Raw genomic sequence first — 140238 nt, 5'->3', positions numbered from 1 at the left:
CTCACAGCAACGCTGGATCCTTAACCCAGTGAGCGAGGCCAGGGATCGAACCCGAAACCTCATAGTTCCTAGTCGGATTCGTTTCCACTGCACCACGATGGGAACTCCCCCATTTTCATTTTTTAATACTTCCTTCTAGAATGAATTTGCAAGCATACTCAACCATTTTAAAGGGGACAGAAGTGTCTCACTAAACTATTTCATTAATAGCATTTGGATTCTATTCTTTCAGAAGGTAACCTGCTCCTTTGAAAGACAGTTTGTTTCTTTGAGAAATTCTCAATTAGCAATCTAGTTAAAGGGAGCATAAAGCAGTCTTACTGGAACATAACACAACTGATGTCATTGCTTCAAGATGCCAGAAAATTTCCTCAGCAAAAGCATAGAGGCTTAAAGATAAAAAAGAAAAACTAGAAATCTGGGTCTGGCACCAAGGCTTGCATTTTAAAAATACACATTTAAAAACTTTCCAGCTAATGCATTTTAAACTGAAAGGGATCCACAATTTTAAAAAGAGGAAAGTTCTTCCATGACAAAGGAATTTGTGCAGAACCTTTCTTACAGAAGAGTTGGAATAGTACAAGGAATCTCTGCATACTTCACTCAGATTTCCTAAATGTTAACATTTCACTCTATCTGCTTTTTCCCCTCCTCTCTATATAGCAATGTACGGAGACTTAAAAATATTTTTTTCCTAACCATGCAAGACACAATGCCACTTTACACCTAAACACTTTAATATGTATATCCTGAAAACAATGATCAAAAAGCAGCAACGTAACAATGATGTAATGCTTATCTGATCTGCAGACCTTATTCAGAACTTATCAACTATCCCAAATGTCAGAAAACTGAACTATACCCAGATTATACTACATCGATACCATAAAGTCAGGATCTTAAATTCTGCTCCCTCCCCTATCTCACATGCAATCCTAAAAAAACACATTCAACCTACAGAACTCAAGAGCTTTCATCTTTCCCAAATATCAATCCTCCAGGTTCTCATTAGACCCATAATACCCAATCATTTCAAATCAACCAAAAGGTAGGAAGAGGACAGGATTAAAACACAGAAAGCAAATTGTGTGAAAGACAAGTGAGGAGTTCCCATTGTGGTGCAGTGGATTAAGGATGGGGGTGGGGAGACAAGCCAACTACTCATATCCATTCTATCAGCACTGAGCCCAACGATCGACAACATTAATCCAGGCAATAAAAATTACAATCCCGAAACGGACTTCCTTAGGAATCCTGGGCCAGTGGAAAGATGGCATCCTTAGAGTTCACAAGCTATTTGTTTCCCTGAGGCTCTCTCACGAATGAAACAATTACAATGGCTGGCTGGCTTTATCTGATTTCCTCTTTCCTTTCTTACCAGCATCCCTTACTCACCGCAACTCTACTGCTAGTTTTGTTCTTAAGGATGGAAACAGTGAGAAGCTGCAGAACCTACTGAGGCTGCCTCTCTCACCTCTAAGTCACAGGGCTCTGAGCTCTCTTGATCTAGATGGTGCAATTATTGCAGGCTGTTGCACAGCCAAGCACAGCCTTCCATAACCATGATGAATATGTCCTCTAGAGAACACACCTTACAGGATGGCAGAATCCAGCACCTGGAAAGTGTCTTGTTTAAAGCTTCCATTAACAGCCCTAATGACATCCCTAGACAGCACTGAAGCAACCTTCAGAGCCAAGTTTCTCAGTATTCACAACCAAGCTAGAGTGTCGCTTGCTTCCAGTTTCAAGAGTTAAAGTGGGGGCAGGTCAGTTCCTCAAATATCCTGAGGATTATTAGTCAGAAAGGGGCAACACTCTGTAACCAAACCCTACTAAGTGGAAACTGTGGGAGGGGAGAAGGGCAGAAACTCCCCCTTCCCACTGTGCGCTCTGGCTATCAAAGGTTGTGGGGGCAGGGAGGGAAGTGCCAAATAAGAATTTCTTCATGATTTAGGGGCTTGTGATTTACAATCATTTAAAAAATTAATCAAATAAAACCAGTTTCCAACATTACGACCAACTCTAAAATTCAAGTGAAATATGTAACCACCCGAACTTTCTAGATGCAAAAGTACACAGCAATTTTAGTAGAAACTTTATGGGAAAAAAATGCAATGAAGTATACATTTAACAAGCTGATTGACTGATTGATTGATTGATTGTCTGTTTAGGGCGCATGGAGGTTCCCAGGCTAGGAGTCAAATCCGAGCTGCAGCTGCCAGCCTATACCACAGCCACAGCAACACGGGATCTGAGATGCATCTGTCACCTACACACAGCTCACAGCAACACTGGATCCTTAACCTGCACACAGCTCATGGCAACACCGGATCCTTAAACCCCTGAGCAAGGCCAGGGATCGAACCTGCATCCTCATGGATGCTTGTCAGATTCGTTTCCGCCGAGCCACAACAGGAACTTCCATTTATTTGACATGATTTGTAATTTATTTCAGAAGTGTTAAAATTAGCAGGGAAGGAGCTTAGGTTTTAGAATCAAGGAAATAAATGACAGTTTGCTCTTGGTCTGTTCCAAATAGATAAGAACCAACATATGGGGAAGTAATGAGTTAAAACTGTTCTTGCAAGTTTTGCCAGATAGACTAAACTTACCAGTTTTCTATCTGAGCCTCAACTACTTGTGCTCAGAAACTGCACAGAAAAGATATCTACATTTCAATGGTTCATATGCAAACTCGGCTGAACAAGATTAAATTGCATCCGTAACTCAAAAATAGCAGCTCCCATATCCAAAGTATTTTCAGTCCCAGGAATAGTCAGCTCTCAACAGGGCTTGAAGTGTCAAAACCATCAACGAAGTAACTTAGCTAACCTTCCAGAGGGGCCCCAATAGTTAAATAAAAACCTTTGTTTAAAAGAAAGTAAATTAAAATGATAAACTTTAGGAGTTCCTTTGCAGGGCAGAGAGTTAAGGATCTGGCATTGTCACTGCAGCAGCCAGGGTTTGATCCTTGGCCTGGGACTTCCACATGCAGCAGGCATAGCCAAAAATATAAAAAATAAACTTTACATTATGCATATTTTACCACGATAAAGGAAAAAAAGTACAAGTTACTAAAAAATTACTCAATATAGAAGTCCCCCTAACAGACATCAAAGCCCATTACAAAATGGATACCAGCACTGGTCTATCCTGAACCCCAACTCATACATAATTCTATACACAAATCGAAATCGAGGAGGAGGACAATGCCTCTGAGGCTCCTGGGAAAATCTGCCTGCATTGCATTTGTAAAGGAGAAGTATATGTTCAGGTGTTAATCATAACCAAATTCCTTTAATTTAGTTCAGAGCCTCATTTTATGCTTTCATCCTTAGAAAGGCAGAATGGCAAAACTTGTCAGAGTCTGTCAAAATCTGTCACGCATGAACTGCTAATGCTTTGTTGGAAGTGTCACCATCTGTGGTTCTCCAGGCCAGCCTCCTCTGCCAGAGCCACTCAAAAACAAAACAAAAAACTTACTGCATAACTTTACGAAGAAAGAAAAACTTAAGTAAGCACACTGTTTTGACTCCAGTATTCCGAGGGTCTGCCTTTTAGGAGGGAGAGATGGCAGGGGCAGGTAGGAGAGTCTCATCGATGAACATCTACGTCTTAAATATTATTAAGTCTCTTGTTTTGCTTTAGGAGTCTTTCTTACCCTTGTCCTAAAACAAAATATTATTATCAAGGGCCAAGCCTTAAATGAAAAAAAAAAAAAAAAAAAAAAAAACCAATTCTCCTCAACCTTATTCTAATACCTATTAAGTACAAAGCATATGAAACAGAGCCAAGTAGCCAAAAGCTATGCAAAACAATCATCCATTAGTATTCATTTAAAAAAAAAAAATCCTTTTCTTTGAAAAAGAAAAGCTTGTGAACTGGAGGCAGCACAGAAGCTGCCTCAGTGTACACAATTAAACAACATTACACTAACAAGTCAAAGAAACATTGTTCACAAATTAAACATTTAGTTGTGAATTACAGGATTCTTCATTCCTGCTATAGTATTTTAACCATCTTGAATCCTGTTCCCACACATCCAAAAGGGAACAATTTGGAGTTCCCGCTGTGGTGCATTGCAAATGAATCCGACTCGTAACCATGAGGTTGAGGGTTCTATCCCTGGCCTCACTCAGTGGGTTAAGGATCTGGCGTTGCTGTGAGCTGTGGTGTAGGCCGGCAGCTGTAGCTCCAACTAGAACCCTAGCCTGGGAATCTCTCTATGCCATGAGTTTGGTCCTAAAAAGCAAAAAGAACAAAAAAAAAAAAAAAAAAGAGGAAACAAACTGATATGAAAGAAGAAAAATCCCATGTGGTTAAAAAAAGTGGGGGATCGTAATTTTTCAGCAATTTTCCCTACTAAACGTTTTCAGACTCTCTACAACCATGTTCCTACCATACAGTTAAGAACATGGGCTGCTGCTCTTTGAACCCTGGCAATTTCATTAGCTGTGTGATGCAGCAAGTTTCCGGCACTTAATCTCGCTGTGCTTCAGTTTCCTCATTTGTAAAATTGTAACACATAATATTCCCTATTTCATAAACATGAGGACCAAGTGAGATAATACAAAATAAAGGGCTTAGACTAGTGCTTCATACATGCAACCAGCTCAATATATTAACCATTGTCATTACTGGTATAACTCATTACTCTCATGCCCTCAGTGCATGATTTTGCCTTTTAAAGGTCTGGTGTTAGAAGATATTTATCACAGGCCTAATTTACATATGCTTTCAACCATTAACTCATAGCTGGCTATATCCTGAAGGCTTAATTTACCCAAATGAGAGTTAAATTAAATGGGGGGGGAGTGTCCTAAGAATATTATAAACTAGAATTTAAAGGAACTTGGTAAATTTCCTCACTGATTAAAATGACTTTTGTTTAAATGGTTTGTCTCTCCTCTGGTACATTTACCCTGTACCTCCCATCCCCCAGGCCCACAAAAGTGTTTTGAGACAGTCTAATAACCACTAAATGATAATCTGATGGGGTTAGAGAAGCAATGGAGCAAACATTTACTTATTAGCTTGATGCTTTCCTTGCCATCTCTAGGCAGTAGGTCAATTGGTTTCAGGAAAGCCAAGGAATTAATTCTATTTCAACTAGGGCTGTGCTTTGCTCATCCTAGATTTGGACTTTAGATGTCCCAGCCTATCCCTTAACTTGAACCAAAATCTCTGGATTAGCTAACACTGGATCTCTAGGGGGTTGCCTCAGAATGAAAACTGGTAATGAGATGAATGCCTACTGCCTTCAATAAATTATTTTTTTGCACCAAACTCTGACACTATGAACCCCCTTCCCTATAAGAACAACTGTTTGACAGGTCCTGGTGTCCTAAATACATAATCATCCTCCAGTATAAACCAGCAATCCCTCCCCAATAACATGAGATTTAGCCCAAATGAGAGCATGGATAGATTAGGACAGAGAGTACAACCATTCAAGCCTCATTCTTGAAGCTCCTTTCAAGTGTTTCGGATTCCAGTTAATTACATTTCATTGTAAGCACCCTGAGAGAAGAGCTTGCATCTGATTCATCCCATTATCCCCACACTTAGGCACATCCAGAAGTCTCCATAGTAAATCTAGACTCCATCTAACCAAGTGTTGCAACCACAAATCCACATTCCCCAGATGGCTCAGAGAGGAACCTACTCGAAAGGGTCAATCAAGTGGCCCCCAAAGCTAATCTCTACAGTCTTTCTCTACTTGGTTTAAACACTGTTTTTGGAAAACAAAAATGTATATGATACAAAAGCTACTCCATGAAATTTGGTTAGAAACTCTAGAGGGAAACAGTGTGGAGTTTAAGATACTTGTACCAGATTCTACAGCCAGTCAAAGTAGCAAAGGAAAATTTAGCAGGTAGAGCATCATGGGAATATTCAGTGTTTTCCCAGAGGAGACTAATGCCCTTGGGTAGTTTATGAAATAAAGTGAAACCTTCAGGCCAAGCAATAGTACCATCTCTAACAACACCACTGACTACATTCATATAAAATTTTACAACTTTCAAAGTGTTTTATTATATACATTATCCCCTTGATCATCACACACCAATCCGTGAAGAAAGGGCATGATTAGTACCACTTTAAAGAATAAAGTGAGAGTTCCCGTCGTGGCGCAGTGGTTAACGAATCCGACTAGGAACCACGAGGTTACGGGTTCGGTCCCTGCCCTTGTTCAGTGGGTTAACGATCCGGCGTTGCCGTGAGCTGTGGTGTAGGTCGCAGACGCGGCTCGGATCCTGTGTTGCTGTGGCTCTGGCGTAGGCCGGTGGCTACAGCTCCGATTCGACCCCTAGCCTGGGAACCTCCATATGCCGCAGGAGCGGCCCAAGAAATAGCAAAAAGACAAAAAAAAAAAAAGAAAAAAAGAACAAAGTGAAAGTTGAAAAAGACAGTGTCATAGTGGCATAAGCACTGGCTCTGGAGCCACAAGTCCTGCCATGTTCTACCACATAACTTTGCGAAAATCATTTTACCTAAGGACAGCGAGGCTTCCTCATCTGTAATATAACGATGATTAATTAACACCTGCACTACCAAGCTTACTGAATGTCAGTAAGAAAATCTGTGTGGTGCTCCAGTGGTTAGGATTCAGCACTTGCACTGCTGTGGCCAGGGTTCAATACCTGGTCTGGGAACTGAGATCCCACATTAAGCCACTGCAGACCGCAGCCAGAAAAAAAAAGAAAATTGTGCAAGATTATTATACAGTGCCAAATATTTTATGATGGACATTAAATGGACGGTAGTACCAACCAACATGAGAAAGTTAAGCATGAGAGCCAGAACCAGCTTAGCAGCCTTCTGATCTCCAATGCCTGGTGGGTGCTCTTTCTACTATTACACCCTACAGTGGAAAAAGCAAGTTTTCCTTAAGAGGCAGTTCAGCTACAGGTCAAGAGAAATCTTAACACAACAAATATACGCTGATTCCTATTATACTTTTTTCTGTACTTTTCATCATTTCTACAGCAAGCATGAACCATATGCATATTTAGAAAAAAAAACTCAGAAATGCTAAGTATCTGGATTAATTTTATTCTTTAGGAAGGTGAGACTGCAGTGGATCAATAATGGGGAAAGGAGAAAGGAAGAAAGAGGGTACTAAGCCATGTTTCCACAATAAGATGAATACGAAAATTCTGAATCCAAACTAGAGACTGCCCTTTCTCAAGGATTCAACTATTCTGACCCCCCCCCCCCCGAAGGAAAACGGCAGAAAATCTAAATGCCAACATATTCTTGAAGCCAGAACAACAATAACACATATCAGACAAGGACGAATAAGAAAACACCAGAGAGTAAGTTTAATACATAACTAAGCATGTTTGCAGAAGCCGTAAGAAATGTGGTTAGGCAACTTTTATCTTTCTTGAACTAAATTCTTAAAACTACATATTTGACCAAAAGATAAACTTGAATAAGTATCAAAAAGTAACTAGGAGTTCCCGTCGTGGCGCAGTGGTTAACGAATCCGACTAGGAACCATGAGGTTGCAGGTTCGGTCCCTGCCCTTGCTCAGTGGGTTAACGATCCGGCGTTGCCGTGAGCTGTGGTGTAGGTTGCAGACGCGGCTCAGATCCCGCGTTGCTGTGCTCTGGCGTAGGCCAGTGGCTACAGCTCCGATTCGACCCCTAGCCTGGGAACCTCCATATGCCGCGGGAGCGGCCCAAGAAATAGCAAAAAGACAGAAAAAAAAAAAGTAACTAGACTATCCAATATTCCGTAATAACCTACTTGGGAAAAGGATCTGACAAAAATGGGTATGTGTATATGTATGACTGACTCACAGTAGAAATTATCACATTAAAATCAACTATGATTCGATTAAACTTTTTAAAAAAAGTAACTAGAAAAGCCCATTCGCCATTAACCTTTAACCTGAAATCTTGTTTCAAGTACAGTCAGCTCTTCCACCAGGTTACAGTCATAAGTTAACTATTGCTAAAACAGAGTCTCAAGTTCAGAAAGGTTTTTGTTGTTGTTTGGTCGATGAAAGGCTGATGGGGCAAGCAATGTAACCTGGCTGGCACGGGGCTGCAATTCCTCACTTAACAAACACACGAAAATACCACAGCTCCAGCAAGTAGGTCCAAGAAACCGCCCAACGACGCCTTTCCTGACCGGACTTTGGGAAAGACGCCGCCCACAGGGCTCAGGACCAGCAAAGCCAAGGCCACCTCACCTGTCCAAAGGTAACCAGTCAGACCAGAGCGGGGCCGTCCAGCGGGCCTGGCAAGCCAGGCCTAGCCCGGGTCTCTCCTCACCTCCCGCCTCTGCTGTTGGCTTCAAAGTAACGAAGGAGCCTAGCGTGTCACAGAGGAGTGTGACATCACCCACTCCGCCGTGACAGGGCAGCTTGCCGGACCAGGCCCTCCTGAGTCCCGGCCCCCACCGCTCACCCAGAGGCGGCCCAGCCAGAGGACCCCCAGCAGGCCAGCGATCTGTCGGGAGGGGCGGGGATGACCACAAACCCGTGAGGTTTCGCTTTCATTCTCCCCGGAAGAAAGGCGCAGGGGACGTGCCCTGAATTAAGGGAGTCGAAGCTGGGCCTGGGCCAAAGAGCCCCCGAGTCTACACTTGGCGGAGGAGGAGGAAAGACGCGGACTGAGGGGGAAGCAATTCCGGCCAAAAAGGGCCCTTAGCCAGCGCTCCCCAGCCGACTGAGCGCCTCGACACCCCCAAAGACCCAGCGGACTCGCCCCGCCCCTCCCCCACTCCGGTACAGTTGCGCCTGCGCGGTACTAGTTCCCCAGCTCCTCCCCTCCCAGCCTAGCTTTCCGGAGTCCCGCCGCCCAGCAGGGCCCAGTTCCTCCAGGGTGCGGTCTGTCTGAAAACGGAAACTACTCCCACTCTTGCTCAAGAAGTAACTAACCCCCTTTCCATTTCTCAATCCAGGCTTGCGCAGTCCTAGCTTCAGACGTACCTTCTAACCCGCTCCTCAAGAGCTCACACAGCTCCTCTAACACCGGATGTGCTTCTGACTCTCCCAGGGTCCGCTCCAGAGTCTTTACCTTGCGTCCGCCCCTCGAGGGAAGCCCCGCCCCCGAGTTCCGCTTGAGGCCAGTCCTGATTGGCCATTGGTTGCTCTTCTGCCTTTCTGTTGGTTGTAGGTGCATAAACAGCGGCTGCTTACTTCAGAGCCATTTGCTTAACGCCCTTGTCGATCAAGACTCTGGCAGCCAAACAGCGCGTAGCAAAAGACCTCCGCCTTCTTCCAGCATAGTAAGACAGGGTCGTGGTCCAAAGTCGCCTCTAGTGGACAAAGAGAAGAGGGGAGGCCCCACCCAAGGCACAAGGCAAGTAATGCAGCCTCCACCACACGCGATGGAATAGCTCTGCAAAGTCCTGGGATTTGGGTTTTATGCTTGTCTTAGAATGCTAAAAGGGGAAAGAGATTCAGAGAACACATAGAAAAGCATTCTCATAGGGGCCAATTTACCGTGAACCTTCTGAAGCTTAAACTTCAGAACATCTTTGAAGGCTCAGAGAATTTCTCAGGAACGGGGGGAGGAGGAATTAGCAGCCCCAGTCCTGCATCAGACGAATGTACTCCTGGAGGTCACCCTCTAGGCCCAGGTTGTGGTCCTGGGGTCGTGGGCGGGGCCAGTGGGCTGCCACCTCCTCATCCACTTTGCTCCGGGAAAGGCGGGTAGTAGTGGGGTGAGTAGGGCAGCTATCTGGCCGAGCTGCCCCAGCAGCTCTGAGGAAACTAAGCCAAGGGAGAAAAAGGGCTGGAGCGCCTTGGGACGTGTCTCCAAGAAGCAACACTTACAGAAGAACTGAGAGTAAGGAGTTGTGAAGCTGCTAAAAAAACGTTTCTACACTGTCAAATTTTTTTTCCAAAACTTTTTTGCTAATTTATCTAACATCTCTATGTAAATAATACAGCATGGTCATACGAAGAGGCAAAGCGTATGCAGCCAAAAAAAAAAAAAAAAAGAAAAAAGAGCCTATAGTGGTTAACAGGCAGTTAATAATAATGTGGTTTTGTGGGGTTGTGTGATATTTGTATTTTGTCAGCATTTTAAAATCTGTAATGTATCACTATTAAAAAAATTTTCAATTTTAAAAGTTAAAAAAAATTTTAAAAACCTGTAATGTTTTATTTTCTTACTCTAAATACTGATTTTATTACATAATTCTGTATTCTTTTTCTTAAATACAGCCGTACAACTGTAGATGTTTCCAGCTGCACAAAACAGCAAATGAGGAAACAAGACCATGGACAGAAAAGGTTCTGGCAAAATATGGGAAGAAATTTAGACTAAGCATTTGATCAAATCAAAATGCAGGATTCAGGAAACTGCTTTGTAGATGGATAGACTAGCCATCTTTTCCATAAAGAATACAAATGTGCAGGGTATGATTCCCAGTACACACTCAGATCTGCAGTAAACATTTTTCTGTAGTGCAATCTAGTGTTTACTAGTGCAATCTAGTGTTTACTCTGAATCTTCCACTGGAGTGGGAGAAAATATATCATCAGTCTTCCTTGAGGTGTTTCTCCCTACTCTACCCTAATTTCTGCCACATTTCTGAGGCTAAAGTGTTTGAGAACAGGGCCTGTCTGGTTCCTGGTCATCAGTTCACATGGGCTGTGAACTGGTTTTTTACCTTGGTACTGGTGTGGCCCTTTTCACGTACAGCAGTAGCTATTTCCACACCATACTTAAGGCACAAGAAACCGTTTGTCAACCTGTATTGAATTCTCCACCTAGAACAAGAGGTTGCTAAGAATTTGGCCGTACAGGAGTTCCCGTCGTGGCGCAGTGGTCCGACTAGGAACCACGAGGTTGTGGGTTCGGTCCCTGCCCTTGCTCAGTGGGTTAACGATCCGGCGTTGCCGTGAGCTGTGGTGTAGGTTGCAGACGCGGCTCGGATCCTGTGTTGCTGTGGCTCTGGCGTAGGCCAGTGGCTACAGCTCCGATTCGACCCCTAGCCTGGGAACCTCCACATGCCTTGGGAGCAGCCCAAAGAAATAGCAAAAAAAAAAAAAAAAAAAAAGAATTTGACCATACAGTGTTGACTGAAATAGGTTATTCATTCGTTGATGACAGATTACACCGTTTCTGACTCAGGGTCTCTTGTGAGGTTGCAGTGAGATGTCGGCCCAGGATCCAGTCATCCAAAGGCTTGACTGGAGCTAGAGGAGTTACTTCCAAGGTATGGCTGACAATTTGGTGCTGGCTGTTGGTAGGAAGCCTTAGGTCCTCTCCAGATGGGCTCCTCCAGAGGTCTGTTTGAATGTCCTCACAGCATGAGGATTAGCTTAATCCAGAGTGAGCAATCCCAGTGGCAGAGAGAACTAGATGGAAGCTCTTTTTACAACTCATCCTCATAAGTTGCATAGCAATCACTTCCTTACAATAATACCCTTATTCCCAAACCTCTGACCTGGTTCCTGTGCCTCAGAGGGCCTCATGGTTTGAGGGCCTTCTGGGAAATTTTCTAAGTCTCCCTTATGTACATATAACAAACCTAGGCCATCAAAGCTCAGCGCAGAGCAGGTTATACATGAGTTTTTGTTCCAGTTTTTCCCCTTCATGGGATTCTCCACTTCTAGGATGCTTGAAGAATTCTGGAACTCATGTCTATGGAATTACCCCAAGGCCCTGTGATCAAGTCTCAATTTCATGACAACATCCTAGTGCCCTGATCACTCTTGCTAGCCAGTACAGTATTTCTTTTGTGGAACTGCATGAGACTGGGTCTCCAGGATCATGCTGAAATGCCTACTTGGAGGTCAGACAAGATGAGCTCAGGTCTCTGGGCTACCAACAGTCAACAGTCCTTTACTAACCCTTGGGCTTGAGTTGTGTGTATGGATCCTTGTATTGATCCTCTCCTGTCTGTTCTGATTGTGGAGCTGTGTGTGGTCTAAAGCACCAGAGGACAACAGAGTAACAGCAAGCATCTTTTATCCCATATATCACCACACACAACCCCCACCCCCGTCCACCCCACCACTGGCACCCAGGGCAGTTACTCCATCTCCTCCAAGGACTCTAGGGCATATGGCAGGCAGTTCTCTGGGAGTAGACACACCTTTCTGCTCCAAGACCATTCTTGGGTGCTTTTGAGACTTGTTCCACCATGCCAGCAGGCTCTTCCCAACTAATGTCCTCTTTTGCTTCTGAATGATGTGGGAATAGAATGTTCTCTCATATGTCAGTCTTAAGTCATGCTGAATGAGGTGTGTACAAACGGCATCAGTCCTCTGGTTCCATCCGTGATGTGTGGAAAGTAGGGCTGTGGTCAACACTGAACAGGGTCATGAGCTGGGAATGCCATGACGGTGGCTTAAACAGTGTAAGAGAAGACATGGTTAGAAGAGGTGTTGTTCTATGGTTAGGGTATAAAATTCTGAATAAAAGATAAAGTAAAATCCTGAATGAAAATTTAACATGATCATAAAACAAATTATTGTTCAAATTTCCATAAGAGTCTGGGTAAGACTTGCGTTTATTTTTTTTCCCCCCACTGTACAGCAAGGGGATCAAGTTATCCTTACACGTATACATTACATTTTTTCCCCCACCCTTTGTTCTGTTGCAACATGAGTATCTAGACATAGTTCTCAATGCTACTCAGCAGGATCTCCTTGTAAATCTATTCTAAGTTGTGTCTGATAACCCCAAGCTCCCGATCCCTCCCACTCCCTCCCTCTCCCATCAGGCAAGGACTTGCGTTTTTGGTCATCATCAACAAAGCACAGTAATAGTTTTGAGAGAGTCATGGGAGACATGGTAGATAATGTGGTGTCATGAGTGCTGATATAACCAGGAATAAATAAACAGTATAAGGGAACTATAAGAACAAGAATACAGATTCCAAAGACCCTTGGCATCGTATTTACAGTGTTACTAGGCAACCCAATCAAAAAATGGGCAGAAAAACCTAAATAGACGTTTCTCTGAAGAAGACATACAGATGGCCAACAGGCACATGAAAAGATGTTCAGTGTCACTAATTATTAGAGAAATGCAAATCAAACCCACAGTGAGGGTATCACCTCTCACAAATCTGAACTGCTATCATCAAGGTGTCTACAAATAATAAATGCTGGAGAGGTGTGGAGGAAAGGGAGCCCTTGTACACTATTGGTGAGAATGTAAGTTGGTGCAGCCACTATGGAAAACAGTATGGATCCATAAAAAACTACAAATAGAGTTACCATATGATCCAGCAATCTCATTCACAAACATATATCTGGAAAAGATGAAAACCCTAATTTGAAAAGATACATGCACCCCAATATTCATAGCTGCATTATTTACAATAGCTAAGATATGGAAGCAACATAAGCGCCAATCAACAGATGAACTGAGGGAGTTCCATCGTGGCTTAGTGGGTTAAGAACCCAACTAGTAGCCATGATGATAAGGGTTCAATCCCTGGCCTTACTCAGTGGGCTAAGGATCCGGCATTGCCATAGCTATAGCCAGCAGCTGCAGCTCTGATTCGAATACTAGCTGGGGAGTTTCCATATGCCACAGATGCAGCCCCCCCCCAAAAAAAATACACAAGATGAACGGATAAAGACGATTTGGTATATTTATACAATGGGCTATTACTCAACCATAAAAAATGGAATGTTGCCATTTGTAGCAACATTAGTGGACCTAGAAAATATCAAGTGAAGTCAGAGAAAGACAAATATTACATGATACAACTTATATGTGAAATATAAAAAAGTAATACAAATGAATCTATTTATAAAACAGAAACAGACTCAGAGACAAAAAAAAACTTAGTTACCAAAGGGGAAAGGGATAAATTACAAGTATAGGATCAACAGACACATACTACTATATATAAAATCGATAAGTAACAAGGATTTATTGTCTAACAGAGGGAACTATATTCAATATCTTGTAATAACATAATGGAAAATAATCTGAAAAAAATATAACCGAACCATTTCGCTGTACACCTGAAACCAACACAATATTATAAATCAACTATTACTTTTCTCCTTGTAAAAGATATTAAATTAGCCAGGAATGACATATTTGACAATAAAGAACATGAAGAACATAATTTCTGAACCTGAACAAGAGATGATACCTAGACACTAGAGAATCATCACATCCTCTGATGTGTACAATTAACTGATAACTTTCTCTACCCATTATTCTAAATCTTCACCCATAAATCATTATGCCTCACATAATAAATTTGGTAACCCATTTTGAAATGAGCTATAGGAATTCCAGGTGTGGCTCAGCAGGTTAAGAACCTGGCTAGTATCCTTGAGAAGGTAGGTTCTATCCCTGGCCTCGCTCAGTGGGTTAAGGATCCCACGCGGCCACAAGCTGCAGCAGAGGCCTCAGATGCAGCTCAGATCCCACGTTGCTGTGGCTGTGGCATAGGCTGGCAGCTGCAGCTCTGATTCAACCCCTAGCCTGGGAACTTCTGTATGCTGCAGGTGTGGTCCTAAAAATAAATAAATAAATAAATAAATAAATGAATGAATGAATGAGTTAAAGGAGTTTCCTAGTGGCTCAGCAGGTTTCTGGCATTGTCACTCATGTGGTGGGGGTTCAGTCCCTGGCCTGGGAATTTCTGCATGCCACAGGCACAGCCAAAAGAAAAAAAAAGAAAAATTTAAAAATGCAATATAATTCACATACTATAAAATTCATCCTTTCGGGAGTTCCTGCTTGGCGCAAGGGGTTAAGGATCTGGCATTGTCACTGCTGTGGCCTGGGTCACAGCTGCAGCTCAGATTCAGCCCCCAGCCTGGGAACTTCCATATGCTGTGGATGCAGCCAAAAAAGAAAAAATAAAAAGTAAAAAATAAAATTCACCCTTTTAAGCTGTACAATTCAGTGTATTGTGATTTTTTTTTTTTTTTTAGTGTAGTTTATAAGGTTGTGCCATCAACACTGCTGTGGAATTCTAGAACATTTTAATTACCATCAAAAGAAACCCTGTACCCATTTCCCTTTATTCAGGGCTAGTAGCCATTAACTTACTTTCCAACTCCATGAATTTGCCTGGACATTTCATAGAAGAGAATCATATAGTATTGGTCTTTTATGTCTAATTTTTTTTTTTTTTTTTTTTTGGCCATAGAAGAAGCATGTGGAAGTTCCTGGGCCACAGACTGAAGCTGAGCCACAGCAGCAACCTGAGCTGCTGCAGTAACAATGCCAGATCCTTAACCCACTTTTGCACAAGGGAACTCCCTGACTTCTTTAACTTAGCATAATATATTCAAGGTTCATCTATGTTGTAGCATGTATCAGTACTTCGTTCCTTTTTATGGCTGAATCATATTCCATTGTATGGCAGTACCACATTTTGTTTGTCTATTTATCCATTGACATTTGGGTTCTTTCAACTTTTTGGCTCTTATGAGCAATGCTGCTATGACCACTCATGTACAAGTTTTGTTTTGTTCCACACGCTCACAGCATGTGGAAGTTCCTGGGCCACAGACTGAACCCTTGCCACAGCAGCAACCCTAGCCACTGCAGTAACAATGCAAGATCCTTAACCCACTGTGCCACAAGGGAACTCCTCGTGTACAAGTTTTTGTGTGGACATGTGTTCTCATTTCTCTTGGGTATATTCCTAGGAGTGGAATTGTTGGGTCACTGAAGCCATACTATTTTTTTTTTTTTTTCAAACTGGCCTTGTATGCTTGACACTTATCAAGAGATTGAATCTATTCCCTTCCCTTGGATCTGGGCAAGCTTATGACTGCTTCCCAAAATAGACTACAAAAGAAGCTGTGTGACTGCCAAGGTGAGGTCATAAAATGCCATGCATATTCTGCCTGTTTCTCTTGGAGCACTTGCTCTCGGCCACTCTCTAGAGACTCTCTTAGAACCTAGCTGCCAGCTTGTGAGTTCAAGCTACTTGAAGAGGCCATGTATAGGTGCTCCCATAAATAGTCCCAATTGTGGTACAACCACTATGGAAAACAGTATGGAAGGTCCTCAGAAAAGTAAATATAGAACTACTGTATGATCCAGAAATCCCACTCCTAGGCATATATCTAGACAAAACTACAAATCAAAAAGATACAGCACCCGTATGTTCACAGCAGCACTACTCACAATAGCCAAGACGTGGAAACAATCTAAATGTCCATCGACAGATGAATGGAATAAGAAGATGTGGTACATATCTACAATGGAATACTACTCAGCCATAAAAAAGAACAAAACAGTGCCATTTGCAGTAATATGGATGCAACTAGAAATTCTCACTCTAAGGAAGTTAAGTCAGAAAGAGAAAGACAAATACCATATGATATCACTTATATGTGTAATCTAAAATGCGGCACAAATGAACCTATCTACAGAGCAGAAACAGATTCACAGACATGAAGAAAAGACTTGTGGTTGCCGAGGTGGAGGGGGAGGGAGTGGGATGGACTGTGAGTTTGGAGAAAAGAGATGCAAACTATTACACTTAGAATGGATAGGAGTTCCCATCATAGCGCAGTGGAAAGCAATCCAACTAGGGACCGTGAGGTTTCAGGTTCGATCCCTGGCCTCGCTCAGTGGGTTCAGGATCCAGTGCTGCTGTGAGCTACGGTGTTGCAGATGCGGCTTGGATATGGCATTGCTATGGCTCTTGAATAGGCCAGTGGCTACAGCTCTGATTAGACCCCTAGCTCAGGAACCTCCATATGCTGCGGGTGTGGCCCTGAAAGGACAAAAGACGGAAAAAAAAAAAAAAAAAAAGAATGGATAAGCAATGAGGTCCTATTGTATAGCACAGGGAACTATATCCAATATCTTATGATAGAACATAATGAAAGATAATATGACAAAAAGAATATATATATATATGTGTGTGTTTGACTGGGTCACTTTGCTGTACAGCAGAAATTGACACAATAAGTTAACTATAATTTAATAAAAAATTTAAAAAATATTATTAGCAAAAAGAGATGGATGTTTCTACGATTGATCAGCATTGACAAGTGGGATTAAACCAACTTGTAACTGTGAAAAAAAAATCCCAGTTGAATCCAAGTTTTGAGTCATCCTCACCCAGATGTGAGCAACAGAGGCTTCAGAGGATTCTAGCCTCCAGATGATTCTAGCAATTTCAGTCTTCCCAGCTGATACTTTGCTGTGCTCACTCCAAATTCCTGCCTCATAGAATCCACAAGCCTAATAAAACGGTTGTTGGTTTATGCCAAGTTTGGAGTGGCATAGATAACTGTGTTCTCTCTACAAATCAGTAAGAAAAAGACCACAACCAAAACAAAAAGGGGCAAAGGGTATAAACAGGCAAAGCAATTCACCCAAGAGAAAATCCAAATGGCCAATAAATGCATGAAAGTATTTTCATTCTCACTAGTAATTAGGAAAATGCAAATTGAAACAATGGTACACCATTTTACACAAGATTGGTAAAACCAAAAAGTCTGACAACTCCAGTACTGGTAAAGAAGAATAATTTAACAAGATCTGGCAAAGCTGAAATGAACATGTCTCATAACTTCTAGATATATATTTTAACATCTACATTTAAAGATACAAAACTAAAGCTGTTCATTACAACTTTTCTTGAAAAGCAAAAAATTAGAAACATGATTTTTTTTTTGTCTTTTTGTCTTTTTAGGGCTGCACCCACAGCATATGGAGTTTCCCAGGCTAGGGGTTGAAGCAGAGCTGTAGCTGCCAGTCTATACCACAGCCACAGCAATGCCAGATCTGAGCCATGTCTGTGGCCTACAACGCAGCTCACAGCAACTCCAGATCCTTAACCCACGAAGCGAGGCCAGGGATCGAACCCGCAACCTCATGGTTCCTAGTCGGATTCATTTCCTCTGCACCACAACGGGAACTCCAGAAACATGGTATATTTATATCATTCATTCTCAACAGGGACAATATCACCCTGAAAGGAATGAGTAGGTTCTTAGAGGTGCCAAAAATTGGATGTGGTTTGTGGTAGTGATCCTCCAAAGCTCAATTCTAGCCAACAAAAATCTTCCTTAGTATTTAATTTCTTTTTTTGGGAGAAATTAAGTTAAAATTAGGAGTTTCCTGGTGGCACAGTAGGTTAAGGCTTGGGCATTGTCACTGCTGTGCTTTGGGTCACTGATGTGGCACAGGTTCGATCCCTGGCCCAGGAACTTTTGCAAGCTGCATTTGCGGCCAAATAAAATTAAATTAAATATTATTCATTTAATAACTAATAGTTAAATTTTCTGTCCCGGGGGGAGGAATAACAAAAGAAAGGTTAAGAAATAGATTTATACAGTGAAAAACCATGCAGCTGGTACAAATGTAGAAGACTTGTACTATCAGCTCGGATACATCTTGAACAAAATGTGAATGAAAACAAGTTACATAATGGTACATGCAAAATGGTGCAATTGATATAAAATAACACCAAGAACAATAATATATATTGTTTAAATATACACATAGCAAAGTTTTTTTTTTTTTAAACTTGGACTGTATAAACATTAGATTCATGATAATAGGTGCCTCAGAGAAGGATGGGTGGTGAATGAGATTAGGGGAAGGAAGTTTCGACATATTTATAATACCCTATCTTTTTTTTTCCCCCTTTTTAGAGCCCCAGGTGCACATATGGAAGTTCCCAGGCTGGGGGTCAAATAGGAGCTGCAGCTGCCAGCCTACGCTGCAACATAGCCACGTCAGATCGGAGCCACATCTGCAACCTATGCCACAGCTGGCAGCAATGCCAGATCCTTAGCCCACGGAGCAAGGCCAAGGATCGAACCCACATCCTCATGGATACTAAAGGGGTTCATTACTGCTAAGCCACAAAGGGAACTCCCTATGATATCCTATCTTTTTGAGAAATTATCTGAAGCAAAAGGTATAAAATCTTAACATTCATTAATTCTGAGCAATGGGTACTTGGGCATTTGTTTTCTCTATGCTTTTGTTTTTTTCCCCCCCAAATTTTTCAAATTGAAAGAAAATAAAAATTTAAATATTAAAAAAATTCTTATTTGTTTTAGGTATGTGTGAAGTGCATCTGTTTTGAGTGGGTCTGTGCCAATGAAAACCAATTTAGGAGGATAGAATATTAATGAATGGAGCAGACAGGGTTTGCTTGTAAAACAAATAGTTTTTAAAAACCCTGCCTGCTTCTCCCCATTCATATTATCCTCCTGGCCCTGAAGATATTTAGGTTTACCTGGCCCAGAAACTCTGTTCTTAGGCCCCTGGAGACCTTCCCCTTACTCCCCACCCTACTTACAATTCAGAGAAAGGAAATTCTTCTTAGTTTGGTGAAGTGAAGGTCCTTCTCCTTCCTTATCTGGCTAAGGCACCATGCCCACGCCCTTGAGTACTTTGCCAAGGAGCGAATTCCGTGGCTGCATTATTTGTTCACCGACCCGATCCTACCCTACTTGCCATATTTTCCTCTGAGACAAGAAGCATAAAGCCAAAAAACTGCTTGATAGGGAAAACAGGGGAAAAACAAAAGAGAAAGTCTTAAAATGTGATTTAAGGTACTCGGCCATAGCTGCTGTGTTTGTGCTGCGCTCTAGATGCTCTCACATGTTGCGAAATTTAAACTGACAAGACTCCTAAATCAGACTCCTTTGTCTGCTTTCCCCCTTGCTTCTTTATTTGTCCACATCACTGTCTGCCCTTAGTTTCCTATTCTATCCACCTATAAATGTGTATTTAATATTCTGTTTAAGATTCAGGAGGAGCCTTTTCAAATTCCCAGATCTTATTTGTATTTCCATTGACATCTGAAGGGCAGGAGTGAGGAAAATTGAGCTTCCTTTTTCCAACCAAAGTATTATGGGCTATTATTACTAAAGACTGGTAGAAAAAAACCAAAAAACTAAAAAATAGAGTTTGCTATATTTTTTACTTTTTTTTTCTTTTTAGGGCTGCACCTGCAGCAAATGGAAGTTCCTGGGCTAGGGGTTGAAGCAGAGCTGCAGCTGCCGGCCTACACCACAGCCACAGCAACGTGGGATCTGAGATGCATCTGCGACCTACACCTTAGCCTGCGGCAAAACGCCCGGTCCTTAACCCACTGAGTGAGGCCAGAAATCAAACCTGCATCCTCACAGAGACTATGTCAGATTCTTAACCCGCTAAACCACAGTGGGAACTCCAATATTTTTTACTATCAACTGACCCCTTGTGATTTTTCAGAATGCAGTGGTAACAGTAACAAGAACATTAGGAATTCCGCTGTGGCTTAGCAGTAATGAATCTGACCAGTATCCATAAGGATGTAGGTTCAATCTCTGGCCTCGCTCAATGGGTTAAGGATCCATCATTGCTATGAGCTATGGTATAGGTAGCAGATGTGGCTTGGATCCCAAGTTGTTATGGCTGTGGCTGTGATGTAGGCTGGCAACTGTAGCTCCAAATCGGCCCCTAGCCTGGGAACCTCTATATGCCAAGGGCAAGGCCCTAAAAAAAAACCAAAAAGGAGTTCCCATCATGGCACAGCAGAAACGAATCCTACTGGGAACCATGAGGTTTCGGGTTCAATCCCTGGCTTTCTTAGTGGGTTAAGCATCCAGCGTTGCTGTGAGCTGTGGTGTAGGTCGGCAGCAACAGCTCCGATTGGACCCCTAGCCTGGGAACCTCCACATGCCCACAGGTGCAGCCCTAAAAGGACAAAAGACAAAAAAAAAAAAGAAAGAAAGAAAGAAAGAAAGAAAGAAAATCAAGTGAATTCTACCAAGCAGAAAACTATCAGTAACATTTTAGCCTATCTAGTTCCATTCATATATAAAGAGTGGGGTTAAGAATAACTTTTTATTGTTTGTTTTTGTTTATGTTCTTGTTTTCGCTATGGTGTAGGCCAGCAGCTGTAGCTCTGATTTGACCCCTAGCTTGGGAACTTCCATATGCTGTGGGTGCGGCCCTAAAAAAAAAAAAAAAAAAGAAAGAAAGAAAAGAAAAGAAAAAAGAACATTAGAAGAACGTTTTACTCTTTTCAAAGTAATTTTCTGCCTGCCATTATCTGTATAACAATTCAGTGGAGAAGGTAATGCAGATATTATTAATCCTATTTTACAGATGAGGAACCTGAAACTTAAACAGATTAAATTAGTTTCTGTAAAGAGCTATGAGAGCTGCTTCATTCTTAGAAGTAGTTAGCTGTCTTCATTTTACTGTGGACCTTCTGTCTGAGTTTCCGAGCAATTACTTCAGTATTCCCAAGCACTCAACAGTCTACACTCTTCTACCCCATCACCATCTCCAAGCCCTAAACACTTGGCCAACCTCTTCATCTGTTTCCCTGGTCCTGCCTCTGTCATGTAGAGCAGAGAGTGAAACCAAGCAAAGGGCTCAGGAGCCAACTTCTGACAGCAGGAGTTTGCAGCAAAGTCAGGACTTATTGCAGGGGGCCAAGCAAGGGAGCGGGAGACAAGCCTCAGACCCACTCCCACTTGAAGCTAGGGGCTCTTTAAAGGGGAAGAACTAAGAGGCTGGAATTAATCATCATGTCATGGTGTTTCTGTGACTTTTATTTTTTTTGGTCTTTTTGCCTTTTCTAGGGCTGCTCCCAAGGCATATGGAGGTTCCCAGGCTAGGGGTCGAATCAGAGCTGTAGCCTCCAGCCTATGCCAGAGCCACAGCAACGCGTGTTCTGAGACATATCTGCAACCTACACCACAGCTCACAGCAATGCTGGATCCTAACCCACTGAGCAAGGCCAGGGATCGAACCCGCAACCTCATGGTTCCTAGTCGGATTCGTTAACCACTGTGCCACGATGGGAACTCCATGACTTTTTTTTTTTTTGGCTGTGCCCAGGGCAGGGATCAAACCTGAGCCATAGCAGCGAACCCAAGTGGCTACAGTGCCACTGCTGGATCCTTAACCCATTGCGCCAAAAGAGAACTCTGTGATGTTTCTTAACCATGGTTTTGGGAGTCAGGATATCTCTGGTTTATGATTCTCTGGCCAGGTGGTCCATGGCTTGGGGGTCTGTTAGCTCATCTTGCCCTGGAGAAACAAACCGAGTTTGTATAGTAGTGACATTATCTACGACAGCAATTTTAGTCATTAACGCTGTTATTGACAGTAGCAATTTTAGCCATCTGACTCTATTTTTTTTTTTTGTCTTTATTGTTGTTGTTGTTGTTGTTGCTATTTCTTGGGCCGCTCCCGCGGCATGTGGAGGTTCCCAGGCTAGGGGTCGAATTGGAGCTGTAGCCACCGGCCTACGCCAGAGCCACAGCAACGCGGGATCCGAGCCGCATCTACAACCTACACCACAGCTCACGGCAATGCCGGATCGTCTGACTCTATTTGATTAGCATTCAGTCAGTACAGGATTGAGGTCAGAGGAGACAAGAAAGGGAGTACAGCTTTGGACAGAGAATTTAATCATAAACTGCACAGGGGAACTTGGCTCTAGGGGGACTGAGTTTCAGTAGAAAGGCACTGCACTTACATAACTGTTGCTTATTGCATGGACTCTCTGAATCACTATTCACAGCTGATGAAACAAATCTTTTCTTCCTCAAGGGTTCAACCTGTCTTTTTTTCCTTGCCTTATTGTGATCGTTTTAAAAACAGGTTCAGAAATTCTTTGAGACTCCTCCCTGCGAGAGGGGGAGCTTAATTCTCCTCCTCCCTTCAAGCATGAGCTGGACTTAATGAGTTAACTTCTAATGAATAGATTATACATCTTCCTCAACTTATAATGGGGCTACATCCCAGTAAACCCATCAAAAAACTGAAAATATTCCAGGTTGAAAATGCACTTAATATACCTAACTTACCCAACATTGTAGCCTGGTCAACCTTAAATATGCTCAGAATATATACTATTAGCCTACAGCTGGGCAAAATTACCTAACACAAAGCCTATTTTATTCATTTATTTTCTTTTTTGGCTACCACATGGCATATGAAGTTCTTGAGCCAGTGATCAGATAGATCTAAGCTGCAGTGCAGGCTACACTGTAGATTCTGTAATGCCAAATCCTTTAACCCACTGTGCCAGGCCGGGGATTGAACCTACGTCCTGGTGCCACAGAGAAGCTGCCGATCCATTGCACCGTAACAGACACTCCAAGCAGCAATGTATAACTAATACCCTTGCTCAATTTCCTTTCTTGATTCCAGCTTGAGGATTTCTTGACATAGCTTGAGGGTTTCACAGCCTAAGGACACGGGCTGCCAATCATCCTCATAAAGACCCGATTAGTGTTTTATAACCACACCCTCACTGATTTGTGACAAATGGATTGTAAGAGAACAAGAGTGGGGTCCAAGAAAGGAGTTAAGCTATTAGAATAGAACAAGTGAGAGAGGATGAGGACTTGGACTAGAACAGTAGCTTGTGAGGATGGAGGGGACCAAATGGGTATTTTACTCTACAGGGAAGTTTTGTGTTTTGTGTATGGGGAACACCACAGGAAGGAAAAACAACATGCCTTCTGTCTGAAATCACTTTCTTCTAACTGCTGAACACAGGAGTTCCCTTTGTGGCTCAGCAGTTAATGAACCTGACTAGGATCCACGAGGATGCAGGTTTAATCCGTGGCCTCTTCTCAGTGGGTTAAGGATCTGGTGTTGCCGTGAGCTGTGCTGTAGGTTGCAGACACGGCTTGAATCCCGTGTTGCTGTGGCTGTTGTGTAGGGAGGTAACTACAGCTCCAATTCAAATCCTAGCCTGGGAACTTCCATATGCCATGGGTGCAGCCCTAAAAAGCAAAAACAAAAACAAAAAACAACAACAACCAAAAAAAAAAGCAAAAAAACAAACCCCAAACTAATGGCTGAGCACAAAAATCCAATGTCCTTTTCCTAATCCTTCTCCTCCTTGAAACGACCTCTTTCTTTGGCTCCACTGGCACAGCATTACCTGGCTCCCCTTTTGCCTTCTCAGACTGCTCCACCTCTGCCTTTCCTCCCGATTCCTCTATATCTATCGGCAATACCTCATTCTCTCCTACCCAGGGTTAAAACTTAAGAGTTATTCTTCTCAATTCTTCTCTCTCTCTTTTCTTTCTTCTGCAAATATTTGTCACATCCTTAATATGCACCAGATTCTGCGTTAAACATTAGAGACACACCAGTGCATATGGGCATGGCCCCAGCCTTTATGTAGTTTTCACTCTACTGGGGAAGACAGACAACACTCACACAAGTGAATACACACAAGGAGTATAAGGGTTTTGTTTTGGTTTTTTTTTTCAGTCCAAATGCCTCTGCTTCATTTTAATTTTTAAATAACTTTGTTTAGGTATAATTGACATATACAATAAACTGCCCATATTTAAAGTGTACAGCCTCATGAGTTTTGACGTGAATTATCATCATAATCAAGGTAATGAACATACCCCTCACTCCCCTAAATTTCCTCAGGCCCTTCTGTAACCTCTCTTGCCTTCACCCTCCCCTACTCCATGGCAACCACTGACCTGCTTTCTACCACTACAGTTCAGTTTGAATTTTCTAGAATTTTAGTTATTGGAATCATAAAATAATGCACTCTTCCTTCGGCCTCTTTTTACTCAGCATAAATTTGAGATTTATTCATTGTTGTGCATGCAGAAGTTTTCAGGGCCAGGGACTGAACCCACGCCATAGCAGTGACCCAAACCACAGCAGTGACAATGCCAGATCCCTAACCTGCTCCACAACCATGAAATTCCTCATTACTTTTTATTCCCGAGAAGCATCCCATTGTATGGATTACTATAAATTGTTTATTCATTCATCCAGAAATGGACCCTGGGATCATTTCCAGTTTTTTTTCCTACTAGAAATAAAGTGCCAAGAATATCTGTGTACAAGTCTTTCTGTGCTCATCTCCTTTTTTTTTTTTTTTTTGCTTTTTTAGGGCGAAACATGCAGCATATGGAGGTTCCCAGGCTAGCAGTCGAATCAGAGCTGTAGCCGCCAGCCTATGCCACAGCCACAGCAACGCAGGATCCGAGCCACGTCTGCGACCTACACCACAGCTTACAGCAACACTGAATCCTTAACCCAGTGAGCAAGGCCAGGGATCGAACCCAAAACCTCATGGTTCCCAGTCAGATTCGTTAACCACTGAGCCATGATGGGAATTCTGCCATCTATTTCCTTTTTAGGGGGTTAAATATCTAGGAGTAGGAGTTCCTGTCATGGCTCAGTGGAAACAAATCTGACTAGTATCCTTGAGGACACAGGTTTGATCCCTGGGTTAAGGATCCGGCATTGCCACGAGCTGTGGTGCAGGTCGCAGACTTTGCTCAGATTGCGTTGCTGTGGCTGTGACTGTGGTATAGGTCAGCAGCTGCAGATCTGATTATACCCCTAGCCTGGGAACTTCCATATGTCACAGGTGCAGCCCTAAAAAAAAAAAGAGAAAGAAAATATCTAGGAGTAGAATGACTGAAGTTCCCTGGTGGCGTAGTGGGTTAAGTATCTGGCATTGTCACAGCTGTAGCTTGGAATGCTGCTGCAGTGCAGGTTTGATCCCTGGCCCCAGAACTTCTGCTTGCCACCAGTGCAGCCAAAAAAAAAAAAAGAAAGAAAAACCCGAAAACATATGGTAGGTATATGTTTAACTTTTTAAAAAACTGTCACATTTTTGTTTTCCAAAACGGTTGTACCATTCATTTTACACCCCCACCAGCAGCATATGAGAGATTCAGTTTCTACACATCCTCACCTATATTCATGTCAGACATTTATTTATTCATTTTAATTTTTTTTTGTCTTTTTAGGGCTGCACCCACAGTATATGGAGTTTCCCAGGCTAGAGGTCCAATTGGAGCTATAGCCATCAGCCTGCACCACAGCCACAACAATGCCAGATCCAAGCCTCATCTGTGACCTGCACCACGGCTCTTGGCAATGCCAGATCCTTAACCTGCTGAGGCCAGGGATCAAAACCACGTCTTCATGGACACTAGTTGGGTTCATTAACTGCTGAGCCACAATGGAAACTCCTATATCAGACTTTGAAATGTTAGGTGTATAGGAGTATCTCACTGTGGTTTTAATTTGCATTTCCCTAATGACTAATGATATTGACTATCTTTTCATGTGTTTATTTGTCCAGTATCTTCTTTGCTGAACAATCTCTTTAAATATTTTGTCCAATTTTCTTTTCTTTTCTTTTTTTTATGGACACCCCCCCATGGCATATGGAAGTTCCCAGACCAGGGATTGAATTCCAGCTGCAGCTGCAGCAAGCGCTGCTGGATCCTTTAACCCACTGCAATCACTGGGGATTGAACGTGCCCCTCTGCAGCCACTGCAGTTGGATTCTTATTTCTTAACCCAGTGCACCACGGGTTGGTGGGGGGATTCCTGCCCCATTTTTTTATTGGGCTGTTCATTTTCCTTTCCTTTTCTTTTTTTTTTCTTTTTTCTTTTCTTTTTTTTTTTTTTTTTTTTTTGGCCGTGCTCATGGCATATGGAAGTTCCAGGCCAGGGATAGAACTTGCACCACAGCAGTGACCCAAGCCACTGCAGTGTCAGCACTGGATCCTCAACCCACTGCACCACAAGAGAACTTCTGCTTGTTTTCCTATTATTGATTTTTGAGAGTTATTTCTATGTTCTTGATATGAATCCTTTGTCAGATATGTGACCTGCAATACTTTCTCTTAGTTTGTGGCTTATTTTAGTCCTCTTAACAATACCTTTCAGTGAGCATTCATTTTTAACTTTAATGAAGTATATTCATTTGTCTTTTTTTTTTCTTTCTTTTTAGGACTGCACCTGAGGCATATGGAAGTTCCCAGGCCAGGGATCAAATCAGAGCTGCAGCTGCCAGCCTGTGCCGCAGCCACAGCAATGTGGGATCTGAGCCACATCTGTGACCTACATCACAGCTCACAGCAACACCAGATCCCTTAACCCACTAAGCAAGGCCAGGGATTGAACCTGTATCCTCATGGATACTAGTTGGGTTCTTAACCTGCTGAGCCATGATGGGAACTCCTTCATTTCTCTTTTTAAGGATTGTGCTAAGGATGGCTAAGAAATGTTGCTGGTCAGAGAGGGCAAACTATAGCCTGAAGGAGAAGACTGAGAGACAGGACTAGAGATTAAACCAGTCAGGGGTGGAGTGGAGAGGAAGAGACCCAGTTACAGGTAGACATCGAGTAGATCCACACAAGCAGAATGGTGGATATGGTTAATGAGCATTCGACATATATTCCCGTATTCCCAGCATGTATTCTCCTTCTAGTGTGCTTCCTATATCGCGGAGGCTGAAAAGATAAGGATTATATTTCTCAAAATACCTTGCAGCCAGTCAGATGTACCAAGTGGGATTTAGAAGGCAGACGTGAAACAAAGGCCATCATGCTGTTACTCTGGCTATTTCTCCTGGCAAGCAAGGCCATGGGGATGTGATATATTCCAGTGATGTCAAGCTTTGCAAATATTGAGAGGTGGTTGCATCAGAGGTTAAGTGGCAATGTGCTGATTCCTGGATCACAGTTGCAAGTACTTGCTCTCAAGCCCCATCATCAATGGAGACCTCCAGGTGCCCTCCCACCCCCGACTATGGCAGAGGTAGCAGCTTCCCTGAGGAGCACTTTTTTTTTTTTTTTTGTCTTTTTAGGGCCACACCCACGGCATATGGAGGTTCCCAGGCTAGGGTCTAGTTGGAGCTGTTGCTGCTGGCCTACGCCAGTGCCACGGCAACGCCAGATCCAAGCCGCATCTGTGACCTACACCACAGCTCATGGCAACGCCAGATCCTTAACCCTCTGAGCAAGGCCAGGGATTGAACCCTCAACCTCATGGTTCCCAGTTGGATTTGTTTCCATTGTGCCATGATGGGAACTCCGAGGAGCACTTTTTATCATGTTCTGGAACTCATTGCTGGAGTTTCAGCCAGAGTGGGCCCTCTAGACTTTCCAGTTGATTTTGGAAGCACCTATGTCCTGATATCCTTATACTATTTGGTAGGGGGGTTTTGTTTCCTGCCTTGAACCCTCAGTGATACCAGCAGTCAGACTGTATCTGAATGATAACGAATCAAAGGGCCCCGTGGTTTAGGAAGAATGTCACAGTGTATGAAGTCATTCATTTGTTCAATGAGCATGTAACCGACACAACGTGGGTGCTATTTCTAGATATTAGGAATATCAGCTTGCCCTGAAGAAGCTTACACAATCTGATGATTCATAATATGATGAAAGAGATATTGGGACATTATGTGCTCTCAGACATGTTCTCATCAAATTTGGAGAAGTCATCAAAGAGGTGACATGTAAGCCTAGTTTTAGTGGATGAGTAGGAATTAGCCAGCCAGGAGGAAGGCTTCTTCTATCTAATAATAGTGTAAATTATTATTATTATTATTATTATTGTCTTTTTTCCTTTTCTAGGGCTGCTCCCGTGGCATATGGAGGTTCCCAGGCTAGGAGTCTAATCAGAGCTGTAGCCGCCAGCCTACACCACAGCCACAGCAATGTGGGATCCGAGCCGCGTCTGCAACCTACACCACAGCTCACGGCAACACCGGCTCCTTAACCCACTGAGCAAGGCCAGGGATCGAACCCACAACCTCACGGTTTCCAGGCGGACTTGTTAACCACTGCGCCACCATAGGAACTCCAATAATAATAGTGTAAATTATTAAGAAAAAGTTTAAAATTTCTGCATTCACATTTCCCACATACACGCCTCCCAGAAAAAGAAGAGAGAAGGAGAAGATGTGTGTTTCTAAAGACCTTATCAGATGGGGCTAGTGATCAGGTAGAAGCTTCCTAGGTGGGAAGGGAGCAGGCAGAGGCAGGGGTTTGAAAGTGTTCTGAGTAAGAAGGTGGAACCCATCGAACTAAGAGAGACTCTGGGCTTCTCTGGAGACTAAGGGTCAAGCATCCTCAGGCCAGCCTCAACATTTTTTTTTTTTTTTTTAGGGCCGCACCCATGGCATATGGCGATTCCCAGGCTAGAGGTTGAATCGAAGCTGTAGCCATCAGCCTACACCACAACCACAGCAACGGGGGATCGGAGCTATGTCTGTGACCTACACCACAGTTCATGGCAACACTGGATCCTTAACCCACTGAGCAAGGCCAGGGATCAAACCTGCATCCTCATGCATGCTAGTCAGGTTTGTTTCCACTGAGCCACAACGGGAACTCCACTTTTCAGTCTTCTTCACCCCACTACTTCTCACAAGAGAATCAGAATAGCATGGGATTCCGAGTCCAAGGCCAGGTTCAGTGCCAGGGTCTTCACTTACCAGCTATAAGGCCTTGGACATATTATTTAATTGCTTTTAGTCTGTTTACTAATTTATGCAACGAGGAGAATGATAATATCTCCCTTCTACACTGTGAAGGTCCAACCAGATAATGGATGTAGGGACATCACTGTTTATTATAAAGCAGTATAAAAATGCTAGTCACTTTTTTGTTGTTGTTGTTGTTTTGGTGTGTGTCTTTTTGCCTTTCCTAGTGCTGCTCCCATGGCATGTGGAGGTTCCCAGGCTAGGGGTCCAATCGGAGCTGTGGCTGCCGGCCTACACCACAGCCACAGCAACACGGGATCTGAGCCATGTCTGCGACCTACACCACAGCTCACGGCAAGGCCAGAATCTTAACCCACTGAGCGAGGCCAGGGATCGAACCCGAAACCTCATGGTACCTAGTCGGATTCGTTAACCACTGAGCCACGACAGGAACTCCAAAATACTAGTCACTGTTACCTAATAGGTAACTAAGTCTTGTGGATTCTATCTCAGGGCTAGCTCTATCATAGACTGAATTGTGTCCTCCCCACATCCATATGTTGACAGTGTGACGGTATTTGGTGATAGGGCCATTTGGGAGGTAATTAAGGTTTAAGGAGGTCATAAGGATGAGGTGATAATCTGATAGGATGTTGTCCTCATTAAAAAGAGAAAGAGGAGTTCCCGTGGCTCAGTGGAAACCAATCTGACTAGTATCCATGAGGATGCAAGTTTGATTCCTGGCCTCACTCGATGGGTTAGGGATCTAGTGTTGCCATGAGCTGTGGTGTAAGTCACAGACATGGCTCGGATATGGCGTTGCTGTGGCTGTGGTGTAGGCCTGCGGCTACAGCTCCAATTTGACCCCTAGTCTGGAAACCTCCATATGCTGTGGGTGCGGCCTTTAAAAAAAAAAAAGAGGAAGAGAGACACTAGAGCCCTCTTTCCATGTGAGTACAGAGGAAAGGCCACATGGGGGCACGGCCAGAAGGAGGACATCTACAAGCCAGGAAGAAAGGGCTCACCAGAAACCAACACACATGGCACCTTGATCTTGGATTTCCAGCCTCTAGGACCGTGAGAAAATAAACCTCTGTTGTTTAAGGCACCCAGTCTCTGGTATTTTATTATAGTGGCCTGAACGAACTGATGTAATATTTTTCCCCAATTTTACTGCTCTTCATCTCCCTATCCTTTTGTGTGTGTGTGTGTGTGTTTAGGGCTGTACCCATGGCTAGGGGTTGAATTGGAGCTTCACCTGCTGGCCTACACCACAGCCACAGCAACACAAGAGTCGAGCTGCCATGGGGTTGAGGGTTCGAGCCCTGGCCTCGCTCAGTGGGTTAAGGATCCAGCGTTGCCATGAACTGTGGTGTGGGTCACAGACGCAGCTCGGATCCCACGTTGCTGTGGCTCTGGCATAGGTCAGTGGCTATAGCTCCAATTAGACCCATAGTCTAGGAACCTCCATATGCCGCGGGTGCTGCCCTAGAAAAGGCAAAAAGACACAAAAAATAAATAAATAAACCCACTTCCTCATGGATACTAGTTGGGTTTGTTACCCCTGAGCCATGATGGGAACTCCCCTCTCTCTGTCTTGATTTTCTTCTGGGCCTTCTCTTCTCCATATCATCTCTGCAGACCTCTCTGTATTCTCAAATGCTGCTAAAGGAATCTTTTCAGGAGTTCCCACTGTGGTGCAGTGGGTTAGGAATCTGACTGCAGTGGCTTGGGTAACTGCGGAGGCCTGGATTCAATCCTTGGCCTGGCAGTGGGTTAAAGGATCCAGCATGGCCGCAGTTGTGGCATAGGTTGCAGCTGCTGCTCGGAGTCAATCCCTGGCCCAGGAACTTCCATACGCTGCAGGTGAGGCCATTAAAAAATAAATAAATAAATAAGGAATCTTTTCAAAGAGTATACTTAAAAACTGTCTAGGACACAGGACTATCTACAGCATAAAGGGCTCAGCTGAGCATGAGATGCCTCTAAACTTTTTTTTTTTTTTTTTGCTTTTTAGGGCTGCACCTGTACCTGTGGCATACGGAGGTTCCTAGGCTAGGGGTCCAATTGGAGCTACGGCTGCCGGCCATAGCGACTCTGAAACTGAGCTGCATCTGTGATCTACACCACAGCTCATGCCAACGCCGGATCCTTAACCCACTGAGCAAGACCAGGGCTCGAACCCACAACTTCATGGTTCCTAGTCAGATTCATTTCCACTGCACCACAACAGGAACTCCTCCTAACTTTCTAGAGGAACTAACTCCTTTCTAGCTTTGTCTCCTGTCCTCCCACTACATACTCTATGCTTTAGCCTCACTGAAATTCTTGTTTTTGTTTTTTGTTTTTGTCTTTTCTGGGGCCACACCCATGGCATATGGAGGTTCCCAGGCTAAGGGTCTAATCGGAGATATAGCCACCAGCCTACGCCACAGCCACAGCAACATGGGATCCGAGCTGCATCTGCAAACTGCACCACAGCTCACGGCAACACCGGATCCTTAACCCACTGAGTGAGGCCAGGGATCGAACCCATAACCTTATGGTTCCTAGTTGGATTCATTAACCACTGAGCCATGACAGAACTCCATAGCCTCACTGAAATTCTTACCACTGCTCAGACATTCCATGTTCTTTCACAGTTCTCCATTTTCACCTGCATGGTTCCACCTTCCTGAAATGCCTTTTCCCCTTCCTGATCACGCCTCTTTCCATCACACTGTCTCACTTTTTCCACTGACACATCCATTTGTCCTATCCTTTAGCCCTGGCTCAAGTGTCATCTACTCCCTGAAGGCTTAGGCAGCACTTTGCACACCCGTTTATTACAAAACGTATCATATTGTTTTGTAAACATAATTTTGAGAGTCTCTCCTATTAGATTCTGAGAACATGAAAGAAAGACACCTATTCATCATTGAATCTTCGTTTGTACTTGAAACAAAGCAGGCACTGGATACATCTATCTTATATAAACAAACAAACAAAAAAAGCCCACAGTCCAGACAAGACATACACAAAAAATTAAACAAAAGGCAGCTCAAGAACCACGAGTGACACATTGGGTATCCTTCATGGCACCAAGCCCAGTGTCTTGCATGGAGTCGACTCTCAGTAAGATCACTGAATTAAGTTCCAAGTGAAAGGTAGAGAAAATAAGAATCAGGATCATTTAAATCTAGGAGAACAGCAGGATGGGATTTAAAAGCCGGTACCCATTAATATAATGCCAATGATCCTATCTGGTGCCTTCAAACTTAGTCCCTCCTCCTCCTCCTATCTGCCTTTCCAATCCTGCCCCAGACTGTGAGGTCTTTTGAAGTCATAGGGAGTGGTGGTGGTGGGGAGACCATGAAGGGGGTATCTCTTACTCATCTTTGTATCTTGCATTCTTTTTCTATCTACTGGTATTTAGCCAGATGCTTTGCACATGATAAGCATCCAACAGTGGTTGCTGCATCTTGTTAAGAACCAAAGATTATGCTGAATCTGGGGGATTTTTGAAGAGGCCACTTAGAAGAAAGTGGAAATCCAGATCAGGGACACAGCAGGACTATATATGTCTCCTACTGCTGCTCTAACAAATGGCCACAAACTTAGCGGCTTAAAACAACATAGGTTTATTATCTTATAGTTAGATAGCTATCTTAGAGGTCAGACATCTGAAAATAGGTCCTACATGGCTCAAATTAAAGTGTTAGGACTGTGTTCCTTCTAAAAACTCTAGAGGAGAATCTATTTCCTTGCCTTTTCCAACTCTAGAGGTTGCTACATCCTTTGGCTTATGACCCTGCATCACCCTGACCTCTGCTTCTGTTGTCACATCTCCTTCTCTTCTTCTGATCCTCCTGCCTTCCCCTTTAAGGACCTTGTGGTTACACTGAGCTCACTCAGACAATCCAGGATAATCTTCCCATCTCAAGATCCTTAACTTAATCTAATCTGCAAAGTCCCTTTTGCCACATAAAATAGCACATTCACAGGTTCTTGGGATTCGGATGTGGATACTTTAGGGAATCGTTACTCTGTCTTACCCCAAAGCTGAAGACATAAGATTGCACAGCAAATGTATGGAGATGGATCTTTCCAGCTGAAGCAAAGCATTCATGAGTATTAGAGTCAGGTAAGATAGGAAAAGTAGATTGAAGAGGCATTGGGGTTTGGAGATGATACACATCACTGAATAAAAGATTCTGTTTTGGCCTTAACCTTTATAAAGTAAGAAAGCTTTGAAGGTGAGTGAACAGAGAGTTAGCAAGGAATGCAGTAATCTAGCAGATTCCAGAAGACCCTAGAGTATAGAAATTTGGTGGTCCACAAAACCTGAAATAAAAGGTTTGGTATCAAGCAATCACACAAGTTAGTACACTGCTGTTTCTGTCTTGTCAAGTCTTTCCTTTCTGCTAGCTATCCCTTGAGCATCCATAATAAATGACTGATGAATTATTTCCCCTCTTGAATTCTAAATTTTTGTCTAGTGGAAGTCTTTAGTTTTGTTATAGCTCGTCTATCCTAGAAGAGTCAGCTATAGCAATTGGGAAAGTATGTTTGGGGTGGGGTGGGGGAGGAAAACAGGGGACAAGATGTGAATTAACTGATTTGTCCAACTGACTGGAAGAAGCTGAGCTTCCTGGGAGTTTCAGTGGTCTGCAAAGACAAGGACTCCATTTTTTTTTTTTTCCTTTTTAAGGCCACATCTGTAGCATATGGAGGTTCCCAGGCTAGGGGTCTAATCAGAGCTGCAGCTGTTGGCCTACACCACAGCCATAGCAACGCCAGATCCGAGCCACATCTACGACCTATACCACAGCTCACAGCAACACCGGATTCTTAACCCACTGAGCGAGCCAGGGACTGAACCCGAATCCTCATGAATACTAGTTGGGTTCATTCTGCTGAGCCACGACGGGAATTCCCTGGACTCCACTTTTTGGTTGTAAACAATAGAAACCTAACTCAGACTGACTTACACAAAAGTAGAATATACCAGCTTTAAATAGCATCAATATGCTGATGATTAATATCGTCAGCCTGCTTCTCCAGTCTCACACATTTCCAGTCGTCTAGTGGCTACCTCTAATTGGATGTCCGATCTGCAAATCAAACTCAGTATGACCAAAACACTATTCCTGAGCTTCCCCCTCTGGCTGTCCCTCACCAAATCTACTCCTCCCACAATCTTTCTCCATTTCAGTTACTAGAAACGTCAGTTTCCCTGTTGCTCAGGTGAAATGCTTTGGAGTTAACTTCCATTCCCCTCCACATTCACATTGTCAAACAATTTTATTGGCTTTACTTTCAAATCCATGGAGACTCTGACCATTTCTCGCTACCTGTACAGCTACTACCCTGCTCCAAACTACCATCATCTCTCACCTATATTATTGCAATAGCCTCCTTAACTGGCCTTCAGGCCCCATGTCTCTTTCAGTTTGATTCAATGCAAGAGCCAGAAGATCCTTTAAAACATAAGTTAGATCATACCACTCTTCTGCTCAAAATCATCCAATGGCTACCTGTTCCACTTAGAGAAAAATCAAAGTCTTTGCAATAGCCTACAACACCCTACACAATATGGCTTATGGTTACCCTTGTGACCTCATCTCCTCCCCCCCTGCCCCCCACAAACCTGTGGCATATGGAAGTTCCTGGACCAGGAACTGAACCTGAGCCACAGCTGTGACTTATGCCACAGCTGCAGCAACACTGGCTCCTTAACCCACACAGCAGGAACTCCTCTGACCTCATCTTTTACTACCCTTCCCCTTGCTCATTGCACTCCAGCCACATTGGTCTCCTTCCTGCTTCTCAAATACCTTAGACATACTATGCAGCTGCCATTCCCTCTGTCTAGATCACTCTTCCCCCACATAGTCACATGGCTTATTTCCTCACTGTTTCAGCTCTTTATCCAAATGTTATCTTATCAGTGAGGTCTGCTCTGATCATCCTGTTTAAAATTTTAACCCCCTTCCACCTCTCTCCTTTCCATTTTATTTTTATTAACATTGATCACTGACATCTGTACATTTTACTTAGTTTATTGTCTACCTCTTCTTCTACCCATAATGCAAATTCCAGGAGAGCAAGATGTATGTCTTTTTTGTTCACAGATGTATCTTCAATGCGTAAAACAGTATTTGACATATAATAAGCTTTTTAGTAAATATTTGTTGAATAAATGAATGCAAAGTCAAGGTGATAACTTCAGGCATAATTTGGATTCAGGTTCTTGGTATGGTTTTGTTCTGTTTTCCTTTTGACCACACCTGCAGCATGTGGAAGTTCCTGGGCCAGGGACTGAACCTGCACCATAACAATGACCCCAGTCACTGCAGTGACAGTGCCAGATCCTTAACCCGCTGCATCACAAGGGAACTCCTTAGCATTTGCTTTCCTCTGCATTGGCTTCATTCTCAAGCAAGCTTGAAGTGTTATGGGTGATGGTATGGGAAGAGATTGCCTCTTTTTTTTTTAAGTCTTTTTAGGGCTACACCTGAGGCACATCGAGGTTCCCAGGCTAGAGATTGAATCGGAGCTATAGCTGCTGGCCTAAGCAACAGCCACAGCAACACCAGATCTGAACCACCTCTTCAACCTATACCACAGCTCAAGGCAACACCAGATCCTTAATCTACAGAGCAAGTCCAAGGATCGAACCTGCGTCCTCATGGATGCTAGCCAGATTTGTTTCCACTGAGTCACGATGGGAACTCCAAGAGAATGCCTCTTTCTTGATTATTCCAGTGAAAGCCTTAGAAATGAGTTTTATATTCTGGCTTAAGTCAACTGTCAATTCCTAAAACAGTCTCCAAAGGTAGAGGAAGAAAATGCTTTGATTCGCCAGGCCTGGGTCATGGGACCTCCTGGAATGGAGGTGAAGTTCGGCTCTACATGGACTGAGGACAGGCGAACGTAGTTCCCTAAAAGGAGACGGGATGTTATCGCTTGAGGAAGAGGTATGCAGGGTGGCAGAAACAACAGAAGGCCATCACATCATAAATGACGACCCTCCCAATAGATCTAACCCAGAGCAGCATTCTTCTCCTGCCTCACCATTTTCACATTCAAGCAGATCAACGTTTGAACGTCGGTAAGGTCCTCTCCTAAATCCTTTTCACCTGTCTCAGGCAGTTAAGGTAGTCCCCATTCCTAAATGCCCGATTCAAATTCTCCCTCTTACCGTGACTCTAACAGGTGTGGTCTCTCTACCACTTCTGAGTATCCTAGACGTTTCTACTTCTCTTGTAGTTATCTGTTCACTCGGTGCCCTGTATCTTATTTATTTGTATATATTATGAGCTATTATGGTAAAAGGCCGGTTCCCAGGGACCAACCCAACACCTCACGCCCTCAGCAACTGCGATGACTAGATGCGCACCAGGGCCGCCAGGGCGCGCCAAGCGCCAGGCGCGAGGCCACCGCGGTGCTGGAGGCACTGTGATTGGCAGTTGAGGCCGTCAATCGGACTCAGGAGGGGGCGGGGCGGGGCGGGCTGCCCGGGAGGCCCGTGGGCGAGAGGCGGGGCCTGCATGAATGGGGCGCGCGGCTGCAGTCGGCGCTCGGGGGGGAAGCCTGAGTCCCGGCCGGGAGTGGGTGGGAGGAAGCGAAGTAGGGGGGGGAAGGGAAAGAGCGCGGGGGGCGGGGAGGGGCAGCGCCGGGGCGGCGCGCTGAGAGCGGCGAGGCGGCGGGTTTTAGCTAGAGCCGGTCGCTTCGGTGCCGCTGTCCGCTCCGGGTCTTGCCGGACCCTAAGGAGCCCCTCAACCCCCGACCCGGCCGAGGAGTCGGGACTAGGGTAGCCGGCCCTGAGGGAGGAGCTGAGTCCGACAGGCCCAGCCCAAGACCCCCGGGCTTGGAGGTGGGGGGCTGAGGCCCCCGAGGGGGCCCCGCAGCGATGGGCAACCTGGAGAGCACCGAGGGGAGCCCGGGCGAGCCGCCCTCAGTCTCGCTGCTGCCGCCGACCGGCAAGATGCCGATGCCTGAGCCCTGTGAGCTGGAGGAGAGGTTCGCCTTGGTGCTGGTAAGAGCCGAGCCTAGTCCCTTCCCCCTCCTACCGCCCCCCCCCCCCACCCCCAGGTCCCAGCGCCCCAGGTGGGACTTTGCCCGAGTCCCTTGGTCCGGCCCACCCCTTCAGTCAGGGCCTTGGACAGACCTCGGCCCCCAGCGCCTTCCCGGGAACCTCTGAGCAGCCCCATCAGGGACCTCCCGACCGACCGCCTCAACCGCTGGACGCTTAAGAGGAGGGGTCCCCAGCCCGGGACCGCCCCGGGACCCAGACTTCTTCCTCGCCCCTCCCCCTTCTGCCGCCCTTCTCGCTCCCCCCCCTTCCCTGACAGTCTCCCCAGGTCCTTAGAATTCTCACTCCTAAGCCTCTGGCTGGTGCGGGGGGAATTCAGAAGCGCAGGGCCGGCCCACTCCTCAGCCTAAGTCTGCGTTCTCTGACTGGGGAGACCACCTCTGATGTTAACATGGAGACTTTCCAGGGAGTGGGTCCTACTCCCAGCCGGGACCAGATGTTTGGGGGAGAGGCGGGTGGGTAGGGAATGGAGGGGAGCTGGCAGCTTTTGAAGAGGGTGGAATAAAGAGTGCTGCCATTCCTCTTATTTTCAGAACGGCCTGCAGGCATCCTGCAAAGTTACAGTGGGTTTGCCTAAAAGGCCTGAACATGTGGATAAGCCATTTCACTAGTGTATTTTTCCAATTGAAACAATACACGAACCATCCTGCCTCCCCCGCCTCCCCACTTTTTATGTTAAGCCCTAGCGACTGGGTTTGGTTTTGGGGGCTGTACTTTTTTTAGTCTTTCTGTAGGTTCCTAAGTGATCTGTATGGATGAGTTTTTAGAGCTGACTTTGGGATTCTTCTTTGGTGTGGGAATTGGACATTGATGTCAGTGGCTCTGTGGACAGAGAGGATCTGAGCTGGTATCACTGGGACGGAGCCAGAGAATCTGTTGGAGCTAAAAATGAAGTTTCGGAGAAAGAAAGTGAACTAGGAGATGGAACATTTACTAACAGAGGTAAATCTTAGAGAAACTTGGGGAAAGGGTTTCCATTTCCTCAAAGAACTCTCTAAGAGGCAGTGTTAGTACTGCAATAATTGTTACTATGGCCTGAAGGGCTGACTTTGCCTTTGCCTGTAAGGAGGAATAAGTTGTGGACTTAGCAGCCTTATTGGATTTCATCTGCTTTGGAATGATTAGATCTGTTGGCATCAGTGAAGCTGTCTAGGGATCCTGGCCTACTCTGATGGTGCAGAGTCTGACACCACCCCACTGGCACCACAACCAGATCGGGGGGGGGGGGGGGGCGGTACATGGGTTCCGAGGGGAAGCTGGTACCTCTCTGCCCATCAGCTCTCTGAAGGGCCAAAGGGATCTGGGCCACACATCCTGTGACCCTCTGCATTTCCCCCAGCCTCCTCAGAGGGATGGGGTGAGTCAGTGATTACTAATATGCCGTGGCCATCTCAGAGGCTGAGGAGGAGAGCCTTGGACTTGGTGCCTTTGAGAACAAGAGCTCAACTGTTGGGGAAAGAGTAGGAGGGATTTTGCACTCCAGTGGGGGTGTAAAAACCTCCATGGAGTGGCATGAGGTAGCTACAGAGAATGGAGAGAAAGGGATGGTCAGAGATAGAGTGCATGGGGGTGCCAGGCAGTTTGTCGCAAGAGCTCAGAAGCATAGTCGATCATGTCCTTATTGGAGTTTAACTGACAAGTCTGTTTAGTTGGCAGATTAATGGCTTAATATTCACAAAATGCACACGATACCCTGATTACTAGCCAGAGCGCCCAGGTCAAGCCCGGGACCAGACCACCCACTTGCAAGCCTGCCTTTCTGTATAAAGTTTTGATTTGTTTCCTCGTGGCTTTTGTTTTGGTCCTGTTTCTCGGTGCCTGAGCTGTGGATGATAGGGGGCTGAAACAGGCCAGGCCAGGATGAGTTAGCTGTCTTAGGAGAGGAGGGGATTTTACCCCAGTTTTCCAACATGGAGAAAAATCATGCTTTCTTGGGGATTTGAATCCTTTCTGGGGGCTCCTAAAGATTCCTCTTCCCCCTGTTCCTGAATCGTGTCGTTTCCACTCTCCTTTGGGAACAGTACTGTTTGTTGGATGTTTGACCCTGGAACAGGCTCAGGTGTATTTCCTGACAGCAGGTGCTCTGTCTTAGCAATTGTCTTAACCTCTCTGAGCCTAGATTTTTCTCATCTGTACAATGGGGCTAATAATTCCCATCCTGGTGGGATTTTGAGAATTAGGTGAGCCATGTATATAAGGTGCTTGGCACCCAGTAGGTTCTTAATATAGATTAGTTTCTTTTCTTTTCTTTTTTTTTTGTCTTTTGTCTTTTTTAGGGCCCCACCTGCAGCATATGGAGGTTCCCACGCTAGAGGTCCAGTCGGAGCTGTAGCCACCAGCCTACGCCAGGGCCACTGCAACGCAGGATCCAAGCCGTGTCTTCGACCTACACCACAGCTCACCGCAACGTCAGGTCCTTAACCCACTGAGTGAGGCCAGGGATTGAACTTGCGTCCTCATGGATGCCAGCCAGGTTTGTTAACTGCTGAGCCACAATGGGAACTCCTAGTTTCTTTTCTTGATGGTGTAAGAGAGTTAGACAAGTTGCTCCTTTTTCACCATCTTCTTTCCCAGATTGTCAGCTTCACTATGATTGATTTGGTTTAAGAAAAACCTGTTTATTGGTTTTGTTGAGGTGACGTACTGATGTCCTGATTAAGCATATGGATTTTCAAGTCAAAACTAGTGCAAATATTGGCTCTTCACAGTATCCAGTTAGAAAAATGCTTGACTTCAGGCAAGTTACTTCATTTCTTGGAGTCCCAGTTTCCTCTTATAAATGAGGATAATAATAGTATTTGCCACATGAGGTTATTGTGTGACTTTAAGGAAACTAAAAGTCAAGTACTTTGCTCAGTAAATGGTAGTTTTAAAGTTTGTAGCTCTCAGCAGTGACTCAAATCTGAGATCACTTGCATTCCCAAAAAGGTATTTTAAGTTCGGAAATCTGATGAAACCAATTACCCCATTCTGTATAGCCAGCCTCAGGATATGCTGCTGCTGGTGGGCTTCCCCAGTCCCAGGGTATCTATGGAAACCCCCCCTGTAAAGCACCCTGGCTGGGGAAGTTGTATCATTGCTGAGTCAAGACCACAGGCTCCCAGCTTTCTGGTGCAGACACATGATCTGACCCACAGCCTGTCAGCCGAGGTTGGAGAACTCGAGGTCTGAAGCCATAAGGTGATTTGTGCAGGACGTGGCTCCCAAGAGTCCTACCTAGCCAGGTGCCCTAATTCAGGGCTTTCCTTCTGGTGTGCTGGGATACAGAGCCCCTCATCCCTGGGAGCAGCTCAGGACCAGGATCGGTCCCCTCTGGCTGTGTCAGCTTCCACCATTTACCCCTTGTGTACTGTACAAATTGTATTATTTTCTACGTGTGCCCTGATATTAAAAAGCTTGTGAAATTGCTGTTATACTGTTTCCTTGGGATCCTTCCTTACCCTTTGTCTCGGCAGCAGCCCCTATTCTATTGATGACTGACAAGTTTAGGATGGGCAGTTATTGGAGCTCCCCTTTATTAATAATACCTTAGTTAATACCATGATAAGAGCCAATCTCTGGTCTTCTAAAGCACTCCCCTGTGAGTTTTGTCCTAACTAGATAACTACCCAGCCTAAGTTGCTCAGAAGCTAGTATACTGGCTAGTACTGGCCTTTCCTTAGATAGAAAGGGGAGGCAGAGGGCTTTGATGGCTTTAGAAGAATAGCTGTCTGCTGTGTTTGCACCCTGATTTTCCTATTTGCTGACTTATTACAGATTTGAGATGAAGTCTAAAGGTTGTGATGATGCCAGAAAAAGGCCTGGATATCCCTCAGGTGGAGGGTCTCAGAGCATTAGCGTTGGGGCTGTGTGACAGGCGGTCCCTGCTGTGGTTCCTTCTTTCGCATTTCCCTAGTGATGACCAATGACTTGGGGTTTTGCTAAAAGCGTAGTGTTAAGGTAGGAGCTAAACTGGCCTGGGTGCTAGTTGTCAAGAGGCTTTGAGAGGCCTCCTGTGACATAGGAAGGGGCTGGGAAAAACTTGGACTAAATATCAAGTTCCAAATCACCATGGTGGAAATGTTTTTCCCAGCCCTGGGGATTGTGGTGAATTAGTTCAGGCTGCGATAGGACTTGGGGGAGGGAAAGGGCCCTTGACAGCAGCTGGTCAGAGGAACCCCCTTGTTTGGAGACCTCACTGAAAGACCCTAGGCCATCGAGAGGCGCCTCATTCCCTGACCTTCCCATATGACCCTACTTTAGACTGGGGAGGTGTGGGAGTGGGTGGGAGGGGGATGGAACCGATGCAGTGGACTTCTTGTCATTTGGGAATGTTTTCATTGCTCAGAAGGAGTCTCAGCTTTTTTTTTTTTTTTTTCTCTTAAAGTAATACTCATTTTCTAAAAAAAAAAAAAGCTTGGGCAATTTAGAAAGAAGAACAGATTGAAGATTTAAACTGAAGAAAAAAGTCCATATTTTCACCATTCCTTTAGCAACTGAAGAGAGTATATTTTAAAACCTTTCCTAGTTTTTTCTCTGCATAGGGCTTTGTACAATATTGTGATAGTAGCATATATATGTGTATACACACACCACACACACACATGTATATATCCAATTTGGCTTTTCTTCTATTTTTTCTTTGCTTTTGTTATTTCATTAGTTTTCCCAGGCTAGTCCCTGTAAATATTTTAAAATGCTTGTATAGTGGTCCGTCAAGTGAATATACCACTGTCTACTTAATTATCCTCTTATTTTTGGACATGTAAGTTGTTTCCGTTTACCATCATAAACAGTGCTGTGATGAACATCTGGCTGTAACTTTTCAATAGTTGGAGTTTGCCTTGGGAGAGAAACCCAAAATTGAACTTGCTAGATTGTAGGATATGATATTTTTAAGACCCTAAATACATATTTAGAAGTGTTTTTTTTTTTTAAAAAAGGTATTTTAAAAAAATGTATGTGAGTGTCTTTAAAGGGAGGGAACAAGGGAAGGATTGAGAATGGCTTTTTTTTTCTCCTGATTATGAAAATAAGATACGTTTATTAAGCAAATTTAAAGCAAAAATATGGAAAATATAAAATATATAGAAAGTATAAAGAGAACTAAAATCATCTGTAACCTCTCCATCTATTAACATTTTGGTGAACCTACATTTATTTTAACAATTAGAATCATACCATGCATATTGTTTCCTAAACTGATCTTTATTTTACTGTTTTAAGCATTTTCTCATTTGTGTAAATATTCTTCAGTATCATGATTTCATAGTTGCAAAAAAAACCCTCCATAATATTTTATTACTGCCTTATATTTCTCTCTCTCCTTTTTTGCTACTATAATTAACACTGTAATGAATATCCTGTGCATAAGTATTTGTGTGCATCTTTGATTATTTCCTTGGGATAAATTGCCAGAACTGGAATTATTAAATCAAAGGTATGTGCTTTTTAAAGGCCTTTGAGAACTATGCCTTCTAAAAAGTTCTACCAATAGCCTTTTCCACTGATAGTGTCTCTCTTGATAAGCTAACCATTACTGAATGGTTTAACTTTAAACACCTTTGCCAATTTAATTAGTGACAAATAGTATTGTGTTTTACTTTGCATTTCTTTTAACATTTCATCATAAGTGTTTTGGCCGCCTTTTTTTTTTTTTTTTTTGTCTTTTGTCTTTGTTGTTGTTGCTATTTCTTGGGCCGCTCCCTCGGCATATGGAGGTTCCCAGGCTAGGGGTTGAATTGGAGCTGTAGCCACCGGCCTACACCACAGCTCATGACAACGCGGGATCCGAGCCGCATCTGCAACCTACACCACAGCTCATGGCAACGCCGGATCGTTAACCCGCTGAGCAAGGGCAGGGACCGAACCCACAGCCTCATGGTTCCTAGTCGGATTCGTTAACCACTGCGCCACAACGGGAGCTCCTTGGCCACCTTTTATTTGTGCCCTTGGCTCTCTGTTGGGGGTTTATTATATATACAAATTTCTGTGTAATAAATGTATATATTTTTCACACTTTTTTATTATAAAATATTTGTCACATATGAAAGAGCATATCAACTATTACATAAGATTAATAATAAAATGGATACCAGTGTATCCACTGGGGAGTTGGAATTGCTTCCTATCCCTTAATTTCTTCTCCCTGCTGTTTTATCTGGGATGAAAAAGCCCTTTAGCCTAGGACTTATTGGGTCTGTTTCTGCAGCTGGAACAGTCCAGGTGGCAGCCACACCAGTGCTTCATAGCTCTGTCTATGGGGAAACAACTTCTACAGCTGGTGAGAACAGGAACTTGTCGGGGTGGAAATAGCTAATCTTCAATGAAGTGAAAAAACAAGCCAAGGTGGAGAGGAAACGAGAGCACAGATCCTCTCCTGCCCCCAAGGTTGCCTGGGAAGGCTGGTCGGAGTCAGGACCCTGGTTCTGTGGTCAAGACTAAAGTATCTGGCCCAGAGCTGACTGTAGTCGGCCCAGGGGACGGCAGTGCTGGCTGCCTGAAGTCAGCATGTTATCTGGTCAGCCAGGCTGGTCACCTCCATTCTGGGAAATGTTTCTCCCAAGTCTGAGCTGAGCTGAAGCAGTGCCAGGGAAAGGCTGGGGGTTCATTCCAGTTCGGAAATGCACTTCAGAGAAGAGGAAGGACCTTATTCTTTGAAGATAAGAGAGAGTGCTGTCTCCACACAGCCCCTGCCCCCTACTTCTCACTGGGTCCTTGAGGGCCCCCTCTTGGCATAGCACTGTATGGGAACTGAGGGTTTGAAGATGGGCAGCCATGAAGAGCCTTCCAGAATAGAGATCAACTAGGCAGCTTGAATTCCTGAGTTCCCATTTCTAGTCTCTTTTTTGCTTCCCTCTGTGGAGCCACATTTTTATGTCTCGTTTCCCTTTCATGTGGGAGAATGAGTCCCCTGAGAAAGATGTAGAGTATCTGGCAGCCTCTCCGTCCTCGAGATACTCTGTCTTTGCCTCCCACCCTCCTCTCTACTTCTCTCTTTATCTTTCAGAATCCTCTTTCCAGAATCTCCTTTCTGTCTTCCATCACTTCACAGCAGAATTCTGGGTTGGGAGTTGATGTGTGCTGGGTCAAGGAGGACCTGAGTAGGGTTTTAGGGAAGCAGTTTTCCCTCATCTGCTTTGCTAAGATGCATACTCTTTTCAGTTTATAAAGCACTTTGAGGTCCTTGCAGGGTGTTCTAAATACTGTTCTGAACCACAAGGGGATAGCAGAATTATTCATGTGAGAAATTTCTCAAGTAGAGGAAGGATCTAGGCTGTTACATATCCTCCATGGTTCAATTCTAGTCCTCATCTCTTTCCTCATTCCCTCCCCATATCTTTTACCACCTTTTCACCCTTAAAGGTTATTGCCAGGACTGGGTGGGCTGGTGGTTCTGCCTCTGGGTCTCTAAAAACAGGGAAGGGATGTATTCTCTTCTTGCCCTGCTCGCTCATCTCTATTCAGGTCTAGACTAGAGAATGGCATAGTCCCTCTTTTAGTAACAACGAGGCATGAGCCTGGTATTTGGGTACCTCCAGAGATGGTTAGCCTGTTTTAACTATCTACAGCTTAGAGTAGAGGTAGTTTCTGCTCAGTTTTTACTTGCTTCCTTGAAGGGAGCTGGGGAGCCAGTCCCTGGATCTTTCCAATATTTCCCATGGAAGCTTAAAAAAACATCTGTCCTTGGTGGAAGTAGCTGGTTTGAGACTCTTGCAAGCTAAGGATGTTTTGAAAGAAAGAACATCAATTTTGGAATCAGAATTGGGTTCTGATCCAGCTTTATAGCTTTTTTTTCCCCCAGCTGAATGACCTTCGCCTGTTAACTTTTCTGAGCTAATTTCATCCTTATGAGATGGGTGATGATAATACTACTTTTCAGGGTTTTGAGGATGTTTAAAATAGACAACATAGTGAAAACACTTTGTAATCTATAAAGGTTCTACAACTAAATGTTTGTGGCATATGCATTACCCATTATACATCACCTCTATTCTCATCAGTTAAAGTGGTTTTCAGCTGTCCCAGGAGGGAGTTTTTGGCAAGTGAGGATGTTTTGGTTATCACACTGGGGGTGGGGAGGGGGTTGCTTCTGAGGGTGTTAACCATCCTTCAGTGTTTGGGTCAGTCCCACACCATAAAGAATGATCTTACCCACAATGCTGATGATAGCACTTCTGCTGAGACTTATCCGCTACTAATCTGTACCTCCGTTATTTTGGGTCCCAGGTGGGGATGAAACTTTAAGCGCAGTGAAAGTAAAGGCAGAGGAGTTCCCATCGTGGCTCAGTGGTTAACGAATCTCACTAGAAACCATGAGGTTGTGGGTTTGATCCCTGGCCTCGCTCAGTGGGTTGAGGATCTGGCGTTGCCCTGAGTGTGGTGTAGGTTGCAGATGTGGCTCGGATCCCGAGTTGCCGTGGCTCTAGCGTAGGCCGGCGCTACAGCTCCAATTAGACCCCTAGCCTGGGAAACTCTGTATGCTGCAGGTGCGGCCCTAGAAAAAACAAAAAGACAAAAAAAAAAACAACCAACCAAAACAAAAAACGGTAAAGGCAGAGCAACAGTTTTGGTGCTTTCTTAGTTTTCTCATCTCCTATTACACCTTCAGACAAGAGGTAGACCTTTGTCTTTTTATTACCTCTCTCTGTAGGTTTAAAGGACTGATTCCCTGATTTCCCCAATACTGTGGGCTCTCCCCTAAAACTTGTCAAGGAGCAGTTTGGGGTATACATACTTTACCTCCGACCTTTACTAACCCCATTAGCTCCTCAAGCCAGGGTAATGTGTTTAGCTTGGGAATATGTTTGAGAGATCTTTGAATAGCACTTCTGGATCTTTTGAGTAAAAGGCCCTTTCGAAAATCTGATTAAACCTGTGACTCCTAATTCTGTGCACACATACAGTCCTTTGGGGGTTTAAAATCCATTCTTGGTGCTAGGAAATCCTGGGCTTTGAGCCTCAAAGAATGGGAAAGGAAAACTGGGCGAGAAGCCACTGAGCTCCTTGATACAAACGGTACTCAGTATTTTTGTTAGGGGAAGGGAGCCCGATTATCAGTTCAGATAAAATGATGCCTCCATTGGTGGTTCCAAAAAGAGAGCTTGTTGAAACTTGGTTGACTCCCCCTTCAAAGGGAGATATTCTGGCCCCTGGACATCTTAATTTAACTTTGACTGAGGATACTTTGTGGTGGGTCTGCCCCTTTGAGCCAGACCCTCAACCTCCAGGAACATCCAGGTAGGGATGACAGGACGTATTTAACAAGCTGGGGGAACCAGTGGCATTCTTGCAGTGAGGCCCAAAGGTTTGGTCATATCCTGTGTTTGGAGGTACTACCTGCCCAAAGTCGCAACTCTCTTCCACAGGCCTAAGGTCTCTTGGAAAATCCAGGCAGTCGTAGCTTCCCAGGATGTGCCTAAGAGGGATTTTGAACAGCAGTCTCTGGTAGTTAATTTAATTCTATGCTTAAATCCTTTTGCTTTCTACCTTAAAAAAAAAAAAAAAAAATCCCTGGGAGTTCCTGTTGTGGCTCAGCGGTAAGGAACCAAGCTAGTATCCACGAGGATTTGGGTTCCATCTCTGGCCTCGTTCAGTGGGTTTTGGGGTTAAGGATCTGGCATTGCCGTGAGCTGTGGTGTAGGTCGCAGATGTGGCTTAGATCCTGTGTTGCTGTGGCTGTGGTGTAGGCTGACAGCTGCAAGCTCTGATTTGACCCCTAGCCTGGGAGTTTCCATATACCACAGGTGCAGCCCTGAAAAGCAAAGCAAAAAAAAAAAAAAAAAAAAAAAGTCCTCTACTATTTTGACTGCTCAGAATATTTCATAGCCGTATTTTTGAAGAAAAATTCAGATCTTGAGGGGAGGCTTATTATGAAAAAAAAAAAATTTTTTTTTTTCAGGACAGCATTCATTAAAAATGCTTTTTCTGGGTGGAGTCTCCTTATCTCTTCCTTATAGAAATGGCTCAGTTTCTGGTCTCTACTAAATGCCTAGATTTAACTTGTATAGGTTAAGGAAAGAGAATTCACATTTGTTGGGAATATGCCACATGCTTCTATATATATTATCTCATTAAACTTGACAATAGTGCTGCAAGACACTTATTTCACTTTTGTTTTACAGGGATGAAACTAGGGCTAACAGGGGTTAACTAACCTGGAGAAGGTCTCAAGCTAAATATCACTTACTTAGGCCCTAAGTAAAAAAATTTCATTAGATTTTTTTGTTCATGCTAAACTGCTAGAAATACAACTTCTAAATGATGCTTCATCCTTGATTATATGTACATATTTTTAAATGCATAGAAAATTTTCTGGAATTACATGAATAAATCTAGTAACAGTGGTTACCTCTGAAATACAGAGAAGAATTGTAATAGGAGGAATAGGAAAGTCAAAGGGAATTTAGCTTTATCTATGACGTTGACATTTTTTACAAGGTGAATGCATTTATATATTATATAATTAAAAGTTAAGGAAAAACTTCTTAACCTTATTAGAAATCAGGGAAATGAACATTTCAATGATACACATTTATACTAATCATCTAAAGATTGATGATGTCTGTGGTTGTCATTAATGGTACATTAATGATAATGTAATTTGGTTGACCTTTCAGGGTCTCCCGGTTTGAAATGTACATACCCTTTAACTGGTCACCTCACTTCCAGGAAACTGTCCCACAGAACTGTTTATACATGTGCATGAAGGTTCATGGGAAGGAAGCTAAGGCTGCTTTGCTTAACAGTGAAAACCCAGGAGGAAGCTAATTGTCCGTTTCCTGTCCACATCTATTTCTTTTCCATTCATCTAGTTACTCAAGGCAAATACTGGAAGCTATCTTTAATTTTTCCTTTTTCTTTCTCCATACCCAGTCTATTAGCAAGCCTTGCCAATTCCACCTCCAAAAATATGTCTCAAATCTACCCATTCTCTCTGTCTCTACTGCCATTGCCTCAGTCCAAGGCATTATCAACTCTTGGCTTGTATTACATCTGGCCAGCTGGCTCCCAGGTTCTTCTATTACCCTCTTCTCCATCCACCCATCCATTACCCACAATGCAGCCAAATTTAAAATATCAGTCAAATAGCATCATTTTCCTACCTAAAAATCTTTAATGATTTCCCTTTGTACTTAAAAAAAAAACACACACAAAAAAACAAAAAACCGCAGGAGTTCCTGCTGTGGTGGGGTGGGTTAAGAACCTGCATGGAGTTCTTGTCATGGCACAGTGGAAATGAATCCGACTAGGAACCATGAGGTTGCGGGTTCCATCCCTGGCCTTGCTCAGTGGGTTAAGGATCCAGCATTGCTGTGAGCTGTGGTGTAGGTCGCAGACCCGGCTCATATCTGGCATTGCTGTGGCGTAGGTCAGTGGCTACAGCTCTGATTAGACCCCTAGCCTGGGAACCTCCATATGCCACAAGTGTGGCCTTAAAAGGACAAAAGACAAGAAAAAAAATCTTACTGCAGTGGCTCAGGTCACTTCAGAGGCGAAGGTTGGATCCCTGGCCAACATGGGTTAAAGGATCCGGTGTTGCCATAGCATAACTCGCAGCTGGGCTCAGATTCAGTTCCTGGACTGGGAACTTGGATATGCCACAGGTACAGCCATTAAAAAAAAAAGTGCATTATTTGCCTCCTGATTGTCAGCCTCCGCATTAGTCTTCCTTTAGTTCAGGACAAGCTCCTTTCTCTTCTCAGGGCCTTTGCACAAGCTGTTTCCTCTCCTGGAATGCCTTGATCCTGGATGTTCAAATGGCTCAATCTAATTTATGCTTTGGGGAATCAGTTTTAATAATACCACCTCTCAAAAAGTCCTCTCTTCTTTGCATTCTCTATCTTAGCATCCTATTAACTTTTTTTGCATTATTTTCTATTTTAAAATTATTTGTTTAAGTGTTCACTGTCTCCCCAGACTATTGACTCCATGAGAGAATAGACTTTCTTTATGCTTATCACTGTCCAGCCAAATATCTGGCATCTGGTAGACATTCAATAAATGATTGTGGCTGTTGGGAATCTCTAAGTTGTGTGTGTGTGTATAAATCATCTAAAAAAGGCAATTAAAAGGAGATTACACATTATGTTTCACAAAGCCACATGTTTGTATGTAAATGCATGGAAAAAGTTCTGAAAGAATCAACACCAAGCTGTTGATCCCCATGGTGACCTATGGAGGGGGAAGGGGAAGGTTGGGGCCTAACAGTGACACTCCTTTTTTATTCTATTTGAGTTGATTAATTTCACAATCTATACCATGTGTGTGTTCTTCCTTTAAGGGAAAAGGAGGAATAAAAAAAGGGGAGGAAGGCTCAACCTTCATAACAAAAAAGAAACCTCCTGTCTCTTAGTCTCTGCACTGAGCCCAAGGAAGAGAGCAAGAGGGAGAAAGGACACCAGTGGGGTCATTCCCTGCTCTGTGCTGAGCTTGGAACTGGTTTTTGTAGTAGAAGGAATCCTAAGAGATGCCATTCTGCCCTGAGGCTGTATTTTAGATTCTTAAACGTAGGCACAATCTTGGTCCCCCAGACACAGCCAAGTCAAATATTTTTAGCCTCTTTCATTTCTAGGCCAGTGAAAGCTGCACCTCCAGTCTTAGCAGAGCTTGAGCAGGTGAAGTCAGCGAAGAGAATACACATGAGCTCTGGGCTTCACTGCAGCGAACCTCTCAAAGTCAAGTCAGTTCAGCAGCCCTGACCCCTAGGGAAGCTATGTTCTCTAGATTCTTGTCTCCCAGAAATATGGCTAGCTAATCATTTTCATAGCTAATGTTCGTTGCATGCTAATGGCTTGCCAGGCACCTTGAAAAACTCCTTACACACGTTATCTCATTTAATCACCACAACTCTGAAGTCATTACTGTTATCACCATGTTATAGATGAGGACATGGAGGTCCAGGAAGGTTAAATCGGTCATGTAAGATCACACAGTTAGTAGGTGGTGAAGTACAAATTTGAATCCAAGCAGTTTGACTCCAAAGCCCACGTCCTTAACCACAATCTCCTTCTCTTTGCAGGATCAGACCTTGCATTCAGTACTGCTTTGGTGGGGATTTGTGTAGGTTACAGCAGCATACACAAAAGTAGAACAAGTCTCCCTTTGCTAAGAGGTGTGGTGGGAAGATTTGGGCTTTGGAGTCAGCCAGACGTGGGTTTGAATCCCAGCTGTCTTACTGGGACATTCACTATTCAACAAGTATTTCATGGTTTTTTTTTTGTTTGTTTTATTATGTGCCAGTGATACTACTGGGTATACAGTGATTAAAAACAAAACAAACAAATATCTCCTCTCCTTTATGGACTTTATGGGAATGACAAGATACTAAACAATATTTAATTACAGGATGTCCTTGAGAGGCAAAGAACAGGTTGTTAGGAAAGGGTATAGCCAAGGCTTCCCTCTAAATGAAGGCCAGAGGCAGCCTTGGAATCTGTGAGAGATTTTCTACTTTCATTTTCCTTCCTTTTCTTGATTCCTTTCATTTTTATTAAGGAAATATGTTTTAGGTGCCTGCTTTATGTAGAGCACTTTCTCAAGTGCTTTGGAGAATATCAAAGAATTTGAAGATAATGCTAAGTTGGAGAGACAAAATATATATTTAGAAATGTACTTTGAATAAAGTACATTTTTTTGTTTGTAGAATGAAGTGCATATCCTCAGATATCTGTGAGGCTCTCTGTGTGCTTCATTTATTTTATCCTTAACACGAGGATACTGTTTGTCTTGTCCAATTGCATGTTTTTATGAAGACCCAATGAGATCCTGAGGTGATGAAGTCCCACACAGCTCCAAGCACAGAAGGACAGGTGGGTTAGGGAATAGTATGGCATAGGATCGCTGATCAGGCAGTGCTCTCAGGAGGGCATGGAGTTTAAGTTGGATCTTAAAGGTGACTGGTGTGGATCAGGAGAGAGGAGGCTGTAGGCCAGAGTGGTATAAGAGGGAATTAAAGAGGAAGAATGAGCCAGACATATGAAGGGCAGCCAGGAGCCCCACCTACTGGGGGAGAGGATCCTAGTTAAAGACAAAGAGGTGAGCATGGATCAGGACGGTTGGTCAATTCACAGAGTTTTGTCTGAAGAGCCCCTGATTGTTAGAAAGTGCTCTGGAGACTTTTCTGCCCAGGGTTTCGGTGGAAAATAGAGATGAGTTGGTAAGTGGTTCCTGGCCATTCGTGATTTTGCTGGTCATAGTGAATGATTAAAATATATAAGAAATAAACTCTCATTCCTTACAGATTAGAGAATCAGAATAATTCGATTTAAGTAAAACTGGATGCAAGATGGTTCCACATGTTACCCCTGAATTGTAGAAGTCTAGAAAGTGTAGATGCTTCTCTATCTAGTTACCAAGTTTGGGGCTAAGTTTTGCCTTTGCCAAATCCATCTGGCCTTCATTTAAGGTGGAATGTTGTCTTGTACTAATTAATTTGTATTAGTAAACATTGCCTTGTTCGTGTTCAGTAAATACTACTCATTGCGTAGTGTCCAGGGTCTGTGATCTACTTCCTACCTGCTAGTGTTTTCTTGCACATTGTGTTAGGGTGGGAGGTGAGGGGATGCCACCCTCTTCCAGCCAGTCTTCCAGGCCAGACACCTGGGAATCACTCTAGACTCCTCCTCCTCTCCCCTTCTTTCCATATGCACTGCCACTGCTGTGACTGGTCCTCATCTCTTGCCTGATCCATTATAGTAGACCCCTTGGTGGTCTCTCTAGTCTTTCAGACCCAGCCCACCTACCCGCCTCCCATCCCTCCTTGTAGCCATATATAAAGATCTGGCTGAAGGGTTTTCTAGGAAGAGAGAACAACCTGAGTAAAGCTTGGGGTGGGAAAGAAGTTTGCATATTCCAGGAACTGAAGGAATGCCAGATTGGTTGGCAAGGATGCTAAAGAGAGATCCCGGAAGACAGAGAAAGGTGAGCAGGGCCCAGGTCATGGAACCTTGTCAGCCTTGATAAGGACTTTAAGGAATGACCCGATCCACTTTACAGTGTTAAGAGTTCACTGTGGCAGCTGCGTGGAGAGCCCTGGAATCTGGCTTCCCTCTGGGCAGCACATTGACCTGAGTGAGACCGGACTCCTCAGTCATCTCTGCCCAGCAGAGCGATTGTGCCCTCTGCCCTTTCAGGTTTGACTGGTGCTCAGCCCTCCCTCTTCTACCCACTTTGGCCAGAAAGGGCAGGGCCTCTGCTGGGCTGGTCCCAGTGTTTGGCGTGCCTGCCCGTGGCCTGAGCCTATAATTTGGTGGGTTGGCTGGTTACAAAAATAAAAAGTGCGACCTATAACTAAAGCTGAGTGGATTCAGTAAAGAGGGAGCTTTTAATTTGCAGAGGCCCTGGGCTGTATTTAACTGGAGGAGAAATGTGTCTCCTCCCTCAGCGCTGCTCCATTTTCTCCCTTTAGTACCTGCTCTGGGTTTGGTGGGTTAGGTCTTGTGGGCCTTGGGGCTGAGCTTTAGGGAGCTGTTTGGAAGGGAAGTTAGGGTCCAGCAACAGGTTTGATGGTGCTTCCTGGGAAGTTGGCATTGTTCAGTTTTGCCTCTTACATAACCTGCTGGGAGGGAAGTAGAGTTTTTAAACGTTTGATCGTGTGATCACTCATTTATTCATTCAACACAAATGTATTGAGTGTTTACTGTGTAATTTTTTTTTTTTGTCTTTTCTAGGGCCGCACCCACGACATATGGAGGCTCCCAGGCTAGGGGTTGAATCGGAGCTACAGCTGCCGGCCTACGCCACAACCACAGCAACGTGGGATCTGAGCCACGTCTGCAACGTACACCACAGCTCATGGCAACACCGGATCCTTAACCCACTGAGTGAGGCCAGGGATCGAACCCGAAACCTCATGGTTCCTAGTCGGATTCGTTAACCATTGAGCCACAACAGGAACTCCTACTATGTAATTTAGACATTAGGGATCCCATAGTGGACAAAAGAGACAAAGGGATTTGCTCCATAGAGTTGATGTTGTAGATGAGGACAACAATAAACATACATAGATCTGTAATAGAATATATTGAGGAGGGGTAAGTGCCATGAAGAAAAAGAAGGTAAAGGGATAGAGAGTAATGGGGGTGATATCTTAATGAGGTGGCAGTTGGTGGGGGGTTGAAATACAAGAGAAAATAGAAGTTGTGAAGACGACTTTCTGTGGACTCTGGACCCCAGCTCCCGAGAGTCCCTCTAGCGCAGGGGCTCCTTGAGCAGCACAGCCAGTCTGGGCTGCATCAGGTCCATGCTCATCCAGGGGCCTGCTGGTTTCTAGCCCCAGGTGAGCCCAGTCAGAGCCTGTGGTTGCCTCTTCCTGGCTCCACTTGTCAGAACTGTCTGCAGGGCTGGGCAGGGTGCTGATTAACTGTAAATAGATACTTGTCTTTCCAGGGCTCCTCAAGCTTGATTCTCTCAAGATTTCTTGACGTTGTTGAGTGTTCTTCGCTAGAGGTGGACTAAGAAGTCTGGGCTAGGAAACTGGAGGGGGTGCAGGGGTTCCTTCTGCCTGTGACTGCTGCTCAGCCAGGCATTTTGCAGGGGCTTTGAGGCTCAGTGGATTTGAATTTGAATCTTGGTTCTGCCATTTATTAGCTCTGTGACCTTGGGCCAGTGCTGTAACTTCCTGGAGCCCCAATTTCTTTATCTGTATAATCAGAATAAGAATACTTAGCTTTAGGCATTTTATGAGGATTAAATAACATATATAAAGGATGCAGGGCGATGTCTGGCATAGTGGGTGCTCAACAAATTTTAAGTAGAAATAATATTCTAAGACTACTAACCTCTTAAAATTAGGGATCTGGTATTAAGGACTCCAAAGAAAATTTTAAAGAAATATAGATTATTATTGATGGGTAAGAGTCTCTTACTGGTTCTTTGTACCTCAAAGTTGCAAAATTGCTGAATTGCACACCGCATATTAGTCACCTTGCTTCCCTTCTGGGTGAGGTTGGCCTTGTCATGACCCCTCCACAGGCCTTGGGACCTCCAGGAACCAGCATAGCTCTTGGCCTACCTTTAGCACATTTCATGTCTATGGAAGGATTGGACTTCAAGAGCCTCTGGACTGGGGTATTTACCAAGGCCAGAATAGCCAGCATAGGCCTGCTGAGGTTCATACCTGTGCTCCTGGGACTGAATTGAACTCTGGGGTGGTCGTGGCCACTGCTGAGTGGGCTCATGTGCAGAAAGAAGAGATCACAGATTCCCTTCCCCTCAAAACCAGTCTCACAGTGAGTCCTAGACAGTGTTCTAGAGTGGATGCATGAGGAGCTCCCTTGTGGCACAGCAGGTTAAGGATCCGGCATTGCCACTGCAGTGGCTCAGGAGGCTGCTGTGGTACAGGTTCACTCCCTGGCCCAGGAACTTCTATATGCTGTGGGTGCAGCAGGGAAAAAAAAAAAAAAAAAAGATGGATGAGAGATAGCTAAATGGGAAAGAGCATCTTTGTTTGAACCTTCTGTGTCGTGAGTATGCTTGGACCCTTTACTTTGGACAGACTTCTTGTTTATGGTTGTGGTTATTTTGTTTTTACTTGCCACTCAGCAGAATCAGCATCACACAAACACTCATTATCCTCAGGCCCTTGGCAGTCAGGGCACTTGGTAAATCCCTTGTAAAGTGCTCACGTCTGCAGATTATTTTCTGATGCATCTGGCATGAGTTCCAGATTGATGGTCCAATAGCAACTATTAATTGCTCCCTTTGGGCTTGGCTAATTACCGCTGGCATCACGGGTGAGTAAGGAATTAGGAATCTCTTATGCATTTATGGGGCAGCAGGTCCTGGTGAGCTCCCAAAGCATTTACCTGTCGTTTCCCCTGAATATCTTTGTTAAAAGTTGGGAGCAAAACCTCAGGAGTTGACGAGTAGCCAGCTAGACAGTATCTGGTGGCATTTGGCTTCTCAGTTGATCCCCACCAAGGATTGTAAAGAAACTGTCTGGTACTTGTTGGCTACAGATGCCTAGGGAGAAGTCAGGTGGTGTCATAATGTTATAAACACACGACCAGCTGCTTCCGATCATCTTGGAGGCAAGTGAGCAGAGAGGTTACTCCAGCCTTATTCTGTGGCGCGGTGACTATCCACTCAGTGCTCTGGAGGGCCTCTGAGGCTGCGAGCTGAGAATGGCCAAGGTGTCATCTTCCTCACCTGGAGACAAGGAAGGACAAGCGATGCTCTCCAGCCCTCAGAGGCTCCCGAGTGCAGCCCGGTGTTCACTCATCCAGCAAGCACTTATTGAGCACTTAGGATTGTGTTGAGTGCCAGAGAAATAAGGGTGACCAGGAACCGTGAGGTTGCCGGTTTGATCCCTGGCCTCACTCAGTGGGTTAAGGATCCGGCGTTGCCGTGAGCTGTGGTGTAGGTCGCAGACGTGGGCTCGGATCCTGCATTGTTGTGGCTGTGGCCAGCAGCTGCGGCTCCGATTTGACCCCTAGCCTGGGAACTTTCATATGCCACAGGTGCAGCCCTGAAAAAGCAAAAAAAAAGGTTAACTTTGGGAGGCTGGCGGACAGATTAGATTTGACATTGAAAAGGTAAAGATAAGGGAAGGGGAAGAAACTCAGGCTGGCGCTCAGATTTCTAGCTTAGGATCAAAATGCGTATTTGAGGGTCATTGGTATCTACTGGTCAAATAAAATTTGGGGCTAAAATATCCTCATGCCTCTCTCTATATTCCCATGGACCGCACAGCCCTTTAGCGACTGGGAGGGACAACTCCTGGGACTTAGACAATGTCTCAAGGAGAGAAACAGAGTTGTTGAGAAGAGTGGTTAGGTGTGTGGGGGGGGAGGCAAAAAGAGATTCATGGTCGATCAGACATCAGGTTTGCAGACCTCAGGCTTAACCTGAGGAAGTCAGGAGACAATGGGGAAGTGGGGGCTTTGAGATAAGGCGGAAGACTCAAAACAACTGCAAAATCTCCCCCAAAAGGTTAGAGTCGTCATCCCAGATCACTCAGCAGAGCACCTTAGTTAGTCAGTGACTCAATTTTGTCTCCTCACATTTTGGCCCCAGCTTTCCTCTGAATCCCTGAATGGTGCTTGGTGTTTTCAGTCTTGTCTTTCAAAGGGGTATGTGTGCAACTGCTCTAACCTAGAGAATTAATAAACATTTAAATATGTATATTTCACCTATACTGTTCAGCTACATCTATATACTCTCTCTTTTATGTATTTTAAAGTACTGTGAAATTGGAGTTCCCATTGTGGCTCAGCTGGTTACCAACCCGAATAGTATCCATGAGGATGCGGGTTCAATCTCTGGCCTTGCTCAGTGGGTTAAGGATCTGCTGTTGCTGTGAGCTGTAGTGTAGGTTGCAGATGTGGCTTGGATCTGACGTAGCTGTGGCTGCGGTGTAGGCTGGCAGCTGCAGCTCCGAGTCAACCCCTAGCCTGGAAACTAATAATATGCCTCACTTGCGGCCCTAAAAAGCAAAAAGGAAAAAGTTCAGTTGAGTTGTATTTTACTCATGTGCTTAGAAGCTATCTAGAGTGACTCCTGGGGTAGCTCATCCATTTATACCATTTATATAGACCTTCTCCTGGGCCATGCACCATGCAAAGTCCTTTTCATTCATTTATCCCTTCACTTAATTCTTCTAAGAGGTAGCTATTAAGATTCACATTTTATAGATGAATAAGCTGAGGTTCAGAGAAGTCTAGTAATTTTTCCACTGTCTCATGAAAGAGTACCAGGATGCAAATCTAGGCCCTTTCTTTTTTTTTTTTTTTTTTTTGGTCTTTTTGCTATTTCTTGGGCCGCTCCCGCGGCATATGGAGATTCCCAGGCTAGGGGTCCAATCGGAGCTGTAGCCACCGGCCTACACCAGAGCCACAGCAACTCGGGATCCGAGCCGCGTCTGCTACCTACACCACAGCTCACGGCAATGCCGGATCGTTAACCCACTGAGCAAGGCCAGGGATTGAACCCGCAACCTCATGGTTCCTAGTCGGATTCGCCAACCACTGCGCCACGACGGGAACTCCTAGGCCCTTTCTGATTCCAAAGCCCATGCTGTTATCTGTTGCACTCTGAATGTTTAAATGCCATTCAAGTCTGAGGGAATTGTCACCTTGTGGTGTCCAAGAGGAGAGTTCCCTTGTCTCTTTGCTCTGTGTGGTCTCCCTCTTATCCTGAGACAAAAGCCTTGAACTTCAGGAGTCCAGCACCCATACCTCATTGAGCTGATTTCACCCAGTCTTGCTGGACAGAGAAGCAGTCTAATAATTAACCGGAACCAGTCAGGTAAATCCAGGTGGACTTTCCCAAGTTAGAAATGGAGACTTGTAAGAAACCAATAAAGATGACTTTCTAAGCAAAAAAAAAAGGAAAAAAGAAATGGAGACTTGTTTTCTTTGTAAGGAGATGGCAGAATATGGTAGAAAAAGCCCATATCCTGGCAAAAGTTTTGTTGGAGGCCACATATCTGTGTTTGAATCTGGGTTCTGTCACTTTCTGTATGACTTTGAGAGCCAGTTAGTCTTAGATTCTTAATTCTTTCCCTAGTTAAACAGGCATAGTATCATTTACCCCCACTGGCTATTGAGAGCGGTAAGTGAGGTTATGTGAGGAAAGTGCCTGGTATGCAAGAGACGCCCAGTAATGTTTTCCTCCCCATCCGCGGTCCCTAGTGAATATGGCACCAGGATGCCAGACATTATGAGAAGCAGAAGCAGAGAAGAGTCAGGGCCTCTTTGAGTCATGAGATGGGAACTCGCAGAAGGCTACCTCTGAAGAGATGTTTTTTTCTAGGTGGAAAATCAGATGTAAAAAAGCTGGGACCCTCAAAGAAGGGGTTGAGGTGTAGGCAATCATGACTTCTGTGTCAAGTTCTGGTTTTAAAGGTGTGAGGAGGACGGCTCATGGGTCAAGAGCAGACTGGGGTCTTTACTATTCCTCTGCAAAGAGGACAGGAGCCCTGAGGCACTGAGGTGGACCCCCATTTGGGAGCACTCGAAAAAGGAAGGAGAGACAGGACTTGTGCCTGTCCCCAGTTGATAACGACTGGTGACAGGTGTGAGCCCGTGCTGGACCTGTTTATCCTTCCAAAAAGCAGGAGTCATTTGGTCTGGATGTAGGAAGGGATTCATTAAGTTTTATGATTTGATAATAAGCTCCTGGATTTATAACAAGACTCCTGGAAAGCCTGAGCTGGGCCCCCAGCTGGTACACTGAGAGAGGTGGAATGCTGCCCCTAGCCAGCCTCTACTGGCCACATGGGCAGCTCACATCACCCACTAAGCTGCTTCCGTGTGTCAGGCATACTTGTCTAGGAACAGGTGTATTCAAGGAAAGTTCATGGCCTCCCAAAGCTTGTGGTCTAGTTCAGGAAATAATACAGAATGTGAAAGGTAATGGAGTTTCCTGATGGCCCAGCAGTTAAGGATTTGGTGCTGTCACTGCTGTGGCTTGGGTTCGATCCCTGGCCTTGGAACTTTTGCATGCTGTGGGCGTGGCCAAAAAATGTGAAAAGTAAGTCATAATATAAGACTGAAGTAATTTTTTTCATGAAATCTTGTAATTAAAGGGTCTAGCTTAGTAGATGTTTATAAGCCATGGTTTTCCCTTTTTGGGTAAATGTACAAGAACTATCACAAGGCAAAACAGGTCTTGCAGTTGACACAATGCACAATACCTAGAAGACACTGGTGTTGAAGGAATGACTGAATATGATTGTCGGTGGGAGACGAGCAGTAAACCCTACAGAAATTCAGAGGAAGGAGTGTGCAGAGCTCTGGGTTGTTTGGAGGGGGCTTCGTGAGGAAGGTTGATTGTATTGATCCTGCAGGATGCATCCATTTGAAAAGACGCAGAGAAGGGCTACAATAATTTATTGTCTCAGAAGGGGCATTGTGTGGGAATACAAACCCAGGCTTTGGGGTCAGATCTGGTTTCAAATCCAAACCCCATCACATACTGGCTGTGTGACCCTGGGCAAGTTCTATAGCCTTTCTGAGGCTTTGGTTCCTCACCTGTAAAAAGAAATACTATTAGTCTCAACTTCACCGGGTTGTTGTGAGAATCTGACTGCAATGACTCAGGTCACTGCAGAGATGTGGTTCAATCCCTGGCCCAGCAGCGTGGGTTAAAGGACCCTCACACTGTGAGATTTGTTATAGGATATTTACTGAATACCTAAGAAAAGGTAAAGAGACATTAGCCATAAGTTACAAGTCCATGAATATATTTTATTTTTTTTTATAATTTTTTTTTTATTTTCCCACTGTACAGCAAGGGGGTCAGGTTATCCTTACATGTATACATTACAATTACATTTTTTCCCCCACCCTTTCTGATGAATATATTTTAAAAGCATTAGTAGGAGTTCCCTTCATGGCTCAGTGGTTAACGAACCCTGCTAGGATCCACAAGGTTGCAAGTTCCATCCCTGGCCTCACTCAGTGGGTTAAGGAACCACCATTGCCACGAGCTGTGGTGTAGATTGCAGATGTGGCTCGGATCCCTCGTTGCTGTGGCTGTGGTGTAGGCCAGCAGCTGTAGCTCCGATTTGACCCCTAGCCTGGGAACTTCCATATGCCGTGAGTGCAGCCCTAAAAAAAAAAAAAAAAAAAAAAAGTAAAAAGCATTAGCAAATGTGTGGAGGCACTTTTGTGGAGTGCATGTCGACTTTACCACTCTCGATTATGAAAGGTTTGCTAGAGAGCAGGGATTTCATCTGTTGTGAATTGGAGGAGGGACGTGACTCGCAGTTGGGGACAAGATGATCTCTCTGAGGATATGGAATAGAAATCTTAGGGCAGGAAGAAGAGGAGTATACCTATGGGGAAATTCAATTTGCCCCGTCTTTATTGAACACCTACTGTAGTGATAAACAAGCTGGTGGTGATGGTTCCTGTGGTCTGGAGCTTGTGGTCTAGTGGGCTGTAAGATGAGTCTGGGGAGTTCCCGTCTTGGCACAGCATAAATGAATCCAATTAGGAACCATGAGGTTGCAGGTTTGATCCCTGGCCTCGCTCAGTGGGTCGAGGATCCAGCGTTGCTGTGCGCTGTGGTGTAGGTCGAAGATGCAGCTAGGATCCTGAGTTGCTGTGGCTCTGGTATAGGCTGGCAGCTACAGCTCCAATTAGACCCCTAGCCTAGTAACCTCCATATGCCACAGGAGCAGCCATAAAAAGGCAAAAGACAAAAAAAAAAAAACAAAAACTGAGTCTGGTTAAAAGATGAGTCAGGGGAGTGGCTTAGATTTATGGCATAGAGTTGAAACTCAAAATGAGAAGTGGGAGTTTGCTGAGGGAGAAACAGCATATGAAGAAAGTGATTTGGGCTGTAGCACATAAGGCAGATTATAGGAGAGAGAGTAGAAATAGCAGGGTCAGTTGTGAGAAGCTGGATAATTAATTCCCTCCAGGGGCTGAAAAAGGGACTTGGTGATAGTAGAGGTGGTAGCAGGATCAGTCACATATTTATTAAGCAGCTGCACATGATTCAGAAAAGGATACGGCATGACCTCCACCCTTTTTTTTTTCTTCTTCTTTGCTTCACTCATGTGAATCTCATTTCCAAGATCACCTCATGGTCTGGAATAGCTGCTGAAGTTCCAGCCATCACCTCTGCATTCCAACCAGCTGGAAGCAGAAAAGAGAAAAGAAGGGTGTACTCCCTCCCTTTAATGATACTTCTCAGAAGTTGTACACACTACTTCTGCTTGCATCCCACATGATCACATAGCCACACCTGAATTCTAGGGAAGATGACAAATATATTCTAGGTTGCTAAGTGCTCAGTTGAACATTGGAAATAATTACTAAATAAGTCAGGGGTAATAAGTCTCTGCCATATCATTCTTCACATATGATTATGCGCTAGAGCTCAGAAGAGCAGCTGATTATTCTAGGTTGAGTAGTCACAGAATTGGATTTTGAGTCAGGTAGTAATAGGTAGGGATTCTGAAGATGGGGGAAACATCATTTAGAAGCAAATCCTGTGGCAGGAGTGACCTTTCCAGAAGAGAAAGTCCAGGAGAGCATGAGCTGGTCAGAGATGCTGGGGCCAACCCTGGGGAGAATCTCACCTCTGAAGCTCTTCCTTATTTTAAGATGCTAAGAACAGCAGGCCAAGGACTTTAGGTTTTCTTATGTAAATGTGAAGAGTCAGAAAAGATTTCTGAACTAAAAAGAAACATGATTTATCTTAAGTGCTAAGAAGTTTAGAAATTTCATCCACATGCAGGTTGGAGGGAGGGAAGGGCTGGAAGTAGGGATGCCAGCTCGAAGGTTATCCCAGAGGGTCAGGCGTGAACAGAAAGGTCCATCCGATGGTGATAGTGGGAAGGGCAGCGAAGGTATGAATGAAAGACCCTGGGAGGGACACGCCCGTGGTGAGTAATGGGCTATGGTCTGAGGAGAGAGAGGAAAATGACTTTTGTGGGATGTAACCCCAGAAATGGTGTGTCCTCTGTGAGGGGTGCTGCCTATTAGGGCTCTCAGGTGGAGGGCAGAGTATCATGAAGAGGAGGGACGACCTTGGTTGGCTACAGGGACAACGTGAGGCTCTGCCCCAAGACTCCTTCGCTTTGGAAAGCCAGCTGCCCCCAGCAGAATAGTTTCCATTCTGCGTAACTGGGGAGTGTGTGGGTCTGGCTAACCGCGAGGAGGGGCTGAGGAGCCAGCAGACAGATCAAGTTGCTGTGGCAGTGGCTTTTTAAGCTGGGGCTTGGGGGCCTGTAGCTAACCAGAGTTTTTTGGCCTGAGGTTTTGTGCTTCTTGATTGAATGGGCCAGAAAGGGCATCCTCTGCCAGGGTCTGGGGACAAGGTTACCTGCCGAGGTTACGAGATGTCAGGTGTGAAGCCAGCAGAGGGTAGAGCGTAGAGCTGGGGGGCTTTGCTGGCACTGGGGACGTGGCTGCTCAGGATCCAAGGCAGGAGTCCTCCAGGGTGAAGGGGAGGCCTCAGGGGATGAAGCCACCTCTTTGTTTGATTGATGCTGGCCTACTAAGACCTCTCCTTTCCCCAACTGCCCTGGTATGAGCTGCAGAGCTCAGCCTGAGACATCTGGCAAATCCATCTCTTTTTCCTTCAGACTGCTCAGGGACTTGGCCCATAACTGCCCAGCAAGTCATTTCTGCTTATAGAGTCATCAGTGACCACAGAAGCATGTTCTCCAGACAGGGTTCTGAAAGTTGACTTTTCCCTGACAGCTTGTCCCCCAAGTGATAGCTCCAACTAAACAAAACCAGAAAGCCAGGCCTAAGCCGCTACAGACACGTAAGTCAAGGAGCACCCACTTTTCTGATGTCTTTTGTTGTGAGGTACCCCAGCCACCTTCCCACAGGTCTATTAGGGCAGCTCAGGCCTTGAGGAAAGGGTGTGTGTGGCTGAAGCTGTGTCACACCCCTGAGGCCCCCCCCCCCCAATAGGGCTGCAAATGCAGGCAGATGAGGAGGGATGGGGAGCTGCACTGTCGAGCCTGTGGGGTTTGCAGCACCAGGGCGGGAGGCCTCCAGTCCTGGGAGGTGACTGCTGCTGTCCATCCCTTCCTGTTCTTGAAGTGTTCACCTCGCTCCATTGTGGGCAGGGCTACCTGTCCCTCCAGCCAAGGGTCACGAACTGTTCCTGTGATTTCCTTTCTGTCACAGGATACGGTTCTTCTCCCAGAGCCTTTCCCAGTTAATTTAGGCTCATTCTAGGCTCTGTCTCAAGTTCTCTCTCTAAACCTGAGCTCTGAAAAGAAGGATGGGAGGCTGGCCGACAGGGAGAGCCGTCTTGAGCTTCATGTCCCGGGTTGGCAGCAAAGCCAGGCACTGCTTCAATCCACGGGGGCTGCAGGGGGACCTGGCCACTGATGGAGTCCGCTTCCTCCCCTGCGCTGCTCCTGCCAGTCACAGAGCTGGGGAAGTGTGAGTGTTTGCAGGGGCTGCTGTACTTTCCATGTCTGGACCTTCTTAATTTTAACTCTTGGACCTTTGATCAACCTCCCCCAGTTTTTTGGTTTCCTTTTGCCAGGATCATACTCTTGTGGGGGAGTAAAAAGGAGCCATGCTGAAACAACGAGATAAACAAACAGTGACGCAGAGGCGGCAGCAGCGTAAGCAATGGGCCGGGCCTGCCGTCTGGGCGGGCTGGGTGGAGGAGGACTCCCGCCCTGCACACCGGCCAGCTGGCTTGTGTTAAAGCGCTGGCTGAAAATAACTCTTATTGTCTGGGAGCCGCTACTGCGGCAGGGCTGGCAGGACTGGCTGTGGCCGCCAAGGGGCCCAAGGCAGCGGGAGCTGGTACCTCCCACCTCCTTGGGCCCTTGCCCTTCAGGAACAGCGCCCAGCTGGCCACAGCTGCGTCTACTGCCCAGCACTAGAGACACGTGGAGGGTAAGCTGGGCCTCTCCCAACACTCCATCCTTTTGGCAGCTGGGCACAGGCTTTTGTGCCCGGGTGTTGCCTGTTTCACCATTGATTGGGGGCAGAGATGTTGGCTTGTGAGAGGGACCCTGGCAGGAACACAGGGTGGGGACACAGTGCTCCAGCTGCTCCTCCAGCAGTCTCCTGGACTCCCCAGCCTTGTACCTCCTGACTGCATTCTCCTTTGTCCATCTGTACAAAGGGCTGATCTGCGGATGCCCGAGAAGACTTGCTTGCTGGCAGCTGTGACTAGGGCCTCAGCAGCATGTAGTGCCCAGGACAGTGCCCCATTTCACCTCTGGAGAAGTTCTAGACTCGGCTTCTCAGGCCTCCCCACCCCCGTGGGCTGAGCATGGTGGCTGGGGATACCACACTGGGGAGAAGTGGCCAGCCATAGGGCACTCGGTGGGGAGGTGGTTCTGAGAGGGAAAACATTGAGAAAGCCACGAGCTCACATTCTGTATTTGCTCAAAATCAACAGCCCCTGCCTGCCTTCCCTAAAGCCTCCAGAATCCTCTTCGCAGAAAAGCTTCAGACATCTCTCTCCCTTCTCTCAGAGAAGCTCTGCCGTTTTCGTCTCTGTTCCTAAGCTTTATCATGGTCGATTGGGACCAGTAAAAGCAGTTGGAAATTTTTGGTGGTTCCTATTTCTGTTTGTTGGGTTTTCCCCAGGCCTGACCCAAGGAGAGCGACAGAGTCAGGGGTGAGTCCCAGCACAGGACCCACAGCTTTGAAGGAAACTCCAACCCCACCGGCATTTCCCTTCCCCTGCATGGGAAGGAAACGAGGAGGGGCTAACTGGCCAGTTAGCAGGGGGTGGGTGTGGAGGGGTGCAGGGCAGGAAAGGGAAGGGAACCTCTGTGACCGGAGCTACCTCCCTCCTTGGCTTTGCGGGGGCTGATGGGGGTGGGGGGAGTCAGGAAAGCTCGCTGCAGGGACTGACCAGGCCCTTGTTCCCACAGAGCCCAGGAAGCGGGTGGCCACTGAGCAGAGCACTCTGCCTGGCCTCACACTGGCAGTAAACCAGAGCAGCCTTGCCAGACACATCAGATCCACCCCTTTCTGCTTCTTCCTGTTATAGGTTTTTATTATTAGACTTCTGGCTGGTTCCCTCTGATGTAGGAATCCGTCCCAGAGTTGCTTTCAGTCTGAGTTCATCTCCTCCCATCTCCCTGGGGTCTCTCCCTCCCTTCCCAAGGAGGGTGGTATTTCATGGCCTCCTGGTCTTAGAGGAAACCAGAGAGGGATCCACGGAAGGTAGGGGATTGCTCTGTCCTCAGGGTGTTGAGAAGCAGTGCTGCGGGAGAGACAGCCCAGGAGCAAGTGGGCAGGTCCTTGGGATGTCAAAACATTACTCAGGGTTTCTAGGAGCAAGAGGGAGGGAACCGTGTTGAACACCCACAGTGTTCCAGACACATATGGACCTAAAGTATTTATCATTTAATCCTCATAAGACCCTGTGAAGTAGTGAGATTATCTCTGTTTTATGGTTGAGCTCACCGAGGCTCCTTGACTCTGAAGAGCCCAAAGTTGATCTTGAGCCCTCTGATTGCACATTCAGTGTCCTCTGCCCCAAGACAGCGGAGCCTCCTTGCTGTTCAGCAAGGGTTTCAGTGAGGAATTAGCCGGAACTCAGCCTGGCTTCTGCCTTAATAGAGCCCACGGTCTCTGCGGAGCCACGGCAGGAAAATGTCAAGGAAATAAACCTCTGACCATGACCGGAAGGAACACTGTCACATTTGCTCCCTGGCTGTCCCCGGAACTCAGGAAGCTGCCCTTCCTCAGGACGTTGAGCCCTGCTGGCCTCACACACATTATCAGGTGGAGGCAGAAGCCCTGATGCCCCGGTCTGGGAGAGAAAGAACTGCCTAGCCAGGCCCTGGTCCTGCCCCCTTGGTGGGTGGCTCCTTCCCCACAGTCATTGATGGATTTCTTGTGAGTGTTGGAGGCTGAGGGGTTCCCCCACCCACTTCCTCCCCCATCACACTTGGGTCCCAAAGGAGCAGAGAAGGCAACCATCACTGTCCAGAAAGGGCCACTCAGAACTCTAGACCAGAGGATGTGTGTCTGTGGTCAGAGTCAATTCATGCTGCTGCCACCTGTTTCCATACTCTGGGGTCCCTCCCTCCTGGGCATCCAGAGTTTGGCCTGGTCCTTGAGGTGCTTCTTCCTTGGTCTCAGGTTAGGGGGCCCAAAGGTGGTGACTCTGCTCTGTCTTTGACGCCTCCGGTTGCCCAGATGTTTTCTCACCAGTTCACCTGGAGGAGGAAATGCGAGGCCACAGCAGCTGACTGTGGGTAGCTAAGGGAGGAAGTTGGTGTAGACGGGATGTGATGTCTGCCACAGCAGCGACAAGCTCTCCCTCCCCCTCCCCAGCTGCCTTCTTCTACGGGACACAGCTGTTTTATATCTTCATGGCACAGACTTGGGAGAAAGGGGCAGATGACCGTGAAGTCATCTTAGGATGTGCCCAGAGCCAGAACCAGGCCTGCTCTGACTTGGGCTCAGCTGGCAGCAGGCTGGCCCTGGTCAGGTGGGAGACCTTGCTGTGGGCCACCTTTGATCTCTGCGTCCTTGTTCTGTTGTGGCCTCCTGCTCCTGTCCTGCCATCCCCACAGACATACTGAGATTGGCTCTTACCACAGTCATTCCAGAGAGAACATCTGGGGTTGTATTTGCCCAACTGGCCACCCCCTGCTGTGTCGGCAGTAGGGAGGATTGGGGTAGCTTCTCTTCCCTGCGGAAGCTCAGACAGATTCCCAGGGCAGCAGAAGCCATGGGGAGAGGTGTAGAGTGGTGGTCTCCTCCCTGACTTTTCTTCTCGTAACCTCCTCTCTATTCCACAATTCCTCCATTTCTAAACACTGAGCAGAAATCCCAACCCTTCGAGCCATAGTGACCCTGTTTCCAGCCAGGAGCTGGGCCCAGAGATCAGAACCAGGACATCTTAACCATAGGTTTACCATCAACCTACGCTCCACGAGGTGTCTGTCACCGTGCTAGGCATTATCGGGGGTTGGGGATCATGTGAATGGCCCCAGTCCTTTAGGAGCTAGATGAGCATGCAGCTGGCTTAAAAGTGTCTGTGTAGATAAATGCATAGTAAATAGATACGGGTAATAGAAATAAATCATGTTTAAGAATTTTCTTTCAGTTTCTTAGCAAACGGAGGGCCCACTCCAGGACACCTGCTCCTTCTGGAATAATGCAGGGCCTGTGTGACTCCTTGGAATCCAGGGCCCACGCAGTTTGCATCCCCAGTGATGAGGATGGCAAGGAGTGAGCACACCAAGTGGTAAACCACGTGATCATGCTTCGTTTACCTGGGAGCTAGAGTTGAACTTGGAGCAGTAGGTAAAGGAGAAAAAGCTGAGAGGAAGGCCTTCCAGGGGGCCTGCAGCATGCTAGGGGAGGAGGCTGGGTTTGTGGGAAGTCACGTGGGTCATCAGACAGCTATGACACTTTAAGGAGGAGATTGTGTTTGATTCAAGAGTTGGGAATAGTGAGCAGGTGCAGTGAGCTGCCTTTGGAGCAAAGGCAGCTGGACTGGTTAGAAGGGAGGCTTGGCTGGACAGGGTAAGGAGGGGAAGGTAGGATTCGCTTGTGGATGTCATGGGCTTTTACTCACACCTGTATTCACTTATTTGGCAGATGGTAATGGACAAAATAAAGTGAGTCCTAGTCTGTCCTGTACTCTAGGTTTGAGTGTCTCAGGGGTTGGGACACTTAAACCTACTGTGTCTTAAATAATTGGGAGTTGTGTCATAAGTAATTGATACTAATAATTAAGTACTGAAATTTTATATCTCCTTAAAAATTTGAGCAGTTAGGAGGTCCCATTGCGGTTCAGCGGAAACAAATCCATCATGGTTCAGCATCCATGAGGATACAGGTTCAATCCCTGGCCTCGCTCAGTGGGTCGGGGATCTGGCGTTGCGATGCGCTGCGGTGTAGATAGCAGACTCAGCTCAGATCCTGTATTGCTATGGCTGTGGCTTAGGCCAGCAGCTCTAGCTCCAATTCGACCCCTAGCTTGGGAACCTCCATATGCCTCGGGTGCGGCCCTAAAAAAAGCACAAAGATAAAAAATAAAATAAAAAAAATGAGCAGTTATCTTTATGTTAATGTCCTACTCATTCAGTTGTATCCTGATATGAGGGAAAGGGGTATCGTTGTAGCATCTGCACAGGCTGCGGGTGGCCTAGGATTCACCCATGGGCGTACCTGGTTCAGGTACCTATCTCTCAGGCTGGGGGGGAAAGTGATTGAAGGTTGTCACTTTAGACTGGTGGCTTTCAAACTTTTTTGACCTGTCCCATGTTTGGAAGCACATTTTACAATGTGATCTCTGTGTGTGTGTATATGTGTGTGTGTATATATGTGGGTGTATATACATAAAGTATAAAAAGAAACAAAAGCTTCATGAAACAGGATTTGTACTTGCCACTTGCAGTGCATTCTGATATCGCCAATCTTATTCTGTTTTTAATCTGCTCGTTTTCATTTAAAATCAAGTTACTCTTGACTCACTAAACTGATTCCACGACCTGTGGTTTGGAAAACACTGCTCAACCAAACTGAACCAAATACGAAGGGGCAGCAGGAGGATGGTTGTGCCTCTCCAAGCCTTCCTTATCAGCCACGGAGTGTTGAGGTGAAGCCTGAGGGTCCTGGGGGGCAAAGCTGAGCACAGTCTAGCCTGTCTCTCCTCTGGGTGGGGGGGACTTTCAGCCCCATTGACGCAGATTCTCTCCTCAGAGCTCCATGAACCTGCCTCCTGACAAGGCCCGGCTCCTGCGGCAGTATGACAACGAGAAGAAGTGGGATCTGATCTGTGACCAGGTACGGGCTTTGTGGGCAGGGCCAGAAGTGGGGGGCAGGGGGGTGTCTTGGGCTGGACAAGGCAGCAGGGCCAGAGCCGCTGATCGCAGTCCTGGGGGCCCTTGAGGAGCCCTGGCCTGGGCCTGACTTCAGTCCACACTCACTTCCTGTTCCAAAAGGACTGTTTTAATAGACAGGGCTGGTAGGCCAAGTTCCCCTCTAACTCCCCCACAGAGCTGTTGTCTAGCTTCCCAGTGAGCAGCAGCCTTAAGGAGGTTTGAGTAGGTGTGGGGTGTCGGGTCTGCTGTGGAGGAGTTTCCTGGTTTTCCCAGCAGAGCCTGTTTCTCCCTTTCCCCTGGGTGAGGGCCATGCCAGTGGGGAATCCACCGGACCGCTTTTCTCTCTGACAAATAGGGTTTTCCCCACTATGTACGGGCTTCTAGTTTTCTGTTCCCAAATCTCAGAACGTAAGGGTTGGAGGCTGTCCCTACATGAAAGCGTAGAGCTGAAAGAGAAAATAGAGATTATCACTTAGCTCAGAATCAAGAGCTGACGCCTTCCGCCTTGCCCTTTCCCCTGTACACATTGGAAGCTCACACGTCACGAGTTTCTGAACTCAGCCAGGCCTGTCTGCACTGCTGGGAGAGTCAGCTTTTCCTTCCTTACCTCTTGGGAGGTGTGGAAGCTCCTGGACCGAGTATAGGCAGTCTGTTGACCCAGCACGTTTCTTTTCTTTCTTTTTCTTTCTTTCTTTTTTTTTTTGGTGTTTTTAGGGCCACATCAGAGGCATACAGAGGTTCCCGGGCTAGGGGTCCCATCAGAGCTACAGCTACCAGCCTACACCACAGCCACCACAATGCAGGATCTGAGCTGCATCTTCAACCTACACCACAGGCTCACGGCAACGCTGGATCCTTAATCCACTGAGCAAGGCCAGGGATTGAACCCGCAACCTCATGGTTCCTAGTCAGATTCATTTCCACTGTACCACAACAGGAACTCCAGCCCAGCACTTTTCCGATGGAGCTTTGCCATAAACACATTTATTATTTCTTTTCAAGCCCTGAACAAAATCACAATCATACCTACATTTAGGGTGCTGTTTATGGCTGCATAATCCCCACATCTTCTTAGCAAGCAGGAGGGCTCTTAAAATGATTTTTAAAATATTTTAGGCTCAGGGAGTACTAATTGAAGAAGAAGATGCAAACAGATGGGAAGTACCTGAGAATTAGTCAAGGCGGGGAACCTATGGTTTGGGTGATGCTCAGGGCCAGGTGACAACTTTGGGAGGCTGAGTCCCCTCACATCAAATACTGGGAGTGCCCTGCTTCCTCAGCACTGTCCTCAGAGCCCGGGACGTCTGGGTACAAATGCGTGTTTCCCTTACAGGAACGATTCCAGGTGAAGAATCCTCCCCACACTTATATCCAGAAACTCCAGAGCTTCTTGGACCCCAGCGTAACTCGGAAGGTGAAGTGCGAGGCAGGGAGGCCCCGTCTTGCTGCGCTTTATCATCCTGCGGGGTTTAGGGGCAAACCCTCTGACCTGGGTTGGGACTGCTTCTGAGCAAGGGCCGTTGGGTGTCTGTGTTCTGAGGCCGTGGCCCTGGAGCTGCTGGCTAGGAACAGAGGCGGGGACTGTCACTGCCCTCTCGTCTGCCTTCCCCTTCCTTTTCTACCCCTGTGGCTTGTATTGTGCCGTTGGGTTGGGGGCCTCCATCAGTGACAGCCAACCCCATGTTTGCAGAAGTTCAGGAGGAGAGTGCAGGAGTCAACCAAAGTCCTGAGAGAGCTGGAGATCTCGCTTCGTACCAACCACATTGGGTGAGTCAGAGTCGGCCCTCACAGTTTTCACCTGGTGCCTTGGCACCTGCTGTCCTCTGAGGAGCGTTTGCCTGTTTATCTCCCTGCCATGGGGTCGAGCTGCCTCTTGAATGGCCTTTGGTTCCCCAGAGAGCTTCAGACTGTTTCTTTTCTGGCTTTTCTCCCCCTCAGCTCTGCCAGCTGCTGACTGGATGCTCCTGGCAAGTTTGGGGCCTCTCCTGGGGTCGCCAGCATGTGGCTTTGAGAGGAAGACATTCCCACAGCAGCTGAGACTGGAGTCTGCCTGTGGCCTGGGGCTGGGCCAAGGGAGGCCCGGAGAAGGCTGGGACAGGGAGTATATTGCACTGGGTAGCTGAGACCTAGTTCATGGACTCTTTGCTGCCCAGAGATTATTTGCTTGATTATAAGACCATTTTAATTCATGAGCAGAAGCCAATTCCTGAAGCACCAGGAAAGATCTAAGACAGTGGGGGCCAGGACTTGAAAGTCTTCTGTAGTCACAGACCCTGGCACTGCCAACCCATCAACAGGGCTCCTAGGAACTACACGAGGCTTTTTTTCCCAGAGGAGTGGGAACCGGACCTGCCAGACAGGCAGAGGGCTAACGTGTGAGGTATAGTGAAAGACAACAGAGAGGGAGTTGCTGCTGTGGTGCAGTAGCTTAAGGATCCAGCGTCATCTCTGTAGCAGCACGGGTTCGATCCCCAGCCTGGCACAGTGGATTAAGGATCCAGCGTTGCCGCAGTTGTGGCATAGGTCAAAATTGCAGCTTGGATTTGATCCCTGGCCCAGGAACTTCCATGTGCCACTGGTGCAGCTAAAAAAAAAAAAAGAGACAGCAGTGGTCTCGGTTTTATGAAACCATAACCAGCCAGAGTAAATATAGTGAAAGTGAGAGAGAGAGGAAGAGAGTGTGTGTGAGTGTGTGTACAAAGGACAGGGAAGGTCACCTATGGAGAACTGGCACGAATGTTGAGAGCTTACACATGTGACAAAGTCGAGCCTGCGGTGAGGATGGGGGTTGCTGGGCAGGTGCCAGCCTCAGGGTCCTGGGCTTCCTGAGAGCACGGAGCCAAATGACATCATCTGCCTTCCCCTTCTGTCCCTGGCAGCTGCCCGCTCGTCCGCCCCCAAGCTGAGCCTGCCTGGGGTTCTTACAGGGGCTACCTGTGTGCAGCCAGCTGCCGCAGCAGCAATCACAGGGGAAACGGTACAGGAGGGAACAGGAAAGGGACAGTTCCTGGCCTTGGTAGCTGTGCTTGGTGGCCAGAGTTGGCTTCCACACCTCATGTCATTAAGAATTGACTTGTTCGGAAATGCGTAACTAAGCCTTCACCTTTATTTGGTGAAGGTCACGGAAGGAACAACTGCAGAGCCTCACAAGCTACCCCACATGTGAGAGCAAGAGCAACACAGCTGGCAGCTCAGACCCCACCTACCGCCTTGCGTTCCTCCACAGGCCTTTGCCCGCCTCCTTCCTTCTCTCTTCGGTCCTCCTGTCTTCCTCACTAAGTCCCGCCGTGGGGCCCTCCTGTGAGGGTGGGGGTCTGCTCTTCTCAGGAGAGGGCCACCAAGCCGTGCGTGGCAGTCCCCTTGGCCCGCCCCTGCTACCTGGTGCCGTCCCCTCTGGCCACTGGCCAGGATCTGGGGCCAGAGCAGCATGGTTCCCAGGCCCAGGCCTCTTGGCAGCCGGCACACAAGTCAGAGGTCTGGACCTGGTCCTTGGTTCCCAGGGAGCAGCTTGGTGTCTGGCACTTTGGGAGCTCCTGTTATCCGTGTGTGGCTTCTCCGTCAGTTATGCGGGAGGGCCAGGATCCTTCCTGGATTTCTGGGCAGGAAGCGTCTGTGCGTTTGTCAGGCTGTCAGGCTGGGCTCGGGGTGCTCCGGGGCAGTAGGAGCCCAGGGCGAAGTGGGGAGAGGAGGATCTTGCTTCCGCCCATCAGCCCCAGGCCAGGAGAGGATGGGAACTCGGGCCCTGGAGCGGGCGGGCTGGGATCAGGCTGGGAAGTGGAATTCCAGAGCTTCTCCAGCTCCTCCTCTCTCTGGTTTGTATTGGTTTCTTGGCCTTGCCTAAGTGCCCTTTAACCTCTCCTCAAAGTGTCAAGATCCCGAAAATAGCAGTGTAGACTCAGACAGGAAATGAGAAGGGGGTGGGGAGCTGGAGAGCAGACAGACAGGAAATGGGAGGCCTGTCGGCCCCCAGAGAGGAAGCTAACTTCAGGCAGCTCCGGTGTCAGTCAGCCTCAGCCAGAGCCTGCTGCCAGATCTTGGCGGGCCTGGTGCTCTGCCCTGCCTCTCTCTGTCGCCTGGGGTGTGGCCATCGTCAAACATGGCGCTGGGGCTCCAGCTGTGGAGGAGAAGTGGCCCCGCAGGGCTGTTTGGCACAGCTGGCCTAGGAAGACCCCCTGATGCTCATGGGAAACAGAGCACAGGGGGGAGTCAGGGATTCATCCTGAGAGTTTTCTCTCTCTCTGGGTCCTGTGTGTCGATAAGACAGGAAGAACCAGAGTTCCCATTGTGGCTCAGTGGTTAATGAACCCGACCAGTGTCCATGAGGATGTGAGTTCAATCCCTGGCCTCGCTTAGTAGGTTAAGGACCCAACATTGCCGTAAGCTGTGATGTAGGTCTCAGACGTGGCTCGGATCTGGCATTGCTGTGGCTGTGGTATAGGCTGGCAGCTGCAGCTCTGACTTGACCCTTAGCCTGGGAACTTAAATATGCCTTGGGTGTGGCTCTAAAAAAGGGGGGGGGGGAAGACAGGAAGAACCTGTCCTTCTGAGACTCGCTCCTGATTTCCCTTCCAGGGATCTCTCAGCTCAGAAGACCTAAAGGCAGACGAGTGGACAATGGATCCCTGGTCTGCCCACCCACCCACTCCACCCCCAGCCAGTTCAGTCTCTCAGTGGTCAGAGCCATTCTGGGGTTACTCGAGTTCCTGACTGTTCCCCCATCCTTTTTCTATTCTGCCAGACTCACCCTCACCAAACACAAAAGTCCCACTATCCCTCTGCTTACTGCTTCCCAAAATACCTGTTCTTGAGCTTGGTGGAAGCCCTCTGGCCTCATATGCCTCTGTTCCAGAGCTCTCTTTGGCTCTGCCTGTCTTTTGACTGAGACTTTGATTAAGTTGGGGATGTGATGGTCTCTCTCAGGCACAGCTCTGCCCAAGGGCTGCAGTAAATGCTCTGGATAACCCCCGATTCTTCCCACCAGGGTTGTGCCAGGATGGTGTCCCCAGCTCATGCCAGACACCAGGGACCCAGAAAATGATTAAAGGGGGCCCTGGTCCTTGAGGAGGGGGCTTCTGAAAGCTGATTAGGCTGACGTGGCGTTTCAAGGCTTATACCTTTCCTCATCCCTGGCTGCCCTACCTCAGGGAGGTCCAGGCCAGCAACGTGACCTTGGCTGGGTCTGCCACGGGCTTTGATCTTCAGAATTCTCTCAGCCTGGTGCTGAGTTCAGAGGATCCAAGAGGGGGTATTTTGTCAGAGGCACCTTGTCCTCCCCCTTGACCCACTTTAGCAGACCCCTCCACTGTATTTCTTTTATCTGCAGGTGGGTGCGGGAGTTTCTGAACGATGAAAACAAAGGCCTGGATGTGCTGGTGGATTACCTGTCATTTGCCCAGTGTTCTGTCATGTAAGTACCACCTGGGACTAGGGTTGGGAACCAGTGAGGAAGGACACGGTCCCCTTCTGCTTTGATGAGGAAGGACAAGCTTGCAGGAGTGAAGATGGGAATGGGAACCCCAGGCGGGAGGGAGGAGCCCAGGCAGCAGGGTGGGAGTGACAGGCGGCCGAGGATCAGTGAAGAATGCCGGATGGCTGGAGTAGAAGGTGTGTTTTGGGGAGCAGGAGGGGAGAGATGGAAAGGGGGCTCAGAATTCCAACTGAAAGGATCCAGACTCCATGCTGGGAGCAATCCAAGGAAATGTCCTGGCCTCTGGGAGAGGTGCCCTGGGAGATGCGTTTGCTCTGGGAGAGCTAAGTCTTCAAAAATTTCCTTTGGGGCTCTAAAAATATTTCCTTTGGGTTTGCAGTTGTGAGAGGGTTACTCCAGGTCACCCCAGGAGCCATGAGCATGACCTTTGATGCTGATTGAAAATGAAGCATTCAGGGGCCTTTTTTGAGCGGGGTGGGTGGGGGGGTGGCTAGTGCAGAGGCGATATGGGGTAGTAGAAGGAACGAGGTTAAGACAAAGCCCAAAGCTGGCATGGGTCTCTTCTCTCCTTTACTATATGCATGACCTCAGGCAGGTTTGCTGAAGTCCTCTTATAAAGTGTGTGTGGAGAGGGGCTGGGAATCCATGTTCCAGAGTTGCTGTAAGGATGAGATGATAATGCGTGTCAAGTACTTTGTAGAACAGTCTATACTGTGGTGGCCACTATATTGTTAATTGTTACTATTTAAGGTGATATTCCCTACCATAATTACCTAAATATATGGAAAGAGGGATTCATGGATCATTAACAGCATGACCAACACACTCAGGCTTATGCTCAAGACTTGGGTCAGCCCTTGGGTGACTGATCATCCTGGTTTGCTCGTGACCTTCCCGTGTTAGCCCTGAAAGCCCCGAGGCCTGGGGAATCCCTCAGCCCCAGCCTTGACTTTCACTTTTGTTGCTAATGTCCTTGCCTCCTGGCAGTTCTCCTGCCTCCAGTAGGTTTTCGCTCTCATCTCCTTACACATTCGAACCTAGGTTTGGCCTCCATCACTTTTTCCAGGTCATCCCCTGTGAAGAATAAGAGTGGCCCATTCCCCATTCCTATCCCCACGGAAGTCAAGCTTCATGATCCTCCTGGCCCTTAAAAAAAGAAGAAAAAAAAAAACCCCACTCTTTTTATAGAAAGAAATGAAAAACATTTGCTGAAGTGATTTTTTTTTTAAATTCAGAGCTTTTATAGTAAAAAGATGTAGATCATTTTTCCAAATAAGCTTATCTTGTTTGAAAAGCAAACAAATTCCAGCTGCTTAAAACCAAAATACACTGGAACCTCAGTATTGTAGTGTCCACAGTGGTACCTTGGACTCTGTTTTAAGAGAAAGACTTGGGGAAGAGTGTGTGTTTTGGGAAGGGTTGAGAGGAAAAGGGTGAAGCCAGATCAAGGTTGTGTGAAGGCACTTATTTGGAAACTGCATGTCCCAGTGCTGGGGAGTACTGTTATCGCTGGAGAGAAGCGCCTGGCAAGCCGTCTGGCTGTCCCGGAAACCCCTCTGATGTCTGCTCAAGAGCCCCATTAAACAGCTGATCGTCAGGGTCCTGAAGTGTTTCCTTGGGAACATCCAGGCATCTGCAGATACCGCTTCCTATTTGAGAAAGCCTCGCCTCTTTCCCTTTGACCCTGGGGCTGTGCAAATCTGAGCCAAAGGCTCCTGGGGGAGGAGCCTGTAGGAAGTGCTCAGTCCTGAGTGGCCTATGGGGGATGGGGGCGGGGGGGGGGAGGGGAAAGACAGGAAAGAGGAGTGGGGCTTGTTTGTCAGAGGGGGTATATCCTGATGTGGGCATGTGATCCTGAGCTGTCCTCCTGGCCCTACCACTTCCCAAACTGCCCGTGGTAGGAGGCATCTGGCCCCAGAAGCAGGAAGTGACAGAGAAACCATCCCAACTCCTGTAGGGACCTGTGATTTCTTCCCCTAAGGAAGCTGAAGCCCAAGGAGCCTCTAAACCAGAAAAACCTAGAAGCCCCAAGTAGGACTATGGAAAACCCAGACATTAAATCCCAGTGCTAGGAAGTTCCCGTTGTGGCTCAACAGGTTAAGAACCTGACTGGTGTCTGTGAGGATGCAGGTTTGATCCCTGGCCTTGCTCAGTGGGTTAAGGATCACTGTTGCAGCAAGCTATGGCACAGGCCACAGATGCAGCTCGGATCTGGCATTTGCAGTGGCTATGGTTGTAGGCCTGCAGCCACAACTCTGATTTGACCCATAGCCCAGGAACTTACGTATGCTGCAGCTGCAGCCCTAAAAAACAAAACAAAAGCAAACCTAGTACGAGGGTGAGACCGTGGTGCTTTTCCTGAATGTAGAAGCCTGTCCCACCCTGGGTTTGCCAGGACCCTGTTCTCTTCCATTCAGACCTGCCCTCATGAGCCCAGTCCAGAACCTACTGGGCCTCAGGGCACTGAGAAGCCTCTTTGGCTGCTGCAGTGTGTCCCCTAGCAATATCTGTCATTTTCCTGTTCTCCACCCCTGTTCCACGGGGCAGATTCTCAAGGGAGCCACAGCTCCTCTGAGAGGTCCCATCTGCAGTTGGGAGTTCTGAAAGAATGCCAGCTCCCGTGTTCCCCCCACTCCCAGGCCTGTGGGGAGGGGACTCTCCTGGGACAGCTGGCTTCTGTCAGCATCCCCATCTCCTCAGATCCCTCTCCTGGTCGCTGCTATGCCTCCTCTGCCCTTCTCAGCCCTCCCGTGCTGGTGGCTCCTCTGACCAGGGTTGGGTCTTTGCTGCCCAATTCTGCCTTCTCTTCTCGCAGCCCTTGCTTCTTGTTGCCATAGAGGTCTAAAGGACGGGGGTAGGCTCGCCAGGGGGCTTGGCACTCAATTTCTCCTGTGTGTGCGCTTGTGTGTCCTTTCCTGCTCCAGGTTTGACTTTGAGGGTCTGGAGAGTGGTGATGATGGTGCATTTGACAAGCTCCGGTCCTGGAGCAGGTCCATCGAGGACCTGCAGCCACCCAGCGCCCTGTCAGCCCCCTTCACCAACAGCCTCGCTCGCTCTGCGCGCCAGTCTGTGCTCCGGTATGTGTGCGCTCGCTCTGCCCGCCTGCCTCCCACCCTCGCCCCGGTCCAGATCTTGGGTAGCAGCGGTGAGTGCTCATGCTCCTCCCTCCACTCTTGCTTCCAGGCTCAGCTCTCTTGCCCTCTGCCTGCCAGTCTGTCTCTGGTCTGTCCTCTCTGTCTCCTTGACTCTGCCCAGCGATCTGTCCTGGGTAAGTATATCACCCTTGGCTGTGCCCACCCCATCTGGGGTTCCAGCCCTCCCCTCTCCTCTCCCCCTCTCCGGGGACCCCTCCATTCCTCATTCTCACTCTGCTGTTCCTCCCAGCCTCTGGGCAGGGCTTGTCCTCGCTCAGCTCCCTGGTCTTCACTGGCTGGTCCAGCACCTGCCCTCATGTCTGTTTCCCTCTGCTCTGCACTCTGCCCCATCAGCTGCCCAGAGACTAGCTCCTACCAGTCTGCTGCTGCTCACCTTCCCTTCACGTCTTCCTTTAGGCCTTTTTGCTCCAAGGCTGCAGCATGTTCATCGTCTGCAGTATCTGAAGAGTCATCCTGCCCGGAGGCAGGTGGATGGAACGGAGTTCTCCGAGCCCCTCCGACAGAAGGAGACTTGCCTTTGGGTCCTCTGGCCCTTTCCGTAGTCTCTGTCTCTCCGCCATACTTTGCTCCTAGCCTCCTTTGGGTTTTGCCGCCCTGACACTGCTCATTATTCTTGTCGTGCAGGACCAGATGCCGTTTGTGCTTGCTTTTTTTGCCATGAAACACCACTGGGGGCAAAGTCAGATGTAGTCCCTGGCCCTCCTAGAGCCCTTGGGGCTCTGCCTTTTCTAGCACATAGAAGTGGGATGGGAACCAAGGAATGTGTGGAAGATGCAGTGACTGGATGGAGGAGGGAAGGCTCAAATGAACATCTCCTGGATCCACCTTGAGATCCAGCAAGGCCAACACACCTCCTGGTGTATTTTGGAGGCTATCCGGGCTTGGGATGGTTTGGGCACTGATTAAAACGCTGGGATCCTGGGTAGTTACCGACAAAGACCTCTCCTGTGGAGGTGCAAACAGTGGAATGCCCTGGCCCCTGGCCCCTCTCTTTCAGAGCTATTGGTGCACGGCTCTCTGTCTCCCTTTTCTGCTGCTGTTGAGAGGCATTCTGCGTCTGGGTGATGATGAGCGCCCTTAGAGCCTTCACCAGCAGCCCCCTCTCCCCCAGGTATAGCACCCTCCCCGGGCGCAGGGCCCTGAAGAACTCCCGCCTGGTGAGCCAGAAGGATGACGTCCACGTCTGTATCCTTTGTCTCAGAGCCATCATGAACTATCAGGTAAGGCGAGCACACTAGCCATGGGTGCTCTGCCTCTTCTGCCTCATCTCCCAAAGCAGGAGAGCTCAGAAGCCACCCGCTTGTACAAGACAAGTTCGCTGGTGGCCCGGGCTGGAATCTCCCTTCCCCACCATCAGTCTCCCCTCCCTGTGTCCTCTCCCCTTGCTACAGTATGGATTCAACCTGGTCATGTCCCATCCCCATGCTGTCAATGAGATTGCGCTCAGTCTCAACAACAAGAATCCAAGGTGAGTTCCTTCCATCCCCGTTCCTCTGTGCTCTGCCCAGGGCTCTGGAGATCTGGGCTCCCCTTGTCCCTGCCAAGAGGTCCTGCGGCCTTGGTCAGCACCTTGGTTTGGCCCCCTCACCTCTGCTGGAGGCGAGGAGTGTCCTGCCTCCCTCTGGTCTATACAGCTTAGTAAGGGAGCAAGCCTGCCTTCTCTCCAAACCCACCCTCTCCCTTCCCCGCCGAGGCTGTCTCCGCTCTCTGAAAGGGCACACCCAGGTGTGGGGGTGAGCTGTGTGGTGGCCAGGGTCAGGGGCCAGGGTGTTCATCTTCATTCTCCTCCCCTTAGGACCAAAGCCCTTGTCCTCGAGCTTCTGGCAGCCGTGTGTTTGGTGCGGGGAGGTCATGAAATCATTCTTGCTGCCTTTGACAATTTTAAAGAGGTCAGTCTCCTACATCGTTGTGTGTGTGTGGTGTGTGTGTGTGTGTGGTGTGTGTGTGTGTGTGTGTGGTGTGTGTGTGTGTGTGTGTGTGGCAGGGAGGAGGTGGGAGCCAGGTAAGTAAGCACCCTTTCCTGTGATCTCACAGATCCCAGGCATTTTAACAGCCCAGTGCTTAGCAGCCTTTTAAACCCAAACCAGAACTTCATTCTTACTAGGTCTTGTATCAGGAAAGCTCCTGATGGGCCAGCAAAGGATGCCCTCACTCAAGGGCTGTAGCCAGCAGTCCTCGCCTGCTGCGCAGCAGAACACCCGAAGAGCCCGTTAAATGAACAGATCCCTGGGAGGCCTGGCTGTCTGCGCTTTAACAGCCTCCCCAGATGGTTCTGGGGTGGCGAACCAACCCCCTGGCAGAACCTGGGGCCCTTATATTTGCAGTGGGAGGAGGGGGCAACCAAGGACCCTCCCGGGTTGTTGGCTGTTGTCTGTGGGAGAGAGGGAGCTCCTGCCTGGAATTTCCCCAGCCTCTGGGCCTGGCTCTGAAACCCCCATCTGCTGGAGCATGGGATTCCTCGACATCCAGCCACAGCTGCTGGTCCCACCCCTTCCTCCTCTTTGGACCTCTTCCCTAGCATCCATTGTTCAAGCCAGGAAATGGCTCTTCCTCCTTGAAGCCAGAGGCTCAGAGGAGTCTCTGGACCCCTCTCTGCCCAGGGGCTCTCCTGCGCCCCCATTAGGACATCAGCCTCAGCCATGGCCTCCACCCTTCCTCTACTACCCACCCCCTCAGTGACTCAGCAGCACCAGACCCCTGTGTTTCTTCTTGGCCCACCCCCAGAGGCACCCAAGGCCCAGACCGTGGGCATATGCTTTACTAAGTTCCCTCAGGGACCCAGAGCAGATGCCAAGTCCCAGGCTTTCTTTTATCATGGCCCAAGTGGCCCATAGCATAGAAAGAGTTGTGTTTACATTTGGTCTGAACCTGTCCCTTTGCTGCATGTTCCTTGGAACCAGGGCTCAGGGACTTGGGTTCCACATGGGACAGATCCTGCCACTGAGAAAGTCTGCTTGTTCTCCAGGTATGCAAGGAGCTGCACCGCTTTGAGAAGCTGATGGAGTATTTCCGGAATGAGGACAGCAACATTGACTTCATGGTGAGGAACCGGGCCCGGGGCAGATGTGCAGCCCAGCAGGGCCGCTTGCTCCTGGAGAACAGGGCCCCGCCGTCAGCCTGCTTTGACAGTCTGGGTAGAACCTAGAGTGGCTCTCTGCGCGGTAAATGCTCCGTGTCCACTCGCTTCCCCCAGAGAGCTTTTAGAAACTCCAGCACAATGTCATTTTTCTGTCTTGGGTCTACCTCCTTTTCCCCTTTTCGTGGCCTTACTGTCCCTGATTTGGATCCTTTCTGAGCTGATTTCCTTTTCTCCAGCTTTTCCTGCAGCTTCACGTCCTTTCAGTCTGGGATCTTCAGCTAAGTAAGGTTGTCTCAAGAAATACCTGCTGACGTACAAAGGCAATCAGAGAGCTGAATCTTCATTTACAGCTCTTTCTCACATGACTCTCGTCTTCATACACTGAATATTAAGTTTGACACTTTTTAAGTTAAAATGCTTTCGTTGTTCCTTTTTTACGCGCTCCTTTTGATTACCACCTGACGATGCTGGTTCTAACAGCACCCACCCTCCCCGTCTTCTCCGCTCTCTCTGCCCCTCTGGGCCGCTCCTTCCCCAGGTGGCCTGCATGCAGTTTATCAACATCGTGGTGCACTCGGTGGAGGATATGAACTTCCGGGTCCACCTGCAGTATGAGTTCACAAAGCTGGGGCTGGAGGAGTTCCTGCAGGTGAGCGGGGCTGGAGTCCTCCCAGGGCGAGGCGCTTTGGGGCAGAGGACCAGTTAGCTGTATTGCAGAGGGTTTTTCTTTTATAAGAGCCTCGTCATGGCTGCTCCTGGTACCCTGCCTGTCTCCTGTGGCCTCGGACTCAGGCCTCCTCAGTCAGTCAGCTCTACGGGGCGGGAATGGCCGCAGTAGGAACTCCCGGGTCCTAGGCTCTAAGAAGGGGTCAGGGGGGCTGGTGAGGAGGCTCCCCCAACTACTACTCTCTCTGCTTTTCCCCAGAAGTCAAGGCACACAGAGAGCGAGAAGCTGCAGGTGCAGATCCAGGCCTACCTGGACAATGTGTTTGATGTGGGGGGTTTGTTGGAAGATGCTGAGACCAAGAATGTGGCCCTGGAGAAAGTGGAGGAGCTGGAGGAGCATGTGTCCCATGTAGGTGGCCCCCCTTTGCTGCCAGAACCACTGTTGAGGGTGGGGAGAGGGTGGGGACTTCCGAGTCCCAGGAATCCTAAGCTGACACTTACTTTGCATTTGAGCCCCCGAGAAGCCTCAGGACCCATGCGGCTCTCTAGAGCATGTTCTGGTTGAGGGACTGGATCGTCCGTGGTAGAGTCCACGCTGACCTCAGGGATGGGGCGTGAGGTGGCTTCAGGCTCCAGAGAGTCGGATGTGGCTATGTGCCTTGTACTGTTTCAGGCGGTCTCAGACCCTGGGGCCACAGGAGTGACATAGGGGAGCTACTGGGCCAAGCTGCCTTTGGAGCCCTGGGTGGAGGGGTCAGACCTGCGTCTTGACTGGGGTTCAGGCCGTGCTGAGTGCCCAGGCTTTAGGGCCAGCTCCAGACCTGCTCTTCCCCTCCTGCAGCTCACAGAGAAGCTCCTGGACCTAGAGAACGAGAACATGATGCGTGTGGCAGAGCTAGAAAAGCAGCTGCTGCAGCGGGAGAAGGAACTCGAGAGCATCAAGGTACCAAGTCGTCTGGGGAAGGGCTCCCTGACTGGTCCTGGGTGCTGAGCCTGGGGATCTTGCTTCCCTTCCTGAGTCATGTCAAGTCCCTGAGAACCCAGATCCTGCTTCACCCTCGAGGCACTCTGATGAGGGTGGGCTGATGATTTCGCCCCAGGTTTTAGATGGAGAGGGAAGCTGGAGCCAGAGCGGGCCAGACACGCCCATGCACACACCAGGGTGGAAGCAGATGGGGCATCTCCGTCCGCGTGGCCTCCTGCCTACCTATCCCCTCGCTTCTTCCTGACCTGCACCTCCACTGCTTCCCCAGCCCAGTGTAATGGACAGGCTCGGAGTAGCCCAGGGACCCGGGGCTATTTATGAGGATATCCACCAGGTATCCTGAATTGGAGAGGAGGGGATCCTCATATTTCAGTGTCTTCTTTGTCCTTCACCTAACTTTTTTCTTTTTGTCTTTTTAGGGCCACACCCGTGGCATATGGAGATTCCCAGGTAGGGGTCGAATCGGAGCTGTAGCCACTGGCCTGTGCCACAGCCACAGCAACAGCAACAAGGATCCAAGCCACATCTGTGACCTGCACCACAGCTCATGGCAACACTGGATCCTTAACCCACTGACCAAGGCCAAGGATCGATCCTGCAACCTCATGGATGATAGATTCGTTTCCTTTGAGCCATGACAGGAACTCCTCACCTAACTTTTTGTTAGTTATAAAATCATGCCCCAGCCTACCTCTTCTTCCACAGGAATATAATTTATGCTGGCTCTGTTGAGCTCAGCATATGTCTGCCAAGCCCCTGCTAAGAGCCTGAAGTGCTGTATCAGGAATGAGGAGGATACAGAGGTGGCCCAGGCAGGGTCTTGGCCATAGAGGGCTTCCAACTGAGTGATTGTACAAAACAAGTGAAATGAGAGCAGAACGGAGGCCAGAGGGCCGAGAGCAGCCATGGCAGGCTGCTGGTGGGTCAAGGAGCGTTTCACAAGGGCAGCCTCTACCTTGGCCTTGAGGGACCAGTGGGACTATGCTGCAGCCAAGCAGGAGGACACCTCAGCCCTGCCCAGAGCCCTGGGGACACTCACCTGCTTTTCCACTCACCTCTTTGGTTCTGCTACATTCCAGCTTCCCTGGGTCCCCACCCAGGTTACTGCCACTCTCTTCTGAGCCCCAACGCAGAGACCCTAGATGAGACACCCTTGGGTAGGGGGTACCCTCTCGGTACTTCATCGCCTACTGTGCCTTCAGCTGCTCTTTTCTTAATGGTGCTGTCTGCCCAATAGGAGACTTACGAGAACACAAGCCACCAGGTACACACCCTGCGGCGGCTCATTAAAGAGAAGGAGGAGGCCTTCCAGCGCCGATGCCATTTGGAACCCGGTGCCAGGGGCCTGGAGTCAGTGGGGAGTGAGGCCTTGGCCCGGGTAGGCCCTACGGAGCTGAATGAGGGCGTGCCCTCCTCCGACCTAGACCTCCTGGCTCCAGCCCCGCCCCCTGAGGAGGCCCTACCTCTGCCTCCGCCACCAGCTCCCCCCTTGCCCCCTCCACCACCCCCGTTACCAGGTGAGCAGGACCCTTACCTGGTAAAAGGGAAGAGGTGCAGCTTTGTTGAGCCAGACTAAAACCCAGTCAGCAGTGTATTTCCACGGGGAGAAGCTGGAGATGTGGCTGGAAGGATGTCGAGTCAGGTGGGAGAGGCTGAGAGAGGAGGGCTGGAGTCCCAGGGAGGCTCAGGTTACTAGGGAAGGGATGTCTGAGAGCAGATGTGGATCTGCTTTAAGGATCGTAAACATGCTGCTCCTGATCCTCCTGAAGACAGCCAAGGAGAGGGCTTGACCAGAGCAGGAGAGAGTGGGTCAGACAGCACGGCCTGCCCTGTCGGGGCTAGGAGCCCGGGGAGCTTCTGGGGCAGGGAGTTCATGAAGCCTCCTTCCCTGAGACTCTTTAAGGATAGGTAGGGCGGGCAGAGGGGAGAGTCTCTTGGCCCCTGGGTCACTGTGCCAGTTCTTCTTCAGACAAGTGTCCTCCAGCTCCTCCTCTCCCTGGCGCTGCTCCCTCTGTGGTGTTGACAGTAGGCCTGTCAGGTGAGTGTCCCCAGGATTCTGGGCAGGGCTCATGGGACCGCGGGACTATGTCCTTGGCTCCTGCCTCACTGATCCTCTTTCCAAATTAGCCATTCGAATTAAGAAACCTATCAAGACCAAGTTCCGGCTGCCTGTCTTCAACTGGACAGCACTGAAGCCCAACCAGATCAGTGGCACTGTCTTTAGTGAACTCGATGATGAGAAGATCTTGGAGGTAGGAGGGCCTGGGGCCCTGAGGGGAGAGGCTGTGGGCTGGGGACTTGGTTGCCCTTTTAGCTACATCTCTTGGCCTGGAAAGAGCCCTCAGACTCAGCCTTCCGTGAATCAGAGCTGAGCCAATGCTGAGCTTGCTGCCAGGCTGTCCTCTTATAGGACAAGGCCACAGCATTTTCCCTTCTCATCAACTCCTGCCAGGACTTGGACCTGGACAAGTTTGAAGAACTGTTCAAGACAAAAGCCCAGGGCCCAGCCCTTGACCTCATCTGCTCCAAGAACAAGACAGCACAAAAGGCTGCCAGCAAGGTGACCCTTTTGGAAGCCAATCGTGCCAAGAACCTGGCCATCACCCTACGCAAGGCTGGCCATTCAGCCGAGGAGATCTGCAGGGCCATCCACACGTGAGGCTCCCACTGACCTTGCCCTGGTCCCCAGGCAGTTGGTAACCCACTGAGGATCTCACCTAGGATCCCAGCCCTCCCTAGATTCCAGAGCATTGACAGAGCTCCCTCAGCTGTCCAATGGATTGGCCAGAATTTACTGCATCTGTGCTGTGTGCCAGGCACTGTGTGAGGTGCTGGGGATTCAGCCTAGACCTTTACTCAGGGAGCTCCCAGCCTAGTGGGAAGAGTCCAATAACACTGGGTGATAACCCCCAAGGTGGTGGAGGTACAGACAGCTTTGGGGGAACAGGCAGCTGAGCTTGGTGATCAGGGAAGGCTTCCTAGAGGAGGTGATGTCTCACTTGTGACCTGAGGAAATGTATGAAGTCCAAGTCAGGGCCTGAAGGAAGAAGCATGGTGCCCTGGATGCTGAAAATCAACTCTGGCTTTAGGGTAAGGAAGGGAGTAGCAGGCAGAGAGGTGAGCAGAAGTCTTGCAGGCTGGGCCTCCTAAGCCACTCTTAGGTGTTTAAACTTCTTCCTAATTACAGAGTGAGGCCGAAGGATGCTTTTGCTTTTTAGGGCTGCACCCACAGCATATGGAGGTTCCCAGGCTAGGGTTCAATTGGGGCTGCCGGCCTATACCACAGCCACAGCAATGCCAGATCCGAGCCACGTCTGAGACCTACATCACAGCTTACGGCAATGTTGGGTCCTTAACCCACTAAGCGAGGCCAGGGATTGAACTCACATCCTCATGGACACTGGTCGGGTTCATTAACCACTGAGCCACAATGGGAACTCTGGTTCTTCCTGTCTTATCGACACACAGGACCCAGAGAGAGATAAAACTCTCAGGATGAATCCCTGACTCCCCCCTGTGCTCTGTTCCCCATGAGCATCAGGGGGTCTTCCTAGGCCAGCTGTGCCAAACAGCCCTGCGGGGCCACTTCTCCTCCACAGCTGGAGCCCCAGCGCCATGTTTGACGATGGCCACACCCCAGGCGACAGAGAGAGGCAGGGCAGAGCACCAGGCCCGCCAAGATCTGGCAGCAGGCTCTGGCTGAGGCTGACTGACACCGGATCATTCCTGGTGCTGCTTTGCACCTTCCTGGAGATGAGGCGTTGGGTTCTCTGCCTCTGTCCTTGTAGGAGCTAGAAAATGAAGGGATGACACACTGAAGTAATGTTGGCGAAGGCGAGACCTGACGTGCGTCCTCCCTCCTACACAGGTTTGACCTCCAGACGCTACCCGTGGACTTCGTGGAGTGCTTGATGCGCTTCCTGCCTACAGAGGCGGAGGTGAAGCTACTGCGGCAATACGAGCGGGAGCGGCAGCCCCTGGAGGAGCTGGCGGCCGAGGACCGCTTCATGCTGCTCTTCAGCAAGGTGGAGCGGCTGACCCAGCGGATGGCTGGCATGGCCTTCCTGGGCAACTTCCAGGACAACCTGCAGATGCTCACACCGGTACGGCCTCCACCCTTACCATGGTCGTATGCGGCCACCCGTCCACCCTCCACCTGCTGGTCCCCGCCCCTGCCCTGCCAGCCCCTCCCTGACTTTGCCCCATCCTGGCATGGAGTTCCTCAGCCAGCTCTTCATCTTGCCTTCCAGCAACTCAATGCCATCATCGCAGCCTCCGCCTCCGTCAAGTCCTCGCAAAAGCTGAAGCAGATGTTGGAGGTGGGGAGAGGCTGTGGATGGGGACGCTGGTGGTTCCCAGGGCCTGGGGCTGTACAGAGAGGAGGAAGGAGGGTGTGGCCTGAGTTCCTCCCGTGCATCTTTTGGACAGATCATACTTGCGCTGGGGAACTACATGAACAGCAGCAAGCGGGGAGCTGTGTATGGCTTCAAGCTCCAGAGCCTAGATCTGGTAAGATGGGGATTGGGGCCACAAGGGGCCAGGAGGCTTGAGGGGCAGTGGCCTCGGAGCCAGGGTGTTCAGCCCTCTTGCCTTGCCCCCTGCCTCCCTGTCCCAGCTACTGGACACCAAGTCCACTGACAGGAAGATGACACTGCTGCATTTCATCGCCCTGACGGTAAAGGAGAAATACCCAGACCTGGCTAACTTCTGGCACGAGCTGCACTTTGTGGAGAAGGCTGCAGCAGGTGAGGGGAGCCTGGCCCAGCGATCCTGCCCTCATGTCCAGCCCAGGACAATCCCAGGAAGCTGTGAGGAGGGGGACCACTTGGGTGCCTTTGTTTCTGGTTTTTATTTTCTTTTTTTGTCCGCTTCAAAGCTTTCTGCTGGGGCTGTGGGCAGGGCCACCCCAGGGGGAGCCTTCCTACAGGCACCAGGCCCCGCCCAGCCCTTCCCATTGGGGAGCTGGCAGAGAAAGGCAGCCGTGGCTCTTCACTCCCGCTCCCCCAGGCTGGCCCTGGAGCCTGCGTGTGTCTGTGATGTACGTGGAGTGCTTAGAAAACCTGTGAAGCCCCCCCCCCCCAGACAGAAAGTCACAGTTATTTTTGCCCCATTCATGAAACTGGGGCAGGCCTGAGGCAGCTCTGTCTTTGCGAGCAGCAGCCTCCAGCTCGCCTGCCTTTGCTACCTTGTGGACACGAGCCCACAGCTTCCGTTCCTTTGCCTGGCCCCCTGAGAGCTCGGCTGGCCTGGCGCGTGGGTGGCTCTGAAAGCGGGGGCACAAGGAAGCGAGTGAGCCCATGCCAAGAGGGCAGGGCCCGAGCTCCCTGTAGCCTGCCTGGGCTGGGAAGTGGGCATGTCGGGTCCTGGGTGGGCCTCATCCCGGGCTCTGGTGACAACAGTGTCCCTGGAGAACGTGCTGCTAGACGTGAAGGAGCTGGGCCGGGGCATGGAGCTGATCCGGCGGGAGTGCAGCATACACGACAACAGCGTCCTGCGCAACTTCCTTAGCGCCAATGAAGGCAAACTGGACAAGCTCCAGCGCGACGCCAAGACAGCCGAGGTGAGCACAGGGTGGAGGCAGATGGGAGCAACCAGGCCAAGGCACTGCCTCTCTAGGTGAGCTTGGCTCTGATTCTCGAGTCAAAGAACTTTGGCCAAGGGGCTGGCTGGCTGATTGTGGTGGGGAGGGGGCCTTGGGGATGGCAGGCAGCTGCCTCTGGAGACATCACTTCAGGGGGCTCTAGGAGCCCCTGGTTCTTTTCCCTTCCATGGCAGCTGCGGGGGTGGCTGCTGCTTTCCGTGGGCCTCCTGTCCCTGGCGGAGCTGGGCTTCTCCCCACCCCGCCGGGCTGACCCTTCTCCCCCCACCCCCCCAGGAGGCCTACAATGCCGTCGTGCGCTACTTCGGTGAGAGTCCCAAGACCACGCCGCCTTCTGTATTCTTCCCAGTATTTGTCCGATTCATTCGTTCTTACAAGGTGAGCAGGGAGGGGCTCTTAAAGAGGACTTTGGCTGAGAGAAAACTGGTAGCGGGAGAGAGGGCTGGGCTTCATGTCTGGACCTTTTCTGTCTCCTCCTCGGAGTCCTGGGAGGGAGCGAGGGAAGCTGGCCACAGGCCTCTTAGCTGTGAACTGGTGGGCAGGGTGGGGGCCCAGGCCCTTCCTGTCATTGTTTGGGCCAGGAAATGCCCCTCCAGAGCGTGGCCACCTGGGGTTGCTGGTCCCACTGACACCCACTCTCCACCCTCAGTGTCAGCCCCTCCCCTCACCACATACACACACAAACACACACACACATCCCGCCCCCATCTTTCATGATTCTTAGGAAGCAGAACAAGAGAATGAAGCCCGCAAGAAGCAGGAGGAGGTAATGCGGGAGAAGCAGCTGGCTCAGGAAGCCAAGAAACTGGATGCCAAGGTGGGTGGGACCAAGAGCTGGGGCCTGGAGAACAGGGCAGAGGATTAGGAGGGGGTGGAGCAGAGAGCTGGAGAGGAGAGGGACCACCCAGAGGGCCTGATGCTGGAGTCCAAAGCAATGGGGAGCGGGGCTCTGGGAGGGGATTCCAGGCAGTGATGGGGGCTGGGCCCAATCAAGGGCGTCCTCAGACTGTAGACGGGGGTCTTGGGGCAGGAACCAACCCCTGACAGGTTAGTGGTGACCTCTTTCCCCTTCAAATGCACAACCCTAGACCCCATCCCAGCGGAACAAGTGGCAACAGCAGGAGCTAATTGCGGAACTGCGGCGGCGCCAGGCCAAGGAGCACAGGCCCGTTTACGAGGGGAAGGATGGTACCATTGAGGACATCATCACAGGTGGGGCCTGCCCTCCCTGGTGCCTGGCCTCTGGGCCCAGCTCCCCACCCCCACGGGGCCTGACCACTGTCTCTCTCCTGGGCCACAGTGCTGAAGAGTGTCCCTTTCACGGCCCGTACTGCCAAGCGGGGCTCACGCTTCTTCTGCGATGCAGCCCACCATGATGAGTCAAACTGTTAACCCCCGAGGCTGGGGCTCTTGACAGGTACCGGGCACTCTCTCTGCATGCCCACCTTGCGGGGGCCCAAAGGCACCTCCTCTCCTGCATGACTTGGACTCATCCTCTGGCAGCCTCGTGGTGATGGGGACACGTCCTTCTTCCCTTGCATGCCCCATGCTCTGAGAAGCATGGCTTACCCCCCGCATGCGCCCTCAGGGAAGTGAGCTCTCTCCCACTAATGCTGTCCTGGCTTCTACTAAGACCCAGGGGAAGGGAGCTGCCAGAACAGGCAGGACCAGGCCACCTCTGACGGCCGAGGCTGAGATGCCCTGGGCCCGGGCTTCTACCCAGGGGCATCAGATGACTCTTGTCCTCTGTTTTCTGATATCCAGTCTTCTGGCCTCCAGTACCCTCCCCTGTTCCTCTGAACATGCCGAGCCCACGCCGGAAATCTCCCTGACCATGCCCTCCAGCCTCTCTTTAGTCTTCTCCCTCATTGGCCTCATGGCCAGCTCCTCGCTGACCCTACCTGTGGGGCTGGGCCTACAGAGGGTGGGCCTGGCCCTGCCTCCCTGCCTGTTCACAGCCTTCTGTCCTTCCCACAGGCCTCCACCACCAGCCCCTTGTTGTTTGCCACCAAGCCAGGAGTGCTGCACCGCCCACTGGCCCGCCTCGGGCTCCAGGCCCTCACTGAGACCCTCTTGGAGGCAGAAGCACTTCAGCTCTCAGAGTCCTGCAGGTCCAACCAGTGGACCTGAAGCCCTGGAATGGCCAAGGGCCCAGCAGAAAGCTCTGCTGCTCTCCTCCCAGTGTCTACCAGCTCTCAAAGCTGCATCTTGCTGCCACTGTGGGCACTAGGTCTTTTGGGGCCTAGCACCTCTCTGGTGCCTCCAGTACTGCACTTTGCTCCCAAGGTCTTCATTTCCTCAAGCATCAGCTCAATGCTGGAAAACACTTCCAGCTTTAGGCTATGCAGGGGCACCTAGGCCCTCCATCACTTGAGCCAGAGGGACAAGAGGGAAAGCAATTATTCCTTTTACCTTTTCCTTGTTGCAGCCCAGTGGTCAGCTGTGAGCTAGAAGTGTCCAGGCTTAGGGAGCCCTGGGACCCTGCTAATCTCAGACCATCTTCTTCCAGGAGCAGGGTTCTCCTAAGCCTAGGCCTATACGGCTGTGCCCTAGTGATAAGGGGAGAGGAGAGAGGCCACGCTCCCTGCCCTTGGCCCTTTGCATCCTAGGCTGACCCTGTCCTTGCCAAGGTGGGCACGAGGTAGTTTTCTCTGCCCCAACCTCAAGACAGAGAAGGGGTGTGCCAACAGCACCCTCGCCTCCTTGCCTCGGCTAGTTTTTTGGGGCAGGGGGCAGGGTCATGGTGGTCTTAGCTGACTATTTTCTCAGTCTCCTGCCAGCTTCTTCTCAGCCCCTAGAAGGAAATACAGGGGCCTACTCCTTTTTGTACATGTACCATTTCCCTTCTCTCTTGTACATAAACCCCAGACCTTCTTTCTCTCAACAAAGGCTTGAAACACCAGGCCTGACTCTGTCTCCTCTTTCTGAGTGGCGGGGGGCTAAGGTGGCCATTTAGCCGGACAGGAGCCCAGGGACAGAAAGGAGGCTGGGCAGAGCTGCCATCTGCGTTGGGGAGGTGAGCAGAAGTCTGGGGAGGGAGAACCTGGCTAGGTGGGCTCCAACCACACAAAGGGAGGCAGGCCTGCCGTGAGCCAGTAGTGCCCTCTGCTGGCTGTGTGTGCACCTGTCCAGTCCCCAGCCTGTCCCAGTAGCACACAGTGCAGACAAAAGAGCCACTCGTCACTTTATAAATACTGTTATTTAAAAAACAAAAGCAAAACAGAACACACATACACTAGGCCCTGGGGCTGGAGGAAGGAGTGGTGGAAGCCCAAGGGCCTGGGCAGGCAGGAGCAGGCACTGACTCTAGCGGGTAGGGACCCCGCCCTCTGCCACCCAGGCTGTGTCCACCAGCCTGTCACTCTTCCTTGAGGCCCCTCCTCACATTTTATCTACTGGCACCACCCTCCCCACACGGCATCCACCACCAATCTCTGGTCTGGGGCTGAGGGCAAGGACTGCACTAGTTGTCCGGGAAGTGGGGGACCTTGAACACCACGAGCAACCTGGGGAGGTGCTGGCTGCGGTGTGTTGGGGTTGGGGTTACTTGAGGAAAACTGGACACAGACCCGACTAAGGAAGAAGTCTGGAGTGGACGGTGAGGGTGACCTAGGCCACAGCCTCACACAGACGGGGCAGGGGGGCTCGTCGGGTCACTGGTGGTCATCTAGTTGCTGCAGGAGCGTCCGCCGCCGTCTTTCCAGCTCCCCCTCGCTCAGCTCACTTTCCGACGTGTCCCAGCCCGTCTGGTGGAGCAAAGGCACAGCTCACCCACGGCCTCCCCCGAGGGCTGCGGAGGCCTGGGCAGAGCGCTGACTGGGCTGGGGTCGGACGCCTGCCTCTCACCTTCTCCTTCTTGATTCCAAAGCCTGGGGAGCGGTTAGGGAGCTCTGCCCGCCGGAGGTCCCTGTCCTTGTCCTGTTCTGGTTCTTTCTCATCACTCTCCTTGCCAGCTTTCTCCTCAGGGTCTGTCTCGCTCTCGGGACTGTTCTGTAAGAGCCCAGAGCCCGCCTCGTCAGTTCCCGTGAAGGACAGCCCGGGAGGCGGGCGAAGACGTCTCCTAACACAGCAGGGCCATGAACGGACGCTCCTTCGCTACGCACCGACTTGCGTCTTCTCTTCTTGGTTTTCTTTTTTGGTTTCTTGGCTTTGCGAAGACCATGATCTGGAGACAGAAAAATCCCCACTAAGTCCCATGGGAGAAGGAGGCCTCGTCCTGTTCTCTGTTCCTTCTTCGCAGCCAGGGACCTGTCTGAGGACGTCTCAGTCCAGCTCGCCTTCCTGCTCCTGGTCTCCTGCCCAGGCAGGGATGGGACGTTCTCACTCTGACAGGTGCAGCCCAGCCCTCCCAACCCGCTCTACCCTCGGTGGCAGGGGAGGGAGGGAGCTCCCCCAAAGGCCGCCTCTCCAGCTCCCGATTCCTTACCTGATCCAAGGAGAAGGCGTGAGGATGGGGAACCCCGTCCTCCAAGGGCAGCACCCCCACTTTCAACAGAATCAAGTGAGGAAGAGGGCTCGGAGCCTGACTCTGAGGGGTTCCGCCGCCTCCGCCTGGGGGGCCGGAGAGATGGTGGGGGCAGCTCCTCCTCTTCTGACTCGGAGCCCTGGGGAGAGCAGCAGATGTGGGTTGGCACAGAGGTTCTCTGGGCTCCAGAAGCCCTCAGGGCTGGGAACTGGGGATGGAGAGGAGGCTCCAGGGCCAAAGGAATCCTCACATCCCCCTCCGGGGAAGGTGATGTAGGGGAGAAGCAAGGAAAGGGGTTCTCATTTCCCCAGACAGTCCAGCCTCACCTCCCATCCTTTCTACCCGCCAACTCACTGAAGGCGAGTGCGAACGCTTGCGATGGTGCTTCTTGCTCTTTCTGCCGTGTTTTCGGCCTTTGGTGTGGAGGTGCTGGCATTCAGTCTGGTGAAGGCAGACGGAGGAGTGAAGAAGGCACCAGTTTAGCCACAGGAGGGACCCTACATCCTAAAATCTAGTCTGGCCCCATCCTCGAACGCTCAGCTCTTGGGCTTCTGCCAGGCACCCTAAGACCTCCCCTTCCCTGGCTGTTCCAGAAAGGGGAACCCAAAGGATGAGAGGTCACCAGGGTTTCCCTTAAGCTGGCCTTGGGTGTTGAAGAGCTGGGGCAGATGCAGAGAACTCGAAGCTCTGGCTCACCTCCAGTACCTGCAGGAACTCCCGGAAGAGCCGGATCCTCTCCGACTCCAGGGTGATCTGCTCAAAGGCTGAGTCGCACACAAAGCGCTCACGGACCTTGAACAGGAGAGCACTGCTGATCAGACCGGCCCCAGCACGGCATGGATGCTGCCATGAGCACAGGGCAGGGCTGGGGCAGAGGAAGGAAGGGAGCCGGAGCTGGCCCCGAGCCGTGCTATGAGGGGGGTGGGCCCCCAGTGGTGGAGAAGCACCGCTGCCCTCAGGACTGAGGGGGTGGTGTGTGGTGCCAGGCCGCAGTCCTGACCTCTTCCCAGGCAGTGCCCAGCTCCAGAGCAGGCACAGCCTGCCTCAGCATGCTTCGAAAGGCAGCTTCCCTGCGCCGCAGCCTGCGTGCCTCCTCCTTCTCCCGCTCTCTCTCCCGTGCCTCTGCTTTCTCCAGCAGCTGAGGGCAAACAGGACAGGGTCACCCAGGAGGGCGGGCCCCCATGCACTCAGACAAACCTCAAAAGGTGGGAAATTGGAGTCTGGGCTCCTACTGTCATCCCCAGCACTGGGGCAGAGTCACACCGGGGCGGTGAGTGAGAAGGAATGGAACAAGACCAAGGGATGAGTTCGAGAATGGAGCCCTGGCTACAGCCCCACCCCGCGCGGCCCCTCACACTATTGAAAGTCAGCTTGATGTTGCCTGCATCCAGCGCAGCAGCCCTCTTGTCAAAGCTTATGACGTGGGCGAAGTCCTCAAAGGCTGTGTTCACTTCCACGCAGAAGCCCCGGTCCTGTGGGCACAGCAGTGCATGAAGCAGGGGACACCACAGGCCTGAGGCCTGGAGCTGGCTGGCCTCCAGGGCAGGCAGAGGGGTCAGACTGCAGGGATGCTCAAGTGGCCCCCCCCACCCCCTGGCAGGGATCCTCAGGACTGGGATATAACTTAGGAGGCTAAGTCATCCAAGTCCTCACCATCTAACAATTAAGCCTCCTGGGCCCCCCCCAGCTTGGTTGTCACAGGGAACTAGGAGGAAGAGGCTGGGTCATGGGGAGGGGGTGCAAGGGGTGCGTGTGCCCTGTCTGTCTGATGCCCGAGTTTCCCATAATTCTCTGTCCCCTTGGCTTAAAGCTTGAATGCCTGCTGGGTCCAACTACTGCTCAGTAACTTCCTTGCATCTGCGGATTCCACCCTTTGGCTGTGCTCACTATGTCCCAGGTACCATGCTGAGCTCTTCAACTATCTCATTTAATCCTCACAAATGTGAATTGAAGCATGGGTCCTAGTCTCCTAATTTTACGTGGAAGGAAAAAACAAGGTTTAGAAGAACTTGCCCAAGGCCTTCGAGGCTAATACACAGCTGAATGAGAATTCTATCCCAGGTCTTTCCAACAACAAAGCCCCTACTTTTAAGCACTACACTCATCTGGATCACTCAGTCCACGAGAAATAGAGGCCATGAGGTGTGCAATTCCCGAACGATACTAAAAACACCTCCCATTGTAAAAGCACCACAGCAGCCCCATGAAGCAGAAGCCTGGAAAAGGACTCACTTGGCCCTGGACGACTCAGTGGAAAGTGAAGCCCCTGAAGTCTGGGGCGCAGGCCCAGATTCCCATCCTCTCCCTGTCTCAGCTCTGCACTGCTCTGGCCTTCCCGCTGATGGCAGCGGCAGATTCGTCCTGCTTCTCCCGAGCGGACTTCCTCCACCCGTGCTCTCCAGCCCTTCTCCTCAAAACACACCAATCTCTCTCGCTTACGGAATTGCGAACTTAAGTCTCACCCCTTCACTGGCTCCTTCCACCAAGCACACACTTCACTTAACCTGGAACACCCTTTCCACCCTGCTCTCACCTTCAAGCTTACAACCTCTGCTGCTTCACCTTTGTTTCAAAATCTTTAAATGCAGCACAAAGGAAAACATTTATTGGCCTATCATAAGCAAGACACTACAAATGTTATTTAAATCTCATGACCTTCACGCATATTATCCCTACTTTACAGAGGAGGAAACTGAGGCTCAGAGACTTTGTACAACTTGCTGAGGTCTCAGAGTTCCCGTTGTGGCGCACTGGTTAATGAATCCGACTAAGAACCATGAGGTTGCGGGTTCGATCCCTGGCCTTGCTCAGTGGGTTAAGGATTTGGTGTTGCCGTGAGCTGTGGTGTGGATTGAAGACGCAGCTCAGATCCCGTGCTGGTGTGGCTCTGGAGTAGGCCGGTGATTAGACCCCTAGCCTGGGAACCTCCACATGCCACGGGAGCGGCTCAAGAAAAGGCAAAAAGACAAAAAAAAAACCCAAAAAAACAAAAAACCTTGCTGAGGTCTCAATGAATAGCCAGGAGTTACCGCCTCTAAAGCCTATGCTACACACACTCCACCGTCTTCACGGACACCGCTCTCCTAGAGATTGCTCACGTCCTGAGAGTCAACTCCAGGGACCCCCCTCTCTGTCCTTGCTCTTCTGGTGCCCGGCAATCAGCTGTTCCCTTCTTCAGTGCCCTCCTCTCCAGGGTCCCCTCCTGTCCCTCTGACCTCTTTTACCTCTCCTGTGCATGCTTGTTCCCCTGAGGACAGCAGTTTGTCTTTTCAATCCACACTGTCCCAAGCAACCTCCCTGTCCCTCTGCCCCTCTGCTGATTTTCAGACCCATGCGAGACTGGATATTTCACAGACACTTCAAATTCAGCAGATCCTAAGATCCTCGTTTGCCATGAGCCCCACGCCCCACACCCACTCCTATGCATCCCCCAGGCCTGGATCTTCTGGCTTCCAGCTGTTCCAAGTCCAGGACTCTGTATTATCCTAAAGGATGTAAGGAGCTATCACAGTCTGCCTGGCTGGTAGATGGCCACAGGGACTCCTGGCCTCGGCAGCCTTCCACAGAAAGGAGCCCAAACAGGAACAGGAAGGGGAGCTGTCTAAAGAAGATTCTTTCTCAGGAGGTGTGGAGAGACAGGACTCAGCAAGGACAGAACACTCACAGGCCTGTCAGCAGTACCAGCCACTCTGCAGCTCAAAGTGTCTGATAAAATTTGGCTCTCCTGGAATTAGATATTTCTACTTTATATGATCATCTTATTATATTTTTGGCCATGCCTGCATTATGTGTAAGTTTACAGGCCAGGGATGGAACCCGTGCCACAGCTGCAACCTGAGCCACTACAGTGACATCAGATCCTTAACCCGTTGTGCCACTAGAGGACTCCTGATTATCCTATTTAAAACCTGGTATTTGCTTTATTCTTCCCTGCCCTAGGTTGCCTTTGAGAAAAATTCCACAAATGGAATTCATATTTTCTCCAGCCCTGTTCTTCCCACCTAATCCTTATCAATGGTGCCATCAATCCACTCCCACATCTCTGACTCCTTTCTTCCCTCAATTTCACACACACAAAAACCTGTCAGTTCTACCTCTGAGTGACTCTAGCCTACTAGTTTTAAACTTTCATTTTTTTTTTAAACAGCAAAAACATCTATTTCAATAAAAATCTTATGTAGAACCTCAATGTATAAAAGAGAAACAATGCTGTTGCAACTAACCGTAGAGGAGGGAGGATGAGGCCCTCCCCCCACCCCACCCCCAACACCTGCTCAGCCCAAGGCACCTCTGGGGAAACCTAGGAGTTTCAGGAACAGCCGGAACACCACGGCTCTGCTCACCAGCCATCCCCACTGCACCGCTCCCCCCGAGCTCACTCCCACCTGGATCACGGCAGCAGCTGCCGCCTGGTCTCCTTGCTCACCCCCCATGCTTCTAACCCTGCCTGGAGAGTCCAGGGCTGCCCAGACTTTCCCACCAAATGGCCCCGACAGCAGGGAAGAGGTCTGGGGGTGAGTCAGAAGAGCATGACACAAGCCCAGAATTTATGAGCCACTGGCCACTATCACTTCTAGAATCCTTAAGTCCTATCCTCCTGCCCCCCGCCCCCGTCTCTAAGCATACAAGCATCCTGGCTGTGAGCGTGACTCTACAGCATCACTTGGGCTTTTCCAAGACATCAGCCGATCACATCACTCCCTTGCTCCCCATTACTTACAAGATAAAAACCCAAATGCCTTATTTTAGCATTCAAGGGATTTTACATACAGGGCTCTCCTTCCCAACTGGGGCATGTGGTTCCAGAGAAACAGAGGAAGCCACAGGACAGTAAGATACCTCTTACCTAATGGTAAGCAATTTTAAAATATTAAGTCTATGTTAAACGGAGAATTATTATGGTATTAAAATGCAACACCTGCATGAATTTTTGAGGCAAAACACAGGGCTTCAAAGAAATGTGTGTGGAGTGGGACATTTCTAGCTTAATTCTCAGATCCTCCTCACCTCAGGTACCAAGTCACTCCCCCTGGTAACGAGGTGCAGTCTGGGGGAATGCTCCCCATTTTTCAGTAACTTGCTCGAGGCCACACACCTGTAAGTGGCGTGCTGGACTTTTACCCCCACAGCCTTCCAGCCCTGCTCCCAACCACTGTGCTACGCTGCGGCCTCAAACGCATCAGAATGCTCGTTTCCAGAGAAAAAGGCTTCTCTTTATCCTTTTCTGAAACAGGGCTCACCTGGTCCATCACTCACTTTTCCCCTTTGATAGACGTGGATACTGAGAATTCAATGTGCACACATGACAGTAAACAGCAAGTAAACTCACTCCCACGTCAGGAAGGTGATAGGGAGCGATAAGGATGACGTGCCCCTTCTAGAAGGCACTAGTATCTGAGCTCACGTCCACTGAATGCCTCCAAAAGCAGCCTAGTGCCGCTAGGTAATGCAAATTTCCAAGAGAAGCTGAGATCTAAATTTTAACTGTAATCTCTTGATTTTAAAGTTGGCAAAAAAATCCAGATTTTTCTAAAACACTGTACAGGAGGGAACATATCTGGGGGCTACCAGTTTACAATGAGCTGTGCTTCTTGCCCCTCAATCGCGCCGTGCCCTGCCAACCCCTGGGCCTTTGCTCCTGTAGTAGCCCGTGCCCAGGACATCCACCCTCCCCCGCCTACTCCTTCTTAGAGGCGCAGTTCAAATGGCAACTCCTCCGACTCTCGCCTCTCTAAGAGCACTCGCCCCACTCCATAGCCACTGTCACGTCTATCTTCCTACTGAGACCAGAGCTTGAACTGAATCTTCCTCATTTCTGTGTCCCCAGTGCACAGTAAAAGATGACAGTAGCTATCCCCTGAGCCCAGCAAAATGCGGGGCAAAACGCTTCAGCACAACAGGACTTAGAGGGGAGTCCTGTCCTGGACGCCCGCGTGCACCCAGCCTGCAACCACCCACGACCCCAGGCCTCCCTCACCTTAAGGATGTCCTTAATGATCTTCTTCTCATCATGGAATCGTGCCTTCAACTCCTCCACATAGAACTTGAACAAGTCCAGAGGGGTGGAGCCTGCGGGGGAGGGAGGGAGGGGGGCCTGGCGGGCGGCAGCTTCCCAAGGCCTAGGGGTGGGGTCGAGGACAGGACCAGGGAGTGGGCGTGCAGAGAGGCTGGCAGGGGAGGAAGCCAGGCCACGAGAGGGGGTGCCTGGCTGCCTTACCCGGCTGGCCCAGCATGTTGGCAAAGCGGACATCAGTGCTGACTGCTGGGTACAGCTCCATCCAGGTGGACATAGAGTGCAGCTGCCCTGTCTCGTGCAGCTCATCCAGGAAGGTCTGAGCAGGGAGAGGCCAGTTACAGGGAGAGTGAGAAGGGGAGGGAGGCAGAGCCGAAGACTGGGGAGGGACAGAGGGGAAGGCAGGGAGGGCAGGGACAGCCCAGACTGAGAAAATGCAGGCAAGGGAGGCAGAGATGAGGAGGTACAGACAATGTGAAAAGATGGAGTGTGAACACAAAGGGGCCCACCTAAAACAAGAATGAGGACTAGGAGCCAAAGAAAAGGAACCTTGTCTGCAGCATTATCTTGCCATGACTTGGTTTCAGCTTTCCAAATGTGTTACAGCTAAGGAACCCCCACCACTATGAGCACTAACGCCACCTCCAAGCTGGGGGACAAGCTAGCCAGGCCTGTTCGGCTCCCCACCAAGGGAAAGATTTGGCCTAGCCGTGGAAGCCAGGCTTTGAGGGTTCTCTCTGCTGGCCCTAGAGGAGCCCGGCCCAGAGCTGAGGGGACACAGCAGGAGCAAACTGCAGGCACAGAGAGGCCTTAAGGAGCTGGCACAGGACTGGGCCTGGCCGAGAAGGGACAGGGCCCGGGTGAAGAGGCGACGGTCTAGGGCAGAACTAAGCTCAGGTCAGGAGGGTGGCCAAGATACCTGGAAGGCCTCTCGGTTCTTGCGCTGCTGGCGCCGCTCCCGAAGCCGGGCCCGCTCCCGCTCCTCTTCCTCCTCCCTCTCCAAAGCTCGGATGTGCTCCTCAAAGCAGATCAGCGCATCTTCCTTGTCCATGTCTAACGCAGGGAGGAGACTCAGCGGGCACCGCGCCAGCGGGACACCCCCCCTATACCCAGCACTCCCAGGGCTTCGAAGATACTGCCCCTGTAGGTGTCGAGGACACCCAGGGTGGAGGGGTTGGGGCAGCAGGGGGCTCTGCGGGAGAGGCTGCTGGAACGGCAGTTCTTGAGCAGGGTCATGGATGGTATGAGAAAAAACTAATAAACATTCAACTCTTGCGAATTTGGTTACTAGCGGTCATCATGTGCAACCAGTTACCTCAGGATCAGAGGTTTTACTTTTTATGGAAATAGGACCCAATCAGGTGTTGATGCAACTTCAAAGGGTGAACATCAGAAGACACCACCGTGGTTGTAGGCCAATGGCAGTTTACTGCACCATGTGTGTCCACTTAAGGCCCCCGGTCCCTTGGCAATTTACCATCATATTCACATGAGCTATTAAAATCATCTCCGAGTCTTCTGATTCCTACCCCAGTGCTCTTCCTCCAAAGGCACACAATGCCCGAGTCAACAGTGGGCCCCCAAGGGAGGGAGGCAGAGTGTCCTGAGGAGTCCAGAGAGGTTCTGAGGCTGAGTGCTGGGGACTCCCAGATGTCCAGGAGGGCGGGAGGTGCAGGGAGTGGTGGGAGCCAGGTGCTGGGGGTCACTGAGGGAACAGGAAGGGACGAGAAGGGGTAGAGACCCAGGCTTACTCTGCAGCTGATGGTCCTGAGCAAAGCTGGGGTTATCCATGAGGTACTGCTGGGCCTGGGACCACGTGGTTTGGAAGTTGACGCTACTCATCCCATCTAGGATGCTCTTCAGGGCCTGGATGTTGCGGCGCCGGAGCTGCTTGGCCTGTTCCTAGGGAGCCGCAGGGTCAGGGTGAGACAGGACAGGCCGCGGCTACTCAAGTGGGCCTGGGCAGGGGAGCACTCAGGGAAAGGAAGGTAGCTAGGGAACTCCGGAGGGCCAGGCTCCTGTCCCCGGAAAGGGGAAGGAGCACAGGTCACAGACCAAGCCCGCAGAGACCTTGCTGTCCTCCTACACTCGGAGGTGAAGGCCCAGAGCATATCGGGACATGCAAGAGCCACACCACCTCCTGAGCAAGGAGCTGGGACCCTGGGGCCGCGAGCAGTGAATGGCCAGAGTCCACAAGGGAGCAAAAACACAGAGGGTCTACAACGAGGTGGAGTCAGCCCGGTGACTGTTACCTTCTCCTTCTTGGCCAGGAAGAAGAGGACATCGTCATAAACCTCTTTTCGATCCCTCTCGGGGACCACAGCCCAGACCTCCAGCTCCCCGAAGGTCTGTTCTGCCCGCCTGTGGAGCACAGGGGCCATGGGTAGGCAGGCAGAGAAGCGAGGCTGGGCCCACGGGTTCTCAGGTTCCCAGGCCCCAGCCCAGCCCGGCCCCCTGACCGGTAGCGGGTGGTGGAGGTCATGCGCTCGTGCTGCTCCAGGAAATGCTGCAGGGTCTGCTTGGCCTCCTTGGCTCTTAGCCGAGCCTCTTCCTTCTCCTCCTTCTCCCGCTGCGCCTTGTAGGCATTGAATGCCTGCTTTTTCTCGCTCAGTTTGGGCAAGGCACTGCGGTGGACAGGGTGGGAGTGGGCACAGAGGCGTCAGCCTGACCTGCACCGCAAGGCCCACCCTGCAGCGTCGTGGCGCACTGGGGGCTGGTCTCACAGAACCGACTGGGGGGTCCATGCATGGTTGCAGCAGGCTGCAGGGGCTCCAAGGGACAGGGCGGCAAGACAGGTCTCCAGGATGTGGGGTGGGGAGGGAGGCAGTGAGGGAATGAGACGGGGCTCCAAGGCCCTGCTAACACTGGGCCCCTGTGCTCTGGGCTTCTCAAGTCGCAGTCAGGCCTCTGCCCTACCCAGCCCGCTCTTTGCCCAATTAATTCAATTCAAACCAATTCAGTTCAACAAGCATTTATTGAATGTCTCCCGTCAGGTCCCTCTGCCCTCCTTTTCCTGAAGGCCCTCCTGCTTCCCTTCCCCCACACGCCCACCCATCTATCACTCTCCTCCCTCGGCCCCCCTGGGGTTTCCCAGGGAGTCCCTGGCTCAAGTGCTCTCATGAACAGGGTCTGGGGTACCTGCCCAGGCCTACCTGTAACGGGGGTCGGTGACCACCATCTTCATGGCCTGTTCCCACGAAGCGTTGGAGGGGACAGCCTGGAATGGAGCAGGTGGGGGGGTCACGGGGCCTGCCCACCTCCCGCCCTCTCCAGGCCTACCCTGGGGGCCCTGCCCTCAGCACCTTGTCTCGCAGCAGCTCTTTGAAGGCCTGCTTTGCCTTCTCCCGATTGCTCCAACTGAGGCCAGACCTCTCTGGTTCTGACTTGGATTCCTCTTCCTCCTGCTGTGGTGGCTGATGCTGTCCAGCAGAACTGAGGGGCAAAGGGGACTCAGCCATAGTGTCCCCCAGGCCCTAATTTTCAGTGCCCTGTGTGACCAAGACACCCCTCCCTTGCTCCCCAGGGCAGCCCTTTTCTATTCTTCAGAGCTCACGCCCAGATCCTCACACCCTTCCTGAAAACCTTGGCAGAGGTCAAGGGTAGAGCCTAGAAGGGAGCCGGAGGCCAACACGGGAATGCCACTGGGTGGGGGCAGCCCTCACCTGCTGGGGACCTCCTCCGGCTGCTGCAGGAAGCCCTGCTCCAGGGGCTGGCCAGCCTCTGACACATCGCAATCTTCACCCCCACCTGGCTCAGGTTCTAGGAGGCCCAAGGTGGAGCCAGGAGGCACAGGCGGGGGGTCGGGCTGCGGCTGAGGAGGCTGGGGCTGTAGGCTCTGCGGCTGCTGCGGCTGTTTCCTGCAGGTGAGCCGGAAGGGCAGTGTCCAGCAGAGCAGGGACAGAGGCGCTCAGGGGCTGGCTGGGCTCTAGCCTATGAAGGACTGGGGCCAGAGGAGACCACTCCACAGGGAGACTGAGAGCTGGCTCTTCCTCCCACAGAGTGGAGCTCATGGGGAGAGGCCACTGCCAGCCCTCAGGTGGCCCCAAGTACGGACGGATAGGTAGGCAAGGTAGCCACATCACTCACCCTGCAGCCTCCTGTTTGACTAGAGCTGCAAGAGGAAAGGATAACATGGTTATAAGGGCAGCAAGGGCCACGCCCCACAGCCCCTGCCTGGGCCCACCCCCTCCTCACCCTCCAGGTCATCCAGGTCCTTGGGCCGGGTCCAGCAGGACTCCTTACTCTGGTTGTTATAGTAGTAAGGTTTGCCTGTGTCCGACTTGTACTCTTTCCAGGGACACTGGGACAGCAGGAGCTGCAAGAGGATGGGCCAGGGAACATCAGTGGGCTGGGCATGCCTTCCAGACACAGCCTGGGGGGGCTAAGGGGACCCGGGAGTAGGGGACACAGGAGTGTTTAGCTACCACCTGGCCTGGTCACACACGGGGGAAGGTGGACTTCCTGAGATCCTAGGGAGGTTGGGGAGTACTCTGGGGTCTTGGAATCAGAGGAACCGTGTGTGTAGTTAGAGACTCAGGGGAAGCCAAGAACTCAGAAGGGTCAGGGCAGCTGAAAGGGCCAGAAAGCCTTGCTCAGGACCTCTGCCTTGGACTTGAGCACGCTGGGCTTCTCCCACACGGACTGCTTGTCGTCAGCATTGTAGTAGTAGATGCGCCCATCGGGGGCCACATGCTCACTCCACAGGGCCCTCTGGGGGTGGGGGCACAGAAGGGTGGTCAAGGCCCCTGGCCCGAAGCATCTCCTCTTCACCCCAAAGATTTAACCATCAGCCCTCCACTTTCAGCCTTTCTACCCAGAGACCCCTGAGCTGAAAGAACTCACCGGAGGGCCGGTCCCAGGCACAGCAGCTAGGAAAGAAGCCAAAGGAAACAGGTTAAGTCCTTGCTCCAACCCCTATCTTATCCCCACCTATTCCTCCCTTATTCCAGCCCCAATAAATATCCCTGGTCCCATTAACATCCCAGGCTCCCTGGCACCCCAACAGGCATGATCCAGGATGGGCTCTAGTCCATGGTCCCCACTCCCCCCACAACCTCCGAGCCTGGGGGGAGCAGGCCCCCAGAAGACTCACAGCTGGCGGTGTCCGCACCCGGAGCCGTCTGCCGAAGAAAGAGGAGGGGGAAGGGTTGGGGCCAAGCCCAGTGGCCCCCAAGACCCAGGCCATGGGGGATGGAGAAGCAGGCCAGGCCAGGATCCATGTGTCCTGCTCCCAGGGATCTCTGTTTCCTAACAGGCTCCCCCCACCCTCTGGAGCCAGGGCTCTGGGACCCCAGGAGGAACTTGCACAGCAGCTCCTTTCTTCGTTTTCCTCAAGTGAGAGTATTTTGTTGAGTCAACCTCCACGGCCCATCTCTTGCACAGTGAATACCAAATGCCACATCCTACCCAGACTCTACTACACTGAGCAACAGCGTAAGAAGGTACAGCGAGATCCCCAGGTACTGCTGCTTCCTCCAGAGACAAAGGAGATGTGAAGAGGAAATTGTATTCAGGTGTCCACAGTGCTAACTGTGTGAGGGTGAGCATGCCTGGCACGGCTGTGTTCCTTCAGGGAGCTGGGCGCCACGCGGGGAGCAGCAAGAGAGGTGTACATGCCTTTAGGGACAAGCGAGAAACTAGAAGAGCCGAGTGTGTGGCTGGAGAGGAGGACGCCGTGTGGGGAGTGCTGCTGGGCCCAGGATAGAGGCGATGAGAAGAGGGAAAGAGTAGAGGCCACGTCCCTGGACTCCAAGTCAGACCCACAACGCTGCTGGGCAGAGCCCACTCCTGCTCCTTGCCCAGTGCTTACCGCTGCAGTGACAGGCACTGCTGGCATCAGCATTCCCGGCATCATGGGAGGTACCATTCCTGGTATCTGTGGATGCAAAGAAGACAAAAACTAGCTACCGAGGTGAAGGCAGGCACAGACTGTGAAGGGTCCTGAGAGAACCCATTGGGTCCATGACCCTCATGTTTGTGCCTCCTCAGACAATCCCCTGGCTCTGGGTTCTCAGCCAAGCCTGAGAGTGTCCTCCAGGCAGTCGGCAAGCAAATCCACACAGGCCTGGCCCCCAGTCCCCTCCCTCCCCTCCCCAGCTTCTAAAGTCCAGAAATCCGACAGTTCCCATCGTGGCACAGTGGAAACGAATCTAAGAACCATGAGGTTGTGGGTTCGATCCCTGGCCTTGCTCAGTGGGTTAAGGATCTGGCATTGCTGTGAGCTGTGGTGTAGGTCGCAGATGTGGCTCGGATCCTGCGTTGCTGTGGCTCTGGCGTAGGCTGGCAGCAACAGCTCTGATTAGACCCCTAGCCTGGGAACCTCCATATGCTGCAGGTGCAGCCTTTAAAAAGAAAAAAAAAAAAAAAGGAGTTCCCGTCATGGCGAAGCAGAAACGACTAGGAACCATGAGGTTGTGGGTTCAATCCTTGGCCTTGCTCAGTGGGTTGAGGATCCAGTGTTGCCATGAGCTGTGGTGTAGGTCGCAGATGCAGCTCGGCCCTGGCGTTGCTGTGGCTGTGGCGTAGGCCAGTGGCTATAGCTCAGATTTGACCCCTAGCCTGGGAACCTCCATATGCCACGGGTGCAGCCCTAAAAAGGACAAAAAGACAAAAAAAAAAAAAAAGTCCAGAAATCCACTCTCATCTCTACCCCCAGCTATATGACAGGGTTTGCTGAGGGGCAGGGAAGAGGATTACCTGTGTGAGTGGTGGTGGCGCCCCCATCGGTGGAAGCATTGGGGGCATGATGCCAGGCGGCATGGGGGGGATGGCTGGTGGTCTCTGACTCATGGGGGGGAGCCCCATTGGAGGAAAAGGTGGGGGGATTCCTGGAGGGGGCATCTGGAAATGAGGAAAGGAAGGGATACTAAGCAGAGAAGACATGGCTTTGCACCTGTCAGGAAACAGCCACTCATCTCCCGTCCCGACCCTCCACCCCGGCTCGGAGACAATTCCATGGTTTTAGTCTGAGAGGCATCAAACTGCCTCCCTTCTCACCACTGAGATGGATAACAGGGGGTCCTCTGGGTATGACGGCAAGCACACGGGTTCTTCAGAGGCAGGGAGGGGAGAGGGAAGAGGGAAGTGGAACTGCCACCAGACCGCGACTGGAGGACCCCACCGCTCCAGCCATTCTCCCTCAAGAGGCTTCTCAGATGCAGCGCCAGAGGCAGGTGTTCAGTCCCCAAATCGCCCAGTCCCCTGCCTCCTACCCCTTTTTTTCCCAGCTCAATGACCACCAGTTGCCATTCCAGCCTGACTTTGTGGCGTATTTAAAGAATACAGACAAGGAGTAGTGAGAGAGAAAGACAGCCCCGTCCTGCCCTTGCACTAACGGGGTCTGCTCCCGTCCCCTTCTCCTTCCCCCAGCCCCTGTGTGTCCCAAGGACAAAAAGACAAGGCGGGGGGGGACTGTCAACGCTATGGACTGAGAGCTTAACCACAGCTCCTCCCACCCCAATGCCCAAGCAAAACCACCCCTCTTCCAAGGGCAGCAGAAGAAGGCATTCCACCAAAACCGTGCTGGCGATGCAGCAGTGCTAGGGACGAGGGAGTTGGGGGTGCAGGCTGGAAAAGCCAAGCCCAGGGAAAGACATAAAACTTACGAAGGGTGGTGGCATCATGGGGGGCCCCGGTGGGAAGGGGGCAGGCGCTGCTGGGGGCCGGGGACCAGAATCGGGAACCGACTGTTGAGGGAGAGAAAAGTCATAGGACCCAAGATGGGCAAAGAGATGGGCTTTTGCAGAAGGGAAGCAGAGGGGTAAGGATGAAAAAGGAGCACAAAGTTCAGAGGAAGGGTCTCCAAGCCCAGGTTCCTGCCCACCTCCAGCTCTGAGCCCTGCATAGGTCCGTTCTCTCTCCTGCCAGCCCAGAGCCAGCTGGCTGAGCCCTTTCAATGCCATCTTTATTTTGGAAGTTTCCATTTTGCCAAAGCCAAGAAAAGATGGAGGCCCTACTACAGGCACAGACGGGCTGTCCTAAGGCTTTTCATCCCCTCTCCTGCCTGTGGGCAAGGCTGTGCTTCCCTCAAACCAGTCAAACCCAGGTCTCCCGGGCCCAAAATACTCAGGAGGAAGTGGCCTCTTTTCCTGTTTGTCTACCTGAATTCACTGTTACAGAGATTCGACCCAAAGCCATCTAAACATAGTCACTAGTCCTCCCTAAGTACTAGTTTCCCTAACTCTCCTCTCCACTACCAGTCCCTTCCTCTAACTGGCCTCCTCTTCAGTCACTCACTCACTCTTTGACATCTTCCCTTCCCAATCGCCTCCCTCTTCTCTTTAGCTCTATTCCCTGCACCCCCTCCCAGTGGCCACTGCCTCCCCAGTGGATTCTGCACTCACATCCCAGCGGATGAGGCTTCGAACAACCTAGGTCTCCCTGTCCTACACCTAATGGCCAGTGGCATTCCACCCCTTAGTTCTCAGCTTGTTCTAAGACTCTATTTAAAGCATCTCCAATTTAGCCTCTATCTCATCCCCTTTTTAGTTTCCTCACGTATACATTTTTGTAATTATTATGTTTGCTGGGATATGTGTTTCCTCTTACCAGAGAGTAGTAACATTCCATGAAGGCAAAGATTGTATCTGATTTGCTGAAAGCTGGATTCCTGGTACCTGCCACAGTGTCTGGCACATAATGGGTACTCAACAAATATTAAATGAATGAGTGAATAAATAAAGAAAAAAATCCTCTTTACATAGAATCTTCCGATTCTAAAACTTCATCCTGTAGATAGAGACAGCCTCACATGTCTGTACAAGGCTTTTAGAGCAACATTATTCTTAAAAACAGAAGACAGCAATCAGCCTAAATATCCATAAGTAAGGAACTATGACATTTTACACAAACATAAAATGGAATACTATGCAGTTATATAAAAAAAATGAAGAGGCTCAGTGTCTTGATAGGATTAATCTCTAAGCTACAGACACAAAAAAAAGCAAAGTGCAGCAATGTTTTACCACGTGTATAGAAATCAGAGATAAAAGATGACACACAAGAATGAGCAGGGGGACAGAGATGGAAAGAATGCTCACTGTACGCCCTTTGAATATGCACCCACGTGACTACATTTATCCATTAAAAAAAAATTTTTTAAGGAACTAGGGCACAGAGATGCAGCTAAAAGGCCCTGCCCTTATTCCTTTTTGCTTGAAAGGGGAGGAGTGGTACGGAAGAGTTCCACGGAAAGGTGGGAGCTGGCTCAATGCTGCCCAATTTCCCTACTTTTCCAATTATTCCTATGGTGAGAAGGCTCAGCATTTAAAAACACTCTCTAGGAGTTCCCGTCGTGGCTCAGCAGTTAACAAACCCGACTAGTATCCATGAGGACGCAGGTTTGATCCCTGGCCTCACTCAATGGGTTAGGGACCCAGCATTGCGGTGAGCTGTGGTCACAGACACAGCTGGGATCCCGCGTTGCTGTGGCTGTGGTGTAGGCCAGCGGCTACAGCTGATTTGACCCCTAACCTGGGAACTTCCACATGGCGGGGGTGTGGCCCTAAAAAAACCAACCAACCAAACAAAAAAAACCCAAAATAACAAAACACCTCTCTCATCTTTACCTTTAGCAACATCTGTCCTTCCTCTCTTCCCACCCATCTTGCCCTGAGAAGAGAGGGGGTAAATCAAACTACTCCAACCTGAATCACCTTTTCTCGGGGTTCAACTACGCTTAAGCCCTGCAATCAGACCTGTTCCTGCCCCTAAAACTGTCTTCAGTGCTGGAAGTCAGCAACCAATCAGCACTTCTCTACGCCACAGTTTCCCACCCAAGCTGCCTGAGAATCCTCTCTAACCTCCCAGATGCTACACGACCATCTTTGGTGCCTGCCAGGCTCCAGGGTCACCCGGCTCAGAGACTGGTGCCACCATCCACAGAGTTGTTGAAGAAAGAAACGTGTCACTCACCACACCTCCCTTGTCAATACATCAGTAAGTCCTATTCATTTGACCTCCCAAAGACTTCCTGATTTCCATTTCCTCCTCACTTACCACCCCTCTTTTTTCTCCTAACCTACAGCCATGGCCTGGTCTCCCCACATCCACGCCAACTGCAGGCCATGTTACTCCCCTGCTTAAAACCCTTTAATGGCTTCCCACTGTTCCTAAGATAAAAACCAAAGCCCGTGCCCAGGACCTGGGAGGCTGTGGCGGGTTTGCTCCCCACCTGCCTTGCCTTCCTCACCCACGCTGAGCACCTGCTCTCTATCTTCCCACCTCAAACAGCCGCCTTTCCTGGGGCCACCCTCCCTCCAACCCCACACACCTGGCCGACATAACCTTCGCATCTGGCAGTCACCATGTCCTCGGGAAAGCCTTTCTCCCAAGCCAGCCACCTCGTCAGAGCCCTCTCTTCCCTGCCCTTTCAGCAATTATCCACTGGAATTTTAGTTATCTGTACAATTCTAATAGAATTATTATTTTATGGGACACTAATAAAAAACACATGCTACTAGAGCTCCCGCTGTGGCTCAGCGGAAACAAATCTGACTAGTATCCATGAGGATGCAGGTTCCATCCCTGGCCTCGCTCAGGGGGTTAAGGATCCGGCATTGCTGTGGCTGTGGTGTAGGCCGGTGGCTACAGCTCTGATTCGACCCCTAGCCTGGGAACCTCCATATGCCATGGGTGTGGCCCTAAAATGACCCCCCAAAATAAATAAAAGCTAATTAAATTATGATTCTCTGTTGATTTTAAGAGGCATCTTGACTTCAGAAATGTTAAAATGTCTTAGAAACAATGGAATATCTGCTACCTCCACTAACAGGGACTTTGCTTTTCCTCACCATCCCCATCACACAGAGTATTTGTTGCCTTAAGGCCTGAATGGTCTTGGAAGGTCCCACAAAACCATTGATAAAGCCTAGCGGTTATTCAGGGAACACAGAAAGGCAGAGCTGGAGGGGATTCTGGCAGCCACCCCAGGCAGTCCCCTTTTTTTCAGATGGGGGAATAACTGGCTCCAGGTCCCACTGCTGGTTAGAGACAGAATCAGGACTGGATCCAATCTGCCTTCCAGATCTATTCCCTTAAAAACACAGTCCCTGCCATAGGAAGTAGGTCTGTTTTTTTCATTCTAGCATATCCTCTGCCACTCATGTGGTTACACCAGGAAGGTTCCAACAGTTTATTGCTCAAGAACCAGTAGTGACTTGGAGTTCCCGTCATGGCTCAGTGGTTAACGAAGCTGACTAGGAACCATGAGGTTGTGGGTTCAAACCCTGGCCTCGCTCAGTGGATTACGGATCTTGCTGTGAGTTGTGGTGTGGGTCGGAGATGCGGCTTGGATCCTGCATGGCTGTGGCTGTGGCGTAGGCTAGAGGCTATAGCTCCAGTTAGACCCCTAGCCTGGGAACCTCTATATGCCACAGGTGCTGCCCTGGAAAATACAAAAAAAAAAAAAAAAGAACCAGTAGTGGCTCCCTATTGCCCACCCCACAAAATCTCTCATCTAACATTCAAGCCTTTAAACAAGACCCATCCCACACTCTTCCTGACTCATCCTGACTCGATGGCTTCCCTCCTCCTCTTTGCACAGAACTCTTAGATTACTCTATGTGTTCCTTTAATTCTGCTGTCTCTCATTTTGTTCAAGATGATCCAATATCCACACCTTCAGGTCGCCTTTATAACTACCCTCCACACATATACACACTCCTACCTGTGTCCCCTCAGGATAAATTCTGCACTACTTTGTACAGAGTGACACGCTACTCTGCGGATGTGTGCTAGCTGTTTCACATGCGACCGCCTGTCAGCCCACTCAGGTGGGTAGTTCCCTGCATACAGGGATCCCTTTTAAGCTTCCTCTGAATGGCTAGTCAGGGCTGTGCACACAAAGTGCTGTGATAAAATGCAGACCCATCCCTAACCTTATTTTTGCATACTGCAGTATCCTACAACAGACAAAGTGTGTCTGTGTGTACACATGTACCCAGGTACATTTGTTAAAATTCTCCGGATAAAAGTTGACCGTGATGAGAGAGGCAGTTTGGCAAAGGTCTGCATGGCTGGGGAAAGGGATCTGAAACCAAATACTAGCATGGGGAAACCTAACCAATTAAAAAAAATGTATATGACCATCTTGAGCTTGGAATGGAGCCCCGTGGCCAGGGTCCAGATACTAGTCTGTTTTGGACAGTTCGCCACAGAGAACAGAGTAATGGCACAAATATGAATTACTATGGAATTTCCAAGGTCCTCCCTTCCTTAAGCCTCCCCTGTGCGATGTGCATACTTTCTTTCCTGAAAGAAACACTCCTGCCACCATCTCACTTGCTGCCTATACAACTTCAGGTCTCATTACATTTCTGGGTGAGAATCTGAAGCAGTACCTCCTGTGACAGAGGGATATAAGAAAGGGGGCTAATAGAGAAGCAGATCATTTGTCTTCCCTGGAACAAAAACACATGCGTGGGCTGAGGACAGACAATGAAGAGAAAGCTGATCATTTGATAGGTGTTCACTGGGGCCAGTGGAAGGACTCCCCCACCCCCTCAAGATACAATCAATTCTTCTCAACCTCCACATGTGAGGGACATCGCAGGACTAAAGACTCAGAAGAAGAACAAAAGGAGAAGAATGGAGAGACAGAAGGAAGAAAACAGAAAGAGGGGAAAAAACAGTTAATAGCTAATATTTACTGAGTGCTTATTATGAGCCAGATACCATGCCAAACACTCATTTAATCCTTGCAACTATCTTAGAGGTTATTACTCCCATTTTGTAGATAAAGAAACTGAGGCTCAGAGGGATCAAGGAACTTGACCAAGGTTCTAGGAGATTAAATGGCAGAGGCAATTGTGGAATCCAAGCAGTCTGACCCCAAAGCCTGTGCTTTCAACTACTCCACAAAGCAGTCTCCCAGCAAGCAGGATGGTGCCACAGGTATTTCTTACATTCAAATTCACTGCTCTAAGTTTTCTTTCCACCCCAATTCTCACGCAATCCTGAAATCCTCAGCCAGCCAGGTGACTGCAAGACTGGCTTGGTGTGACTCACTCCCTGAAGGGGTATGTGTTGGAAAATGAAGGCTGGAAGGCACATCTCCCAGAAAGAAGTAGCCATCATCAAAGAGAAAAGTACAAGGGAGTCTGAGAGACTGGTTGATTCCCCTGTAGCCTATTTTCTACTTGCTGCCTTTCTGCAGTTGCCCTAGACAGCACCAGCCTCTCCTTCCATGTTTTCCAGATCGGCCTAGTCCCCACTCCCCTGTACCAGCCTGATTATTCCTCCTGCTCCCAAAGACACTAGAAAATATCTTCCATTGCTTCTCTCTGATCCTGCCGTCTCCTCATCACTCTCCAGCTGATGAACAGAATGTTTTCTGGTCATCTTTCCTGGGTTAGGACTCAACCTCCTCCTTAGAGTTTCCCCATCCCTCCAACAGGATTCCAGAGGCACTGGCTAGCCTGCCCCAGCCCTGCTTTGTGCCTCCCATCCCCCCACCTCCCTGGGGATTTTCTGCAGCCCCAGCTGAAGGCCTGCCTCCACGTTCAACCTTCTTTCCTTTGCTTCCCCACGTCCTAGAACCCATTCTCCTGAACTCTCCCCTCACGAATCATCCCATTTGGGAGTAGGAAGGGATCTGGGATGTCATTTTCATGCATCTTCCTTTTTTTTTTTTAATTTAAATCGATGGAAAATCTAAGGCCCAAAGAAAAGTAGTGACTTGCCCAAGGTCACACAGAGATGTTACACAGTTTGTGGACTGCAGAGCCAAGGTTGGGACCGAGGGGCCTCTGCCCTCCCATTTCTTGACTTGTCCAGCACTGGGTGGGGGCCGGAAGCCTCTCTTTCCTCAGGAGACAATGCCCCCTCCTCACCTCAGGAGACAATGTGGGGAAATGAAGGAGGGGGTCTCCAAGAGGTCTTATGGGGCATCCAGGGCTTCCGAAGGGTCCAAGCACTGAGTCTGGGGAAGGGGCATGTCGCAGGCCAAATATCGCAAGAGGGGAAACTGTGGCCCCCAGCTTTCCCCTAGTCCCGCGGTTCCCACATTTCTCTCGCCCCTCTCTTCCTCCCCGACATTTCTCCACAAACCTACCCTGCATCCCTTCCTCCTCCTCACCCAGTCGCGCAACTCTAGTTCCCCTCAGCCCCCCACCCCCCGCCATCCTCCATCATGGCCTCCCCCGCCCCTTCTCCCCCAAATCCCCGCCCCCTCCCTCCTCCCAGGCTCCTCTCCCTAACCCCCCCATTCCCCCTGTTCTACCCCAGAGTCCTAGGTATCCCCGACGGCCTCCCCGGGCCCCGGGTCCGGGCCCGGGCAGCCGGGGGCGCTATGGGACCGCCCCGGGCCCCTCCACCCCCGCGCGGGGACGTTACCATGCCAGAGCCTCCGAGCAGCTGGGCCGGCTGGTCCCACCCGCCAGTAAAAGCCGCTCTGATTGGCCCGGCCGCAGCCGGGAAGGCGGGGCCAGTGGGGGGTCGCACCCCTTGGTGGCCCGGGCTCCGGTCGCTCCCGCCGACCAGCTAGGTCCCCCACCGGCCCGGAGCGCCCAGGCCCAGCCCCGCCCCCGGCACGGAGAGCCAGGCCCCGCCCCCGCGCCGCCGGCTCCGGGGTCCGCCCACCGGGGGGCGTGGCGCGCCTGCTCCTGGCTCCCGGCTCCCCTGGACCGCCTGAGGGCTGCCGCCCCGGGGCCGCCCACCTCCCCAGCACGGGTCCCGGCCCCTCGGCGGGCGCCCGCGACTCTCCCGCCTGCCCTCCCTTCCCGCCGGCCGCCTCCAGACCACCTCCCGCAGTTTCCCGGCCTTCGTGGCTTGGCTGGCGCGTCCGCGGCGCTCCGACCGACTGGATCCCGCGAGCCCGCTCCCAGGACCAGGGGCTGGACCCAAGATTCATTCCGAATATAGGGGTATCGTTGCACTTCACAAAGCGTTTTTTACTCGATGTGTAGCTATTTTTCATTTTAATTAACTCACTCATTCAACAGCGATTTATTGAGCACCTGTTACATGCCAGGAACTGTTCCAAGCACTGGGCAGACAGCAGTTGGGGAAAAAAAAAAGCAGACAGACTCCCCGAAACCCCTGCCCTCATGGGCGTACATGGGCTTTTCACAGGACCCCAAAGTTACTTCTTTGGAGATTTAGCTCCCACCAAGTGGTGAAGTCGAGAGGCTCCCTATTTACTTTAAGGAATAAAAATGCGAGATAAATATCATGTTGTACAGATAAGGAATTATAAACTGAAAGTCTCAGGGCTGGTAAGTTACAGAGCTCCAGGCGTAGAGCAGCAGAAAGGTCCAACACCATCTCTCCAAGACCTTCGTAATGGTTCTTTTTCCTCTATTCTTCAACACTTAGCTGAGCCTGTGCTCTGTGCTTGGTACTGTGTTAGGTCCTAAATACACAAAAACCTCTGAGCCAGGTCCCTGATTGCAAGGAGCTTAGAGTCTAGCCAGGGAGAAATAGGAGAACAACACGAAGCAGAAGTCTTAAAGGTGACAAATGGGAGGGAAGGAAGAGAGTTATTCTCCGCTGCTGGGGTGAGAAACTTCATCTGGTTTTCATCATAATACCTTAAGTGGCCTCAAATGAGGGCTCAGGCCTGTATTTTTCAAACATTATTGTTGAGCTCTCTAGGCATTGCAGAAGTGATTCAGAAATTCCATAGACTTTTGTCAATCACATTTTATTTTTACAGTTTTTCTTTTTTCTCTTCTCTCTTTTTCTTTTTTAGGGCTGCACCTGTGGCATATAGAAGTTCCTGGGCTAGGGGTTGAATCGGAGCTGCAGCTGCCGGTGACACCGGATCCTTAATCCACTGAGAGAGATCCAACCAGCATCCTCATGGATACTATGTCAGGTTCTTAACCCTCTGAGCCACAACGGAAACTCCTGGTTTTCTTTTTTTTAATGAGATATTTTTTAGAACACATAGACATCTATTTTATTTTATTTTTGTCTTTTGGGGGCCGCACCTGCAGCATATTGAATCAGAGCTGCAGCTGCTGGCCTACACCACAGCCACAGCAATGAGGGATCTGAGCTTTGTCTTTGACGTACACCACAGCTCACAGCAATGCCAGAGCCTTAGCCCACTGAGCAAGGCCAGGGATGGAACCTGCATCCTCATGGATGCCAGTCAGATTTGTTTCCCCTGAGCCACAACCCAAACTCTGACACCTGTTTTAAAGAAAAGAGTCGAATAATTATGTAAGATTTGTTAAGAAAAACAGCTGAGCCCTGCCTCCATCATCTCTCCCTCCTGGAGAGCAGCCATATTCAGCTCTTTAAAGTATTTCTTCTGACATTTACCTTCACATCTCTGGTGTTTCTCCAGCTGTGTTCCTCCCAACAAAGTGAGGAGTCGAAGGAGATATGCCCATCCAAAGCCCACTTACCCCCTTAATAGACCATGTTCTAAATACTTGGAACCCTAGAATCCCCTGCCTAGCTTGCTTCCTGGCCCTGGACCAGCGTCTTCCTTGGCTCTCTCCTCTCAGGGAGACCCGCTGATAGTGTGGGCATCTAGGTCTGAGAGATAGCCAAGGGCAGCTATTCGAAGTAAGAGGAGTGAGCCCAAGCTGGTGTGTCCACAGGAGCCTGAGTGAGGCTCTCTCAATGCAGGACAGAGGCAAGGGCTGAAAGGAAGGAGATCTGGGAAAGAGCCATGGGCTAGGGGCTTCTATTTTCTACTGTAATACTCTGAGGATTCCAAAAATTCTAATTTAGAACCTGGACCTTAAGAAAGTATATTTGTAAAGTTAGGCGTTTAGTTGGTATTTTATTTAACTGTTAGCTTAATTTGTAACATTAATATATGCAGTATGTGACTATTTGTAGTGTTGCCCCAGCCCCCACAAATCTGAGGATGCAACTCTTTCCCTTCCTCTCTCCCCACTGCTTATACCTTATTCTCATCTCCTAGCTGCCAAATTGAAATAATTTTTGTTAGTTCAACTTTCAGTTCTTAAATGTTGTAACTACATGTGCTATTTAGAGTTGAGCCATGTAGAAAACTTAGATTACTCTTCCATTCCTGCACTTTTTATTTTTCCTGGAATTAATAATTATCTGGGTTTTTTCTTTCTTTTGTTTAGCTTTACATGTATTTATCACAAAATCAGCCCCAAAATCTTCCCCCACTTGCCTAAATCTCTTCTCAGAATATCTGGACTCAGCAGATATTCTATCAATCTCATCTTCTTAAAGACCTCTCTGGGAGTTCCCATCGTGGCTCAGTGGTTAATGAATCCGACTAGGAACTGTGAGGTTTCGGGTTCGATCCCTGGCCTTGCTCGGTGGGTTAAGGAGCCAGCGTTGCTGTGAGCTATGGTGTAGGTTGCAGACTCGGCTTGGATCCCGCGTTGCTGTGGCTGTGGTGTAGGCAGGTGGCTACAGCTCTGATTAGACCCCTAGCCTGGGAACCTCCATATGCTGCAGGAGCAGCCCAAGAAAAGGCAAAAAGACAAAAAAAAAAAAAAGACCTCTCTGCTGCAGCCTTCTGACCTGCTCCCATCTGAGTTTATCCTTCACCCTTGTTGCATCTCTGGCAACCTGGCATCTCCTTTCTCATCCCCCTGGGCATTTTCTTTCGTCTCTCCTTTGTTGGATCTTTTAGTTGCCACATCTTTCTCTTTCTCAAATTAGTCCCTTTTGGATCATCTTCCTCAGAAAGGAAGAGGTAAATGATTTTCAAACATTGCATGTTTGTCATTCCCAGTGTTCTGTTGTGACACTTGATCCATTGTTTGGCTGGGTCATGAATTTCTCTGGGATTATGATGGCATTGCGGCATTACCTTCAAGCTTTCATCATTGCTCTTGAGACATCTGAAGCCTTTTAACTCCGTATCATCATCGTAAGTGACTTTCCCCCTCTTTCTGAACCTCTCCTTTGTTGCCAGTGTCCTGAAATGGCAGTAACATGTCTTACAGAGGCTATTTGTAGTGGTGGGCTCTTATTGCCCCTCACTCCTGCAAAATAATCTTGAATCATCCCATTGGTGATTTCTTCCCTTCCATTTTCTCGTTTCTTTTTCGGAACTCCCGTAATTCAGGTGATCTGCTGGACCAGTCTTTCTCGTTTCTTCTTTTCTCTCCTACTTTTCATCTTTTTTGCTTGGTCTTCTGGAAAATTTCCTGGATTTTATTTTCCCATTCTTCTATTGAGTCTCTCAACATTCAAAAGATTTGTATTACTCTCGCTTTATTTTCATTCTCCAAATATTCCTTTTTTAACATCTTATTTTGTTTCAAAGTTGCAGTAGCTTCTCTCTGACACTCTTCATGATTATTTTGCGTAAGTTTTCCTCTTTTTCCATAATCAGTGTTTTCTCTAAATTTTTTTTTTTCTGTGGTTTTGGTCTCTTCCATGTTAGATTCTTTGCTTAAAGTTCTTATAATCCTTGGTTGTCTGCTCACATTTAAGGATGGGTTACCAAAATACCAGTTGGAAGCATTTGTGCTCTGTGGGCTCATGTACATGGGTGAGACTTCTCAGACAAGAGCTTGACTGCAGGGGACCCCTGATGTCACACCTTTAGGCCTTCCTTCTCAGGGTGGTCAGAGATCTGGCACAACCAGTTCTGTTTGCCCTTTGGCCGCATGGTTGCCCCACTACTGCCTTAGGATTCATCGTTTTCCAGTCTGTCAGCAACCACTCATCCATATGCTTAACAGCTCCCTAAGGTATTTTGTTCTTGTCTCCTCTCCTGTTTCCCTGTCTCTGTGCATTTATGCCATAAAAAATCCCTTTGCCACGGTTTTTACTGTATTTTTAGCACAGCAAAATTAGATACATGTGTTCAAGCTACCATTTTTACCCAGAAACTTCAAATATACTTTAACTATTTTAAAAACAGTGGTTTAAATATATATACACTATACACATGCACACACACACACACACACTCAAATACCCTATATATCAAATTTCTGGGTTCATCAAAAACAGGCTTTTTTTTTTTTTTTTTTACTTTTTAGGGCCGAACATGCAGCCTATGGGAGGAAGTTCCCAGGCTAGAGATCAAATCTGAATTGCAGCTGCTGGCCTACACCACAGCTGCAGCAGTGCCAGATCCTTAACCCACTGAGCAAGGCCGGGAATAAAACCTGCATCCTCATGGATACTAGTCGGGTTCGTTACTGCTGAGCCATAATGGGAACTCCAAAACAGGCTGATTGATATTGAATGATTAGATAACAGACATCATGAAGTTGAACGTATAAATATATTCTAATAAGATATTGCTTTTATCTATTTTAGGTAGGTTCTACAGAAGGCTTTGCTTGGAAAAGGGGGTTGGCTGCTTAAAAAAAAAAAAAAAAAAAGGTTTACAAACATCTCTCCTGGGCCAGTGGTCACCTAGTGTGGGCCCTTAAGCTGTGGTAGAGGTACTGCTCCTGACCTTAACTGCATGGGAGGGGGCCTGGAGGAGGGTGCGATCCAGCCCCATGAATAAAGGATGAATAAAGGGAATGAAAATAGAGCAGCCTCACCACCTGAGACTCACCACATTTATTTCCTTCCATTCTCCTAACTTCCAGCCCCTGGCACTGTCTGCACACAACCCCTCCCCAGTCTTGGAAATTATAAAGCATTGCATTTTTTCCTGTTTTTTATCCTCTTTTTAAAACACTGCATTTTTAAAAATCAGGCTTTCTCGTATCATTTACATATAATACAATTCACCAATTTTAAGTGTGTGGTACAGTGAATTTTCATAAATGTATCCAATCAGGTATACGCCACCATAATCGTGACATAAAACATTTCCTTCCCCTGGAAACTTTCTTTGTTCCCTTTTGCAGTCAGGCTGTTCCCCCTGGTCTGGCTGCTGGCACCTACTGATCCGCTTTCTGTCACTATAGTTTTGCCTTTCTAGCATTTCGTGTAAGTGGAATCATACAGTTGGTGGTAATTTTGTGTTTGGCTTCTTTCACTTAGTATAATGCTCTTGAGATTATCCATATTGTTGCATATATCACTAGTTCATTCCTTTTTAATGTGAAGTATTATATTTCACTGCACAGACATACTAGAATTTATCCATTCACCAGTTGATGGACATTTAAGTGGTCGTACCATTTTACATTCTCACCTGTAATATACACAGGTCTCACTTTCCCTATATCCTCCATCACACTTTTTATCATGGGACACATCCTCGTCAGACTTGGCATCACATCTTGGTTTTTACTTGCGTTTCCCTAACAACGCAAGTTAATGATGTTAATCTTTTCATGTGCTTATTAACCATTTGAATATCTTCTCACTCATCCCCAGGGTAGGGGTCGAATCGGAGCTGTAGCCGCTGGCCCACGCCACAGCCACAGCCACGCCAGATCCGAGCTACGTCTGTGACCTACACCACAGCTCACAGCAACACCGGATCCCCGACCCACTAAGGGAGGCCGGGGATCAAACCCCCATCCTCATGGACCCTAGTCAGATTCATTTCCACTGAGCCATGATGGGAACTCCCTGAATATCTTTAGTGATGTGTCTATTCAAATCTTCTACCCATTTTAAAAATTGGATTGTTTTTCTTCTTGTAATTTATATAATATTCTGGATACAAGTCCTTTATTAAACACATATTTTGCAAATAATTTTTTTCCCGTCTGTGACTTCCATTTCATTTTCTTTTATGTCCATGTTATGTCTATGTTTTTCTTGTAATATTTTTGTCTGCTTTTTGTAGCAAGGTGATGCTAACTGCATAAAATGATTTGAGAAGCGTTCTGTACTGTTCCGTTTTCTCAGAGTTTGTTTAGGATTGTGTTATGTTTTCTTTAAATGTTTGGCAAAATTTACCAATAAAGCTATCTGGGGCTGGAGTTTTCTTTGAGGGAAAGGTTTTTAATTACAAATTCAATTTCTTTAGTAGGTACAAGGCTTTTCACGTTTCCTTTTTTTTTTTAGTGAATTTTGATAGATTGTATCCTTCAAGGAATTTGTCCATTTCACCTTATTTACCAACTTTATTGGCATAAAGTTTTCTCATAATATTCTCTTTATTATTCCCACTATAGAGTTTGTAGTGATGTCCCCTTTCTTATTCTTGATGTTGTTAATTTGTTCTCTCTCTCTTTTTTTTTTTTCCTGGTAAAATCAGGCTAGAGCTTTATCAGTTTATTAATCTTTTCAAAGAACCAGGTTTTGGTTGCATTGATTTTCTCCATTTCTGTTTATTTTCTGATTGTTTGTTTTAATCTTATCTGTATAATTTCCTTCTGCTTATTTTGAGTTTCTCTGTTCTTCCTACTCTAGTTTATTCCTCTAAGCACTGCTTTAGTAGTATCCCACAAATATTGATATGTCATATTTTCATTTTTACCCAGTTTGAAATATTTCATATTTTCCCTTGTCATTTCTTTGATTCATAGATTATAGACAAGTGTTGTTGGGCTTTTTTGTTTGGCCATGCCCACAGCATGCAGAAGTTCCCGGGCCAGGGATTAAACCTGCACCACAACTGTAACGAGAACCACAGCAATGACAATGCCAGATCCTTCATCTGCTGAACCATGAGGGAACTCTCCAAAGTGTGTTTTTAACTTACAAATATTTGGAAATTTTCCCAGCTATCACTCAGTTATTAGCTTATATTTTAACTCCATTGTGATCAGAGAACATATTTTGGATGGTTCTAACTTTTTAAGTTTATTGATATTTGTTTTATGGCTCAGATTATTATTCCATGTGCATTTGGAAATAATGTGTCCTGCTGTTGTCTTGAGTGTGATGTTCTTTAAATGTTGATTGAGTCAAGTTGCCTGATAGCGTTGTTCAAAATCTCCATATCCTTACTTATTTTTTTCTACTTTTTCCAGTTCCTGCAAGAGAAGTGTTGAAATCTCTAACTGTAATTGTGGATTTATCCATTTCTCCTTTCACTTCTGTAAGTTTTTGTGTTTTTTTTTGTTTTTTGTTTTTTGTCTTTTTGCCTTTTCTAGGGCCGCTCCCTCGGCAAATGGAGATTCCCAGGCTAGGGGTCTAATTAGAGCTGTAGCCGCCGGCCTACACCACAGCCACAGCAACCAGGATCCAAGCCGTGTCTGCCACCTACATCACAGCTCATGGCAACGCCGGATCCTTAACCCACTGAGTGAGACCAGGGACCGAACCCGCCACCTCATGATTCCTAGTTGGATTCGTTAACCACTGAGCCACGATGGGAACTTCATGTAAGCTTTTTGCTTCATGTATTTTGAGGCTATGTTATTTGGTTCGTACATGTATAGGATTATGTCATCTTTATTAACTAATACCTTTATCATTATGGAATATCCCTCTCTTTTTATCTTTGCTAATATTTCTTGTTCTAAAATCTGAAATTAAGGAGCTCCCTGGTGACTCAGTGGATTAAGGATCCAATGTTATCAACTAATCTTGTGGCTCGGGTCATTGCTGTGGCGAGACTTCCCCCTGGCTCGGGAACTTCTGCATGCTGGGGATGCAGCCAAAAATAAATAAAACCTGAAATTAATATAGCCATTCTAGCTTTCTTTTGGTTGGTAGTAGCATGGCTTATCTCTTTCTACCCTTTTATTTTTAACCTATGTGTGTCTTTTTACTTAAAATGTGTTTCTTGTGGAGTACCCACTGTGACACAGTGGGATCCACAGCATCTCTGGAGCACTAGACACAGGTTCAATCCCTGGCTCAGCCCAATGGATTAAGGATCCAGCATTGCCACAGCTGCAGTGCGGGTCACAGTCACAGGTAGGATCTGATCCCTGGTCTGGGAATTGTGTATGCTGTGGGGCAGGAATAAAAGTGTGTTTCTTGCAAACAGAATATAGTTGAATCTTGGGTTTCTCTTATTTGAATCTCATAATTGCGGTCTTTTTGTTTAGGTCATCTATGTGTGATCTAATTATCAGTATGATTAAGTTTAAAATAAAGAAGAAAGATGGGGGGAGAGAAAGGGAAAAAAGTGGAAAAGATCTCAGATTGAGAATCAGGAAAGCAGATTGAAATCTTGACTGTGTTACTTCCCAGCTCTGTAACTTTAGGTAAATCTCACAACTCCTCAGAGCCTTAGCTGACTCTCACATATTTATAAGGATAAATAAGTGATTTGTAAATTATGGTATACTCCAAAATCATAAGGACCAGGGTGTGAGCACCTCAAAGAGAACTAGGTCCCCCTCTTTTCTGTATTTCCAGCACTAGCCCCATGCCTGGCACATAGAATGTTACCAGTGTGTTCACTGAGTGAATGAGGTAGTGCGAGAATTAGCTTTGAATGAGAGAATGAGTGATAATATGTGAAAGAGGTGGGTGTCAGGTAACAAGTTATTAAGTGGCTATAGCGCTGCCAAGAACTGAATTTAAAATGTTTAATTCCTTGTCTGTTAAATATTTCAGTAGCATGGAAGAATAATTTGCGTGTATATATATTTTTACTTACATATTCATGAATTCGACAGATGTTTATTGGAGTTTCACTGTGGCTCAGCAGTAACGATCGAACTAGTATCCATGAGGACGTGGGTTCAATCCCTCACCTCGCTCAGTGGGTCAAGGATCTAGTGTTGCCACTAGCTGTGGTGTAGGTCGCAGACGCGGCTCAGATCTGGCATTGCTATGGTTGTGGCATAGGCCAGTGGCTACAGCTCCGATTAGACCCCCTAGCCTGGGAACTTCCATGTGCCACATGTGCAGCCCTAAGAAGAAAACAAATGTTTATTAAGTGCCTACTACTATATGCCTGGCAAAATTCTAGTCCTGGGCATACAATAATATCCATTTTAACCATTTGTTTTATTATTTTTTTTTCTTTTTGGCCACACCTGCAGCATGTGAAGTAGCAATCCAAGCCACTTCAGTGACAACACCAGATCACAAGAGAACTCCTGAATCATGTGTTCTAGAGTCTTCTGGCAACAATGATTACCTTCAGTGAAAGTGTTGATTGAGCCCTGACCCCTGGTGCATATTGAAATACATTCCCATTAGTTATTGGTTTGCCGTAATTTTATTTTTTCTTTTCTTCTTTTCTTTTTAGGGCCACACCTGTGGCGTATGGAAGTTCCCAGGCTAGGGATTGAATCAGAGCTGCAGCTGCCGGCCTACACCACAGTCACAACCACGCAGGGTCCAAGCTGCATCTGTGACCTACACCACAGCTCAAGGCAACACCAGATCCTTAACCCACGAGTGAGGCTAGGGAATCAAACCCAAGTCCTCATGGATACTAGTCGGGTTCATAAGCCATTGAGCCACAAAGGGAACTCCTGTAATTTTTTTTTAAATTGTCTTAGGGAAAAGAACTTTTTCTAAATTGTCTTTTCCTCCTTTTTAGACATTAATGTTTAGTTTGGGACCATAACATTTAATGATTTTTAAAAAGCAACAGATCAAGTTTATATACATTAGGTGATACAGAAAAAGCTAGATAGGGAGTTCCTGTCGTGGCTCAGCAGTTAGCGAACCCGCCCAGCATCCATGAGGTTGAGGGTTCTATCCCTGGCCTTGCTCAGTGGGCTAAGGATCCGGCATTGCCTTGAGCTGTGGTGTAAGTCGCAGACACAGCTCGGATCCTGAGTTGCTATGGATGTGGTGTAGGCTGGCAGCTACAGTGCCAATTGGACCCCTAGCCTGGGAACCTCCATATGCTGCAGGAGCAGCCCTAAAAGGACAAAAAGACAAAAAGACAAAAAAAAAAAGCTAGATAATCAAGCACATAGATGACAAGGAGTCATTCTTTTTATTTTTTTGGCCATGCCCATAGCATACAGAAATTCCCAGGTCAGGGGTCGAACCTGTGCCACAGTAGTAACCAGAGCCATGGCAGTGACAATGCTGGATCCTTAACCTGCTGTGTCACCAGGGAACTCCAGAGATTCATTCTTCCCATCAGCCTGATGATGTCACTGGAGAAAAGAAGATCAGTTGGAACCTGCTGTCTGGCAGTTACAGGAAGCTGTGCCTGGGAAGAGGGTACTCAGGAGCTGGCCTGAGTCCTTAGCCCTCAAGCAGCCGACATCGTGTGTCCAGGCCTGTGTACCAGAGACACAGGACATCTTTGTGACTGGCAGAGTGATCCAAAATGGAGAAAGATAAACCCCCACAGTTGGTGACCCCTGCGTCAGTGAAAGCCATCATCTCAAGGATTGAGGCTGCTCAGCTAACTCGGGCTCAAGAGGTAACCCCAGGGATGAGAGTGTTACCCTTTTGTTGGGATCTAATGTGGAAAGTAGGGACTGATCCTAGATTTGGGCAAGATTCCAGCGCTGAGCTCTCAGGGATCCTGGGATCCTCAGCAGGCTGGGTTTATAGACAGATTAGTGCAAAATATCTACCTCCTAGTCTTGGTCTCTGGAGGGTGAGCTGGAATCAACCCCCACCCCCACCTCCTGAGGCAAAGATGGGCCCAGGGAGGGGACACCCCACAGGGAAAACTTAGGATGGCCCTGAAACACAGAGCGGTGGCTCCTTCCTGGGCAGGAGGAGAGGCCCAGAGTTCATGATTTGGGGTCTATTTATGGCACCCTGTCAGGGTGACCCAGGCTAAGCCCTAGAAGCTTACAGGGAAGTGGCCAAAGATTCAGATTTCCCTGCACAGGAGCCTCTGGTGCTTTTATTTATTATTAAATTTTTTAGTAGAGGCCTCTGATCCCGACGGTTTCTTAGGGTCTCATTTTTCTAGTCTGCTACTTCTGGATCCTCATGAGGAGGGATGTCCGGAAATCCCTAGCAAACTCTGAAGTCCTAAAGAAATGGATTGTTAGCGTTCTCTCCCTTCCTGAATCAAAATGACAGTGATAAGAACTAACACTTATTTTGTGCGCCAAGCAAGTCCTAAGTGTTTTACAAATAATGATTCATTTAATCTTTACAAAAACCCTGTGACATAGGTACTATAAGGATCCCTTATTATAAGGATAATAAGAAGTTAACTGTCCCCAAGAGGTTAACTGTCTTGTCTAAGATCACACCGCTAGAACAAGGCATCTGGCACCAGAATTCACATCCCTAAACACTACAATCTGCTGCCTCCCATATAGGACATTTCTTCCCAGCTCTCAGACATCTTGGACAATGTCAACTGTGTCATCAACCACTTCCAGGAAGAATTAGGATATGATTTCCAAAAAAAGGCAAAATCTCACCAAACAGAGCCAAAGGGCAGGAACAGATTGATCTTGCTGGAGAAAATTACCTCCTTCTCCAAAGATGCTGAGACTAAAGAGAAGCACTTGTATGAAATTCTCCGCTGGCTGGGTGACTGGGGTGAGTGTCCAGGCTGGGTGCAGTCCTGAGAGCAAGTGCCTTCCCCCCAGGATGCCGGTCCCAGCTCATTCAGCCTCTTCCTTTCCCTGCCCTAGGTCAGCATTCACTGGGGGAAGGGTGTAGGCTGGTAGGTGCAGAGGGAGCAAAAGACACATCTTAGTGCCTCTCCAGGGAAACATTTGCCCACTCATGTCACAGCATATCACCTCTATTTCCCAGAGGGGCACACGTGTCATTGTCCAGAACATAATAGATTGTGACATTAGGTGCATATGTGATGAAGCCTCATTTTTTAGCAAGATAGAAACAAAATGCAAACTCACACTAGCTATTTTATTTTTCATTTTTCCAGCTTTATTGAGACATAGTTGACAGATCACATTGTGTAAATTTAAAGTATGTGGTGTGTTGATTTGGTATATATGTATATTGTAGAATGAGTCTAAAAATAAGGTTAGTTAACGCATCTTATCACCTCACATAATTACCCTTTTGTGTATGTGTGGTAAGAACATTTAAGATCTCTCCTATTTTAAATACCAGCATACCTTGGAGATATCACAGGTTCGATTCCAGACCAGCACAATAAAATGACTATCACAATAAAGTGAGCATATGAATTTTTTTGCTTTCCTGGCACATACACAAGTTGTGTTTACACTATGCTGTTGTCTATTAAGTGTGCAATGGCATTATGGCTCAGAAAACAATATACATACCTTAAACATACCTAATTGCTTAAAAATGCTCACCATCATCTGACAATGCAGGGTTTCTACACACCTTCAAGTTATTAAAAAAATGCAATTCTGTAAAAAGCAATAAAGCAAAACACAATAAGGCAAAGCGCACTACAACAGGGTCTGCTGGTATATAGTACAGAATTTTTAACTAGAGTCACCACACTGTACATTAGACCCTCAGACCTTATTCACCTTAGAATTGAAAATTTGTACCCTTTGACCAACCTCTCTCCATTTCCCCCACCTCCCAGCCTCTGATAACCACCAATTTTCTCTCTGCTTCTAGGAGTTCAACTTTTTTTTAGATTCTATGTATAAGTGAAATCATATAGTATTTGCCTTTCTCTGTCTGACTTATTTCACTTAGCATCCATGTTGTTATAAATGGGAGGATTTCCTTCTTTGTTATGACTTAATAATATAGGTCTTCCTTGGCTTATGATGGGGTTATGCCCTGATAAATCCATCCTAAGTTGAAAATGTCATAAATTGAAAATGCATTTAATAAACTGAATGTACCAAACATCACAACTCAGCCTAGCTTACCTTATATGTGTTCAGAACATTTACAGTAGCCTTCAGTTGGGCGAAATCATCTAAACCAAGCCTATTTTATAATAAGGTGTTGAATATCTCATGTAATTTATTGAAGACTGTCCTGAAAGTGAAAAATAGAACGACTGTGTACATACAGATGGTTGCACGTGTATTTGTTGCTTACCTCTGTGATCATGTGGCTGACCTGGAGCTGCAGCTTGCTTCTACTGCCTGGTATTGTAAGAGTATCATACCACATATCATAGCCCAGGAAGAGATCAAAATTCACAATTCAAAGTATAATTTCTACTGAATGCATATTACTTTTGCACTATTGTAAAGTCAAAAAACCATAAATTGAACCACCGTAAGTTGGAGACTATCTTATATTTCACTATATAGTCCACATTGTCTTCATCCATCCATCCATCCATCAACTGACATTTAGATTGTTTCCATGGCTTGAGTCTTGTGAATAATGCCTCAGAGGACATAGGCATGCACATATCTCTTTGAGATAGTGATTTTGTTTCCTGTGGATATATACCCAGCAGTGGGATTGCTGGATTATATGGTAATTTTATTTTAATTTTTTTGAGGAACCTCCATACTGTTTTGTAAAATGGTTATACCAATTTACAGTCCCACCAACAGTGCACAAAGGTCCCCTTTCCTCCATGTCCTTACCAATGTTTGTTATTTCTTACCTTTTTCGTAATAGCCATCCTAACAGATATGAGGTAATATCTCATTGTGACTTTGATTTGCGTTTCCCTAATTAGTAATGTTGAACACCTTTTCATGCGCCTGTTGGCCATTTGTATATCTTCTTTAGAAAAATGTCTATTCCCTTTTTAATTGGATTATTTGTTTTTTTGCTATCGAGTTATATGGGTTCCTTATGTATTTTGGATATTAATCCTTTATTAGATATAATTTGCAAATATTTTCTTCCATTCTACAGGTTGAACCTTTTCATTTTGTTGACAATTTCTTTACTGTGCAGAAACTTTCTAGTTTGATGTATTTTGCTTTTGTTGCATTTGCTTTTGGTGACAAATCTGAAAAAAAAATCATTGCCAAGACCAATATCAAGAAGCTTTTCCTCTATATTTTCTTTTAAGAGTTTTATGGCTTCAGGGTTGTATTTAAGTCTTTAATTCATTTCAAGTTAATTTTTGTGAGTAGTAAAAGACAGTGGTCCAATTTCATTTTTTTGCATGTGAATGTGAAGGTTTATCGACAGCACTTACTGAAGAGCCTGTCTTTTCCCCACTGAGTGTTCTTGGCTCCCCTCTCAAATGTTAGCTGACTATATATTCATGGGTTTATTTCTGGACTCTTGATTCTGTTCCAGTTGTCTATGTGTCTATTTTTATGCCAGTACCATACTGTTTTGTTTACCGTGGCTTTGTAATATAGTTTTAAAAAATCAGGTAGTGTGATGCCTCCAGCTTTGTTTTTATTTCTCAAGAATGCCTTGGATATTTGGGGGTTTTTATGGCTGTATACAAATTTTAGGATTGTTTTTCCTAGTTCTATGGAAATGCCATTGGAATTTTGATAGGGATTGCATTGAATCTATAGATGGCTTTGGGGAATATGGACATTTTAACAATATTAATTACTCCCAGAGTTCCTGTTGTGGCGCAGTGGAGATGAATCCCACCAGGAACCATTAGGTTGCAGGTTTGATCCCTGGCCTTACTCAGAGGGTCAAGGATCTGGCGTTGCCATGAGCTGTGGTGTAGGTCGCAGACACAGCTCGGACCTGGCATTGCTGTGGCTGTGGCGTACACTGGCAGCTGTAGCTCAGATTAGACCCCTAGCCTGGGAACCTTCACATGCCATAGGTGCGACTGTAAAAAGCAAAAAAAAAAAAAAAGTATTAATTACTCTGATCCATGAACATGAGTTGTCTTTCAACTTATGTGTGACTTCTTAATTTCTTTCATTAATGTCTTCTGGTTTTTACTGTGGAGATTCTTTGACTCCCCAATTAAATTTATTTCTAAGTGTTTTATTGTTCTTGATGCTATAGTAAATGAGATTGTTTACTTTCCTTCTTTTTCGGATATTTTAATTGTTGGTGTGTAGAAATGCAACTGATTTTGTATGCTGATGTTGGATCCTACAACTTTACTGAACTTATTTATTAGTCGTAAGAGTTTTTTGATGGAGCACCCTAGTTATTTTCAGAGGAACCCAAGGGTGATATTCAAAGTATTGAATGGACACTAGGCCAACAGCACTGATGCCAGCTATAAGCCACTGGGATAGCCTTTTGAGTGTGAACCAGGTGCACACAGCCCTGGAGTCAGGTGCTACCCTGGTTAAGATCAGAGTTATCCCATCAAGAGACCTCACTCTGCTGTGAGGAAGATGGAATAGGGATGTGTCCTACCTGCCACACACACACACACACACACACACACTCTGTCCTGCCCCCGAGGAGCTGTCAGTTCATTTGTCCTTCACCTCCCCCAAGAACTAAACAAGGCTATTAATTCATTTAATTGTCCAGATACTAGACTAGGCAATGGCAATAGAGCAGTAACAAGGCAGATGCATCCCAGCCCTCATACAACAATGTTGTTTGATGTCTATTGCATATTTCCTACGTGGCAGGTCTCACATTAATTGTTTCACTTGTATTATCTCATTTAAGCCTTACCCACCCCTTTTTTGGCAAGGCCTACGGGACTAAGTGACTTGCCTAACATCACACTGCTAATAAGAGGTGAAGCCAATTCACCCTCACAGCCTGCTGGTGTAACCCCTGTGCTATAAGGGCTGTTTGGGCTCCCTTGAGGACAGATTGTTCTCAGCCTCTACCTCCTCTCTTTCCAGGTGACAGTCTGACCTATGAGATCAAGAACAGGAAGAGCGAGGAGGAAGAGGAAGCCCTAGATGAATGGATCGAAGTGATGGAGAAAGTGTTACCTCTCTCTCTTATCGCCACCAAAGGAGGCATCGAGTCTCTCATTTCCCTTTGCTCCACTCTCATTGAAGGGCAGAAGAAGGGGTCACAAAGTAGGTTTGGGGAGCACTTGGGAGGGAAGCTGGGTGGATGGATGCTGTCTCAGGGGAAGATGTCACACACCAGGGTCTGTGGGAGTCTTCTGATTCTCCTCCAAACAAAAGTTTTAGCAAGATGGTAAGAGGTTGGGGTGGTGGATCCAAGCTGAACACTGAGCAGTTGTGGGCTGTCCCTCAGGACTGCAGGAAGGTATGATGTGAAGGCAGATCCCTGTTGGTGCTCCTAGAGCTGCGGCTTCATGCAGGTTCTAGGGAACGAAGACTAGAAGGCAGAAAGGGTGGAGTTCCTAGCTAGAGCCTGAGAAACACCCTTTCTTTACTCTAACCTGGCTGCAGAGCCAAGGAATCTGGTGATACTCAACTAGAGGCCTTTCTAGAACCTTCTTGATTGTGGCTGCTCCAGAAGTGGCCAGGGAACAACATGACTCAAACTTGAAATATGACTTATCAGCACTAGAAGGGACCTGAGATTATCTGACTCCCACATTTTGTAGTTGAGAACATTGAAGCACAGAGAAGAGAAGGGACTACCAGGAAAGCTTGTGGCAAAACCAGGCCCCACACGTAGGTGTTTCTGGCTTCTTAATCTTACTCAAGCCTGAGTTGGGATCCCAATTTCTAGCTGTGTGACTTTGGGACAGTTATTTCATCTCTCTGAGCCGCACTTCCCTCCCATGCAGAGTCAGGTGAACATTGCCCTCTTACAGGGGGTTCTGCCTAGTGTGAGGCATCTGGCATGATGCTTAGGATGTGCTCAGGGCTTGGTAACACTTGCTGACATTGGTGCTTTACCATTGATTCTCATGGTCAGGTTCCTTGCCAGTCAAGCAATGTTGACAGTTGATGCAGGAAGGAATCAGGGAAAGATGGAGAAGGCGGCAATGTCTCCTACGATCCTTACCATGTTATGTCTTGAAATATAGTCATTCGTATATTTATTTCCTTACAAGATTGTAAACTCCTGGAGGGCAAAGGCTGTATCTCATTCATTTTTTTTGGAATTGATTATTGAGCACTTTCTAGTTACCTGGTACGATGCCCGATACTAACCATGCATAGTCTACTTAAGTCCTATGAAGTAGATGCTAAGGTTATCTCCATTTTTCAGGAACAGAGGCACTGAGAAGTTAGGAAACCCGCCTAAGCAAGTGGTAAGGATGAAATTCAAGCCCAAGTTATCTGATTCTGGAATCCAGTCTCTCAATCACCAGGCTGTGTGGCCTCTGTGACAATATTAGTTAGATGCTGGCTCGACTTCAGTGTTGTTTAATTTCCGTATTTCCTTTAGCTCCTCATCCAGAGTTAGCCAGTGTTTTTTCTGCCATTGATGTTCATTGAAGGGGCAAATGAATGGATTCTCCAAGATAATCACCCCAGCAGCCCTACACATGGTAGATCCCAGAGGATTCGGCCATGACCATGAACCATCCTGAGGAGCTGAAGCCTGTGAGGGGTTTGAACACAAAGTGCATGGAATGTGTTTATGTACTTTCCTGCTTTCATCAAAGTATCAAAGGAGGGAATTCCTTGGTGGTCTAGTGCTTAGGGCTTGGCACTTTCACCGTTGTGGCCCAGGTTCAGTCCCTGGTCTGGTAACTGAGAAGCCACATCAAGCTGCTACACGCCATAGCCAAAAAAAAAAAAAAAAAAAGAAGTTTCAAAGGAGTTCATGACCCCCCAAATAAAGACATTAGTCTTTTTTTTTTAATGTCAACAGTTGCAGGACTGTGTGATAAATTCTCTACAGACACAGTCCCGTGGTAACAGGAAAGAGAAAGAAAGCTTCCCAACTGATCTGGAGTCTAAGTGCCAGGTGGGCTTCCAGAGTTTGAATAGTTGGCAATAGATGCTGAGGCTGGGAAGTAGCATGATTATAAAAATAACAAGAGAGTTCCTGTTGTGGCTCAGTGGTAACAATCTATGAAGACGCCAGTTCGATCCTGGCCTTGCTCAGTGGGTTAAGGATCCAGCGTTGCTGTGAGCTGCAGTGTAGGTCTCAGACATAGCTCAAATCCCGTGTTGCTGTTGCTGTGGTTGTGGTGTAGGCCGGCAGCTGCAGCTCTGATTCAACCCCTAGCCTGGCACTTCCAGATGCTGCAGGTGCGGCCTTAAAAAGACAAAAATAAAAATAAAAATAACTCGACTCCAGGAAAGTATGGCGGATCAGGAGTGTGTTGGGTTGAACTGAACTGAAGCAAATAAGTCCAGACTCCACTGGGCCCTGTAGGTGCTCCGTGGCTGACAGACCCTGTCGCTGACGGGTAAGCTCTGGGCAAGCTGTGAGGCCAGCAGAGCTCTCTTCTCACAGTATCTCCCCTGACAGCATCTCCCCTGGCCTCATATAATGCCCCAGTTTCTTACTGCCAAAGTCATAGGAGGTTTGGCTAGAAATCTGGCCAAGCAGGGTCTGGAGAATCAGTATAATCCTTGGATCCATGGGAGCTTACTGCCTTTGTTCTCTCCACCTCTCCTAGTGTCCAAACGCACCTTCTGGCAGGGCTGGCAGGCGCAAAGCCCACAAAAAGCCAAATCCTGCCCTCAGCCACTGAGCCCCGAGCAGATGCTCCAGGACAGGCACACTACCTGCACAAAGGTCTCCGAGGTAAAGTCCATGCTGCAGGAACTCCTGGACTCCACCATGTTCAACGAGGGGGAGGTCAGGGCCATCAGGTACATGTCAGCTGTGATAGAAAATCTCAGCAAGGCCTTGATGCTGCAGCACAAGGAAAACAGGAGCCTGGAGACCAAGTACAGGTACCTGAAAATAGAGATGACCAAGGAACTCAGCAGCCAGAGGCTCTTCTTCCAGAAGTCCCTCCAAGTCCTTGAGAGTAAGAGAGATGCCCTGCTAAAGCAGGTAGAAATTCTAGGGGGAAGGTACCATGACCTTCTCCTGATAAAGCATGCCTTAGACTTCCAGCTGAAGAAGGCTCAGTCGGCTAGAGGTGAAGCAGCAGACTCCGGCAAGATCTTGGCAGACTCCCTGGTCCCCGCTAAAAGAGAGACCCCCTCAAAGAAAGAAACAGTCCCGGAGGAAACTCAGCAGAAACCCAAGAAGGAGGAGCAGTTTTCACTGCTCTCCCCAAGTCCCACGGCCACGGCCTGGGGCAGTGGTGCCAGCCCTTCAACAGATCGGCCACTTTCCACCATGACTGTACATTCCAGGGTCGCAGATGTGTACAGCAGCAAGAACACCGAAAGTCTTCAGCCTGGGTTGCTGTCCTCCACGGAATGCAAGTCTCCTAAGAAATGGGAAAGACCAGCGGCAGAAAGCCCCGGCCACAATGTCAAAGACCAGAAGGACTTCTTCCAGGAAGCGGCCCCGGAGAAGGAAGGACTCCAAATTCAACCCCATTTCCAGAAGCAGCTGTCCCCGGAGAGCGCTAGGAAGATGGCCTCAGAGGGCATGGCTGAGCACTGGGAAGAGGAACTCAGCTGGGAGCGGCGGAAGCAGCAGTGGCTGAAGGAGGAGGAGATGTGGCTGCAGCGGCAGGAGAGGTGGACCCTGCTGGAGCAGGAGCACCAGGCGAAGCTGCGGCAGTGGGAGGTGGAGGAGATGGCAAGGCAGCAGCAGCGACTGGACCAGGAGCGGGGGCGCCTGTGGAAGGAGCTGGAGCGGCCCGAGGAGGATGCGGAGAAGAGGAGCTTCATGCCCACCCGTCGATGGAGGGACTCGGAGGAGGCATCCTTGGCACCTCCCCCAAGCCGGGCCCAGTCTGCTCCCCAAGGCAGGAGGCCACACTTGCCCAGGTCTGCTAAGACCCAGCAGCCCCTCCCCGGAACCCAGAGGACCATGAGTTCAGCCAAGTTCACCCAGAAACCACGGGCCTGCCAGGTTCCCCTGAAGCCCAAGAAATCAGCCTCCTTTCCTGTCACGGTAACCTCCCGCCAAAAGGCGACCCGGCCCCCTTGGCCTGTGTCACCAGCAGCTCTGAAGGGGAAGGTATACCACTTGGGCATGGAGGCCCAGAGGCAGAATCTGCAGCTCCTGACCGAGGAGGGTCCACTGGGGCTGCCCTCCGACCTGCGCAGCAAGGCGCTGGAGCTCACCACCACCACCATGGAGCTGAACGCGCTCAGGCTCTGGTGCCTGTGCCATAAGTATGTCCTCCACAGACGTTTCCAGAGCCTCCGGTAGGTCCTCCCTGGCACCCACCCACACCCGCTGTAACGTGTGGGCAGAGCCAAAACCCCATGAGAAAGGAGGAGTGAGGGGGGCGGGGAGAGACACCCCAGGCTTGGGCAAGGTACCCCTGAGGGAAGGGACCTGCTGAGGACACCTGACCTCGGGGCCTTGGGCAGCCCCGAAGGTGTGGGAGGTCAGGCACTTAGACGCCGCTCTCCCTCTGTGGGCTTTTCCTCTAAGCCTTTCTTCCTCTCATCCTGCTGCCCCGTCCGTGACCTCCTACACGCTCCCCCATTTGCCTCACATTCTCTTCTGTTTCCAGCCCAGCCCAAGACCCCACACCGGACACCATCTCCCACTTCTCTGCTCCCTTTTTCCCCAGCTTCTGCTGACTCCATATCTCTTCTTGCTCCCAGGGATCACAGACACAGAGTCATCTCTGGTTAATAGAGTTGGGGGCAGGAGGAGACCCTTTCAGCCACTAAATCACTTTCCTCTCCTCCCAGACAAGCCGTGATCAACCATCTCCAAGACACGCAAGAAACCGAGGCTGCCTACGAGGCCCAGAACCTCTACCTCTTTCTAGAAAACATTGACCACCTGCAGAACGTGCAGCTGCAGGCCTGGACAAACAAGCAGAAGGACCTGGAGGAGAAGCGCCAGGAGTGCCTGAGCAGCATGGTGACCACGTTCCCCAAGGTGGGTCTCCCACCCGGCGACCTTCTCAGGGTCAGCATGGCTAGGAGGGTGGGGCCAGGGAATGAGCCGTGAGGATGCGGGGTCTGCTTGGGTGGGGAGCAGACAGGAAATAAGAGAGCAGGATAAAGCCTCTAACCCAGGAAGAGGCAAGACAGGAGGCAGCCTGAGTGTAAGGAGGGCAGGTTTCCAATCTGAGAAAAATGCAGAGAGTAAGCAAGGGAGGGACCCTCAGAAAGAGCTGGAGAAGAAAGCCTCTTCTGGAGGGGAGGTGGCGGGAGCCTGCAGTCCTGCCTCTGCACCCAGGTTCTCCCCTGGGACCTCCCTGCCCTGCTTGGTCAGATCTGGTTGCTCTACAGGCTTGCTAATAGCTGTCCTCTTCACCCTTGAGCTGGGGACTCCTTTTGCTTCTCTCTGGGGACAGCTCCCCTGCTTGCCTGCGTGCTTTTTTGCTTTTTAAGCCTGCATGTGTGGCATATGGAAGTTCTCAGGGTAGGGGTCACATCAGAATTGCAGCTGCCAGCCTCTTCCACAGCCACAGCCACAGCCACAGCCACGTGAGATCAGAGCCGCCTACACCATGGTTCCCGGCACCACTGGATCCTTAACCCACTGAGCAAGGCCAGTGATCGAACCCACATCCTCAGAGATACTGGTCGGGTTCACTACCGCAAGGGGAACTCCTCCCCAACTCTAGATGCCAGGTCTCCCTTATTTTAGTGGAGCAGCTCTTAGAGTCACTTCCTTACAAAGGGTTCCTGCAGGTAAAAATCATTAAGACTCTGGTTATCTGAAAATGTCTTCACTTAGTGTGTACCCTCAATGCTCAACCAACACTTGGCCTGGATACGGAAGTCTAAGGTAGCATCCTTTTCCCTCACAGTTTTGAAGGCATCACTCATTGCCTTCTAGGTTTTGGTGTTACTGTTGAGAGTCCAAAGTCTTTCTGAGTCTCAGTCCATTGGGTTTGACCTATTTTTACTCTCTATGGGCTGCCTTCAGTTTCCTCTACTCTTTCCCCTGCTGCCAGAAAAGCAGCGAGTGCTGCCGTGGTCCATGGGAGTAGCTGCCGGCCTGGAGGGACTGGAGAATCCCACAGCAGTGACTCAGAATCTCCTGAGCTCTCCTCTAGGGTTGGGCCAGGAGGTCACCCGCCTGTGTCCTGAGCAGCGATGGCCCAAGTCTGGGATGGGCAGTGTCCTGAGGGACTCAGTGTAAGAGCCGGCATCAGGCACTTGAAAGAGCCTTGGCCATGGAGGTACCTCCCAGCTCGGGATCCTACTGCCTTCTCCTAGTCTGGATCATCCCCTGTTTGTGTCTTGATTTCTAATTTGGTTTTGAGGTTGAGAAGCAAAGGGACCCTATAATAGTTCTTTAGGTAGCTATGGAGGCTCCCCCAGCTCCTTGCCCAGGGCCAGGGTGGGAGCTGGGTGACAAGCCATGGAGAGCGTTCCAGTCACAGCCTGGCCCCGTGAAATGAACCCTCCGAGTGTTCTCACAGTTCCAGCCACTCTGGCTTCCATTAGTTTTCTCCTTGCTGTTTTGCCCATAATCCAGCTTCTCCATGACAAAGGAGAAAACAGAAACTATCCCAGCAAATAATAATTCAAGAAATATCTAGGAAATGCAGTACCTTGAGGCCTAGGGGTCTCTAATTGGAGGGATTCCTTGGGCCTCGGCCTTTCTGCTCAGCCACAGGTCAGGCAGTGCCCCCTTCCACTCCAGAGGAGATAAATCCCTGTCTCCCTGACACCTCTCTGCTGGTCCCCTAGCTCCAGCTTGAGTGGAGCATTAACCTGCACACCCCTGTGGTCACCTCTGCAAGGTCAAAGAAAAGCAAGCCTCCACAGTCCTTGCTCCGGCACATGCGCTCCAGCAGCTCCTCCTGCAAGCCCTGGGAGCTCTTTACAACAAAGCACCTTCAATGTGTGCCCCTGCACATGGCCCGGTAGGTGCAGGAGGCCGGGACAGCTGGCTGGGTGGCTGGGTGGGTAAGGAGACAGGGCTGATCAGCTCCCCAGGGCTGATCAGACTGGGGAGACTGGCAGCTTAGTGAAGGCACAGACGGGCAAAGCTCGGCCTGTGAGTTACAAGGAACGCATCTTCTCAACTGCCCTGCCAGCTCTGACCACGGGCCCGGGGTGTGTGTGTGTGTGTGTGTCCGTCCTGGGTGTGTGTGTGTGCGCGCTTCAGGGGCCAGCCTGACCAAGTATGTTTCAAAGTATGCAACTGAAACACTCCAAGGACCCATAGCTGAGAACTTAACCATTTCTGCCCTGAGCATTGGTCTGGTACCTGCCATCGGTCAGTCCATATAAACAAGCCTGACCCTTCCCACCATGTGACCCCAAGGCTCACAGAGACACTGAGTGGCCAAGAAGAGCTACACCCACACCCACCCTGGTGTGGCCAGCTCCGGGCTGCAGCCCCAGGGCATGTCCCAGCTGCCTTTTCCAGTAGTTCCTCAGCTAGAGGAGACCCGGGCGGTGGTTGGGGGAGACTTAGAGTTAAGGGGAAGACAGGTGGCAAGGAGAGTGGTGATAACTGAGAAGGAAAGAAAACCCCAAGAGCTTGTTGCTTCCCAGTTTTTCCTTTTCTATGCATCTAACTCTGCATCTCTTTTTACACTTTCAACCCCCACGCCCCAGCCAACAGGATAACCAGACGGAGGCCATCTGGAAAACCGATGTGGCCTCGTCCAGTCACCCAGTAGAAAGGAAGACCCCCACCCACCTGTCCTGGGACCAGCTGGGGGGCTACCCAGATACTCCCCGGCTGTTGGCATTGGACGTGCACTCCTCCTACCGCAAAAGCTTGATGTCCCTCAAGGCCCGGTAAGGTGCAAGGCCATATGGCTAATCTGGATCAGGGAGACCTGCCCACCAAGGGCAGGGGCTGGAATACACGCTTCCTGTGACCAACCACCCGACAGATCTCCCAAACGTTAGTAATGACCTCATTTATCACATCAGACAGAGAGATGCTTATTTGCAGCATCGGCCACGAGCTTGGGTCCCCATGCCAACACTATTCTAGTCCTCTCAGAGGACTCCACGTGGCATCTCAGAAGATCACGGCAGAAGTCGTTCCTTCCCACTTGTTTCCTGGGCTGCGCATGAATTGCGCTCCTGGGCCAGGGATCAGATCTGAGGCACAGTCTTGACCTAAGCCACAGCTGCGGCAACTAGGGATCCTTAACCCACGGTGCTGGGCCAGGATCGAACCCGGGTCCCAGTGTTCCCACGACACTGCCAATCCTGTTGTTCCCCAGCAGGAGCTCCAAGAGGGGTGTGTTGCCCTAGGCCTGGGGGTTGTCTTCAAGGAGAGCCAGGTGCAGGGATGAGAGACCAAGAATCTCAGGATTAACCTGGGCCTGTCTTTGGCCTTGTCATTTCCTTACTCCCTTCAAGAACTGCCCTCAGGAAGAGTAGCTGAAGGGAGGAATGCAGGACTCAGTGAGCCAACAGAGAGGGCTGCTCTGGTTAGGAAGCTTCCGCCCTGCCTCTTGTGGCTTGAAGATGCCAGTATTGAAAACTCAAGGCTCTTCCAAGGAGCCTTTCTGGATTCCTAATCCCAGCTGCCTCGTGTGGCCCTGGCCCTGTCCTCATTAAAGATCTTTGACAGGGAACGGACACTGATGCCTGCCCATCTAGACCTAACCAGAGTCAAGGCCGTAAGGTCCAGCGCTGCCCCATCCTCTAGATGGGGATTTAGGGAAGACGAGGTGACATGGCAGCTTCAAAGGAGGCTGGTCCTTGGCTGTGCTTCTGTTCTGAAATGGGTCGGAGAGCCCCAGCTGGACCTCAACATTATAGGCACCTGGTTTTCAGGTTCTGGAGCGTTTCCGTGTGCGTTGATGTTGTCTTGCCCCCCCACCCCCCCGCTCTAGCACCCCCACCGTGGTATCTCTCCTCTCAGAGCTCCTTCTCTCCCTCTGTTCAGTGTCTTTGAATCACAGGCCCCAATTCCCTTGAGCCTCCCACACACAGAAACATGTGCACATAAATATCAAGGGTACACCCTCCACTTGACCCCAAGCATTTCAGGATGTTAGTAACTTTCTGAAAATTTGGGAGGATGATGGGGCAAGGGATTCACAGTGAACCACACCAAACAGCAGCCTCCTTTCTTGCCCTCTCTCTTTGCATAACATCCTAAATTCAAAAACGCTTTCCTGTCGCACACAGAGCTGTTCCACCCACACCCAGGCCTCCACTGGGATCTCAGTTTCAGACGAAAGCACTTATCAAAATATTGTTCCCAGCAAAGACAGCTTCCCCTTTTCAGGGGAATTTAGGTGAATACAATCTTCTTCCCGTTTCCCTGGCTCTGTACAAGTTAATTCAGTTGATCACACTACCAGGTGGAGAGGCCAAGCCCTGCTTCTTCTGTTTCTTAATCCACTTGCCACTTGGCACACCCTCCCTGCGTGTCAAGCTGGTCCTCAACATTTCAGTGGAGGGGCTCCCTGCACTGTCTGGTTATCTCATTACTGTGGCTTGAGAGTCTGCTGCTCCTTAATGAAAGTTCCCTGCTGCCGCCCAGGGTGGGGTGGTGGCTGTGCTGCTTCTTTGTGAATTCTGCCTGCATCTGCGCCTCCGTGCAGGTGCGCCCCTGGAGACACACTGCTTCCACTCCTAAAGTGCACCCTCTCTTTGGCTGCCTGCCCCGGCCCACCTCGAATCTGCATGTCCACCTGTTGTGCGGGTCCAGGTCACTCACCTCTTCGTGACCCTGCCTACCTCACCAGCTCCCCTGGCCATGCTGTCTAGTTCCCAGCACCAGCCTGTCTCATAACTAGGACCATCCTCGCACCAGCTGCCCCAATCTCCTGGCCTGCCTGGCCTGCCTGGCCTTGGCAACCTTTTGCATCAAAGGCCCACTGGGGTGTCCTCTCAGCACACGAGGAAGGGCTGTTCATCTTCCCTCTGTGGTTCGGGACCATGTGCCTCAAAACCCAAGTGTCTCCCCTGGGCTCTCTGTCTGATAGGTGAGATAGCTGTGTGCCAGCACACACCAAGCCAAGCGCGGTCTGCAGTTGGAGAAGAATCTTAACCTCAACTCCAACTGCCCTGCCCGGCCTTGCTCAGAACCTATTTCTGCACAGAGTACACAGTGTTTCACATCATGCACCCAGAGACAGCAAGCACAGACTCTCACAGACTTGCAACGTGGTGCAGACAGAACAGACCAGAGAGAGGGCTTAGAACTTGGTTTCTGGGAAGGCACCAAGGTGGGGGTGGAGAGGAAGCAACGTGGATGGGGAGGAAGGAGCAGAGAAGAGTTAAGGGTTGGGAAGAGGAAGTATTCTGTGATGCGAAACGAAAGGAAGAGTCACAAGAAAAAGAAGCAGAGAGCCCCTGGAATGTGGCAGGAATGTTGTGTTAAGCAGTCCCACGTCTGGGTCAGTCTGGGCTCAGCCCTGGACGGGTCCCCCAGAGATGGCCAGGCAAGCTCTCGGGCGGGCCGGGTGGGCACGCACATCTCAGGGCCTTGACTCAGCCACTCCCTAACCTGTAACTGTATTAACTCTTGCAGGGCCCCAGTCACTCAAAGAAAGGAATGCCCGCAACCCCCAGAGGAGTCAGCTGAGCTTGTTCCTAAAAAGTCAAACAAATCCTTCCCTGGAGCCCTGAGAAGCCAGAAGGCTCCAGGCAGTCCCAGTCCTGACCCCACGCCTTAGCCAGTGATTCTCAGACTTCAGGGTGGCTAAAAAATCACATGGGAACTTGTTCCAAATACAGGTTCCCAGCTGGTGTTTTTAAACAAACACTCTGGGCATTGCTAAGTAGTCCTGGAACCTTGAGAAACCCTACTCTCTTCCTTGAGTCCCCAAACTGTACATTTTTAATAAAGTAGAGATGTGTTTGTTTTTAAAATTTTCTGTCGCCTTGCTAAAACCCACACCTCCCAACTCATTTTTGGAACCAAGTTCATGACCACCTGACTTGGATACTAGTCACAGAGGCTTCCCCAAGTGTTGCCTCCGTGCTCTGGGAGCCAACCAGCCAAGACGGCCGTGCTCAGTGCCTGGCACACAGCCGGGGTCCGCAACTCTTCAATTAATCAGAGACATGGACAGAAGTAATGATATACTGATGATTAGCATGAAAATTCAGATGAGAACAAAAGGAGATATTGAGTACGTGTCAGAGCCAGTGTGACTGAGGGCAAGGTGGGTAGGGGGACAAAGGCCAGGGCGCCTCTGAGGTGTGAGGAGAAAGGTGGAAGAAGTGGAGACTCGGAGGTTCCAAGTCTAGATGGTGTGAGCCTAGGGGGCCACCGCTGGCAATTGTGTGTTAAGACACTGCTTTGGTTAGTTCCTTCAGCCTGAGAGCACGGTCCCCCCCTCCCTCTCCCTTGTCTCCCAGTTGGCCTCCGCCCTCCCCTTCCTTCTCCTCTCACCCAGCCAGACCATAATAAAAATTACCCTGTCCTCATAGGACTCGCCATCCAGTGATTCTCTTTCTTAGGAATGGTACCCATCCCTGCTTCCAGCTTCAGGTTGAAACTCTGCAAGGAAGAGGAGGATGTGGGATGCAAACAGATGACCCTTGGATGATGCTGGAGTAGGACTGGATTTCTGAGCCACAGCTCAACAGATCCCAAGGAAGTCTGGTGGGGGGAGGAAGGTAAGAGGCATTCCGGATGCAGGTCACACACTCTGGACAGCTGAGGCCAGGAAGGGCCCGTTCTAGCCTTTCAGGCTTATTGTTTTCTGAATAAGCCAACATGTTAAAGTGCCCTTATACTAGGAGTTCCTGTTGTGGCTCAGCAGTAACGAACCCATCTAGTATCCATTGAGGACGTGGGTTTAATCCCTGGCCTCCCTCAGTGGGCTAAGGATCCAGCTTTGCTGTGAGCTATGGTGTAGGCTGCAGATGTGGCTCAGATCCCACATTGCTGTGGCTGTGGTGTAGGCTGGCAGCTACAGCTCTGATTCAACCCCTAGCCAAGGGTGTGGCCCTAAAAAGACTTTTTTTTAAAAAAGTTCTTATACTAATGTATTGCTTTATGAATAATTTGAAAGGATTTTTATAAAGAAATTTTATAATTTCCAA

At 48.8% G+C, this 140238-nt stretch overlaps 4 protein-coding genes and 1 long non-coding RNA gene across 21 annotated transcripts in view; 3 read left to right on the top strand and 2 right to left on the bottom strand.

Annotated features, from left to right (window-relative positions):
* The window catches only part of TMBIM6 (transmembrane BAX inhibitor motif containing 6), an 18082-nt gene extending 9023 nt beyond the window's left edge, over positions 1-9059 (bottom strand). Inside the window, 1 exon segment of the mRNA XM_047786566.1 lies at positions 8945-9059. The gene's annotated coding sequence lies outside the window, so the exon portion shown is untranslated.
* A 27751-nt stretch (positions 9060-36810) lies between these two features.
* FMNL3 (formin like 3) lies at positions 36811-90264 on the top strand. 9 transcript variants are annotated; one of them, XM_047786552.1, is made up of 27 exons: positions 36811-37177; positions 68329-68412; positions 69784-69864; positions 70141-70217; positions 73774-73857; positions 76803-76955; positions 78145-78253; positions 78425-78501; positions 78829-78922; positions 79999-80073; positions 80651-80761; positions 81038-81187; positions 81620-81721; positions 83001-83280; positions 83733-83801; positions 83891-84015; positions 84216-84418; positions 85632-85866; positions 86014-86082; positions 86192-86272; positions 86379-86508; positions 87163-87323; positions 87639-87740; positions 88087-88179; positions 88451-88574; positions 88663-88779; positions 89340-90264. In XM_047786552.1, the coding sequence occupies exons 1-26, from the start codon at positions 37052-37054 to the stop codon at positions 88752-88754; spliced, it is 3087 nt and encodes a 1028-aa protein (XP_047642508.1). In that variant the 5' UTR covers positions 36811-37051; the 3' UTR covers positions 88755-88779; positions 89340-90264. The 9 variants fall into 9 exon arrangements, with proteins under 9 accessions (XP_047642508.1, XP_047642511.1, XP_047642509.1 ...); XM_047786551.1 differs by lacking the exon at positions 36811-37177 and adding an exon at positions 63253-63540 and having other exon boundaries at positions 81041-81187; XM_047786548.1 differs by lacking the exon at positions 36811-37177 and adding an exon at positions 63253-63540.
* Positions 90265-90534: 270 nt separating this feature from the next.
* PRPF40B (pre-mRNA processing factor 40 homolog B) lies at positions 90535-112297 on the bottom strand. 7 transcript variants are annotated; one of them, XM_047786560.1, is made up of 26 exons: positions 112172-112234; positions 105445-105525; positions 104537-104680; positions 103650-103715; positions 102933-102960; positions 102683-102708; positions 102440-102550; positions 102035-102155; positions 101927-101951; positions 101503-101697; positions 101143-101272; positions 100993-101057; positions 100300-100464; positions 100093-100201; positions 99592-99742; positions 98760-98893; positions 98045-98159; positions 97805-97896; positions 93183-93299; positions 92828-92965; positions 92524-92619; positions 92182-92268; positions 91789-91966; positions 91466-91527; positions 91209-91352; positions 90535-91108 (listed from the first exon to the last, which is right to left on the bottom strand). In XM_047786560.1, the coding sequence occupies exons 1-26, from the start codon at positions 112172-112174 to the stop codon at positions 91016-91018; spliced, it is 2676 nt and encodes an 891-aa protein (XP_047642516.1). In that variant the 5' UTR covers positions 112175-112234; the 3' UTR covers positions 90535-91015. The 7 variants fall into 7 exon arrangements, with proteins under 7 accessions (XP_047642516.1, XP_047642520.1, XP_047642514.1 ...); XM_047786564.1 differs by lacking the exon at positions 105445-105525 and having other exon boundaries at positions 112172-112297; XM_047786558.1 differs by having other exon boundaries at positions 91209-91527.
* A 157-nt stretch (positions 112298-112454) lies between these two features.
* Positions 112455-121627, top strand: LOC125130783 (uncharacterized). Its single transcript, XR_007135799.1, has 3 exons — positions 112455-112701; positions 119629-119696; positions 121600-121627. It is a non-coding gene; the product is annotated as an uncharacterized LOC125130783 (long non-coding RNA).
* A 930-nt stretch (positions 121628-122557) lies between these two features.
* On the top strand, positions 122558-139959 carry FAM186B (family with sequence similarity 186 member B). 3 transcript variants are annotated; one of them, XM_047786546.1, is made up of 8 exons: positions 122558-122948; positions 123811-124036; positions 128167-128349; positions 130830-132489; positions 132988-133180; positions 134950-135125; positions 135826-136011; positions 139651-139959. In XM_047786546.1, exons 1-8 carry the CDS (start codon positions 122853-122855, stop codon positions 139748-139750), a joined length of 2820 nt encoding a protein of 939 aa, XP_047642502.1. In that variant the 5' UTR covers positions 122558-122852; the 3' UTR covers positions 139751-139959. The 3 variants fall into 3 exon arrangements, with proteins under 3 accessions (XP_047642502.1, XP_047642503.1, XP_047642501.1); XM_047786547.1 differs by having other exon boundaries at positions 122559-122948; positions 139676-139959; XM_047786545.1 differs by lacking the exon at positions 139651-139959 and adding an exon at positions 138716-139056 and having other exon boundaries at positions 122561-122948.
* Positions 139960-140238: the final 279 nt, after the last annotated feature.

The sequence above is a fragment of the Phacochoerus africanus genome, chromosome 7 (genome assembly GCF_016906955.1).
Source record: "Phacochoerus africanus isolate WHEZ1 chromosome 7, ROS_Pafr_v1, whole genome shotgun sequence".
NCBI lineage: Eukaryota > Metazoa > Chordata > Mammalia > Artiodactyla > Suidae > Phacochoerus > Phacochoerus africanus.
Note: the sequence above shows the minus strand (reverse complement) of the source record. Positions and strands in the feature narration are given on the sequence as shown.

What these genes read in the sequence shown, in the direction of transcription:
- FAM186B (XM_047786545.1), top strand. Translation starts at nt 122,853, where the DNA reads ATGGAGAAAGATAAACCCCCACAGTTGGTGACCCCTGCGTCAGTGAAA. An exon ending in CCGCTGGCTGGGTGACTGGG is followed by an intron (nt 124,037 to 128,166) that starts GTGAGTGTCCAG and finishes CTCTCTTTCCAG; the next exon opens with GTGACAGTCTGACCTATGAG. An exon ending in GTGCCCCTGCACATGGCCCG is followed by an intron (nt 135,126 to 135,825) that starts GTAGGTGCAGGA and finishes CCCACGCCCCAG; the next exon opens with CCAACAGGATAACCAGACGG.
- PRPF40B (XM_047786558.1), bottom strand. An exon ending in TCCTGGCCAAGAAGGAGAAG is followed by an intron (nt 99,743 to 100,092) that starts GTAACAGTCACC and finishes GCGGCTCCCTAG; the next exon opens with GAACAGGCCAAGCAGCTCCG. An exon ending in TCAAGCTGACTTTCAATAGT is followed by an intron (nt 92,966 to 93,182) that starts GTGAGGGGCCGC and finishes GTTTGCCCTCAG; the next exon opens with CTGCTGGAGAAAGCAGAGGC.
- FMNL3 (XM_047786548.1), top strand. Translation starts at nt 63,268, where the DNA reads ATGGGCCGGGCCTGCCGTCTGGGCGGGCTGGGTGGAGGAGGACTCCCG. An exon ending in TTTGCCCAGTGTTCTGTCAT is followed by an intron (nt 73,858 to 76,802) that starts GTAAGTACCACC and finishes TTCCTGCTCCAG; the next exon opens with GTTTGACTTTGAGGGTCTGG. An exon ending in AGCTCCAGAGCCTAGATCTG is followed by an intron (nt 86,273 to 86,378) that starts GTAAGATGGGGA and finishes TCCCTGTCCCAG; the next exon opens with CTACTGGACACCAAGTCCAC.